The sequence below is a fragment of the Physella acuta genome, unplaced genomic scaffold, assembly GCF_028476545.2.
Source record: "Physella acuta isolate Inbredline_101_S28 unplaced genomic scaffold, ASM2847654v3 ptg001460l, whole genome shotgun sequence".
Lineage (NCBI taxonomy): Eukaryota > Metazoa > Mollusca > Gastropoda > Physidae > Physella > Physella acuta.
This window is the reverse complement of record NW_026732975.1, coordinates 49,498-158,244: the sequence shown is the minus strand read 5'-3', so window position 1 is coordinate 158,244 and position 108,747 is coordinate 49,498. Positions and strand designations below refer to the sequence as shown.

At 33.4% G+C, this 108,747-nt stretch overlaps 8 protein-coding genes across 8 annotated transcripts; 5 read left to right on the top strand and 3 right to left on the bottom strand.

The window, feature by feature from the left end:
• Positions 1–10,684: 10,684 nt before the first annotated feature.
• Positions 10,685–20,909, bottom strand: LOC131928081 (myotubularin-related protein 9). The gene is made up of 14 exons (XM_059283991.1): positions 20,844–20,909; positions 19,046–19,226; positions 18,528–18,687; positions 18,178–18,329; positions 17,410–17,538; positions 17,108–17,264; positions 16,864–16,968; positions 16,031–16,156; positions 15,692–15,794; positions 15,024–15,162; positions 14,431–14,515; positions 13,921–13,990; positions 13,558–13,657; positions 10,685–12,942 (listed from the first exon to the last, which is right to left on the bottom strand). The coding sequence occupies exons 2-14, from the start codon at positions 19,190–19,192 to the stop codon at positions 12,721–12,723; spliced, it is 1,695 nt and encodes a 564-aa protein (XP_059139974.1). The 5' UTR covers positions 19,193–19,226; positions 20,844–20,909; the 3' UTR covers positions 10,685–12,720.
• Positions 20,910–20,967: 58 nt separating this feature from the next.
• On the top strand, positions 20,968–36,740 carry LOC131928073 (zinc finger C2HC domain-containing protein 1A). Its single transcript, XM_059283983.1, has 6 exons — positions 20,968–21,027; positions 30,500–30,564; positions 30,960–31,088; positions 32,536–32,674; positions 35,141–35,286; positions 36,627–36,740. The coding sequence occupies exons 1-6, from the start codon at positions 21,012–21,014 to the stop codon at positions 36,738–36,740; spliced, it is 609 nt and encodes a 202-aa protein (XP_059139966.1). The 5' UTR covers positions 20,968–21,011.
• Positions 36,741–39,730: 2,990 nt separating this feature from the next.
• Positions 39,731–48,908, bottom strand: LOC131928079 (prolyl endopeptidase). The gene is made up of 19 exons (XM_059283990.1): positions 48,619–48,908; positions 48,043–48,170; positions 47,629–47,724; positions 47,364–47,532; positions 47,078–47,179; positions 46,843–46,985; positions 46,308–46,423; positions 46,081–46,130; positions 45,075–45,170; positions 44,825–44,929; positions 43,776–43,961; positions 43,561–43,674; positions 43,320–43,468; positions 42,552–42,668; positions 42,235–42,330; positions 41,954–42,055; positions 41,629–41,782; positions 40,892–40,960; positions 39,731–40,797 (listed from the first exon to the last, which is right to left on the bottom strand). Exons 1-19 carry the CDS (start codon positions 48,796–48,798, stop codon positions 40,732–40,734), a joined length of 2,238 nt encoding a protein of 745 aa, XP_059139973.1. The 5' UTR covers positions 48,799–48,908; the 3' UTR covers positions 39,731–40,731.
• Positions 48,909–49,586: 678 nt separating this feature from the next.
• On the top strand, positions 49,587–56,650 carry LOC131928071 (uncharacterized). Its single transcript, XM_059283981.1, has 4 exons — positions 49,587–51,232; positions 51,553–51,754; positions 52,058–52,261; positions 52,354–56,650. Exons 1-4 carry the CDS (start codon positions 49,832–49,834, stop codon positions 53,571–53,573), a joined length of 3,027 nt encoding a protein of 1,008 aa, XP_059139964.1. The 5' UTR covers positions 49,587–49,831; the 3' UTR covers positions 53,574–56,650.
• Positions 56,651–56,784: 134 nt separating this feature from the next.
• On the top strand, positions 56,785–69,186 carry LOC131928072 (nicotinate phosphoribosyltransferase). Its single transcript, XM_059283982.1, has 16 exons — positions 56,785–57,853; positions 59,630–59,740; positions 59,954–60,124; positions 60,296–60,506; positions 61,043–61,173; positions 61,472–61,587; positions 61,813–61,897; positions 62,608–62,716; positions 63,353–63,493; positions 63,935–64,019; positions 64,437–64,517; positions 65,002–65,104; positions 65,677–65,762; positions 65,886–65,957; positions 66,217–66,324; positions 67,288–69,186. The coding sequence occupies exons 1-16, from the start codon at positions 57,739–57,741 to the stop codon at positions 67,363–67,365; spliced, it is 1,803 nt and encodes a 600-aa protein (XP_059139965.1). The 5' UTR covers positions 56,785–57,738; the 3' UTR covers positions 67,366–69,186.
• A 5,354-nt stretch (positions 69,187–74,540) lies between these two features.
• LOC131928076 (lipoyltransferase 1, mitochondrial) lies at positions 74,541–78,603 on the top strand. Its single transcript, XM_059283986.1, has 5 exons — positions 74,541–74,849; positions 75,140–75,323; positions 76,271–76,378; positions 77,037–77,171; positions 78,003–78,603. Exons 1-5 carry the CDS (start codon positions 74,545–74,547, stop codon positions 78,435–78,437), a joined length of 1,167 nt encoding a protein of 388 aa, XP_059139969.1. The 5' UTR covers positions 74,541–74,544; the 3' UTR covers positions 78,438–78,603.
• A 4,336-nt stretch (positions 78,604–82,939) lies between these two features.
• Positions 82,940–102,319, bottom strand: LOC131928075 (zinc finger protein 704). Its single transcript, XM_059283985.1, has 7 exons — positions 101,603–102,319; positions 97,712–97,887; positions 89,011–89,225; positions 86,119–86,219; positions 85,168–85,495; positions 84,098–84,253; positions 82,940–83,326 (listed from the first exon to the last, which is right to left on the bottom strand). Exons 1-7 carry the CDS (start codon positions 102,151–102,153, stop codon positions 83,099–83,101), a joined length of 1,755 nt encoding a protein of 584 aa, XP_059139968.1. The 5' UTR covers positions 102,154–102,319; the 3' UTR covers positions 82,940–83,098.
• Positions 102,320–103,118: 799 nt separating this feature from the next.
• Positions 103,119–108,456, top strand: LOC131928078 (protein cereblon). The gene is made up of 6 exons (XM_059283989.1): positions 103,119–103,281; positions 104,400–104,546; positions 105,087–105,142; positions 105,761–105,840; positions 106,969–107,063; positions 107,795–108,456. The coding sequence occupies exons 1-6, from the start codon at positions 103,158–103,160 to the stop codon at positions 107,836–107,838; spliced, it is 546 nt and encodes a 181-aa protein (XP_059139972.1). The 5' UTR covers positions 103,119–103,157; the 3' UTR covers positions 107,839–108,456.
• The last annotated feature ends 291 nt before the right edge of the window (positions 108,457–108,747 follow it).

The window sequence follows — 108,747 nt, the reverse complement described above, 5'->3', positions numbered from 1 at the left end:
TTTGTTGCTGTGATGGTATCTCTGTCATTACAATTATTAAATAGTTTATCTTAACTCAACATTTCCCCATACCTCATTTGCTAGAGCTGCCTATCCTTATAGAAAACATCTTTTCCTCAAATATCTGGAATGCATCTGATCAGCTACAGTCTTTTTCTTTTGTAATGTATAAACAATTACAAAATGTTTATAAACTTGCACAGCCAATAACAACACATTACCAGGAAACAAGCAGTTATTATAGTTTGCTGTATTTGTGGTTTATGGTTAGTTATCAGCCATATTTCTATAAGCTTGGTCTACATTTATATGCTGGTATGGCTAGAATTGACAAAAACCCATATTCTTGATTCTTCCCTTATCATGTTTTACAGCTATGATAGATATAGTAGTTTTATTTTTAACATTGTAGAAAATTTAAGTAATAGTTACAAAATACTAAAGTTGAAGCTTAAACCATAACATAAGATATTTTAATAATTGTTCGTTTTGAACGAGATATAATACAAAGTAGAAAATTCTAAATAAAAAATTAAAGTATAATTGTTTGCAGACATTGCCCTTTTATTATTATTTGTATTATTATAAGCAAGCTGTCTTATGGGAAATTTTCATTCCTTATTTTCTTCTTGTAATACAATGGGTTTCATATCAGCATGTTGTTTGGACTAGGAATAATATTAACAAATGATAGATTATATTTTGATATAAACTTATATGTAAATAATATTCAAATGAAAGACTTATAGTGGGACTACATGTTTGTGAACACATTTGCTAAAGCAAAAGTTCTTGAGTTTAAATTTTAATCCTTTAGGTTGTCTCTGATTCAAATTCAAAGCAGTTAACTGGTACCTGACTGGTTATGGACAGTAAAAGCTGTTTGATATTTTCCTGACCATACAATTTATTAATATGGAAGGGCAACAAAACTAGGTGAAATCTACTTCAGCACCATATTCTTAAAAACTATTTATAGTTCGCCAGTTTAAGTCAATTATTAAATTAAGGTAACAATAATTAGTTTCCGCATACACCATCACACACAACCAGTGCTGAAAAAAATAAACATAACAAACTTTATAAATTTCTTTTTTAATTACATTCAGAACTATATATTAAAAAAAAAAGTTGTTCAATATGAACAAGTTTTCTTGGGTCCAGCATGTATCCTTGGACTAGTTGGATCTAATAGGTATGTGTAGGCCATTTTCAGTCAAGCCTGACCACTGTTGAAGAATACTGTATATTAAGTCTTCAGAACTGGAGGATTCAGTGATAAGAGTTTTTAAAAGGAACTTCATCTGACTTATCTTCTCTGTATGTAGTATCTAAAAAAAAAACATAAATAAATTTCACAAACTGTTATATTAAACTCATTACATTTATATACTTTAACATTTTATGGTATAATTAAAAATATTTGTCTGTCTTATAAAAATCATAAAGCAATGATGGGACTATTTATGCATGTGATTGTATGGGCTATCTAATTATTACCATTCATTAAATATATAGATCTAAGATTTTCTTTTAATATTTTAATGTAAGGAGTTTGTCATTAAATACAATAGGTCTTCAAAAGTGTCAAAAGTCATGTATATATCATAAAAAAAAAAAAAAAATTAAAAATGTATCAATAAAGGTCTACTACTTATGTTTAGCCACCTCAAGAATTAGTTGAAAATTTATATTCAAACTAGGCTACTAAAACTATCATCAATTCATACACCTACTAGAATAAATAAGTATAATTATATTGATTTGAATAGTAAGTTAATCCATCTATGACAATTGACACCTTTTAACTATTCTGCATTTTTTAATAAGTTCAAAAGATAACTACAGGAGACTAAGAGTAGACTAAGTCATATATTAATTAAGTAGAACTAAAATAAGACAGCTCTTCACAAGTAAGCCTACTGTCCTATTCAGTAATTTTTACAATTATTAAACTAATGTAGATTAAACTTAAATTTTGGATATTATTTAATGCACTAGTCTGTAACCTTTTATTTAGGCTGCATGTAATTTTTAGTTTAAAATTGTAGCCTTATTAAGCTTAGTTATAGTAGTTAACTTTGTTTAACTTACATACTAATACTAACTACCTGCGCTATCACAGGCCTACTACTACCTACTAAAACTAAAATTAATATGACAACTGTAAAAAATTAAGCATACTTTATTTTTTTACAATACTATTCTATACCTACAGACCTACTGCTATTAAATATGAATCTATTAGTTATTAGACCAACATAAGTTATCATACGTCTAATTAGTAATTTAATAATTAGGCCTACCTCTAAATAGGCCCTAATTCATAATACTAATGTAACTGAAGTATTCAGCAGTATCATAGCCTAAATTATCTAAAATAAAATGTATTCATTTGTACAAATCTAGTAATTTAAGAAGTATTAACTATTAAAATTAAATTAATATAGAACTTATTGGCCTACTAAATAACTGAGTCACTAATGTCATGATTTTGCGATTATGAGGTTGTGTATTATACCTAATAACTATACTTTGAATAGAGTAACTATACTTTATTAATACTACTAAATAGTAAATATATTTAAACAAGTAGGCTCTAACTAATTAGACTAATCATTAATTAGACTACATGTATATACTGCCCTACTAATTACTATTTACTATACGACAAGTCTAAAACTATCTATACCAGCGACACTTTGTAATAATATAAAATATGGGCCTAATTTAATTTATCTATTATTATAATTAACTGAAATATAGAGTATAAGATAGACGCTAGTATAGCAATACTAAAACTTAAAACTATATCTAGATCTAGTCTAAATCCACCACACTAGTCAGACGGTCTACTTTATTTCTATTGGGCCTACTATTAGTAAATTAAATTAGTATCACTACTATACTTAGATTCAGATACTAGATTCTAGATACGATACTATCTATTACAGTTCTAGATTCTACTATTTATTAGTACAATCATTAGGCCTATAGAATATTTATACTAAATACTTATTGATTTTATTGAATAGCCTATATACTCTATATACTATATAGATCTAGATCTATCTAGATATATTTTTTAACAGATAATCTTTCTAGTCAATCTAGTCTGGATCTAGGTCTAGATCAACTTAATAAATTTAATACTTAGGCCTAGGGCCTCCCCTATAATATAGTATTAAGTAGTATTTAGTATTATTTAATATATTTAAGTTCCTTACGCGGTATACCATTCGAATCGTCCTTAGAGGATTTCATAGTGTCAGCCGCCAACCAATCAAACGCGCGCTTTCTCCGCGTTTTGGTTGGCGGCTGACGTCACGGTGACGTCACGCGACGCGTTTTTGGAGCTAAAAAGGGCCGAAAAAGCCATTTTTTTCTACGTGTAGTTCGGATTTTTTTACGTTTTTTAAAATGGGCCCGAAAATGACACTTTTTCAAACTGGACTTAGCCATTTTTTCAAACAAATTTTTCGAAAAAAGGCCGTTTTGGGTGATTTTTGGATGTAAACAATGGCCTAGGTCAACACGTGTCAAACCACGTGAAGGCACCCAATCGACGATTTCGGTCACGCATGAGTGGTTTTCATACGTTCTCGTGAACTAAATACCAGTTTCTTGACAACAAAATGGAAAACGACAATTTCGTGAAAATAACGACCCTAGAGGAATGGCTCTTGAAGATTATTAAATAAAAATCGGTGTGTTGGCTCTATGTATTGATTCTAAACTTGTCTATAATTGACTAGTAGGGCATGCTGAAACAACGGCCTGAGGGCGCCGTGTAGTGTGTAGTTTTGCTAAATGTAAATTAATCAGCCCAGCCGCAGATCAATCGCAAACTGTTAAAATGGTTGGATGTGAAAAGCTTCTACTTACAAATTACTTCTGAATAATCACATCACACAAAATAATCCCAAAGAAAGCACAAAATAAAATCCTTTAGAAAAGCATCACCATGAAATTTGAAAACCACAGTTTGTCAACCTTAACCAGCCATCTTTGGCTCGATCTAGAGGTCATTCTTTAGCCTACACATGTGTCTTGTCAACCAATTTAGTTTCTGATGGTACACGACATTTAGATAAATATAATATAACAAACTAACTGAATTCCAACATTATATCCATCTAATCCAATATTGAAACAGAATTTGAAGCACAATGATCTAACGAATAAATCCAACTCTATGCGAGTGTCGCAGCTTTAGTCCTGGATACAACCATAGTGTGTAGTCGTGTTGTGAGTAAATTTGCACGAGATACAACACCGACCTAGACCTTCCTGATGTGTATGGCCCCAAAGTGCTGCGAGTAGGGGAGGGCAATTTAACGCCAGAATAGTTTTTTTTTCAATAGTTAGGTCATCAGTAGCTCACGCATCCTAACGGGGTTGAAAGTGTAACTTTAAATTGAACTAGGTGAGAGGAGGAGGGTGAGGTCATTAGAACAACGGAGCTATATTTCTAGTAGAAGAATACGGGGAAATCATAGCTTGAAGTTTGAAGCCGGCATTTCATTTTTTTCATTGTTATTGAGTACAGCCCTTTAATGCACGACTAGGCTACTCATTATGAAATCTAAAAATGTAGTTGTGCTACCATGCAAAAGTAGCCTAATAGGTCTTGTTTATTTAAATGCAGATCCTGTTAGCCTAAAAATATTTGGATACACATTTTAGTTATATCGTAATGATTAATGTTATAATACAATGCATATATTCTGATAGTCCTTCAAGTTTTTGGGCAATCCATAACTTGTATTTCAAATTTATAATGAGCGGGATGCACTCGATGTTTTAAGTGCTACATTCGGTAGCTTTTACTTTGTGTATGACAGCATCCCAATAGTTCACTGTTAATAATGTAAACTGAGCTTGACGAGACTCCCATCGCCAAGCAATCGTATGATAGACCCAGCAAGCATCACTCGTTAAATTCGACATCATGGCTAAACCAGTCCTTGATTTTCATTACAGCCTTTAAACGCCTAGTTCTTGGTTTTAAAAAAAAAAGTGTCTCCCCCCCCCCCTCCCCGCTTGCGCCGACGTCATCATAGGCCAATACCATGTTGCGATTTTTTTAAACGGATATAACACACCCCTCTCCCCCTCACAGCAAACGCCAACAACGTCACCGAAGGCCCAAGGCCAATAACACGCACCACGTTGGATTTTTTCTTCAACGAGTATATACCCTACCCACCCGCCGCCTTACAACATACCGCATGTCTCTACGAACGGGGTTAAAAGTTTAACTTTGAGTTCAAGAAGGGGAGGGGGTGGTATTCAAACAACGAAGGTGTTTCTTTATAGTACAAACACATAGTTAAAAAAATTATACTTACCGTAACTTACCTACTGCTATAGCATCATACATAATTTTATAAATTAGCAAATTAATTAATTAATTAACTAATGAAATATATCTAATGATAATGAAGGGAGATAGTTTATTTTGGTTAAGGCACGACACACAACACTGTGCGTGCCTGGTATGTGGCCTGACCGACCTAAAAGGAGATTGTTTATATTATTGTTTTGAGTTTATATTTAACTCAATGCAACGAGCCCGCCGGTTGGCTGATTGAGGCCACGCCGGGGGGACGATCTGTCCGGGATTCAAAGGGACGACTCGAAATATCGTCCCCTTACGCTAAGGCTTAGCTAACTAACTACTAATAATCTAGATATCTATTATCTATTATTAATAATAATATTAGAATAGATCTAGACTTACTAGATCTAGATCTAGTAGACTCTCTAGTCTAGACTAGTATTTTTATATTTAATAATTTATTAAACATATTATTATTAAAAAGCCGTAGCATACTATAGATAGATCTAGATCTCTAGATCTAGATCTAGATATAGAATCTTAGTATCATGGCGTAGAAGAGCAGGCCTAACAAAAATTATGAAACTTGCGTTAAAAACCGTCTAATATCTAATTATCTATCTAATAATAATAATATTATAATAGATCTAGACTTACTAGATCTAGTAGACTCTCTAGTCTAGACTAGTATTTTTATATTTAATAATTTATTAAACATATTAAAAAGCCGTAGCATACTATAGAATAGATAGATCTAGATCTAGAGATCTAGATCTAGAATCATGGCGTAGAAGAGCAGGCCTAACAAAAATTATGAAACTTGCGTTAAAAACACTTTTAAAAAAAAGGTAGATTAACAATTAATAAGAATAATGTTAATAATGTTAGATCTTAATAATCTGAGCATAACAGTCATAAAAAAATAAGCCAACTGTAATGAAAGGGGATACAAACGAATTTTTAAAGCTTGAATCGAACTGAAAATCTTCCCTTGTTCGCCATTTTGTTTATTTTGATTACCTTGTCCGTATTTATCATGGATAACAAATGTTATGACTTGCATCGTTTACCTCTCCCTGGCCAGTTCAGTTCAGTTCAAGGTGGGGTTGAGGGCGGTTTTATAAAATATGTAAATTAGTACAATTATTCAAAATTATTTTTAACGGCTTCTGTTCAACACAAAAATATGAAAATGAGTGTAATCGATGGTTCCTAATCGACTTTAATTTTTAAAATTGTAGCTATAATTTTATCGCTTGCCATATTTTTTAAAATAATTTTTTAAAAATTTAGTATGATTACATAGACTTTTCCTACCTAATTCGAAATTATTCAAAAGGCCCATTAAATATTTTTAAATCTATGCCAGTCGCCGTTCCTTAACGATTTTTAAAAAATGTTAGTGTCACACAGTTGATGTAGAAAACAGTTAAATCATTCTTTGAAGCTAGGGGTCTGGTTGATAAAGCTCATGGTTGCTAAAACACGATTGTTTTTTTTTTTTTTTTTTTGGGACAAAGCCTATGGAAGAAAATCCAGAAAGAAAAGCCGGCTGAAATCGATATCAACGGGTCATGTGTACATGTCATGTTTGCACGTAATATTAAAATTTATATAACTTAACCAATAGGGTTGGAGGAGATCCCGTTCGCCGACCAAAAGAGGGCGCTAAACGGTGTCGAAAAACAATTATTTAAAATTTAATGGCATACAGTTATTAACAATATAGAAAACAGTTAAATAGGTCATTGACGTCATTAAGCAGACTATTTTCTTTACTCCCCTTGTTGTAAAGCAACTCATAGTGAGCTTTTAATTTAAAATTTAAAAAATTGTGAAGAAACTGTCCCCATCTTTCCAAATTTGGTGGGAGCACATTTTTGCCAACGGCAAAATTATTTTTATAAGTTGGTGGAGGGGGCAAAATTAATTGTTCACCCTGAACGCTGGAATAGCTTCTGACATAAATCGTTTTCACGTTTGTTCACTATGACTTGTATATGGCAGTTTAAGCAACTGATTTAGATCTCACATGCGTCTTATGCACAGTGTTTCTTCCAGACTTTTTTACTTTTTTCTCCGGGGGGGGGGGGGGGCACTTGAAATTTTCGGAGGCGGACACTGTTAAAAGTATATATTTTCTATTTAAATTCCTTTTCGTTCGGGGGCGGTAGACTTTCTTCCGGGAGGCTCCACAGTAATGCCATACAAAAGAAATGTCTCAAATGCAATTATAGATGCTCACTATAAAAGGTAAGTTGAGACTAGCGGTGTCGATATGCCAGTGTAGGGGGGGGGGGGGAATCCGGTCATGGTATGTTTCCGTGCATTTAAATTTACAGATGCCAATGCCATATACCCTGCAAAAGAACCTGCCAGTTTATGTGACTACTGTCACAAAAACAAGGATCGTATGTAATTAAGCAGTCAGATAATTGGCAGTCGTCTACGCCTTTATTCTCTGGCGTTGTTTCCCAAGAATGCCTATTGTTATAATAAGCGTGAGACTTTACAGTTTCATAAATTTGTATCACTGATTATGACTGACGCCTTGAAAGATCATGTTGTCTCAGTCAACATTGTGGATCGTTTATTATCATAGGTGCCACAGCACAGTGAAGGCGAGTTGATAGAATTAGTAGACTGACTGGACACAGTGGCGTAGCGAGGTCGGGTGTCACCCGGTGCGGCACTTAATGGTGTCACCCCCCCCCCCCCCCCCCCCAGAGGCGTAGCGACCCTTCCCGGGGACAAAACTTTCAATTTTCGAATTGCACCCCCCCCCCCTCAAACTTTCGATTTGCACCTCTTAAAAGACGATTTAACAGTCGAATTAATCACTTAATTAAGTTGAATTATCATTTTTCTCTATATATTTTGCTACTTTTTGCCTTGGTGTCACCCCCCCCCCCCTAAATGGTGTCACCTGGTGCGGTCCGCACCCCCCCCCCCCTTCGCTACGCCACTGACTGGACATAACATTGACAACATTTATGACATGAAAATTAATTCCGAGAATACGAAGGTCATGACCAACAAACAACCCAAAATGTATAGAGGCAGACGTGAGGGTAAACGGCCAAAGTTTGGTGGAGGTTTACTACTTTAAGTATGATCCGACTACCTCAGCCTCAATGCAGATATACAGAGACTGATACAGGACCTGGAGATGAAATGTTTAGGCAGATTCCTAGAGATCTCGTACAGAGATCACATAAATTAAATGATCAACAATGTGAATGATCCCTTTGAGAATCTGCTAAGTAAAGTTTAAAGCAAAGCAACTGGGATGGTAGGGGCGTGTCACACAAGGCAACGGCATATAAAAAAACAATAATGCAGGGCACGGTGCCAGGAGGGAGAAGACGAGGAAGGCAAAGACGACATTGGATGGGGGACACCAAGGAGTGGACTGTGCTGCACCTTGTAGAATTACTCAAATCAGCAGAAGACCGAGAAACGTGACAAAATCATGAGAATATCATCTGTGATGATTCTACGACCACTAGGGGTTGAGGGCGTTGAGGCTTGATTGATTGATCACTGAACTACTTTGTCACATCCAACCCAGCACTGTTCCAACTCTGTCGCTCCAACCCGCTTTGGTCTACGCTCGGCTGTCTTTATGTTTTCCCAAATTTACATCACTGTTTCGGTCGGTGGAAGGAGTGGAGAAGGGGCCGGCTCGCATTCTCCCCTCTCCAGTCATCGCAGGTCGTCTATTCCTACCAGCATACACCTAGGTGTGACGATGTCGCTCTACACAATAACGGCCTATGCCGTTCATAGCCGTCATTCTCTAAAATATTGTCAATTTACGACACCAAAGTGGTAACAAAATAAACGTTACTTTAAAATATCAAAGTTGTAACAATCATCACCATGATGATCTCTCAACGCACAAATGACATCAACAAATGAGCGCCATTCGTCTTGTCTCTGGACATCTATACCAGAGGCGTTTCCACCTCCAGACCTCATTATTTCCGTGACCCAATTTTTTTACACAGCCCTCACCTACTTAAACAATTATAGCTCCTATGTTTTTCTAACCAGATTTATGTATTACACATCAAAATGAACAGAAATGAAATTTCTATAGAAGTAAATGAAGATAATTGTGAGTTATGTTAAAGAATGTAGGTTTTTCACATGTTAAATGACGTGTTAAAGAAACAAACACTAGCGGTGTCGAGCCGTACCTTGCGGCTCGCGGGCCTACGGTGAAGCTGGCTCAAGCCGCATCTCGCGGCTCATGGGAAGGATTGAGTTAACAACATCAAAGTGATAACAAAATACAAACACATCATGTCTGACCTTATTTTTAAATTCATTTATTTTATTATTTTTTTTGCTTGAAAATAAAAACACCAATGTTCAATGATTAAACTACATTATAACTGTGTCACTAATAACATTAAAAAAAAATATGTACACAACATTAAAAACCCCACCTTACACATCATGCGGATTAAAAAAAAATGACATTTTTAATGAAGAAAACCAAATGTATCCATTATTGCACACAGTGTAGGCTTTGACCTTTTCAGGGTCAGAAAAATGAAAGCTGGTAAGGTCATCAAGATCTACTGTCACTATCTAAAATATTATACAAAAAGTAATTTAGTAGGGATTTAGAAATTTAGAATATATTCTAACACCTGAAACTAGGGAACATGATTTGATATTACAGGTTTTGGTACGACTTAATTCTACTGACAGAAGGGTATCTTTCTGATTGGAGATTGACTTTGATAAGAATTAGTTGGAGATGTGGGTAAAATATATGGGAATTATCTGGGTCTATACTTTATATGATAAACTATCTAGAATGATACATATAATGATTAAAAGATAATTAAAAGTATTTGCTTTAAAGTTGTTTTTTTATAGGTATTTTTTTATACAACAGTTGAACACATAATTTTTTTTTTTTTCAGAAAAATACACAAAGTGAAAACAAGGTTTTGTTAGTTCTTTTTGTTTTAAGTTGACATCTTCAAAATGATCACATTAATACACAAGAAGAGAAAAAAAAATACTTACATTTTTTTTTTATTTATAACATAAAAATGTAAAACAGATAAGATTGAGTGTACATATAAAAAATATACAGGAAAGTGAAAGGACATGGTCAGAATTTGCAATTGTTTTAGTGATGCATGACAGATTGAGACCACAAATGTAGTAATGTAAAAGTAATAAAACCTAGCGATCCATTGGGCAGATGAAGTAGAGTTCATGTTTCTTGACCTCGATGTATGAAGTGAAGGTGTGGTCAGCACTTTGCCCAGTCGCCTTAATTTTCAGAGCTGGGTGGACTCAAGAGATGGTCAACTGACTTGGGCCCAGATTTGAACTCATGACTTCCAGGTTAGCAGCCTAGCGCTCTACTGCTTAGGCCATGATGTCCCTATGCCATAATGTGCTAGGTGTTTTACAAACTGAACCATATAATTCAGAATCAATTTTTTTTAAAAATATTTACAACAAGGTTCTAGTATAGGTTGGTTATTTAAAATGTTGCAAAGGCTTAGAAAATAAAACCTTTTTAATCACATAATGAGGCATTACAAGATAATAAAAAAATAAAATAAAAACAACAGTTAACAAGTATAATATTACAATATTAAATAAACCACAAAACAATATTAAGTTATTAAAAATATTTTAAACTGACACATTTTAAATGAAATAAATACCTATTTTGTAAAATGATTTATCATTGGGCACAGATTACTTCAGAACCCAAAACTATCAACGTAAAAAGAATAGGAAAGAAAATTTGGTACAACAATTATTACAGTTTATGGGACACTAGGCATAACATAAATTACTTTTACAGAATGTCCCACAAAAACATTAAAAAAAGAGTATTATAATTATAATAAAATTAAACTGTGCACTGAAAATGATCAGGAAAATAAAAAAAAAAGTCCATAAGAAATTGTATTATAGAATTCAACTTTTTAAATGAATCTAATAAATTATTTAAAAACATTGTTAAATATCATCACAGAACATGAATCACAATATTTTCTACAAATGTTTTGTTTATTAATTCATAAAAATAAGACTTCCAAAGACTTGTTTCTGCTCATTAAATTTGAATTAATTAGCATTTTGAACAATTATATTTGTACTGTTTACCAAAAATAAAGTAGTTCCTCAATAACTCAGAGGTAAAACTACAAAATACATCTTTAATGTTGGTTCTGTAATAGTATCATGTAATTTAAAACAAATAGATCTACAATACAAATTGTAAAAAGAATATTTTCTATAACTGCAAACAGATTGGTTATTATCTGTTTCGGAAATTAAAAAACACCCTTCATCTATTTATCTAATGCCCCAAATGACCAATAAATACCACAATACAACAGGAAATTGGACACACTATCAAAGGTAATTTCAAATTACTTAATAAATATAACTACTTTTTGTTTTATTTTTGTTGCTGATATTCATAAAATTAGGTAAATCTGATAGTTCTAATAATTATTATCAAATTAATTTTAATTTAATAACCTTTTTAAGTTGATTACATTGTTTATGGGAGAGCCAGCTTTTAAAAAAAAACAACAATATCATATATGAGCAAACAAAAACACAAAGACATTCAGGACCATGTCAAATGAGTTGGTGAAAAATTATTTACTAAGTGGAATGTCATTTTGTACATAAATAAATATAAATAAACAATTTATAATGGTGCACTTATAGAAAAATAGTAAGAACAACATTTAACTGAGGTAACTAAACCAAGAGCACCTGGCATGAACCAAGATTGACATGAGATAATGAAAAATGTTAGAATGCTTAGCACTTAAAAGAAATTAAGTTATATAAGTAGGACAAGTAAAGTTCTGAAAAACACAAACTTAAAAACCCCCGTTAATTTTGAAATATTAAGTCAATCCTGTAATCAATCATCTAAAAAATATAGTAGCTCTAAAATTTATTCCATTTTTTGACATTTGATCTGTATGAAAATGGAACAATCCAGAATCAGGGTAAATGAGGTTCTACTATGTTTGTAATATTACAAAACATTTTTTAAAAATTCAAATCTATTTACCCAGTATGGCAAGAAGAGTGTAAACAAAATTTTATAATTTATGAAAATTAATTAAAATTACCAATTTCACCAAAACAATATTTTAAAAAATGTACAATTTTAAATTATTGTTAAATGGTGACATTCAGTTGGTTTACTTCCTGAAATTAGCCACACAAAAAGTTTAAAATCACAGCACTGCATGACAAATGAGATTAAACTGTCCAGCATTTTAAAAAAAGTATCTTTTTTGCTAATGTATACTAATTAGTACCTTAATTTTAAAAAGTATCTTTGAACTATCGTATACTCATGTTTACTAATTAGTACCAACAGCAGCTCCAATGCCAGCGTCATGAGGTGGGGTCACCACTCCGTTGGCTATAGCTTCTTTTTCTAGGGAGGCTAGCTGAAGGCGGAGCTTGTTCACCTTTGACCTGAGTTCTTTATCATACTCTCTAATCTTGTAGATTTCTTGCCACGCCTCTTCCTGTGGGGCCTGGTTGATGACACCGCGTAGATACAAGCCAGTCCAAACATTCTGGAGAGAAAAAATAATAACTGATGCAGTTCATATCAATAAGAGACTTTATATTGCTTGTCAATATATGCATCTTTTATCAGAAGTGAAAATAAGCAGGATTTAACCATGAAGAGAATAAAATTATAAAATTTGAACATGATTTTGTGGTATGAATATTGTTCGTTAAATTTAAAAAGTTTGCTTTTGCTACATAAAGTAGAAAATAACAACACTACAAGAAATTTAAAGGATGTTGTATAGAGAATGAACAATAAACAATACTAATCAAATGTAGTTTAATAAAGATGAAGCAATCGTGATTTTGTGATAAGAATATACAGTTTGTCAATATTTTGAGGTTGCTTTCCTGTTACATCAAGTACATCCTATTTCATCATGTGATAGCAAGCAGTAATTTAACAAATTTTAAGGAAAAGAATAGTATTTTAAATAGTATTTTAAGACCTGTGTCTTAGGGATTGGTTTGCTATTAAAATCTACAAAAAACAACTCTTTATTGGCCTCTAAGGGTAACTTTACCTAAAAAATCTGCTACTGAATTGCAATTATGCCTGAACAAGGTCAGGGTGAGTGGGAATGAATAAATAGTCATGAAATTAAACAAAAACTTACCAAACTTTGTGGTGCAACTGAGGGCCAAATAACAGAAGGGTTGGGCTCATACATTGGGTTCATGTAATCCTGAAGAATTTCTGGTCGGTTCAAAAAGGACCTGTTAAAATAAAACACAATTGAGTCAACAGATTTTGTCTAAAATAAATTGTAGAATTTCATGTTTTATTGATAGCAACAGCATCACTGTATTCCTATTGTTATACCAAAGTTTAATGAAGAGTCAATGTCAATTACCTTTCCTACTAGGTTATACTGTTTAATTTTCTACTACCCATGAAGTTAATAGAAAGTATACAAACGGCCACATTAGAAATGCAATTCTACCTATTTTAAGTGAACCAGGTATATAAAAAAACACACCACAAAGAAACTGTTCTATGTTCCAATTTACACTGATGCCTCTCTGCTTCATTGTTACAAAGGAATGTGCCTAAATGGGATGAAAAAGTTAAAATATCAATAGATTTTGGTTGAAATATAATTAGATTTTCTTTGAAAATAAATTAATATAAAAAAATTGTGTTAGGAAATTCTGTTTGAAAAATGAAAAAATAATATCATTACAGCAAAAAGTATTCTGACAAAACTGTGAATCTCAAGATAAGATTGCATGGCCTAGCTTAACAAAGTGCGCATGTCTACTTATAAAGTTTAGCAACAGCATTATAACTACAAACTGTAGCATTTTAATTTTCCTCACAGTTTTTTTATTATACCAGTCCACATTTTCTTCCTCTTAATCAGAATATGCTGTGTTCACTGGAATTTTTTAATGCAAATTTTTTATAGAATGACATTATCCATACCTTTTTAAAATGAGATACATTAGCCTGTAAGTGTTCAAAAATGTGAAGAGAAAAACATACATACCAAAGTTGGAGGAATAGGCATGTTGAAACAAAATCACCAGAAACTTTTCACTAAATTCAAATGAGCAGGGAAATTGTTGCCAAATCTGAAATGCAATATTTTCTTTTATTACTGAATAAACCAAAAATCCATGTGGGCAAAGATTTTCCATGTAATGTGCTTTATAACTAAACTCCAGCAAATAAGCGCATCACACCATATAGCATGCAAAAAAAATGTAGTCACATTTACATACACAAGCATATATTAACATTACAAAAGTGGTTCCAGTGTGAACTACCCACATCATTAAAGTTTTAAAGTTAAAGTTCCCTTTTGGACCTGATGGTCCATGGGGCAATTGTAGTAGAGTTCCCCTGTTTCTGCGATAGTATGGTCAGCTCTAGCCCAGCCGCCTTTACTTTCACTAACATGAGGTTAGCGCTCATAGAGCTGGGTCAACTCAGGGACTTTCTACAGACTTAAACCCAGATTCGAAACTTCATCATACTCTAGTTACATCTCTTATGTAGAATCATGTAAAAAGTTATAAACAAAAAAAAAGCATCTGGAGAGGACAAAGACAAAAGTTTAACAGAAACACTTGCACGTACCTGCCAGACACAGTCAATGAAAAGCAGAAACACTGGGGACTCTTGTCTTTGTTTGGTGATGGCATAGGCTGATTTATTACAGCGGGTACGGAATGGGTGGCCAGCCTGAATCCATTCTCTCTCAATCAAGGCTTCAAATCTGGTTTTGTTCAATACAAATTTATAAAGTCTAGGTTATTCAGAGTCTCTCTCAATCAAAGCTTCAAATCTGGTTTTGGTCAATACAAATTTATAAAGTCTAGGTTATTTAGAGTCTCTCTCAATCAAAGCTTCAAATCTGGTTGTGTTCAATACAAATTTATAAAGGCTAGGTTATTTAGAGTCTCTCTCAATCAAGGCTTCAAATCTGGTTTTGTTCAATACAAATTTATAAAGTCCAGGTTATTCAGAGTCTCTCTCAATCAAAGCTTCAAATCTGGTTTTGTTCAATACAAATTTATGAAGTCTAGGTTATTTAGAGCTTCACTTCATGATTTAATAACACAATTTCTAACTTATTTTATAATATCACTTGATTAACTGGATTCATTCATTCCTTACAATTATTTCTGGCACAAATTTATAATATTTTTATTTGATTATTTATAAAGAGAGAAGTACTAAAAAGATATAGACGCTTAGCAATATTATTCAATAAAACTCAGTGATAAGGTAATAGTTTTTCTTACCCAGTGACAGTGCGGCAGTCATGATCAAGAATGACCTGCGACAAAGATGAGACTAGGAGAGTTGTGTCCAGTCCTTCTGAGCCATGAACCAACACTGACACACCTGGATATTGTTTGATTTTGAAATAATTTGCATGCAAAATACATGCTTAAAAAACTGTACTTAATTATATTTATATGTTAAATTTTTTTTTTTTAAATACAAGCATTATTAAAAAAAAATCTTCAAAACATATTTAGCAAACATTATTTCTGAAAAATTAACAAACAAAATATTTCACTGTGCTGTTTTTGAGGAAAATCAACAGTGTAACAATAGAAATGTAAACAAAAACCAACCTTCCTTGTCCATACTTTGGGCAACCACACAAGAAGATGTGATGATGTCCTTCACATGGGTCAGCCAATTGCTGGACTCTAGTTTAGACAACCACTTGTCCATGCTGCTCCCACTGTCATTACATGCTGATTTCAATGTAAACAAAATAAAATTTGTTTTATTTGATTCTTTGTTTTAATTTTCAAAATTTAGACAACTTGTCCATGCTGCTCCCACTGTCATTACATGCTGATTTCAATGTAAACAAAATAAAATTTGTTTTATTTGATTCTTTGTTTTAATTTTCAAAATTTAGACAACTTGTCCATGCTGCTCCCACTGTCATTACATGCTGATTTCAATGTAAACAAAATAAAATTCGTTTTATTTGATTCTTTGTTTTAATTTTCAAAATTTAGACAACTTGTCCATGCTGCTCCCATTGTCATTACATGCTGATTTCAATGTAAACAAAATAAAATTCGTTTTATTTGATTCTTTGTTTTAATTTTCAAAATTTAGACAACTTGTCCATGCTGCTCCCATTGTCATTACATGCTGATTTCAATGTAAACAAAATAAAATTCGTTTTATTTGATTCTTTGTTTAAGTTTTTTAAATGACAAGTATTGAAAATTGTGGTGGGTAATGGTCAGGTGATAGAATGGTTATTTGCTAGCTGGAAAGGGTTGATTTGGGTTCTTGGCTCAAGTCTACTCATCTCTGGTGAGTTCTTGGCATTATTCATAAAGTTAATGGTGGCTGAGTTTGAATCTTGATAGTACCACACAGGAAACAAATAAATTCTACTTCATCTACCCCAAATAATGTAAGGTCTTGAATAAAACCTTACCTTCAATCATTTTAATCAGAGAGTCATGAAAGGACTGACGTCTCTCTACCGGCTGGTGTATCCTTCTCCACTGTGGGTAGTGGGCCTCTAGTTCGTAGCCTCCACCTAAAATAAAAACATGCAATTATTTTAAAAACATTCTACAGGACGACACTTGGGTCTAATAGACAGTACAGGTGCTCTGAACTCCTCATTGATATAGTATGTAATGTCAGATCAATTCTAACTGCACTATGTTGATTACCTTTACTCTGTGCCATTTTGGCAACATTCTGCGCCCTTGTATCCACAATAAATCCTCTTTTACCCATCCCCATCACAGAATTAACAAGCCTCTCATCTTCTTTGCATCTTTTTCCATTTGGGCCAGTTAATGGTTGGCTACTTCGCAGCAATACTGTCTGAAAAATAGGCCACACATTTTTTATTCACATTTCCCATGTTATAAAAGATTTACACTTTAAAACTACCATAATTAAAATTTAAAAAATCAAGAGCTTCTAAATGATAAATAGCAGCCAGACAGGGACTGGTGTAAAAATTTACCTTAGAATCTTTGTGGTAGTAGCTTAACACTGGAAATCTTCCACCCTGTCTAAATGTGGCAGCCTTAATGATGGTTTCATCATCAACATTCTTAGGTACAAACACAGCTTGTGGGTAGGTTGGACATATCTATTTAATAATAAACAATTATTTTAGATTTATTTTTAACAATATCCACACAAAGACAGCTAGTGGGTAGGTTGGACATCTCTATAAAATAATAAAATATTTTAGATTTGGCAGCATTACAATATCTACATACAGACAGCCTGTGGGTAGTTTGGATATCGATGTACATTTCTTTATAATTATTAGAACAAGTACTTGTAACATAAAATTATATACTGTTTAATAACAAAAAAAACAAAAAAAACTACAACTAAAAGATTGTGTTGGTAATCCTCTTTATCTTTAATGAGTTTAATAGCATGAATGAAATCTAAATCAATTTGAAAATAGTAGTTAGATTCACAACATGTTCTATAGGCCTAAAGATTCCATCCTTACAATATTAACAGTAATAACAGTGCGATAGGTTACCTATAGCAACCATAGTTTGTGTAGTTTGGAGTACCAGAGGAGAAGATGAATACTATAGCTATATAATTTAACTAGCTTAATGTTTGCTATTGCTAACAGTGGTTTTACTTGCATAACATTGCTTTATACCAGTAGGCCTACCTTGATACTAAATTATTTACAAAAAAAAAAAGAATAACAAGTTACCAAAGTATGATGTCTCACAGCATGTAGGATAAAGATACTGACCTTATAATCTTTGTTCACATATGAAAGCCTCCAGTCTTCTGAGCATTCTTTAAATCTGTTAAACTCTGTTTCAGGGCTAAAAGCCTGCCACCCATTTTCCAGGACCTCAAACATGGGTCGAAAGAAAAATGGATAGCGCAGTGTGATGTCATCTGTAAATTAAAATAACGAGGGAGTAAAATACTTTTGAATTTTGAAAATTAGATTTATTGCTGTACATAACATGAGTAAAAACTAGTATTTGAATTAGTTATTGAAACTATCTGTTTTCTAATAAATTCAATTCAATCACACACTAAAAATATACAACATATTTATTATAACCATGAATTTTTAAAAATTTTACATACCTATGTTAGACAAGGCTTCTACAGAGGCCGCAACATTGATGCAATCTTCAGCTGAAGGTATTTCTAAATACAGGATGAGGAAATCTTTGCATTTCAGAGTAAGAATTCCACCACTTCCACTTAATTTCTTCTCCACACTGTCAATGTTGTTGTGTAGAAGCTATAGACAGACAGTAACCCAAAATCAAGACACATTACAATTTATTTTAAAACTGTTGATCTCTTTTTAGGGATATATTTTGCATAAGTAATACTGACAGAAATAAACCTACTACAAACCTTAACTACTCTGTATACTGCCCAACAAGATTCTTAAGTAAACCCAAATAAACCTACTACAAACCTTAACTACTCTGTATACTGCCCAACAAGATTCTTAAGTAAACCCAAAAGTTTAACACACATGGAAGTAGAAATGATAATTTTAACACAGATAACCCCTCATACTATACTTTATTTAGATAATGAATGAAAAATAACATTAACATATAGTAGAAAATTTAACTAAATTTTTTTACCCATAGCTCTTCATGGTTCTCACACCTAGATGAAATGATTAAGTGATGGCCTGTAACACACAGGGTCCCCTCCATATCAGGTGTGAAGGGGCGATGCAGTATCACACTGTTCACCATAGGTGTCTTAATAAATTCTGCAAACTCCATGTTGACAATTTCTTTCTACTTTACTCTTTGCAAACTGTTTATGAAAAAAATAAAACAAAATGGGTATTAATCCCGCTGCGATAATAGAATGTAAAAACTGTATTTTTTTATGGCTGACATATTACAAATACTATTTTAAGAGTTAAGGTTTAGGACTAGCTATTTGTTAGTAATGAGTAAAATGTGTACCACTTTTTTAATACCAAATATTTTATAAATCCCCAGACATTGTCACTTTTTGCATTCTCACTAAAAATAACTATACAGCCAATTATTCATTATGTTAAAGAAAGAATGTTAATCCAGTTCGGCTAATAGATTCTTGGTCTATTGATATTATCATACTATAGAATAGATAATATGTAGTTAATGTAGGCCTATCTTTTTAATTGATTGATGAATATTATTATTATGGATGAAGTTGAGAAATTTTGGAGAAGCCCAGAAGTGGGGGAGGATGTAGTGGAGGTATAATGTTAGAAAACTATTACTACTGTACTGATTGTTACTGAGCCTCTGATAAAATATGGTTTTACCAATATCATCCCTTTCAGTCTTGCTATAGTACTGTTGTGTACTGTAGGCAATGTAGGTTTATCAATACAATGTGTAATATCATACAATTATTTTGAATTTACTTAGGCCTATATAATACTATAGGCCTATATAGTCCTAAAATCTGCATAATTGCAAAATATTAGGCCTACTAATTAATTCTACTATTATTATTTACGAGCCGACCCGCGGTGTATTATACGCCGCTATTTAGTTGTTGTATTTTCTACTTTTCAGTAATTCATAATTTGTGAATTCAACAGTATCAAGGCTGCCACTGAAAATATTTGCTTTATAACACTATACCCCCTTCCCCCCCCCCCGTGAAAGCAGCCTGCTCTTAGTTACCTCCTCTAAGTTTAAAATCGTTTCAAACTAAATTATCTGCCCCTAATAGCCGTCACCAAACCCGGCTTGTAAACATTTAGCGTGAACAACAGCTCTCCAGACCATGTGAGGGGGGTGGGGGTGGTAGCAATAGAGGAAGAGAGGGGACTGCAAGGCGCGCTTGCAGCTTGTTTTCTAACGACTCCCAGAAGAGAATTATATATAATATATATAGATATCTTTAAAAACTAACTTATTAAATACAATTTAGGCATAAGCCAAGAAACAAATTCAAATTTAAAATTAGGTAAACAATGCTCAACTGTTAGGCCAACAATAAAATAATTATTAGTAGGCCTAGGCCTACTAATAATACATTTGGAATTATGCCATGCCTCTATCAACTCTACTGCCTACTAGTACTAGAACTAATTCTATGACAAAGACTATGTTGTTTAGAACTAAATCTTGATCTATGAAGTAAGTACATTGGTTATTAATTTTGATCATCACAACATGGATTAATAATAATATTTTAATTTTAATAATAAAAGATATAGCCCCAATTTCATTACGAGTTCATTACGAATAATTATTAATTACGAGTGAGAGAACAACAGCTAAAAAATTATTTTGAGCTAAGATTTTATTTGAGATCATCATCATATGCACTGTTACAAAATGGCTATGTTGCTTGTTGAGACATAAAACTGAGTTTCTCTTGCTACTAGAGGGTTGAAAAGTAAATTAAATCAGAATTAAAACACACTTTCACTTTATTATATGTAGATATTAAAACAGTCCAGAGGGGGGAGACATCATCATAACAGAGTACTTCCGTTTCGTATTTCGTGTATTTTTTTCTTTCACTTTTACGAATTTACATTAATTGGCGCATCTGATTGGTTAACTTCATTAACAACTATTTGTATACACAATGGCGGATCCCGAAGGTATGTAACAGTTTTGCTTAAACTACATACATTTTAAACGTTAGTACACAAAGCTTTATGTATACATTTTTGTACCGTTTCTAGTACCAATTAATCGAAATACTATTATAAAAATACTATTAAAACGCAAGCTTTTGTGGAATATGATCATCCGAATTGTAAAAGTAAAGTAGAAATTTTTTTTTGCATCCGTTACGGTTCCGGCGTTAGCCTACGGCCTACACTACACCTACAACTCGATCAAAAGATCTAGATCTACAATGTGATCTAGAGATCTAGACTAGGTTTATATCAAAACTCTTGACTTAATCTAGATCTACTCGACTTTATCATCATGTACCAGATGTAGAATTTAGAGTAGATCCAGTACAGAAAATAATTAATTAATTTGATTTGAGCTTTACTGCTGCTTTACTCACTTTACTGATTTCTTAGTAATAAGTTAGATCTAGATTCTAGCAAGTCTTAGTTTTCAATAGTTTAATTTTAAATTTAGACTAAAGAGTTTAGAGTTAGAGGCAGTTTTTCGGAGAAAAAACACTAACAAAAATCTGTTAGAGATCACCCATCATTGTATCATTATGATTGCCTTCAAAGCTCTTAACTTTGAACCATGGAACTTTTCAGTTGTGGTATCAAATGTGATACTTTGAAAGTCAACAGCTATAATTATGAATTTATTAAAATGTGTCTAATTTTAGTTAGGTAGAAACTGTGAATTTTTTTCTTTAATTGGTACTTAAAATAAAGTTAGTGTTGTTGTTGTTAATATTGTTGCACTGATTCTAAAACAGGCTCAATTCTTTCCTCACCAGAAGTAGGAAAATTGTCAATAGAAAACTTTGTTGCTTTTAAAAATGCTGATATCACCATTTAAAGCTATTTTTAAAAATAAATTTCCCTAACCCAGACCTTGAACCTAGCCCTTTTCTAACAATAAGCCTAATAAGTAATAACAACCCTAACAGAAAATACTCTGGCCGGATGTTGTATTGTCATGTAATAAGCCTATATGCCTTAGAACTGAATTGTTCAATTTTAGTTATTTTTTACCCTCTCTATACCAAAAGCACATTACAATAAAATTTTATAGGTAATTTATTCACCAATTCACAACTATTAGTATCTAATCATAATGTAAAGTCAAGATTAATTGTGTTTGATTTTTGGAACTTACTTGCTGTTAAGCACTAGGTCTAAGTATTAGTATGCATTTTACATTTCTAAGTTTTGCTCTTTTGCTATTGGTTCAAGAGGGTGAAAGGTTTACCCTTGAAGTGTGGACTAGCTAATGTGGCGTGAAGGTCTCCATATTTGTTACTAACATTGCCTTGGCTCTAATAAAAAAATATATCACTTGAGTTTGGTGGACCCCCCAAATTGTTAACTTATAAGTAGCATTTAAGATACTTTTTAATCCAAGCATAAAATAGACAACGGGCACCAATTAGAGTGATGTTTGGGTAAGATAAGTAAAGACAATATGAATTATAACATTGCATTGGTATTTCTATTTCTCTAGTTTAAAAGATGTTCAGATATAGAATGTTTCTTGTCGGCTGATATACAACTCAATTTTAAACAGAGGAGATATTTATCATGTAATATTTTGCTTAAATGAGCTTGGGGGTCGTCCATAAATGACGTCACACTCGTAGGGGGGAGGGGTCCGTAATTTTGTGATGGTGGGGAGGGGAGGTGGTGGGGGGGGGGGGGGGGGGGGGGGTCAGATCATGCTATGTCACACTTTTGCATTATAAAAAAAAGCAATGTTAGAAAATGAATTTTATAATTTATTTCGCGTTTTACTTTACAAAACTGTTTTAATAGTTCAGGCAAGATTTTGGAAAAATATGTTTTAAGAAAAAATCAACTGCAATATTGAAGGGAGGGGTGTTGTAGACTGAGGTGTGATGTCATTTTAGGGGGGGGGGGGGGGCTGGCTTTTTGTGATGATGTGTGATAGAGGGGAGGAGGGGAGGTAAAAATCATAAAAAAAAGCGTGACGTCATTTATGGATAACCCCTTGAGTCTAACAAGTGCACATTTGTATAAAATCATTGTAGTTTAATAGTGTTATATTTCTATTCTACAAGTCTTTCTATCTCACACACATTTCATATGCACACGCTTTTAAACTCATCTCTTATTCCTTGCATGTTTAATCATAGTCAGATGAATGTAGGCCTACTAGAAAGATCAATACCTCATTAGTGAAGTTAGTTAAGTATAGCAGGTGTTAAATATTAAGTTGAAGCCACTTTTTAAGAATCCCCTTAAGACTTGAAACATCAGCAATTTGAAAGATTTTGGCTTTTTCACTTTTTAAAACATGCACATAAATAGTAGGGGCCAGTCTCTCTTTTTGCATGATGTAAATAAAAATGAAGTCACTTTAATCTCAAATATAAAAACGAGGTCACGCTATTTTTGCAGATAAAAAAAAATACTTTCATCACTCAAAGCCAGCCCCCCCCCCCCTCCCAACTCCCCTTTCCCAAATAAGACATTTGTATGTTCATTTGTATGGACCTAAATTAACACATTTTTCTTCATTTTTACGTTTTAAATAAACAAATGTGACGTCACATATCCTGAACACCCCACCCCTATAACGGACCGTAACCCCCCCCCCCCCCCCCATGTGTGTGACGTCATTTTCTGACGATCTCTTTTTAGCCTATTGTTAAACCCAGGTGCTGTTTATGAAAGATTATAAATCATAACGGTATTGGCGTTGTTGAAAGGCAAGTCACTCTACCGCTACTCTCGTACTTTCATTGAGGGGATTTCATGCCTGGTTGTGTTTTGAAGGCGTTTCGCGTTACTGTCAGGAAGCTTTCATTTATCGTGTTGTATGTACTGGTAATAAAAGTGCAGCACCCTTGGGTTGGAGGAGACCGATATGAATAGATCGATCGATAGTGTTTGACCCGCCTATGTTTAGACATAGCCCGATCTCTGTGTATTTATTTATAAGAGAGTGGAGTTGAGATAGCAGTAGCATGACTAACAGCTTTTACTTTCGGTGCTCTTTTTTATAAGTTTTTATTTTTGGGTTTTACTACAAGACTAATGGATACAGGTTCGTTTTTATTAACCGTAGGGTTTAATTATTTATTTTTTAAATTGCCGATTAGGTTTATACTAATATCGGGGTTATGCATAAATGACGTCACGTTTATTTATTTTTTTACAACCCCCTCCCTATCGTCACACATTGTCCCAATATACCAAACCCTTCTATAATGACGCCAGACCTCAGCCTACGACCCCCCCCCCCCCCCCCCAAAGAATAACAGTTTTTGTTTTTTTAAATATCGAGTATTGAGTATTATTGAGTATATTAATGAATCAGTTTCTATTTCACTTTACCAAAACAGCATTTTAAAAACGCGAAATAACGGCTAAAAATCAGTTTCTTACATTACGTTTTAAATTTCAAATGTGTGTTGTGACACCTTCTGGACCCCCCCCCCCCTTCGTACTTTATCGTCACAAACTCCGACCCCCTCCGACCCCTTGAAGTGGGATGTCATAAATGTGACGACCTGTTATACAGTGACAATAGATCCCTATTTCAGCTGATATATCATTTAAGCATTAAACTTATTTATATATGCTATTTATGACGACCGGCATATCGCTGATATCGCTACCCTACCCATTGGCGTAGCGAGGTCGGGTGTCACCCGGTGCGGCACTTAATGGTGTCGCCCCCCCCCCCCCTCCAGAGGCGTAGCGACTCTTCCCAGGGACAAATTTTCGATTTGCACCCCCTTCCTCAAACTTTCGATTTGCACCCCCGCCCCCTCAAATTTTTCTCTATATATTTTAATATTTTTTTCGCCTTGGTGTCACCCCCCTAAATGGTGTCACCCGGTGCGGTCCGCACCCCCCCCCCCCCCCTCGCTACGCCTCTGATCTTACCATTACAGTAACCATACGAAACGATTGCGGTGATCACGCAGAAAAATAACCTTGATAGAATAGGACCTACTACACACACTTATCCTCCATACCGACCAGAGAAAGAAGTACCTTCATAGTTCTTTAACGGTTTTTAGGGGGTCTTCCAGAAACGACGTCACGCTTTTTAAAACAGCTTTTATACCTCCTCAAACCCATCCTCACAAAAAGCTATCCCTGAGCCCCCCCCCCCCCACCTTAAAAATTGCAATAATTATCATATATTTTTTAAAAAACATAGATTTCTGTTTAAAAGTTAATTAAGCTGCGTCAACATTGAGTATTGATAAATATTTATTACAGTTGACAGAATATCTTTTAAAAGCGCAAAACAAGGGCTAAAGTTTAGTTTTTGTGATAAATCGTTACAAAATTCTGACAACCCTCACCCTTCCCCTTTGGAATGTGACGGGTTTTAGCCCCATTATTTAGCGTATTTAACTAACAAAAATGATTCAAAATAGACTAAAACACGTAACCACTGTAATAAGAACCAAAATGGTGCTTTATTATGTCCTATTGATATCAATGTCCTGTTGTTACCAATGTCCTATTGATACCAATGTCCTATTGTTGCAGGTTGTGGCTATGATAAAATTAATTCATATTGTTTTCAATACAACTTGTTCAAATTAGCCTTCGATCATACTCGCTAATCGACAGTTTCAAGAGCGTTGTCTAATTAGGGGACGATGACATATTAATTTATTATTCTAAACAAAAATTGGACATGCTTTACCCTCTTCCGCCCCCACCCTACTTCAATATTATGCCCCCCCCCCCCCCCTATCAAAATAGTTGTCACTATCTTTTAGACTTGCCACTGCTACGAAACTGATAATTACAGTAAAGTAAATTACAAGTGTTAGAAAATCACTTGTTATAACATTTGTAAAACCTTTTTTTTTCAAAGAAAGAAAGTGAAAGCCAGTTTTGTTTACTTTTTCACCCAGTCATTTAAGTAGGAGAAATTTTGCTGATATACGAATTGAGAAAACTAAATAACACATGTTCTAGAAGAATCAATCAATGGGCCTGACACTTATCAGAAATGCCTAAACAAACTGAGGGCTGTCGTCATTTAAAAACTATTTATTGCTGTTTGTATGTGTGGTAGAGAAGGGCGTGAACATTTGAAAATTGTACGCTGCATAAGTGTTGTTTATGTTTTAAGGGGAAGTAACTATAAGTGACGCACGTGTCAGTATAAAGGGAAGCAATAACAGCGATAATATTCCGTTTTTTTAAATTAGAATATTAAAGTGAGTAGATCTAACTACAATCTATCTTTAGGCACATAAAAAAAATAACTAAAGAGTATAAACGTACTTTAGTTTATTCATTGTTGACTTAAGGATGTTAGGAATGTTTAATAAAATTAAACAAAAAACAATTACTGCCGTCAGTAATAAAAAAGTTCATTTGTTAAGAATGTAACATAGTCCAGTTAATTCTATTAGGGCATACACCTGAAGTTATTCTTATGTAATGTACATCTTAAATGTGAGAATGGATCTTTGGCTGACATGTGGGAGTCGGAACAAAAGGGTCTACAGTATGGTAGTCGGAATAAAAGGGTTTACAGTATGGTAGTCGGAATAAAAGGGTTTACAGTATGGTAGTCGGAATAAAAGGGTTTACAGTATGGTAGTCGGAATAAAAGGGTTTACAGTATGGTAGTCGGAATAAAAGGGTTTACAGTATGGTAGTCGGAATAAAAGGGTTTACAGTATGGTAGTCGGAATAAAAGGGTTTACAGTATGGTAATCGGAATAAAAGGGTTTACAGTATGGTAGGGTAGATGAGGTTTTAACTATTCACGTCTTAGCTCGGACAAGGCGGGAGATTAGTGAATATTTCATGCGGCCATTTTACCGTTCTTTCGTCTTTTACCGACAAGTACAGTTTTAACACGCACAGTTGTCCACCCTATACACACACGCGCGCACACACACGCACACACACACGTAGTTTTCACGCGCGCACATACACACACTTGTTGACCCTATACACGTAGTTTCAACACACACAGCTCTCCCCTCACTACACACGTAGTTTTCAAACATTCAGTTGTCCATCCTTTACACAAACGTAGTTTCAACACACACACATACACACCTGTTGACCTTTACACAAACGTAGTTTCAACACACACACACATACACACAAACGTAGTTTCAACACACACACACATACACCTGTTGACCTTTACACAAACGTAGTTTCAACACACACACATACACCTGTTGAGCTTTACATAAACGTAGTTTCAACACACACACACACATACACCTTTTGAGCTTTACGCAAACGTAGTTTCAACACACACACACACATACACCTGTTGACCTTTACACAAACGTAGTTTCAACACACACACATACACCTGTTGAGCTTTACATAAACGTAGTTTCAACACACACACACATACACCTTTTGAGCTTTACGCAAACGTAGTTTCAACACACACACACACACACACCTGTTGACCTTTACACAAACGTAGTTTCAACACACACGCACACACACCTGTTGACCTTTACACAAGCGTAGTTTCAACACACACACACACATACACCTGTTGACCTTTACACAAACGTAGTTTCAACACACACATACGGACCTGTTGACCTTTACACAAACGTAGTTTCAACACACACACACACACACCTGTTGACCTTTACACAAACGTAGTTTCAACACACACACACACACTCACACACACCTGTTGACCTTTACACAAACGTAGTTTCAACACACACACACATACACACCTATTGACCTTTACACAAACGTAGTTTCAACACACACACATACACCTGTTGACCTTTACACAAACGTAGTTTCAACACACACACATACACCTGTTGACCTTTACACAAACGTAGTTTCAACACACACACATACACCTGTTGACCTTTACACAAACGTAGTTTCAACACACACATATACACCTGTTGACCTTTACACAAACGTAGTTTCAACACACACACACACACACACACACATACACACCTGTTGACCCTTTAGACACATGTAGTTTGCGCACACACACATACACACGCACACCTGTACACTCCTTACATACACGTAGTTTTTACACGTAACTGGCATGTTTTCTTTTTCGTCTATCAACTATTGGTATCTAGCTATACTATGGTCTCTACAATGTCAGGAAGCCAAATAAAATTCGATCACCTACGATTTATTGGAAAACGATCTGATTAGAAATTTATAGCACAGATAACGTTGCGTTGGATCATCTCTACATTTTGACCCCTCCCCCTCCCAGCCCAGCAGATATGTGCATGTAGACCTCACTGTTGTAGTAACTTGACAACACAGTATCCATATTATCTATCAAGTATCAGTGGTTCTCATCCTTCATGTATGTAGACCCCACTGTTGTAGTAACTTGACAACACAGTAACCAGATGATCATATATCAGTGGTTCTCATCCTTCATGCATGTAGACCCCACTGTTGTAGTAACAACACAGTAACCAGATGATCATATATCAGTGGTTCTCATCCTTCATGTATGTAGACCCCACTGTTGTAGTAACTTCACAACACAGTAACCAGATGATGAGGTAACAACACAGTAACCAGATGATCACCTATCAGTGGTTCTCATTCTTCATGTATGTAGGCCCCACTGTTGTAGTAACGTAACAACACAGTAACCAGATGATGAGGTAACAACACAGTAACCAGATGGTCATATATCAGGGGTTCTCATTCTTCATGTATGTAGGCCCCACTGTTGTAGTAACGTGACAACACAGTAACCAAATGATGACGTAACAACACAGTAACCAGATGATCACATATTAGTGGTTCTCATACTTCATGTATGTAGACCCCACTGTTGTAGTAACGTAACAACACAGTAACCAGATGATCACCTATCAGTGGTTCTCATCCTTCATGTATGTAGACCCCACTGTTGTAGTAACGTGACAACACAGTAACCAGATGATCACGTATCAGTAGTTCTCATACTTCATGTATGTAGACCCCACTGTTGTAGTAACAACACAGTAACCAGATGATCATATATCAGTGGTTCTCATACTTCATGTATGTAGACCCCACTGTTGTAGTAACGTGACAACACAGTAACCAGATGATCATATATCAGTGGTTCTCATACTTCATGTATGTAGACCCCACTGTTGTAGTAACGTAACAACACAGTAACCAGATGATCACCTATCAGTGGTTCTCATTCTTCATGTATGTAGGCCCCACTGTTGTAGTAACTTGACAACACAGTAACCAGATGATAACATATCAGTGGTTCTCATCCTTCATTTATGTATACCCCACTGTTGTAGTAACATGACAACACAGTAACCAGATGATCACATATTAGTGGTTCTCATACTTCATGTATGTAGACCCCACTGTTGTAGTAACGTGACAACACAGTAACCAGATGATAACATATCAGTGGTTCTCATACTTCATGTATGTAGACCCCACTGTTGTAGTAACGTAACAACACAGTAACCAGATGATTACGTAACAACAGAGTAACCAGATGATCATATATCAGTGGTTCTCATCCTTCATGTATGTAGACCCCACTGTTGTAGTAACCTGAAAACACAGTATTCATATTATCAATCAAGTATCAGTGGTTCTTATCCAGCTACAAGCTTATAATCCACACCCACCCAGTTGTACTAAACCTACCTCACATATTTTGTAGCCACTTCCTCCTGTGTTGTAGACATTGTAGTGAACTATTCTCTAATATCTTTCCCAACGTTTCTGGGTTTTTAAAAAAATTGTTTTTTACTCAGTAATACTTCCCAATATTTGCTCAATAAATTGCTATTAAAGAGACTTATTTCTGTAACACAATATCCGTTCAAATAATAAAACTGCCAAGTATAAATTTTATTAGTACAGTGAAGCACTGGTCATTGAACTTTAATGGGCCCATTTCTCATGACATGAATGCCCATTTTCCTTCCTGGTGCAACTTATTGGTTGAGGTTTTGTCTCCAGATGCTGTTCTGTATGTGTTTGTCTAGCTGACATCAGCAAACTATTTTTGTTGTGATGTAAGGTGTCATCTAAAATGGACCTTGTAGTTTTTGTCAATTTGACCACAACCTACCTTTTCTTCACATCATCAGCCCCCCACCCCCCTTAAATCTGAAATAGTCGTCACAAGTATTTTTTTAACAAATGTTTTTAAAAAAGTATAGGCTTTTAATATGTTTTTGGGTAATGTTCTATAATATTGCGTTATATATTGTGTTTAATCGACTATTGCAAGTTTAATTGCTTTTTATTTTAAAAACTAAATTTTTTAAAAGTATTAATTATATTGTTTTAAACAATTAACGTTAGAGAGCATTATCTCTCAAAATTGAAGCAATTTAACATTGGCGTACTTAGTTAGGTTTCTTCTCTCTTAATACAGAGGTAACTAACTAAGTGCACAACTGTTGTCATTCACTCCCTTTTTATTTTCTCTATTCTCCAGTTCAGTACAGCGATACTCGGGTTCCGTGTAAAATCTGTGGGAGAAGTTTTGCTCCGGAGGTGTTGGTGAGTCACAGGAAGAAATCTGCTACAAATTTTCTCTTTCCTCTAGCTTTTTACCACACACCATTTCCCTACACCGTCATAACTAAAATCTTCATAAGTAAAGAATTTTAATTTTTTTTCACCAGATTAAACACGGCAATGTTTGATTTTCACCAAACTAAACATTTTTATTTTATTTTCACCACACTAAACATCCCAATGTTTTATTTTCCCCAGACTAAACACAGCAATGTTTGATTTTCACCAAACTAAAATTTAAAAAAATTTTCACCACACTAAACATCCCAATGTTTTATTGTCCCCAGACTAAACACAGCAATGTTTGATTTTCACCAAACTAAAATTAAAAACAATTTTTCACCACACTAAACATCCCAATGTTTTATTTTCCCCAGACTAAACACAGCAATGTTTGCAAGAAAACAGCAGCCTCAGCCTCCAAAAGGAAACCATTTGATTCATCTAAGCAGCGAGTGATTGAGGGGGAGCTGTCGCTCAAGCAGATTAAACAAGCGCAGAAAAAGGTTTGTAAACTTCACTGCAGTCACTAATTTATTTTATTGTAAGCTTTTGTTTGCTTGAGAAATCTTTTCAATACAACTTATCTACCTGAGCTTTTACTATTATAGCTATAGAAAGTTATATATTTGTTATATTATCTTAAATGCATTTAAATCTTGTTGCTATAAAATTCTTGTTTTATTTCAACTTTGCTCAACTCTTTGATGAGAAAAAATGTTTTTCATTTGGACAATATAATACTTTGCTAAATATCTGAAGTACAACATCTATATTATTTGCTTCAAGTTTTTAAATTATTGGCAATTATTTTATACAATTTTTTTCTTCTTCTTCGTATTTGGAGCATAGGGCAAATATCCTACATAGCAAATGAACACAATTAGTAGATACCTTCTTTATTTTCTTCAAAATCGCTTAATTTCCTTCTTGACTGATCTACGTTTTTTCAGTTTCCTGTTGTGTTCCACTCCAATGCAGGATTTGTCCACTGATCTCATGTGTATGATGATGGAATACTTTATCCATTACTATTTCCTAGCATTAGCTTGAAAATAAAGCTGTCAGGATTTGTCTGTGAGAAAATCAAAACCCAGAGCAAACTTTAAATAATTAATTGTTTATTTAAAGCTTGTTTATATTATTTACGGCTTCAAAAACATCTTGCAAGCTTCTGTAGAAGCCAACTGAACACAAACATATCCATGCACTGTTGTGATGTATGCTTTGTTAATTTTGAACTGAAAAAATAAATAAATTTATTCCTCATGTACTCATTGCTGTTGGAAATGGTAGAATGTAAGTCCTATGTTGTAATGTAAATTATGGTAGGGGATAAATAAGTTGGTATTGAAATTGTTTTTATCCCCTATCACATACATTTTGAAAGTTTATTCAAATGTGTTTAAACATTTTTAAAAAAATATCAAAAGTTTTCTTGTCCTTTATTTGTTAAATTACTTTCTTCATTTATTTTCTAAAAAAGAAAAAGTCAAATAATGTTTATTAAATTTTATATAAATGAATTTTTTATTATAAGAGGCTCAAAATCAATGGGCTGATGGCTGGTTTAATTCTTAACCTTTTAAGATTTAAAAAAGCATTGTAATTTTGATAACACTACCCTAATGGAAAAAGAAAGCATAATTCAATTGCATCTATTATAATACAAATTAATATTATTGTAAATTTTTAATAATATTCTTATTAATTTTTTTTGCCACAGTTGTTTTATTAAAATATATACCAGTATATTTTTGACAAATTTTTACAGACAGTAAATTATATTACTTTTCTAATAATTTAACAGCAATATTCCTGAGGAGGACATGTAAATAACATTTACTGGTAATTTTGTCGTAGATTGTTTAGTTATTCCAGACTCATGATGTCAGTGTATCTTTAAGTTGCCAGTGCATGCTATTCACCTGTTCTCTTTGCCTGTGTGTCTAGGAAATAAAGCCACCCAAGTCCCACTGGAGAGAGAAACATGAAGATTTCATCAATGCTGTTCGTAATGCCAGGGGTGTGCAAGCTGCCATTGACTCCGGTGGACCCCTCCCACCACCCCCACCTCCATCTATTAATCCAGGTACAATATTTTTCATTCATGTTTACGTTACATTTATCATGCTTTAAATGATAGCCTGTTCTGCTGTGAGACATCATCATCGTTCCTTTGTGGCCCCTGGGGAGCAAAGGGCTGCAACCACACATCTCCATCGGACTCGGTTTTGGGCTGCCCCCTTTATCTGTGCCCATGTGAGCCCAGCTGTTTTCGCCTCTTCTTCAACCGTTCTTCTCCATGTCTTCCTTGGCCGGCCCACCCTCCTTTTTCCATGGGGATTCCAGTCCAAAGCGTGTTTTGCGATGTTTTCTTTTTCTTTTCTTAATGTGTGTCCGATCCATCCCCATTTACGGGCTTTGATATGTGTCTCTATTAGCTGTTGCTTTAAAGTTCACCACAGGTCTTTGATATTTTGTGTGAGAAGTTAAGGAATATTAGACAAAGCAATAATAGACATCCAGTGCCCATACTGTTCTAGAAGGTTTAGCCCTCAGGCTGCTGATGTATTCCAAGATCTAATTCATGTTTCCTTCTATCTCTAAGATTACATCCAGTGCCCATACTGTTCTAGAAGGTTTAGCCCTCAGGCTGCTGATGTATTCCAAGATCTAATTCATGTTTCCTTCTATCTCTAAGATTACATCCAGTGCCCATACTGTTCTAGAAGGTTTAACCCAAGGCTGCTGATGTAGTCCAAGATCTAATTCATGTTTCCTTCTATCTCTAAGATTACATCCAGTGCCCATACTGTTCTAGAAGGTTTAGCCCTCAGGCTGCTGATGTATTCCAAGATCTAATTCATGTTTTATTCTATCTCTAAGATTACATCCAGTGCCCATACTGTTCTAGAAGGTTTAACCCAAGGCTGCTGATGTAGTCCAAGATCTAATTCATGTTTCCTTCTATCTCTAAGATTACATCCAGTGCCCCTACTGTTCTAGAAGGTTTAGCCCTCAGGCTGCTGATGTATTCCAAGATCTAATTCATGTTTCCTTCTATCTCTAAGATTACATCCAGTGCCCATACTGTTCTAGAAGGTTTAGCCCTCAGGCTGCTAATATAGTCCAAGATCTAATTCATGTTTCCTTCTATCTCTAAGATTACATCCAGTGCCCATACTGTTCTAGAAGGTTTAGCCCTCAGGCTGCTGATGTATTCCAAGATCTAATTCATGTTTTATTCTATCTCTAAGATTACATCCAGTGCCCATACTGTTCTAGAAGGTTTAACCCAAGGCTGCTGATGTAGTCCAAGATCTAATTCATGTTTCCTTCTATCTCTAAGATTACATCCAGTGCCCCTACTGTTCTAGAAGGTTTAGCCCTCAGGCTGCTGATGTATTCCAAGATCTAATTCATGTTTCCTTCTATCTCTAAGATTACATCCAGTGCCCATACTGTTCTAGAAGGTTTAGCCCTCAGGCTGCTAATACAGTCCAAGATCTAATTCATGTTTCCTTCTATCTCTAAGATTACATCCAGTGCCCATACTGTTCTAGAAGGTTTAGCCCTCAGGCTGCTGATGTATTCCAAGATCTAATTCATGTTTTATTCTATCTCTAAGATTACATCCAGTGCCCATACTGTTCTAGAAGGTTTAACCCAAGGCTGCTGATGTAGTCCAAGATCTAATTCATGTTTCCTTCTATCTCTAAGATTACATCCAGTGCCCATACTGTTCTAGAAGGTTTAGCCCTCAGGCTGCTGATGTATTCCAAGATCTAATTCATGTTTTATTCTATCTCTAAGATTACATCCAGTGCCCATACTGTTCTAGAAGGTTTAACCCAAGGCTGCTGATGTAGTCCAAGATCTAATTCATGTTTCCTTCTATCTCTAAGATTACATCCAGTGCCCCTACTGTTCTAGAAGGTTTAGCCCTCAGGCTGCTGATGTAGTCCAAGATCTAATTCATGTTTCCTTCTATCTCTAAGATTACATCCAGTGCCCATACTGTTCTAGAAGGTTTAACCCAAGGCTGCTGATGTAGTCCAAGATCTAATTCATGTTTTCTTCTATCTCTAAGATTACATCCAGTGCCCATACTGTTCTAGAAGGTTTAGCCCTCAGGCTGCTGATGTATTCCAAGATCTAATTCATGTTTCCTTCTATCTCTAAGATTACATCCAGTGCCCATACTGTTCTAGAAGGTTTAGCCCTCAGACTGCTAATACAGTCCAAGATCTAATTCATGTTTCCTTCTATCTCTAAGATTACATCCAGTGCCCATACTGTTCTAGAAGGTTTAGCCCTCAGGCTGCTGATGTAGTCCAAGATCTAATTCATGTTTCCTTCTATCTCTAAGATTACATCCAGTGCCCATACTGTTCTAGAAGGTTTAGCCCTCAGGCTGCTGATGTAGTCCAAGATCTAATTCATGTTTCCTTCTATCTCTAAGATTACATCGAGTGCCCATACTGTTCTAGAAGGTTTAGCCCTCAGACTGCTGATGTATTCCAAGATCTAATTCATGTTTCCTTCAATCTCTAAGATTACATCCAGTGCCCATACTGTTCTAGAAGGTTTAGCCCTCAGGCTGCTGATCGCCACATCAACTTCTGCAAAGAGCAGCAGTCGCGGCTACCTAGGAGCAAACCTAGCCCTGTCGCTGCGGCTAAGCAGAATACTAGACTAAACGTAAGTTGTTGACTGTCTCACATTTTGTTCGAGGGTTTTCTATCAAGGAAACAAGGACAGTGTTGGAAAATATGATAATTATTGAGTGTCTAATTTTTAGAGATTATGTGACATTGTTTTTTTTTAGTAAAAACTAAATTAAATTTTATTAGAAGATACAGGTCATTTATATTTTATTAACAAGTTTCACTGTTAATTAAATTAACTATGCATTTTTTGCTTTAATAATGTTAAAGCAAATTTTGAAGATTTACCCATTAATTTTGGGGAAGGGAGAGTGTTTCAAAGTTTACATTTACTGAAACTTTTGAGAATCGGTAGCATCTCTAAGCAAGAAGTTTCAAGTTTTATTTTATCATAACTAATTTATTATTTTTTCTATCATTCCACAAGGCTCAATTGTCAATTTGAAAATGAAGCATCGTTTATCTGGACAAATGATATAATTATTTATAAAACAAAGTTAACTAAACAAAAAATACTCAATGCATTTTTAACAATATATACATCTTTTTTTATATATAAATATGTAAATATATAACATTTAAATTAAAGGAACACAATGAAATATAAATATGTCTTGGTTTTTCTTTGTCAAGAAGTTTTTAATAATTTTTAATTTGTGGCATTACTTACTTTTAAATTTAATTATATTTGTTTGCATTTCATTTGTTAAATTCAACATTTTTGGTGAGTTTTGCAAGTATTATACCATATTCTATTGCCTTCAGGTTTTCACCTTTTTTTCGTTTATCTAAATAATTATTGAGCAAGTTTTTGTTAATCTAAATAGTTGTTTTAGAACATTATTTGAAAAGGGATAAATCATATAGTTTTTATCACTATTTAAGTTTACTCCAGCTCACCTATTTAAAAAGTTTAATTATCATTACTGTCAAAGATCAAGTTTTATTTTTTTTTATTTTGATAGTTCTATTTTATTTTTATCACAATAAAGAACCTGTTTGGATTTTTTAGAATCACAAATTTAAAAAACTGTTAGTACCTCTAAAATAACACAATGCATTAGTTATATTAGTTTTGAAATGTGTGTACACTGAGAGAAATTCACTGTATGGACTGTTGACTACTTAAAATATCTCCATCATTATTAATTACTACTTCATTTCTCTTAGTTAGTTAATGTTAAGTTTAAAATCTATAGTGATGAATGAAAAGTTAAATAATAAAAAATATTTTTAGCTTTTATAAAAAATTATTATTAAATTAATTATAAATTAATTTTAAAAATTTAGTTGTATTTATAATGTATTCTAATGCATTACTAGTTTATGTTAAAAAAAAAAGATAGTTTAACATGCTGTTTATTACACCTACAGTACCAGGCACCCAAGCCTAAAGCAAAAACAACACCCGCTGCTGCCCCTGCTCCCAGTGCTCCTGCTGGCCGGGGATCAGGTACAACACTTTTACTCTCTGCCACATCATTGTAACATCATCATCATCATCGTTTCTTGTTCGTGCCCCAAAACACATGGGACAGATGAAGTAGAGCCCATCTGTGTCCGTGACCTTGACATTCAGGGGGAAAGTGTGGTCAGCATTATGCCCAGCTGACTTGTTTACTCTAACCTGAGTCAGGTACCCATCAGAGCTGGGTGGACTCGGGGAGTTCCTACAGATTCAAGCTCAAGATTTGAACTCGAGACTTTCAGGTTTTGCAGCCAAATGCTCTATCATACAACCATGCCCTGATACTTGCATAGAAGTTAATACTTTTGGGTTTTAATATTGCTAAGACATTTACTAGACAGTTCATGAAAGAGGAAACAAAAGCCATAATTATTGCTCTATAAGATTCACTTTTATAATCATAAGCTACGTATACATCAGTGCTAAAATGAAGTTCTTATTTTATTGTGTTCAAGTTGCTGATTAGATTCTTTTGTTTTTTTAATTTATAGCCATGATATTTAGCATTTTGATTCATGTGAATATTTATTCTTACTTTTTATTTTCTCTAGCTTCAGGTAGAGGTGCTCCACGAGGTCGAGGTGCCCCGGCCCCAGTAAGTATTTGAGTGATCTCAGTCATGCAGGTTTATAGTTTAAATCAAACACAACTGAACTTTTGTCACTTATTCAATTTCCATCCTACACAACATATCTATTTACTTTAAATTCCTCAGGGGCGCAAATTTTAAAAGACAAAATAACATTGGACCAAATGCAAAGTCACCAAAGCACCTGTGTCTTACACTAATTTTAATAGATTTATGTAATTTTTTTTTACTTTAAAATGTGTATGAATCTTACTTGAATTAATAATTTTGTGAATTTTAGATTTTTTTCTTGAGTGAGAAAATCAAATATTTCTTTTATTTACTGAAGAAATTAATCTGCAAAAAATGTGAACTTGGACTATTCAATTTTGTATAAATTATAATTTTTAAATACCAGGATTTTAATTCAATTAATTAATTAATCTGGTTTTATGCATGTTTTTAGAAAAAACTTTTAAATGTTTTAAAAAAACTAAAATAAGTAGATTCTGTGTATTAGCTAAACTGCTATTGAGTTGTCAAAGAATGGTTGCTGTGTTCACTAAGTATCAGGGAACATCCACATCACATCACCATCACAGATTATGGTCCATGTGTGTGTGTGAACTAGCATTTGTCATTTTCTCTATGTATTAGATTAGCATTAATGTCAGTTAAATATGTATATTTCAAAGTCAAACCTTATTATAGTTTAAAAATTTCTTTAAAATTATTGGGGCTTTGAAGTTTTAATTTTTTTAAAATATGTTTTAATAATATATTTAACTGTGGGTGAATTCACATTTTGTTTACATATAAATGAAATAAATGTAATAGATGTTAAAGAGGGTTTATTTATTTAAATTTTAATAATTCAATTCCTAGAAACACTGAGACAAGAAAAATTTGCTGATGTAATTATGCTGTTGTGGAAAAAGTAATGTAGGATAACACATCTTTTCTAGTGTTATTCATGTAAGCAAACATAGCAACAGAACACAATTTCCTATTATGTTGCTCATATTATATAACAAAAAAATTTGAAATAAAATGTGTTATTACTTGTTAGATTTACTGTTACAGTAGTGAAACCTTTGTCCTTACTGATAAACTATATGATGTTTTATTTTATTCTAAATTATTGCTTTAATTAAAAAAATGATTATTTTAGCCAGCTCAATTAGCTGAAATATGTCTTTTTCTTCTTATGTTACTGTTAACTGGCTTAAAATTTTGAAATATATAATAATTTGTTATAATACTAATTTTTTTGTATGATTGTTTGAAGATTTTTTTTTACAATTATAAAGTGCTATATAAAATTGTATCATTCCATCTTTTTAAATATGAATTCAGGTGTGAGTATGCAATGAAATTTCTTTGAATTGCAAAAAAAATATTTATTTGCTTTGGTGCATGATGTACACATGCTTATCTCTGCATATTTTACATTTTATTTATATTTAAGTTTATTATGGCTTTCCGTCCCTATTTACTACAGCAATATTATTTTAATGATCGTCTCATTTAATTTTTTGACTTATCATATTGTGATACACATAGGGTTTTATTTCAATAGATGAATAAATACATTCACAACATACAACTTGTTTACAATTTTGTGTTCACCCAGTGTGATTGTGAAAATTAATGAAATTCTTCCAGCCAGATAAGCATTAAGTGGGAGAATAATTTTTACTTTAAAACCCAGCTATCATGTGAATTAATTAGCCTCTAAGACCTACTGTGAGGGCTGTCTAACCTTATGCCATTCATGGGCCACATGGTTATCATTATTGTCCTATAAAAATGTATGGTGGTGTCGAGAAGATTAAGTTCAACTAACTTCTCATGTGCAACTTGTCATTAGTGTTGAAACTAATATCCATGATTATGTTTAAATGATGTAAAACACAAGCTGTTGACATGGAGAATTTTTAACTCTGAGCAAAGTGTAGCCAAGAACATTTAATATGAAGTATGAAGCTACACTAGAATTTTATTTAACCACCTGGTAGCTGTGGCAAATATCGACTGCATAGAAGACACAGTATATTCAATTTCTTGTGAAATCAATATACACTTATACTTACATTGGCAATAACAGAAGCTACCTGAGCACTTATGTTAAATGTCACAAAATTATCATTCTGACACTAACAATATTTTACACTATTTTAAAATGAGAATTATAAACTCAATTTTCTTGAGAATGTTTTTAGGACATACTGCATATAGTCAATTCGAATAATAAATTACTCACAACTATTTGTACAAAGATCTTTTAAGTCAACACATCAGCTGTTATGTTAATGGTCATCTAACAAAGAACTTAAAGACACATGACAAGAAAAGATGAAGATGAGCAGACAGTGGCATTGAGAATATTTGAATAGAAATACATTTAGAAATACAAAATATTAATTAAAAAACACAATGGACCTTGGTTTAAAACAAAATTTATTGGTCTACAACACAAAGTGAATTTGAAATAGTTCAAAACTCTAATTGCCACATACAATTGTTAAATTTTCATTAAATTTTATCCTGCTGTATCTGTGTATTAATATCTGAATGGTAGTTAATATTCTTTTTTCTGTTTATTTTTCTTATTCTAATTGATAGAAAATAAAATTATTTTATAGAGATTATTGTTTTTGATCACCATGATATTTTAAGTCATCAATAAAATAATTAGTTTTATCTAAGACAAAGAAAATATACTATTTGTAAATTTTAAATTTTATTTATTTTTATCTGCACCAAAAATTAATATTTCCAAAACAATAAGGTGTATAAAATAACCTTAGTGTATTGAAATCAAATAGAAGGAATGAAACAAATATAAAAAAAATTAATCAAATTTAAATAATAAAAGAATGACTTCTAATGAAATCATTAAAATCCATAAGCAGATCTTAAAAAAAGTTAAAATCTAAACCTAACCTGAATCAACTGTAAAATATTTCACTAATTTCTAAAATAAAGAAAAGCTCTCATTATGGGTATTCATAAAATTGAACACAGTTATCATGAAAAAACAATAGAATATTTTTTAATGCCTGTAAAAGGATTAAGCAATATCAATATCCAGCATTGAGAGAAAACAGTTGATAAACTTGAATGAGAAAAGAATGTGGTTCAATAAGGTATATGAGTGTTTCACTAAAAGTGCCATAGAGCAAATAAAAGGGATTTCTGTATGGCAAAAAAAACTTTGGGAGTAAAAAAAAAATCCTGAGTAAAAGAAGGCCCATATCAGTGAAAAATGTATTAATAAAATATGAACAGTACTATAAAGTTAAAATTGATCATGTACTTGTTTCTGAATGCTTCAAGATTTAAATAAAAGAGTTGTTACATTTCAATAGCTGCTTTAGAAAGATGTTTAAGTTGAGAATGAATATGCATAACATGCATAAAAAAAATAAAAATATGTTTTCTCAGTCTTTCCACTCTAGTCCAACAGTCTGGTATATAAATGCGTAAATGTCTGTGATCTCTTCAATCTGGAGGTAAGAAAAAAGATAACAAAGGAAAACTTTTATTATTAAAGAGCATTTTTCTAAAATTTACACTAGAAGTAGTTGATATGTGACTTACCACTTTAGCTGTAGGTTTACCAAAGCCATGGCCTGATTTGGTGTCTACACGTATTAAGATTGGGTTGGTCTGATGAAAAAAAAAAGGTTTAGATTGGTTGAAACAACTATTTTGGATTTAATAGACTCGTGTTCTGTATCCCCATTTTAAGAATAGATTCTTCTTCTTTTTCTTTGTTCTTAATTGTAATGTTGGATAAAATTTCCTCAAACACATTTAAGTATTAGGTGTCAACTATATAGGAGGTTGACTCGCATTTCAGCCTGCTTTTCTTTTTGGATTTGCTTCCATAGCCTTTGTCCAACCAAAAACAAACTACAAGGTAGCAGTTGTTTAATTTTTTCTCTCCTAAATGAGATGCTGTCCCCAGCTATCAAGCCTCATCTGCCACGGGGATTCGAACTCGGTTTAGCAACCATTTTTACCGACCCAACAATGTAGATTATATGATAATGTCAAAATTTGGGCAAGTTGAATCCAAGGTATGTATTTGCTAGTTTCACTTTGAACTTAATGTAATTGTCCTGCCTGTGTTATCATAAAAACTAAATAAATTTAACAAATGTTTGAATAACAAACATTTAAATGACACCTCTGTTATACATGATCTTCAGTAGAAGAAATAGAATAGTTTACTCAACTCAGCTTTTAAAAAAGTTTAATTTCTCTGTAAACAACTACTTCACTCATCACTTAGTATGACCAGGTTGTGAAAAAAAAACCCCAGTAACACTGACCTGGTTTTCAAGTTTTCCATACTTGTGCTGCAGCTCAGCAATAAATTTCAGTGAGTGAAGGGGCACAACTCTGTCGTCATGATCACCAGTTAGCAGAAGTAGTGCAGGATATTGATGCTTGTCTGATTCTTTTATTGTATGCAGGGGTGAATATCTGAAATTATCAATTTGTTTTTAAAAAACATTTTTATTTTGTATTATAGTATAAACCAATACCAAAGTGGATTGTTAAATAAGGTCTTTTAAAAAGATCATGGCAAAAATGACTGTTTATGAAAATTTGACTACTCTAAAACCCAATCATAAATATGGAAGGAAAAAATACTTGATGAGCCAATTAAATTGTTCTGGGTCATCACTTGATCCATAATCTGAAGTCCATGCATGACCAATTGTGAACTTGTGGAATCTCAACATATCCATCACTCTGAAAAATAAAAGACGTGTTGAAAGTTTTAGTCCTTTGTAAACAAAGACGAGAAACTATGCAAAACAAAAAATATATAAATGAAATTAGTTTCTATTTTAAACCAGACTATAATGAATGCATTAAATGCATACAAATATGATTTTGATCTGGCATAAAGGTAAACCTTTAATACTGACCCCACTTGAGCTATGCCTCCAGCAAACAGATCTGGTCTTTGGTTCAAGCTTGCACCAACCAACAGCCCACCATTAGATCCACCATTGATCACAATTCTTGTATTAGAAAAATTTAATTTATTGTTTATTTGTCAATTTCAGCTTTTCAATTCTCTTTTTCGACATAAATTCCATGCACGCACACAAAAAAACAACTACAAAAAAAATTTAACCTAAGCAATTTACATAATAAAAATATTTAAAAAAAACTGTTTCAAAAATGAAATGTTAAAAACAGTATTTAAAAAAAAAAACTTGAAAACAATTAATGAGCTTACTTTTTACTGCTTGTGTAGCCTTCATGAATCAGGAATTGAGCAGCAGACTGGAAATCATCAAAACAGTTTTGTTTCTTGTCTAATGAGCCAGCCTTGTGCCAGGTTTCTCCATACTCTCTAAGAGTTGAGTTCAAATTATCAATTTTAAAACAAGAAAAATTTTCAGAATAAACTGATACTTATTCACAATGATATAATCAAAATCCAAGAAAACTTTAGACTTGTATTTTTTTTAAATTTTAAATTTTTTTTTTATGATTGACAAATAAAGGGATTTGATAGATTTCTATACTACAGTTTTTTCTTCATTTTTGTGTGTGTGGGAGTAATTAGACAAAGAAAATGCTTATAAGACAGGTAGAAGGGACAGGTTGATTTCCCACCTATTTTGGTTGTCACCAGGGTTTTCATTCTCTAGTGCACAACACCCTTGGATGGGGGTGTGGTGGGAGGGGGGTCAAAGTATAACTAAGGCCTAGGTAACAATAAACTTTTGACTTCATATTAGTGAGCCATCTACTATAGCATCCCCAGACATCAAAGATATTAATTTGGCCAATTTATTAACACTATTTTACACTTATAAGAACTTTATTCTTAGCTTATCTGTGCACATTTTAGCCCTGTTGTCGGACTTTGTTCAAATAATATTTTTTCCATTAACTTTTGTAAAGAGAGCTTCATCAACTGGAAGAATTATCTGTTAAATGGCTTTGATTTTTTTAAAGCTACCAGGATATCTAATGGTATAACACATGATTAACTTACCCTCCACCCCTGATGTTGGCAACAGCATAGACTCCATTCAAGTTCTGAAGGAAGACAACTCTAGATGGAGAGAAGGATGGAGTTACTGATATACTGAACCCTCCATAGCCATAGAGAAGTGTTGGGTTGTTTCCATCCTTGACTAGGCCCTAATGAGAGATGAAGAAATTGAAAATATCAGAAAAAAAAGCATTGACAGAATAGTTTAAAAAATAAAACCAGGTGCATTGAATAGTCTCACCTTTTTATGGACAATAAACATAGGTATCTTGGTTCCATCATTACTTTTGTAGAACACTTGCTCAGTTTCAAATAAATTTGCATCAAAGTTTTTCACTGATATTTCCCTGAACAGCTGTTACAATAAACATGAAGATTAATTGGTAGAAAAAAAAATGAAATAAAAGAATAGATTCCTAAACCAGAAAGGAAATTACTAGTGAAGTGAACTCTGACCTTTGGCTTGTAATCTGTGGTGTTCATGTCACAGTGATAAATTACTCCAGGGGTAAGGAAAGACAAAAACTGGTAGAAAATTTCTTTCCCTTTTTTCTTCCCTGAGAAACCCACAACACTGCCCACAGGCAGTGGGAACTGGAACCTCCGCCCCCCAGACACAAGATCGTACACATACAGCTCATTCTGTGGAGAGGGATACACAATTATTTTAAATGTGGAGAAATATACATTCATTTTAAAGTGGAGGAGGAATCTCATTTATTTTAAATGAAAGACAAACATTTAACATGTTGGGATAGGCACACATTTATTGTTGTGGAGAAATATAAACATTTCTTTTAATTGTGGGGAAAGATACACATTTATTTTAAAGTGGTGAAAGATATATATTTATATTGAAGTATAGAAATATACACATTTATTTTAAATGTGGGGATAGGCAGACATTTATTTTAGATGTGAAGAAAGTCCCTAATTAAATTTAAAAGTGGGGAAAAACATACATCAATTTATTATAATAAAAAAATGAATATAACTTAAGGCAAAACAGGCAGCTTTAATAAATAAAATGTAACAGTATTATCAGTTTTTACTAGAGGTGATCAATAAAATGTATATTTAGCAAGACAGTATTTGAGTATTAGAATGTCCAATGCCTAAAGGAGATCAATGCATGACAAACTGTCACACTAAAACTGTGTTCAGTGTGTAGGAAAATCAATGGTGGGATTTCACAGGTTTACTATGTCAAAGGTGTGCAGCTTTGAGTTATAGGTTAAATACATGTTCTCTATCATTGGTTATTGGTGAATGGCATTAAAACAGAATTTAATTGTGTATTTCATTTCTATGTTAGGTTGACACCTAGGGATTGTACACCTGCTACACAACACAAAAAAGGGGGGTTTGGGTGGTAGCTCATCATTTGGTTATAATGTTATATGGAGTGCATGATTCCTTACTTCTAATGTATTTTATATCAAATATAACCTATTTTTTCAAGTAAAATTAATAAAAAACATTTTTTAAAATCAACAGATAATGACCTTGACATCCCTGAGATAACATAAAATCAATTTGTCTTCATTAACACAAGATGCCCATTCTAAAACTGCCTTATCATCTTCTTCGACTAGCGTGACCCAGTTTTCCTATAAAAATTCAAATCAAAATATTATTTGTTATTATTTAATCAAAACAGTAAAATATAGGCAAGATAAAAACACAATATTTTAATATTTTTCAAATTTAAAATTATTTCGCTTTTCTTAATTACAGACAAAAAAATTGACTTACTGGCTCAGGTTTGGTTAAATCAATGTTTATCAGTTTATAATGTGGTGCATTCAAATTTGTTTTGAATGTGAACAATGTGCCTTGGTTGGTGATGTACTAGGGAGAAGAAATAAAATACCATCCCTGGATTAATAAAGGATGCATATTGTATGTTCAATAGCTTTGAATACGACCTTAAAGAAACAAATACTATTTTAAGACAAAATAACTTAACATTATTTTACATTTAACAAAAGTGTTTAATAAGAAAAAATAGACCAAAATCCATATCAATTACTATTTAATTATCCTTACAAACACTATAAATAATTTAGAATAGCACTTAAGTTATATAATATGTTTTTAAGATAATAATAGAATATGACACTGATAAGCTAAAGTATTTAACTATGTAAGCCATAGTATTGAAAACTGGATGTGAGTGCTGAGACCTCAAAACTGCCTTTAAAAAACTGGCACCATTTCAAATTCTGACCTAATGTAATTCTTCTACACAAGAGTTCTATATCAACAAAGTAGATCAACATCACATGTTCACACAAGGACACTTCATTAATCAAAAAGCAATGTATGATTAATAACTAAGCCAAAGTACAAGTGTGTATTAAAGTTAAACAGCAAACAGACACTGAAGATAATCCAGAACTGTGTAACTCGACTGTTCAAAACTGTACTACTCAATTACTGGCTAGTTAAATAACTTAAAAAAGTATAAACACATTTTTAAAAGTATTTTTTATATAAAAAATTATTGTGAAAAAAATGCTTCTACAATTTCCATTTAATTAAATTTAAAAGGTTTTTGTATAGACAACTTTAAACTGACATGCTAACTTTTTAGTTCTTAAGTAACATAAAGAAATGAAATAAATAATTTGAAAAATAGATATATCCCAATACGAACTTAGCTAAAGAATAAAGGATAGAAAATAAACAGAATAAGATGTTATTTTTAGAATGTTTGCATTTATTGTATCAAAAAATGAAATAGGAAAAAGTAGCTCACCTCATATTCAGCATCAAAGTTATCAACAATTTTCACGTAGGGTAGAATTCCTGAAATACATTAACACTTGTAATGTAGAAATTATAATTAGGAATTCTACTTCAATGAATAAAAAGAAAGTAATTTTTAGTCTCAAATTAATTAACAATTGTAATAGACTAATTAAAAATTAGGAGTGATAGTGACATGAATTAATAGAAAAAAGTATTTATTCTAAAGGACCTCACCTGTGATTCCTTCTGTCAATGTCTCTAGGTCAACATAGTAGAGCCTATTTACTGGATCACATCCTTCTCTTGGTGTTAAAATAACATACCTGCCACAGTCAGTAACTTCGGCACCACTAAAACAAATTATTTTTTAAACCTTTTACAGTTAAATTTGAGATGGAAATTCATATCAAATTTCTTTTCCCATTTCTGACTCCAGTGCACTAAAGTAATTAAATTAATTTTTTATTTTGAAAAAAGTCACAGAAAAACAGTCACCCTGTCATCTGTTAAGAATTATTCTCAATAAATTTTAGATAATCAAACCAAATGGGGAAAAAAAACTATGTAAAATTGCTAAAATAGTTTTTACAATAATGTCTGGAAAATGTGTTTTAATATTTTTTCAGTATTCTCTTGTTAAGCCAGAGAAGAAATAGTTTTCTCTTTAGGTTGTGTATGTTTAGTATTGTACCTCTACAACAGATGTAGTAGAAAAATGACTTGCTTTGTTATAGAATTTTAAGAATTAATATTTATACTTTGAACCTACATCATCCATTTAGGGTATGCTGGCATTTCAGCAACCAAAATATCTTCACTCTGTTTAGTACCTAGCTTGTGGTAGAACAGTTTTTGGTCTACGTTGGTTGTAGTTTCTGTACCATCTGTTTTGCCCCCTTGCTTTGGAAAACTCTGAAGAAAAAAATTCCAGCTTTTAGTACTGCTATTTCAAAAATGTTCTGTTAAAACCAATAAAAGAATAACCTTGGTGAAACTTATCTTACATTGTAGAAAAAGCCCACATGGTCATGTAGCCAGGTCATGCTGGAGAATTTAACTCTTTCTAGAACATCAGGCAAGTCTTCACTAGACGGGGCTTGTTTGAACTGGATAAAGTAAATTTAAATTTTAAATATTTAGAACTGAAACAAATAACACATAACAAATAGCATTTTAAAATGAAAACTATTTGCTGCCAATATTTCTAAACATTGCATATTAAAGTAAAAAAATATTTTTAAAAATTAATTACGAACCAATCCAAATCATTTTATGCAAAGAATAGCTAACCTTAATAGTGACCCAATCTGAACCACTTTCACTTAAGCCATATGCTAAAACCAATCCATTTTCAGTAAAAGCAGAACCTCTGAGAGACACTGTACCATCTTCTGACAATGCATTTGGGTCAAGGAAAACACGAGGCTCTGCATCAATGGAGTCTTGCACGTACATAACACTGATAAAAATTTGCAATTAAAATACTGTACAAAACTGCTAACTAAATTTAACAGAAATTTGTATCCTAATACAACAAAATAGGTGACAATCTTACCTCTGGTTCTGCAGCCCTGTGTTGTGAAAGTAGTAATAATGATCTCCGTGTTTTTTGGGGCAGCCATATTTTGGATAATCCCACACTTCAGTTATCCTGAAGATATAAAAAGAACTTTTATTACACACACATACAGTTATTTTTAAAATATTGATTGACAGGAGTAAGTCTATTTAATTAAGTTTTATAATTTTCTTTATAAAAGATGTTAGCAAATGCTTGCAGTTAAGAGTTAAGACAATTACAACTGATGTTTCAGATCACAGATCATCAGTATATAGATCTAGTAATTTAGTAGTGAAATCATTGTTCTCATTTATTCATTACTTATCAAATAAATTTAACAATTAGTAATTAGGTCTATTCAAATTAACATAGCTCTAATTAAATATATATTATATTAACAATCTATACCGTTTTTCAATCTGATCTTTAACTGGGCATGCATCAATAAAGGGTTTTGAGATTTTATTCTGTGCTTCAACAAATGCTTTAGTTTCCTCTGCATCAGGATCTTCCATCCATCTGTATGGGTCCTTAATCTGTGAATTGGAAAAATCAAGAAAAAATCAATTAGAATTTCTTGTCTTTGATTTATTTTTAAGTCTAAGTCTTTAAGACGAGTCAATCAAACTGTTTTACTGTAACTGTAGTCAAACTAAACTAAGTTACTAATCTGGTTAGTAAAATGAAGTTTAGTAGTATATAAGTATAATAATAGTATTAAATTAGTATAATGAACAATATTCTACAATCTAGATCTAGTACTTTATTTTAACACTAGTCTAGTCTACAACTACATCTAGATCTAGACTGGGGGCCTTAGAACAGAACTAGATCTAGACTAGATTCTAGATCTAAGATCTAGATCTGTCTGGTCTAAATCTCTAGATTCTATTATTTTACTATTCTGTAACAGACTGTAACTGAACTCAGTAACGATAAACATTATTGTAATGTATTTAAATGTATCAATAGTTAAAATCATACCTCAGTCCCATGGTAATTATCTACTACTGAATCATCTCTTCTTGGAGTTGGATAGTCGAATTTTCCCATCTTTATGGCTTTAAGTTGCTGAATAGATCTATTTCTATAAACAAACAGATATGGTGTAAAAACTGCGATACCGGCGAACAACGTCGCCCAGGTTATCCAAAGGAAATGCATAACATTTTTCTAACTGCCTTAACACGACATTAAAAATATTTCAGCAGTTTTGATTTTCAAAATTAACTTTCAAAAATATGCACAAAGGCAATAAAACATTCTTATAAGTTAAAAATAAAAAAATACATTTTTACATTTGAAAGTTTTACCGTTGAAATAATACAATGAGTAACTTAAAATTAAGATCATTAGTCACAAAACAAACACTGCATAATATAATTCATAATAGTTAGTACATTAGTAGTCTATACTATTAATCATAGTGTAAAGGAATGTCTAATTCTAATGCATACTGCATATGCAAATATCTGGTTGTCTTTCTTATATTAGTTATTAGCCTATTCTTAATCAACCGTTATTAATTATTAAAGATTAATAAAAATAAATTATTAATTGATCAACTATTTTAAGCTTTATTCACTTAGGTTAAGGCCGCGGCCTATTTTTAAAAATTAGACTTAATTATTTTTTTATGTTAATTTATAGCAGCTGTTTACTTTTAGCGTAAAAACGCATTTCTAAAAAAAACTACATTTTAAGACCGTAGACTGTATAGGCTAGCTAGATATAGTTTGACAATTTTTCAGATCTAGATTTCTAGTTTTCTGTAGTGTATTACCTCGCTGCAACCGAGTTACCGAGTGTTAATAAGCTAAAGACAAAGTGACACGATAATGTACAGTGGTTCTAGTTAATTAGAGAAGCCCATAAAATCTATATTTATGAACCAATCACAAAGTACTATCCTTTGTTGCGCAGATAGATTATTTCTATTTTTAGACATTGAGCACCTGTTTACATCCTGAAAACAGTCTCCGTCTCAACACAGAAGGGGTAGCAAAAAAGTATGATCGAGGACAAAGGATTCTGGCTTGACGTTTGATTAAAAATAATCTCAAAATGACTAAAATCGCATTTGCATGATAGTTAGTAGTTTGAGCCTTCTACTTTTATATAGAATATACATGAAAAACCTTTTTTGCTTTTGTACTCACAACTGTGTGAAGTGTGAGTTGTACTCCCACACAACAAAATGGCCGACGGCGACAGTAGTATAGTAACAGTTAAGAGCAATCAGCTGAATACAGACAGAGAAAAGCCTACTAATAAAGAATCCAGTCCAGAAGAATCATTTCTTTTTAAAGAAAAAATAGTATTACCCCAACAACCTCTTAAAGCTGGCTGCTCCAGTACATGTCATGACGAAATTCATCATGATGGTTCATCAGATTGTTCAAGTGTATCATCTAGTAAATCTAGTCACTCTTTCTTAAAACAACAAGGTCTAATGAATCAAGCTTCATCTAGTTCTGCTATCATTGAGAAAACTGATGTTAATATTTTCAGGCAGACAAATAACAGCTGTTGTAGTTCAAATACTTGTGAAATTAATTGTAATATAGCTAAAAAGCCTCAGCATTTATTTATATGTGGGTGTGAGCAAAGTGATACCAGCTCAGCAATAGATCCAGTTTTAGATAATATTGACACATTATCATTAAGCTCTTCTTCAACACAATCTAATAAAAAGTCTTCCAACTACAAAATTCTGACAAAATTAAAAAGGAAAACATGTGAATCAACTCTTCAAACCAAACACGTGTGTTGGCAGTGTAGCAGTTGTGCAAGCCCCAGCTCCTCTTTGTCATTATCTGCTTCATTTAGTGATGAGGAATACTTTGAAGATGCTGAGCTTCCTGGAGCAACAGAAGATTTCAAATTATTTTACAGGGATTCAAGAGACAAGCTGTTTATAGATGACTGGGACTCGGGCCAGAGTAGCAACAGTAATAGTAACAATAGCCACGAACACCAAGAGGATGATGAGTGGACAGATGCAAATAGTTTATTTGAAAATGAAGTGAACTATGAAGAAATGAGACAAAGAAGAAGCCAAGAAGCCCCTCCAATGTATCCACACAGGGCTTTACTGTACATGGAATGCAGTGTGTGTTTCACCAAATCCTATTTGAGAAGAAGAGTTTGTTGCGACTTTCAGATCTGCCATGAATGTATGGGTATATATGTTTCAATGAAAGTTAATGAGGCCAAAGTACAAATTGAATGTCCAAATGATAGATGCCATGTCCTTGTCCATCGAGATGAAGTAAATGAACGTCTGCCTAATGATTTGAAAGACAAGTTTACAAAATTTCTCATAGACGCCAATGCAGATCCCTGTGAAAAGACATGTCCAGCATGTAGCAAAGTATACACCATCAAACCTGAAAGTTTATCAAGTAAGAAAAAGCTGAAGAATGGATTAAAAGTGTATTGCCCTCAGTGTCATCTTCAGTGGTGCTTTCTCTGCCAAGCACCTTTTCACACTGGTGTTTCTTGTAAGCAATACTGGAAGGGTGACAAGATGGTCAAAAGGTGGGCTAAGGAGAGGAGCTATGGCCAAAGTAATGCACAGAAATGCCCTAAGTGTGGGGTGAGTAGTTTAACTGTTATTTAATGTACAAATTATAACCACAAAAAAGTTTCTTTAATTTTTGTATAGATGTCTGTGTATTACTGCTAAGAAGTTTTTAATTTTAAAAATTGACTCCTTTAGATTTGATGCAAATGTACATCTTTTGAATGCAGTTTTCTTTGGGTTATGAATTGAATACTTTCATTTACCTCAGTAAAAGTGTATATATATTTTTAAAATCTTTCATAAAGAATATAAAATAAATAAATAAATGGCTTTTTGCAAGCCCATACAAATCATGAACACCCCAATGATAATTTTTTTCATTGATTGTCCAGATTTACATACAGAAAGTGCATGGCTGTGACCATATGAAGTGCAGTAAGTGTCACACAGATTTTTGTTACCGGTGTGGTGACCGGTATATCAGTGTCAAGCTGCTGGGTAATCACTGGAGCCGTTTTTCACTCTTTGGCTGCAAGTACCGCTTGATGCCAGAAAGGCCTGGTCTGAGGAGGCTGATTAGAGGAACTAATTTTGGTATGTGATGTTTTGTTAAATTTGAATTATTTGTAATCAATATACACATCAAAATAAGTAACCAACTGGTCCTAGGTTGCATGGGAAAGTTGCGTATTTTACAGCATATTTTATGATTTTTGTTGGGCACGATTTTGAATTGATGAGGATGAAGCTAATAAGTCAATCTATTATTATTATAATTAACTTTAAGCATATCAAATGCTAATTTGTGCATGATACTCTGTTACAACTTCAAAAAAGTATGCATTTATTTTTATGCCTGATCTTGCATTTTTAAAATGTTTTATTTATTTCTCCTAGCTGCTCGTCTGGTGGCTGGAGTGGTATTAGCAGGTCTGGGGCTAGCTGCTGGTGCAGTTTTAGTTGGAGCCAGTGTTGTCATTGTCCCTGGTTACGGGATATTTCTGTTGAAAAGGCACCTATGGCGTAAAAAACAAAGAAAAAAATTTGAGAAGCAAAAGATGAAGATGATTGCTCTTGCAGAGGTTGATAGGAAAAAGCAAGGCAAGTTTTATTTAGGAAATTGTAGGAGCTCTTCCCAGTTTATGATCATACTTTGTTTAACATTTTGACAAGTGTTTTATTTTTATTTTCAGGTTTAACTCTCAATTCAAGACAAACATCTGTTGCATTTGATGATTCAGAAATTGAAAACCAGGATGATGCACAGCAAGTTAAGGCCATAGTTCATAGGTCACTTAGTTTCAATCGAGAGGAGTCTCTCGCAATAAAAAGTGACATTTTCATCAACAAATACATCAGCGATGGAACAGAAGTGACAATCACTAGACCTAAAGACAGCAACTTTGATGATGTGGTGGTAGTTTCTGACGTGTTAGAAATCCCAAACGAGAATGGATATTCAACTGTTGTTGCCAATGTTGTCTCTAAGATGCACCATAGCACTGAAAAAGAAACTTCTGTAGTCAGACAAGGCTCAAATGTAGATCAGGGTGTTGTCAAGCAGGATGAAAACAAAGATGTTTCCACAAATCTTGAAAAGATTGAAGCTCCTGTCACTGACTCGGTTGAAGACGTTAACCCTTTAGATGCATCGTTGGAGCAGTCAAGTTCAGATTTTGATGAAAATCAAAACCTTCCCAGCGAGAATGAGATTAATCCAGATGGGAATAAAAATTCTGAGTTAGATGTTAAAAAAACTGTGGATGTGAAATCAGACAAATCTGCCGAGGACTCAGACAGCCTGAAAGGGGATAGGAATGGTTGCTTTGGGAATATATTCTCCAAGAGGATACCAACAACCAGTGAGGAACTAATGACTAAGACTATCATATCAAATTCACACAAAAAATTTGTTAGCTGCAAAGCTGCCACATGGGAAAAGTGCAACCGTGATAAAATGTTGAAGTCAACACCTTCAGATCAAAAGGGGGATGCTAGTAAGTTGTCCTTGTTCATGCAGAAAACACCTGCGTCACTTGCGTCAGTTTTGAATGCCGGCGGGGATTTTTCTAATCAAATGCTACATCTCTCTTCTAAAAATGTGACGAAACTATCCCTGGAGTCAGCTGTTGGTCAGGATGTTGAGAGTATGTTCACCCATGGTCAACTTTATAAAGCAGGTGACCCATCTTTGACCAACGGTGATGTTGGGTCCAGTTTTGTCGATCACACAGTTGCAGATCACACAACCCAGAGTCTTTCTCCAGATGTTTCAACTACAACACCAGGTGTTACGTCACCTTCAACACTTGACCTTCCACCTCATCAACCTTTAGATGAGCCAGCACAGTTTGAGCCAGTGGTAACAGATGATGGCTACGTTTCACCTTACACTCTGATTGCATATGTCTGAGTCTGTTGCTGAATTATCTTTATATATTTGCTTGTTTTTATTAATTCATTTGAAAGTTTTTGGAGATCTGTCAGGAGTTATAGAAAGTGATTTCAAATTTTTTTTGTTGGTTTCAACTTTTTTATTTGAAGAAACCAAGACTTTAATGGCAATAATGTTGTATATTGATGTGATTAAATAACGATTCATTCTAACTAACAGTTGATTTTGCTGTTTTGTAAAAGAACTATTTATTTATTTGCATGGCTTACACCAATCCTGGTCAGTGTTTTGAGTTATTGCATTAATGATGTGTACCTAGTATCAGTGCTGAAGTAAAATAATAAGATTATTATATCAAGTGTTACATTATAAATACCATAAAAAAATAAGACAAGATATTTGGTTTAGTTTTTGTGAAATTTATTACTAACTCATGTTTGTAAAGCATAAGATATGATGAAATATTTATTTATGATCAAGGAGGAAAAAATTCTTTGTTAATTTTTTTTTTCGTGAAAAAACGTAAATTTTCACAATTTAAACTTAAAAATTCTGGAATATAATTTATTCTTATAGCTTATCTGTTAACTGATATTATTTTGAATTCCTTAATATTTGTAAAAATCCATATTCTGTTTGTACTGCAATAGCTAACATGTGGGCATAGGCTGAGGTTTATCTGGTAATTTTTTCTTTGTATGCTTATCTAACACCAAACATTTTTTGATCATCTCCACTTATTTGCAGATTTTTTGCAACAATTTTCTTTATTATTATGCTAAGTTAATGTAATTCTTTCTTCATATTAAAAATAAAGTTATATGGAGAGTAATTTATTCAGCATTATTTTGTGCATGAAAATTGTTTAATTGTGATCAAAATTGCCATTGCCAGTTTTCATTTTTTTTAAATCATAAAACAACTGATCAATAATCATTACTAGAAGTTATTTAGTATATAGAGAGGGGTATGAAATATGATGTTTAATGGTTCAAATTTTATGTATGAGAAGACTAATTTCCACACTTGTACGTAGGAAGTATTGGTATTAAGTTTTCTGCAAATGATTCACAATAACTTTTTTTTGCATTATATTTCTTTGATTGTATTTATGTAAATATGTTAGTGTGCTTGTCTAAAATATGAAGTACATGTTAAAAACTAAAGAAAAACTGAAAGCCCCCATCTTGGATTTGGTAGGAGGTCAATTGATTTGATACAGGCCAACTGTTTGAGATTAATCCGACCACTGTGTGCGCTTTAGCTTAAATGCAACTACCAGAAGATTTTTGTGATCATTTGTGGTAAGACAAATGTGAGAGTCAGTTGGGCCTCCAGTTTGATATACTGACCTTTTGATCACCTCAGAGAATGTAGTGAGCAGTTAAACAACTCACTGATTTGAATAAAAAGAATGCTCCATCTTTGATTATTAGATATGTATACCAACTCAACATTCTAAAAATATTATTGCTACGTTTTTTCTTCAGTTAACAAGGAGCATGAGAAAATATTTTCCCAGTCAAACCTCATGTTGATTTTTTTCTGAAAGTTCCAATAACACTTGTTTTTTAACATATTTTAAATTTCTAAACCTTCACGCAGCATCTAAAGTTTTAGCACTAAAAACGCATTACACAATATTCAATGCCTTCGCCTAAATTATAAAATGATAAAATGTATCACTTCAGGGACATTTTGAATACTTATTAACAAAAATTGTGAAATCTTGACTTTAATTATGCTATTATATTTTCAACACTTAAAATAATTATTGAATGATGTATTACCTTTGTTAATATGGAAAACTTTTTATTAAGTGTTTCAATAATTTTGATCATGACTAATTTCCCTCTTGTAACAAGAAGTGTTTCCATAATGGTGTACAAATCCTTTTCTAAATGGTTTAATATTCATGTCAAACCAATGAAATTGTTGTTCTTGCTTTAATCTTGTGTCACATCTCCATCTACGTCATCAAGGTGTGCAATTTGTAAAACATGTAATTTACCTATTTGCAATTTATTATTAATGCCCTAACATGTTTAGGTTAGATTCTGTCTTAAATGGTGCAGGCACAAATATCTACACATAAGATAGCAATCTTTTTAAGATTAAATTTGTATGCTATTCTGACAACAGGTCAAAACTTCACTTTTAGGCTATAGTATGTCTACTACCTAGATGTCATTAGATTTAGATAAACCCGGTGTGGATACACAAACAAGTAAATTTGAAGGTAAATTACAACCTATCCATGGTTATTTACATTTTAAAACACAAATACCCCTATGAACTTTTTTTGTCACACTTTAAATATCAGAAGTCAAATTCTTTTTATCTAAGTTTAATATCTTTAAAATTTAAATGTGCATTCACAAAAATCACTAAAGTGATAGACAAACAGGCTGTGTACATATTTATTTGTACTCTTTAGCAATTTATATTCTCTTTTATCTCTGTTACAAGGAATGAAAATTTTGAATTATATTCTTGATGATGAATTTTTCCTTTACAAAAACTACACCATCACGTAAAAAAAATATTTAAAAAAACAATTTATAGATAACTAGGAAAATTAGAGAGAAAAAAAGTAGTTAAAATGCACAATGTAGGAAGTAGTTTTTTCTTCTTTCAATTCTAGTTTTACAAGCAGTTTTATCTATTGCAGTTTTGTATTTAATAAAGGCCTAACAGCTTTTATTTATATAAAAGAAGTTGTACTCAACATTTTCTTCCCTCGTGCTATAGTGAATCTGAAACGCATTGTCAAAGTTGTTTTATTCTTCCCAATATCAATCACTTTATGTTCACATCTAAAGGCGGCACTTGTTAATTAACTTCAAACCCAGATAGCTAGTACTGCATATAGCTAAGCTTGTCTTTAAGCATTGTTTTATCTTTAAAACCAGCTAAGTATGTATGGATACTCTAATAGGAATAGGTCATTAAAAGTGAGCTTCTCTTATACTTTAAAAATACAAGTTTGTTAACTGTATCTTTCTGTGATAATTTAAGATCCCTCAGAAAAAAAACTGTAAATGCCTTTTTCGTCAAATATGTAAAAATTGATAGTGATCATCAGAATTTTTTTTTTCAAGAATTTTTTCTCCTGTTTAGCTTTCTGGTACTTTCCTAGATATTTAATATACTTTAAAAAATGTATTTGCTGAAGCTAATTATAATTAGACTGTAGTTTGCTGAAGCAATGAACTAATGGTTTCACAATTTCTCAGTGTATTGTGCGTGCTGCTTGTGATGTGTCATGCCCTATTTAACCCACTGGTACATGACAGCTCAAACAATAAACTCTCAAACCTAAAGTTTTACTTTTTTTATTCTTTTTATGATCATGTGTTTTCTTATGATTATTAAAAATGTTCATAGAAGCCAGGGTTTTGTTCCTGAAGCTATAAAAGTGACTTGCTTTATTAACAGCTAATCCTTTCCCTTGTCTGTTTGGTCTACAATCTACTTCTGTCTGATTGATGGAGTATAAGATGAAATTTAACAACATGAACTGCTAGTAACCTAAAACAAACAAAAACTAAGTTTAATGGTAGCTGAGAACAGATTTTTTCTTTAAAATCTAGGAACCAAGGTGTTATCCCAGCAGTTGGTCTATAACTTATATATCTAGTAGCGCTGTTTCCCACAGTTGAACCTATTAGTACTATTTATTACATTACGTTTGTGCAGAAACAGTTACATTCTAACAATATACTGATTTAATTATTTTTTAATAACATTTTGCCTTGGTTACTAGAATCTACTACAGCCTAAATAATGTTTAATGTTTCATTTTGAAATTTATTTTACATCGAAAATTCTATATGTAACTTATTTTTACAAATATTTTCCTGGCATACTAAATTCACGTTACCTTCACCTTTTTGAACTAGATCGAGTTTTGCTTCGCGGAAATGTCACATTATTACAAAAAGAACGGTCTCTCAATGTCATTACTCATTTTCTAACTAACTGTATGGGAAATTTGCAGTTAGATTTAATTAAATTGCCCATTGATTTTAATTCATTTAATCGCTGTAAATTGTTCATGTAGCGAAACAGAAAGTAAAAACTTTTTTTTCTTGGAAATGCTTAGTTTTGTTTCTTAGAATTTCACGCAAAATCTGATACCAATTTTTAGAAATACATCCTAAACAATTCGTGAGTTACCAACATGAACATGTCAGTCGAAGAATCTGATAGAGCAAAAATGAATACAATTCCTAAAGAAGGATCGCTCACTCATTCGCAAGCGATAGGCAGAAACGGAGTAGTACAAATATCAAATGGTAGGTAGTTTTAATTAATTAGGTCTACTAATTACGTTGTAGATCTAGTAAAGTAGGTTTCTAATAGTTTCTATTTTCTAGGTTTGAGTAGACGAGTCTAGTAGATTTTTAGATCTAGCAAAAAAAAAAAAGTAAAGTAGGAGATCGACATCTAGATCTAGATATCTAGATCTATAGTAACTAGTCTAGATGTCATCTAGATCTAGTTACTAGACTATTTGTTAGTGTAGATTAAAAAATTAAAATTAGACAGATCTATAAGTATGTGAGTATGATAATGAAATGATGTCTCTCAGACTGTCTCGGTCTCAGTATGTGAGTATGATGATCTCAGTATGATGAACTGATCAACTGATGATGTTTTCCTCACTAAATCTAAAATGTAATCACTTTTCAATTTAGAAATGATCACTGAATAATAGACATCCATATTTAATCAAATTAGGCACTAACTTTGAGGTTTTAGTTTGTTTTAAACTAAATTACTATTTATTGTCACTCACAGCTATGGTGCTACACACCTTTCCATAACAACTCATGTTATATCACTCTATCGTTTGTGGTCAGGGTAAACAACTAATCGGTTCGACTTTTTAATTGACTATGCACCAGAGTTCCTCACTAGTGATGAACCAAGTAGCGGTCATGTGGTTAAAACATTTTAAAAATTTTATTGTCATTGAAATGTAGTGTTTTATAAAAAGTGTCATGCAATACTTGATAGTTTTTCTTCATAGACTGATAAACCTAATAGTTATACAATGTTCAATTCAGTTTTGTACTTGTCAGGCTAACATTTTAAAAGTTCTATTATTTTTAAATTTTAATGACACCAACTATTAAATTTAGCCTTCATTATCCAAAGCAAATTTTAAAATGCTTTTCTGGCATATTTAGCCCTGCCACCTATAGTTTGTTTTTATAACGTGAAAAACCACCTATTGGCTCGTGGTAAACATTTTTAAAAGTTTTTCTTAGAAGGTCACTTGAACTAAGATGAAAAATTGTCAGGAAGTCACGCATCCGGTTTGGACGCCATATTGTTGTTAGCAACCAGCCACGTCTCCAGGGTAGCGAGCAATACTAACGATAGTCTGCTTTGGTCCAACTCATCCCCTGATGAATAGGCCCTAAATTATTCATAGCCCTAATTAGTAGTTTTAAGTTTTAATAATTTACACTGATAAGCTGGGTGAGCTAAGGGACATTCTACAGATTTGAACTCAAGGCTTTCTGGTTAACAGTCGTATGCTCTACCATTCCACCATGTCATCCCCATTCCAATTTGAATAATTCAATAATAAGCTTTAAAAATATAAATCTATTTAGCCTAAATTAAAATTAGTCTAATTTAAAATTTTACACATACAGAGAACTTGAAAATATTTTCCTACTTTGAGGCATATCATCTTATCATGATAAAGGCCTTTAGAAGTCTATAGCCTTATTAATTCTCCTTTATCAATACCTATTCAACCTGTCCTTTATTTGACATTTTTTGCCTGTATACATAATACTGGCTAATCGTTTAATCAAGACCACCATAATTAGTGTGCTATAGGCCATAATTATCAGGTGATTTTTTTTTTTCCTTGGCATTCGAGTGTTGCAATTAAGGGATTTCATATCAAGTTGGGTTTGGTTCTGTCTTGGAGTGGTTACAATAAGCTGAAATTGTGTTACATTAGTTATTAATCAACAACACTTTGAGTGTTAAGTTTAAGGCTATATTTTTTTAGTATTACATAAGAAACTTTGGGATGTTTTTTTTCCAAGTACAAGAATCTGGTGGTGCAAAAATGAACACTATGCCTAAAGAAGGAGAGCCTACCCATTCTCAAACAACAATTGTGGGCAGTAATGGAGTAGTTCAAGCACTATTAACTGGTAGGTTTAAAAAGTTAAATCGATTCAGCTTGCAAAAAACAAGTATAGTTTTCCACAAATTTTATTTTAAATAAAATTCATTACACACTTATTTATAGTATATGTGGTTAAACATTTAGGATAAATTTGTTAGATAATATCTACATACCTTTTAATGTTATATTTTAGTATTGGCTAAACATGTAGAATGAATATATTGTTATATATTTACAGATCTTTATCAAATAACCATGGCCTATGCCTATTGGAAAAGTGGCAAAATGAACGATCCATCTGTTTTTGACCTGTACTTTCGTAAAAATCCGTTCCAAGGAGAGTTCACTATTTTTGCAGGATTAGAGGAATGTGTTAAGTTGCTGCAGTGCTTTCATTTTTCTGAAAGTGGTATGTTTGTATATTTCTTCTTCATTCACTTACTTCATAGCTTCACTATTATTAACACTGTCAAAGTGGGAGTAATGGTTAAAACTTGAAAAAAAAATCAGTTTCAAAATTAATTACATTTTTAAAATTTTTTTTTTACTAATATCTGTTATTTATTTGTTTCTTGTGCAGATATCAGCTATCTGAAAACAGCCCTTCCTCAAAATACAGACCCAGAGTTTTATGTATATCTTAAAAATTTGTCAGCTAGAGACGTAACTCTATCTGGTGTTCCCGAAGGAGAAGTTGTGTTTCCTAAAGTTCCTTTACTCACAGTCAAAGGTCCACTAGCAGTTGTTCAGCTTTTAGAGACCCCACTTTTGAATCTTGTTAACTATGCTAGGTAATAACACCATTTGTAATTAATTCTGTTGATAATGATACAATTCTTCATTGATGCTAACAATTGGTTTTCTAGTTCTAATGTTGAAAATATACTGTTGCTATTGTAAGTTTCATTGAATTCTCCATCTCTTTAATAAGTGTAACATCAATTTTTTGTTTCTACTTTTTAAAAATTAAGCTTTAATATGTTTATAAAAAATTTCTACTGGGTAGAGGAAAAATGAAATATCTTTATGCTTATTTCATTTAATTATTCAGCAAACAAATTTTTTTGTGTATAGATACTTACTTTTAATTTGCAATTATGCACAGACTGTTATCAAGGTACAGCTTTATCTTAGCCATTTCTTAAAGTGATATAATCATGCTCCATAATACTGATAAATGATTAGAAAAAGTTGAAATAAAATTGATATTTCTTTGTTTATTAGGTTTTATTTCTTTGCCCAAAAGTATAATGTTCTAATTATACATATATTCTAAAAAATAGTTTAAAATAAAATTTTATTTTACACATTTCAAAATAAATTTCAGCTTGGTAGCTACAAATGCTGCCAGATTTAGGATAGCAGCTGGACCTGATACCACACTGCTTGAGTTTGGCTTGAGGAGAGCACAAGGACCAGACGGTGGATTGTCAGCTTCTCGTTATTGCTATTTAGGGGGTACGTTTATTATTTTTTTACATTGCAAGAATTAAATTTTAAAAAGTCTTTGATATTAGCTTTAAGCATAATTTTTGTGCATGTTGTAAAGATTTTTTAAAAGTTGGATTACAATTTTTTGTAATTTTTTTCTTTACTAAATTTTTAAATGTTTATTGGTTAAATAATTTAACAAGTTTTACAATTGTTTGACATTGTACATATAAGAGCAATAAAACGTGTAATATATTGAATATGCAATGGATATTTCTCAACCAGACTTGTGTTTACTAAATTAAAAGTATTTTCCATTTTTTAGGTTTTGATGGTACTAGCAATGTTTTAGCAGGGAAAATGTTTGGCATCCCAGTGAAAGGAACACATGCACATGCTTTTGTTACTTCATTTATCAACCTTTCAGATGTTAAAACAAGGGTATGTTACTCCCATTTATATTTGTTTAAAATTTAATCATCATTTAACAATAGATAGAACTGATATATACATTTTTGTAAAAATTTGATACAGCGCTAGAAATGTTATTGTTAAAAAAGTTTCATTTTCAGAAAATTCTAACTTGCATTAATTGAATTGGTGTTTTTAAAAATTATTTATTTTTATGCATTCACTTGTAAGAGCTTTCATCCTTTTTGTTTTCAGACACTGAAGTCACTAGATGGAACCAAAGAAATCGACTTTGTGGACTTGTGTTTAAAGTACCAAATTGAGCTAACATCTGTCATAAGTATGTTAAAAAAAATATTTCAATATTTTATCTTAACCCTTTCTTCTTCTTCTTCATTGGACAGAATTTTCCCCCAACACAATTAAGTATTGTTTCAACTTGATGTGCCATATAGATTGTAGACTCCAATTTCAGGCTTTCTTTTTTGAATTTGCTTCTTTAGCCTTTGTCCACCAATGAAAAAACTACCAAGCACAAGCAGTAGTTTGATTTTGGAGTTTTCTTTCGTAGATGGGTTGCTGACCTCTCAAAACCCCTTTGATATTTACACTTTTTAGATCAGCAATGTCAGATCTAGTGGAATATTTTTGTTTTCTGTTTTGCCATAAATGTATGTGTAACTAAAGTTTGTGTTAGGTCAATTATTTTTATTAATCCCTGGCTGAAATCCACTGGTTCTCACCATTGTGTAACAGTGTAATCCCCCTCCCTACTGCAGCTGGCTGTAGTCATATAATCTAAGCTAAGGGTTTCTGATAGTACATTTTCACCGATTAAACCTTTTGACAAAAAACTGAATATTGGACATATTTCTTTTTCTAATTTTAGAAAGAAAAATTTTAAAAACCTAGATTGCAAAGAAAAAGAACATCAGACTTAAAAAAAAATATTCCATAAAATTGTAGTAATCAGACACAGTAACTAATTATAAGACTTTTATATGTGTGAATTATTTTGATTATTTTCAGTTTTTGTTTTGTTTGTTTCAGATTTCCTCCCAGATCAGGTGATGGAGGGAGAACTGGCAGCATTCATTTCTTATGCTCTGGCTTTTCCTGAAAGTTTTCTAGCTTTAATTGACACCTATGATGTCATCAGGTATAAACTGCTTTTGTATTTTTCTGTCTCAAAAAAAAAGTAAAGCTTATAAAACTATTTATCCATCCAACTCACCTCCAGTGTAGCCATAACTCTAACACACCTTTAGCTGTTTTTAGCATTTCTGTTTTTAAAACAAAAATAAACACTACACTGCATTTCTTGAATGCCGTTTCTCCCCCGGTAACACTCCCAACAAGAACACTACATAAGTCTAACCCCTCCCTCCCTACATAGAAAAGTGTAATTTCATATTGATGACTCTTACTAGAAAGAGATAAATAATTAAATGAAATTCAATATCTAACTCAGATAGCAATGTAAACAGAAAGTGATATTTCAACGCCAAGGGTACAGAATATAGTACAAGTAGAGACAGAACAGTTTAAACCCAACGGGATTCGAACCTGCCAATTCATGCGGCACCAAATCACCTCACCCTCCATCCATCCCCTCTACACAATATCTAACTCAGCATCACCTAATCCTATCTTCTGATTCTCACTTCATCCTTCAGAGAAAAAAACACTGGCGTTCTGCAAAAGTATCAACTAGAAAACCATATGTTATTTCTAAAATATTTTATAGTTAATCTGTTTAATGGTTTACACTAATTAGCCCCTACTTGTGTTCCAGGAGTGGCCTCCCTAACTTCTGCACTGTTGCCATGGCTTTAAATGACCTGGGCTACCAGGCCAAAGGTATTCGCTTGGACAGTGGTGATCTTTCATATTTGTCGAAGCTGGTACAAAAGAACTTTGTCAAAGTGGCTAATTAGTAAGTTCGTTTATTGATTAAACAATTAAATTTAGCTCACTAATTAGTTAGTATCTTGCACTTTTAGACATGATTTATTTCTTATCAGTAGGCACTAGAGTGATTGGAATATCTTCTGTAATTAAATTTTCAAGCATCAGTAGAGTAGAAACTGAATTTTTTTTATGCACAATATGCTTTCAAAGGATCAAGACTAGAATACACCCTAATTAGAGCAAATTAGTCTATAATTTTATTGCTGGAGCATCTCCACAAATCTTCACCCTACATTAACGTTTGGAGCCTCACAAGTTTTTTTTTTACCCTATATTCACTAAATTAATAGTTGGACCATTTAATAAAAAAAGCTTCCATGATAAGTGATATCTTATCTGCTGTTGCTAACATTATTTTATCAGTAGCTGTTCTATTCCCACAATTTTTTGTTATTGTAACCAACAGCTACAAGTTGCCATGGTTCGAAAACATGACAATAGTTGCCAGTAATGACATCAATGAAGATACAATACATTCCTTAAATCAGCAGGCAAGTTTATATTTGTAAACATTTAAACACCAATTTTTCAAACTATTCATATAATTTTTCATAAACACCAAATCCTTTCATTAAGTAAAACTTCACTTAATTTTTTTCAAAAACATTTCATTTTTAATTTTAAAAACAACCCTTATTAACCTACTGACTACTGTTTTGGCTTAAATAATCTTTAAACAAATCTATTACAGATATGTTTTTTTATCTATGCAAGTTGATTTGCATTTAGAAGATTGTTACTTTGATACAAAATAACAATTATTGCCTATAAATTTAGCTTGAAAGATACTTCCATTTTACACAAAGTTTTGACAAAGAAAACAATAGAAAACAAAACCTTAGGTTTTATTTTTTCCTTTGTGTTGTGCTTGTGGCGTCTGTTAATAAATGTTTGGTTCTATTTTTTAGGGGCACAACATAAACTGCTATGGGATTGGTACTCACCTTGTCACTTGTCAAAAGCAGCCAGCCCTGGGGTGTGTGTTTAAAGTAGGTGTAACCAACAGCTGGTTATTACAGGCTTATAAATATTAGTCATTTGTTTCGTTTAAAAATACCAAAAGATAGGAACTGAAAAGAAGAATTATAAGTGTAAATTGCATTTTCTTTCATTATTTTAAATTATTTTTTGTTACGATTATATTACGAGCATAACTAACTAGTATTTTAAATGTTAAATACAGATAAAGTTATGAATTTAGTTTAAATAAAAATTATCAATTTAGTTTAAATATAGAATATTTTGTTTTCAATTGTTGTAGGAATGTCTAATTTGTAATTTATAAAACAAATTTCCAACATATAGAAATGATATTTGTAATTTTATTTAAAAAGTTTAGTTTAAATAAAAATTATCAATTTAGTTTAAATATAGAATATTTTGTTTTCAAATGTTGTTTGAATGTTTTATTAGTAATGTATAAAACAAATATTCAACATATAGAAAATGATAGTTGTAATTTTATTCAAAAAGTTAGTCCAGATAAACACCAAAGCAAGGATAAAGCTGAGTGAAGATGTTGAGAAGGTGACTATACCTGGCCTGAAAAATGTCTACAGGCTGTTTGGATCTGATGGTGAGATTTGTTTGCTTGCTTTTTCAACTTAGTTTATTCTTTGTTGGAATTGAGTTTTTTAACAATTTTATCTTTGTTACAATCGGCTTATGTATTTTGGGCTCGTTAGCCAACTGTAACATGTAACAATTATAAATAAACACAGTCCATAAAGAGAATCTATATAATTTACTGGTAATTTTCACCAACAACAAGAAACATGACATTCAGAAAAACGGACGAGGAGGTACACTGTCGACACCACACCACATTGCTTCACACACTGCCTCGTTCACACACTTGTTTTCATGCTAGCACACCACTTTCAAGGGGAGGCCACTCTCACACACACTCTAACCGTGTCTACACATTTTCATTATAGACATCTAAGTCACATATTATTTCCCTCTAAACACTCAAATCATTAATTTGAAATTCTAAAGTTTTGAATTATAATAAATGCCCTTCAGATATTTATTGATATTTTCTTATAATAATTACTTTTAGTTCTTATACTCATGCTAATTGATATAGACTGCTTTGTGTATCTTCGTGATTATAAATTTTCTTCAATTAACTCCTGTAAATTCTAGGCACAGCATTAGTTGATTTACTTCAAGAGTCATCAGAACCTCCTCCTAAAATGGGGGAAAGGGTTTTATGTCGCCATCCTATTCAGGTAATGATATTCATAATGCTTAGAAATAACCTTATCCACCTGTTTACAAGTAATATCTGCTACTTATAAACCTCTGCAATCAGCCTAAAATTATTCATTCACTATGGTGTTTGTTGTTACTAGGAATCTAAAAGAGCATATGTGATACCAGCGTCAGTCAGATGTTTACATGAAATTTGGTGGAAAGACGGAAAGGTAGTTTTTCAATTCACTTTGTTTTTGTTTAGTGTATCTTGTTCAGTATTTATCTTGGTTGTTTAGTTTTTATTATCTTCTTTCTAATTCTGAAAATGTGAACTTTTGTTTATTTTCTTCTTTTTTTTAAATTCATCTCTTCATTACTTTTGTAAGGGGTTAAGTTTATATACTGATGCCACTTTTTTAAAGTAATACAGGCTGGTACCAAAAAATCAACCAAAAACATCTGTCATAAATCATAATATTTACTTTTCAGGTTGTCAGATATCTTCCCAGTCTAACTGAATTGCGGGAAAAAGCTAAACAATCCTTATCCACCATAAGGCAGGACCATAAGAGAACTTTGAACCCTACACCTTACAAGGTAAAACCTTAATCAATCTCCTTAATCAGAAAATCTACTTTTATCATTAAGTATATGATGTAAATCAATTAAATAAAAATAATTTAAAAAATAGTGGATGCTGAACTTTTTTTTTATTTTTACAAACTCTTAGTCAACTACCTGGGTATTTTTAAAAACGTCTGAGGGCAAATCAGCATGTTCATATTTATTGTTTGATATAGTAGTAATTTGTTTTATTTTTGGCACCTGGATAAAATAATAGGAAAATATTGAAGTTTAATTAACAAAACAGTTACCTGATTATAATCTCCATATAATAAACTCTCTCCTTCTTTAGGATAAGGTTTGTATGGTAGTCTAACGTATTGATGAAGCACTGATGTGTTGTGTGTATTGAAAAAAAAAATGTTTGTGTGTTTGAAATTCTCTTCAGTGATACCACACTGCGTGTGTATTGGAATGATTTTCAACAAATTTTCTAAATTAAATAATGCAAACACTCTGAGTTGTATAGTGGCGCCATGTGCATTATTTTTTTTCTAGGTCATTGCATGCAGCCGGGGTACTAAGATATATTTTCTTCAGAATAAGATTGGTCTTAAACCTCAAAACATATATAAATTTAATATTATTATTTTTTATTACGAAGCTTTTTTGATTTATTCAACTATTTTCAAAATTTTTTTCTAACATATTGTATTTTTGCAACTTGTAAAACTGACAAAGCATGTTCATTTTGCTATATGTAGTTTGTTTGTTTGAATTAGAAAAACCATTGGCTTGCATGTGATTTAGGAAGTATTTTGTGAATGACGTTAAAAGCCTATATCTAAAAGCCTATATCGTTACAAAAATTAAACCCTAAAAGTTTAAAAATATAACTTTTGACCTTATGCTTATAAATATTTTTTTTTTAAATAAAAATATTTCTGATATTTAATTTAAAGCGCTAAAACTAGCTGTTAATTTTATTATTCACAGGTATCAGTAAGCTCATCTCTATACACATTCATCCATGAGCTCTGGCTAGAGAGTGCACCTATAGGAGAACTATATTAAATAGGGCATATTCATTTGTCATTTTGTTTCGTTCCTTAAGTTTTAGCATGTAACACTTTTTATGTAACTAAGGGCTTCTTGTAGTTTTTTATACATTTTTATACTACTCTGAAGTTTTATTATGTTTGATATATTAACCAGCTTACTAGTCCCTACTACCTTTTGCTCTTACAGCAATGTGCACAAATATATTATAATAAATATTTTTTTAATGGATGCAATACAAATATATTTGAAATTGAGTTTGAAAATACTTTTTACCTTTTATTTTTAAACTTTTAAGGGACTAAATGCTGCATGGTGGTCTTATAATAATTTCAAAGATGGATTCATTAGATCTAATTGTCTTGTTAAAGTAACTTTCCCAAATATCTTTTTTTTTTTTTTGCTACCCCATCATAATAGCTTTCTGATATTTCAGAGGGTACTTTTAACAATAAAAAAGTAGTAGTTTGAGATGTCATTGTGATATTGGTTCTTTTAAGTCGTTATAGAGGTAGATATTCTGTGAAGACACATCAATCATCGCTTACCTGGTTTTTGTAAGTGAACACATTCATTTCTTATTCCAACACAATGGATTTTTAAAAAGATACAAGTAAAGGGCATCAAATATCATCTATACATAATATACATTAACTGTTAACATTTCATTTGATGCAAGTTCGATGCACATTTAATGCTTAAAATTCCTTACATAATAAAAAAAAAACAACATAATTTAAATTAACCATTTCTTGCTGCTGTTCCTCAATAGCTGTTTTAATACTGGCTTAATATTTCTTAAAATATTTTGTATTCTTTAAAATCAATAGTCAAAACAGAGGTAAACAAACCACCATGAGCCCCAAGTCTTAAAATCCTTTTCATCTTGTCAAACTAGTAATAAGTTGACTTTAAAAAAAATCCTTGTTGCAATAAACCTAATTTTTAAAAACAATGTATTTCAATATCCACATAACTTCCCCCAACCCAGTATTAACTATGTTTCAGATTTAATAGTAAAGACATAATAATCACAATTGAAAATCTCTTATTTGAATAATACTTTTCTTTTAGATATATTTAAAGCTGTTGTCTTCTGTTGACAAACTACCCTACTTAAAACATTTACCTTTGCTGTTTCTAAATATTAGTGAAAAAAATGTTACCTAATTGAATTATAAACAGTTTTCAATACCTGAATTGCTAGTCATGTCATCAAGTTGGAAACAATAAATTTTAGTAATAACTCTATAAAGATATAATTTTACTTTCTTTGTTTGTTGTCACAGATTTTTTTCTTTCAGAATTTTTATTCATAAACCTTTTTTTCATTCTGATATTTATTTTTTAAAAATGTGTTCATTTTTTTCTGCTGTTCAAAAATCCATATTGTGTTTTTTTCCTGGGTATTTTTATTTATGCGTAACATATTTTTATTTTTGCTTTGATTTAATTTACAAAGATCTGTCTAGAGGGGCATACAGCTGATTGCTCTTGTTTTATGAGGGCATTGTAAGTTTTATGCCAGAATCTCCTCGGTAATGATACACCTTTGTAAACCATTTTGTTTCTTGTTTGATCTGAGCCAGGGTAGACCAGATGGCTGATCATCTGAAAAATATCATGGTGATGGTCAAATCACAGATCTTAAAGTTAAATTAATTCTATTGCATATTAATTTATTCGTTAAAATAATGTCAACACCAGTAAAATAATCAAACAATGTTCCGGATTGATAAATATTTCTGTACCAGAAATGTTTAATATCACCAACGTTGATTGTATTGTGGTTAAAATATTTAAACAAATAACGAACCTCTTTTACACATTAACTTTTAAAATAGTTTTTTTGGCAATGTTGACAATCAAAATAGAAAAAACCCTTTTTTTAAATTTATAAATGGTTTAATAATTTTCTTTCTTTAACTTGCTTATTCAGCTGCTTTAAATTCTGTTTCAAATGCTTGAAAGATTTTCACAGAGTTCAGTCAAATATTTTAGCAATTATTATTTTATTTTCATTCACATAATCAGAAATTTTGTCCCAACTATATACAGATACTTTGATCTTAAGTCTTTTTCCTTTAATTTTAAATATACATCATATTTGGAAATTAAAGCAAAAATAATTATTTTTATAATTTATGTAAATTTAATATACATTTGTGAAAAAAAAAATTAACAATTACATTAATTTTTTAATTTTTTAGTAGGATTTCAGTTGTATGACTAATGCCTATTAAATGAAAGAAAGCGAAACTGTTTGAACTCTATCATTGCCCTATAAAAAATATCTGCTTTTATGCAATCATTTATTTAAGTCATTTTTTTTAAAATTAATTTTAGATGCTAACATTTCCTGTAGTTTTGCACATAATTTAATTATATCCTTATTGTCAATTTTTTTCTCCCTGCAAATAAATCATTAGCAATGATTTTAGAATCCTTATTTTAAAAAATAATTTTTAAATAACCAAAATTTGTTTTTCTCGTCTGATAGTTAAAATTTTATATTAAGACAAAATTAAAGACAATTATGGAGGCTAAATTGGTACATTGACTTAATGTATCACTAATTTTTTACAAATACATGATTTTATCATTAACTATATCGTCGTCTATTTAGATAAGCATAATAACCTTATAATGCTCTGTGATAAATGTTGATTGGTTTAGTATAAAGTAGATAGAAAACAAAAAATATAATAATAATAGAAAACAAAACACAGACTTTAAAACATTTCTATGTTTCTCTCATGAAATTCAGTTAACCTAGACATGCACACATCAATTGTTTAATCAAGCACCATCTTAGCTAGTGTTTTTGAAATCTATTACTTTGTAATTTAATGTGATCTTTAAAAGCAAAAGAAAATTATTGTATTGAATAAGGCAGTGGGTTAATGAGATTGGAAGTTTTGTGATAACTATTGTCTATTTTGACATGCTATAACTGTTTTATTTTTTTTATTACAATTAACAAGCCAAAATGAGCATAAATCATGTATATTATCATTATATGCTCTAGTGATTGCCAGTTTTTTTTAGTGTAGTTAGTAAATTGAATTGTCTTAGATGCTTGTTATTCATGCTGTTTCTTTTATATAAAATGAACCTATTACTGTTACTTGCAGAATTTTTATGTCAATTAAATATTTGCCTGGCATTCCAAGATCAATTAATTATTTGGATGTAAGGTGTTATGGAAGAATTTTATTTAAAAAACTGCTTGCATTTAAAAATAAAATTTTGACATCAATTAACTTAAAATCAAACAAAATGTTTCCCAAGATTTTTGGTTTTGATCCCCTACAAAGTTGGGAAAAGATTTTCTAAATTAAGGCTGAAACATGTCTCTTTGTTTACACAAAAGATGACACAAAAGACTTCAAATTTGTAAGCAATCTTCCCTTTCTAACCCATTACTTATCAAATTTTAAACAAAAATTATTTTACACTGAAACTCATGATGGCTAATTAAAATCCACACAAAGTGGAGGTCACAACTCAAAGTATATTCAGAAATGTATGTTATTGTTATCTGCCTGTGATATATGAAATTAAAGGAGAAAAAATATGTATTAATATTAGATACAAAAACATTAGGGAAATTATTATTATAATCACTTGCAAGTTACATATTTTTAAAATCTAGAATACAATTTAGTCAATTTTTTTTTTGTACAATGGTAGGATAATATGTTTTTGAATAGTTTAGGATATAATGTAATACTTTTTGAAGTTTTTTGTTTGTTTTTTAAATGCTGAAATTGCAGTTTTAAATTTCACTTTCTTAAGAATATTTAATAAAACATTTGCATATACAAATTGTATTGCTTAGCTTCTACTAGTGTTTTAGTGCATCTGACTTTAAAGAAAAACTATTTCAGGTTCAATAAAAAACACACTACAGTTACCATGGACATAATTTTTTCTGATAATACCTTTAATAATGCTTTATGTTTATTCCTTGCATTTATTAGAATTCGTTCTATTACATGTGTATTTATTAGGTATCCTGCTTATTGCAGAGAATAGCTTTAAATATTTCTCTAAGCCAATACAAATAATTATTTGCTTTAGGATGTCAAAACATAAAACCTCATCTATTCATTTAGTAATGTAGGCGGATAAAAAAAAATTCTATATAAATTTGATTGTATTTGTATATTTAGTTGGTACTAAGTTGATGTATATGTTTAGTCCCGGTGTATACATTTTAATATTGTACAGAGGTGCTGAGCTACATATTCATTTTGTAATAGCCCAGAGTAGAATATTTAAAATGTTTGATGGCAATAAAAAATATAGAATTATCTTTGTATTTTTTGTTTCGTATTTTGTAGTCTTCGTGTTTTTTTCTGTTAATTGTTGTTGATGACAGGTTGATGTTGAAGTTCAGTGTTTTACCTGCAAAAGTGCTAACATAAGTATAAATTGGCTTGCTTAGATGCCTGGATGTCTAAGGCCTAGGGATCATTTTTTTTTTTGTAACTTAAAAGTTTGAATGGTGGAGAGTCTTTTTTATTATCTGCTAATTCATGGCTTTTACTTGGGATGATTCCCTAAAATTGACAAAAATCAATACAAATTCAAATATTCTTTTCCTGTTCGTGCCCACAACACATGGGCCAGATGAAGTAGAGTTCATCTGTTCAGAGCACTTTGCATAAGAAAGGATAGTGTGGTCATCACTATTTCCATACGCCTTTTCCCTAATATTAGGTATCCGTCAGAGCTGGATGGACTCAGAGACATTCTACTGACGACCCCGGATTTGAACTCAAGGCTTTCAAGTTAGCAGTCTAGTTCTCTACCACTAGGCCTCACTGCTGTTCCATACAAATTCAAAGAGCTTTTTGTAAATAAATGTAGAAAGGGGTCATCCATAATTGACTTATCATTCAGTTTACTAAGCATTTTTATTACAATTAACAAAAACAGACTTTAAAAACACAAAATAACTGCTGTAATGTAATTCAATCTATAATATTAATTTTTAAAATGCATAGCTTGTGTCTTCAGACTTTCTACTCTCCACTTGGCTCCTTGTCACACATCTTCGCATAATCTCCCCCCCCCCCCCCTCCCCACAGTAGTTTAAGGATGACCCCAAAAGACAACTAATTTATACCTTTTATTATCTTACTCAGTCACCCCTTTCCCCAGTTCTCCCCAACATATTGCTGGTCAGGGTGGATGACCATCATTTGGTAAAATAAAACACATGCAAAGTTCTAGGACACATAGTCATAGTCACATAGGCCTAGGTTACTATAATTTTATTAATAAAATCGTATGTGGTTACTCTGCTGAGTCTGCATGTGCGCACCAGAATTTTTGAAGGTGTCTTACTAGATTTCTATATTTTTAGAACAAATTTAACACTTTAAAATGATGTAGTTTATCTAAAAATTTGTTTTTACTGTTCTTCATTTTATTGGATAGTTTTTGGTATTTAGTTTACTCTACAACAAACCAAACATGGAATCCCACTGACTTTATTGTCTTTATATTTTTAGATCTATTTAATAAAATAAACAAGTGAAAAATAGTCCTAGACTAGATCATGATCTAGATTCTAGATTCTAAATCTACATTTCTAGATTCTAGTTGTTTTTTTTTCTCCACTACCACACTCACTAAGGTGTAATGAGTGTAGTGTAAGCCCACTACTTACTACTAAAATACTAAAAGTTAAAAGTAAAAAAAGCCACTTGCTGACTTTCTTGGGACTTGGATTTTGTCCTTCCTTTCCTAAGCATTAAATCAGAAGTTGGGCCTAGATCTTGTGTTCTTAAACTTCTAGTCTAGTTCTAATATTATTTATTTAGTTAGTATTTTAAATTTTACTTTAGGGCGACTACACAACTGTATTGGGTAATCTATCGTTTTGGGTACGTAAAATCGCCCGCGGCTATTAATGTACGAAAACGTTACCTCATTGTCAAGGCTGTAATAGAAGTATATTTTGATATGTTTGTGTCAAATATTATAGATAAATGAATAATAAACCTAAATCAATGGCTAAATATATTAATATAGGCCAGAAATTAACTTTAAACATCAGTGTCTGCAAGCAAGATTTGCTATATAAACAGCAGCCATTTGTAAAATAGAGTGACTTCCGCCTGAATCTCGCGCTATAAGTCTATAAAAATAAAACTTTAACAAGATGGCTGCTATAGTAAATGAGCATGGTTGCATCTGTTGGAAACATCGCTGGTGTTCATTTATTACTGAAAAGTTTTAATTCAATTGTTTAAAAACAGGTACATAAATGAAACAAGGAAACATTTTTGTATTTTTCAAAACATAAATCCTCCTCAAAATGTGAAATAATTATTAAAATGTAAGGAGTCACCTGTTTTTCACATTACTAGTCGCGGGCGATTTTACGTACCCAAAACGATAGATTACCCTGTATTGTATAGTATACACTACTATACACTAAAAGAAGTTGGGCCTAGATCTTGTGTTCTTAAACTTCTAGTCTAGTTCTAATATTATTTATTTAGTTAGTATTTTAAATTTTACTTTAGGGCGACTACACAACTGTATAGTATACAGTATACTGTATTATTTAGTATAGTTAGGCCTATAGGCCTAGATCTACTATTTAGATTTACTTTATATTTTGAATATTTTCTGTTCTTTTTTTAGAGGGGGGGGGGGGACAATTTAACTTTTAACCATAACATTTTGTGTTTGTACTAAGAGTCTAGAGATTGTAGGTGCTAAGGAAAACATCTGACAATATATGATGAAATCAACCTGAATTTTTAAGATTGACATCATATAATAAAATATGTAGATCTATGTATGTATGGACTGACCAACTCAAGAGCCTATGGAGATTTTATGTTGATAGTTATTGCAACCCCACACCTACTGACTTAACCCTAGCCCTAGTCTAGAACACAAAAAAAAGGTATTACTGCTACCCCTAGCTAAAACTATCATTGCTCTGATAAGCTGTATGCCTTATAGCCTAATAATTATATTAGTAATAGCCTCAGCTACTTACTTCCATAATCAGAAATTAAAAGAATATTTTATTATTTTTATAGAAATATATATTCTTTAGGCATAATTCTTTTTTGGTCAAATTCTAAGATAATTTTAATTCTCTTAGTAATTTAAACCGTAATATTACTTACTAAACATACTTTGTTTTCTTCTAAGCCAAACAGGATGCAAACAAATTTTACCATCTTACAACGGCTGCATAGCATCTTGTCTCATACAAATATATCACGTCGTCTATGTACATCTCATGGAAGTCAGCTTAAGCGCCTGGTATTGATATCAAAATCAAAAAGTATATTTCATAATTTGGCACTGGAAGAATGGATGTATGAAAATAAAGACTTTGCTGATGTAGAATATCTGCTGCTTTGGAAGAATAGGCCAACTGTAGTATTTGGACGACACCAGAATCCTTGGCTTGAAGCTAATGTATCATTAGCAACAAAATATGGAGTGGATATTTCTAGAAGGTGGCCCATTCTTTTTGAACAAACTTAGAGGTACCACAATCCTCACTCTACAGTAAAAATAGTTAATAAATGCATTAATGCTAAAAAATAAAAAATATTACTATTTTTCTAACCAGCACTGTTATTTGAAAATATAAATTACTTGCAAAATATAAGTATTTTAAAAAAAAAATTAATGTGTAACAAAAAAAATGATCTTAATATCTTTTGAACTGTAAATGAGTTTTTATCATGTCCAATAACTAGTAAAGTATAACTATAACCTGATTTTATCTGATTATTAATTTCAGATCCAGTGGAGGGGGCACAGTCTATCACGATGAGGGCAACCTTAACCTTTCCTTTTTGACATCCAGAGCTCGTTACAACAGAAAAGCTAACCTCAACCTTGTTGTGGATGCCCTGACAGCTAGATGGGACTTAGATCTGACAGTCAACGACAGGGATGATATTATGTTAGAAAAATTTTACAAGGTGACTACCAATGCTTACATTTTCAAGTTTTTTCAAATGGTTTCTGAGTTTCACTATTACAGTTATGTATTTAATTGTTATTATTCTCTCTCTCTCTCTTACACATTCATTGCTGGCTTAAGCTCTTGCTTATTAAACAGGCAGACTGGAACTGGGTTAAGAGTCGAGCCTTTCTGTCACTCATATTATCAGACACCTGGGTTACCACCAGGCCTTTGCTTCCTCCCTCAATACATCACACCACCTGGTTTGGACATGAGGGGTGGTTTGGACATGAGGGGTGGTTTGGACATGAGGGGTGGTTTGGACATGAGGGGTGGTTTGGACATGGGTGGTTTGGACATGAGGGGTGGTTTGGACATGAGGGGTGGTTTGGACATGAGGGGTGGTTTGGACAGGAGGGGTGGTTTGGACAGGAGGGGTGGTTTGGACAGGAGGGGTGGTTTGGACAGGAGGGGTGGTTTGGACAGGAGGGGTGGTTTGGACAGGAGGGGTGGTTTGGACAGGAGGGGTGGTTTGGACAGGAGGGGTGGTTTGGACAGGAGGGGTGGTTTGGACAGGAGGGGTGGTTTGGACATGGGTGGTTTGGACATGGGTGGTTTGGACAGGAGGGGTGGTTTGGACAGGAGGGGTGGACCTACAACCTCAAGCCCAGGATCTGAAATCATGACTTATGTGTAAGAATGCACACTGTCTACCACTAGACCATGCCATCACTGTTCCCTCTAAGGAGAAAAAGATCGCGTGCAGCATGCATTTTGTGTGCGCGGTGTTCTGAAAGTCTTATACAAGGATACATTTATTGTACAAAATGACTGCGCGGCAGTTAAAAACTACTGCTTATAGGGAGGGCATGCTTTGTTCCTGCTAAGCTGTGTGGTTGCGCTGCCGCTCAGCTTAGAGGGAACATAGCATGCCATCCCTATTAATTGTTTATTTTTTCTAAGGTTTCTGGCACAGCAGCAAAACTAGGTCGTGTCCAAAGTTACCATCATTTTACATTGTTGGTGGATGTGGACCAACAGAAACTGCTGCAGTGTTTAACATCAGTAATGGTGAGTGTTAGGATTGTTACATATAAGTAGCGTCCCTTTTATTTACATGTTTACATAACCCTTCAAACTATAGTCTATTTTAGTAATATTGAGATTTAATAATGTAAACAAATAGTACACAATTCTGAAGCATAAGAATGTTTAGGAGGGAAGTGACATATAGCGCAGAAAACTTAGAGGTTAGGTAGGGTATAAAAGGTGGGGTGAGAAAAGTTTGGGGGTCCATTCTCTCATAGGCAGCTTAGGTCCTTGATGTGAATTCAGTAGTAAATTAAAGAAGTAAATCATATACGAACTTCGGGTTGGTTCATTGTCTACCGTCTTCAAGTTTCGACCCGTCCTCATCTCAAATCATGACATTGAGGTCACTTAACATTTAACAAACTATATGCCTATTGACGAATCTTTGTTGTGATGACTTAATAACAACACACAATTGATGGTTAGTGTTCAGGGTAATGATAATATTTCTTGCTAACATGGCATAAGTGCTGCAGTTTGAAATAATAGGACATTGTTTTATTTCTCTTGAGTTCTTAATTTTTTTACCGTAAACCACATCTAGTCAACTTGTCAGTTGTAAGTTTGTTTTATAATACTATTTTAATAAACAAATTTATATTGTAATAAAAATTTGGTTTCATTTTTTTTCTTCCAGCAAGGAGCAGATAGTAAAGCTACAAGAAGTAGCCCAGCATCTGTGAGAAATTTGATAGAAAGAGCTCCTGATATGACATTTGAAAGTTTAGTAGAAGTCATTGGCCAGAATTTTCTTCATAAAAATAATGAGCAGGTAGGTAAACTAAATGTTTTCTATCTCTATTGATATCTACAGGAAGTTGTCTGAAACCAGATCACTATGTGGATTAATGTATAGAAATATGGAGCCTGAATAAATTCTAATTGAGATAAATTACCAGGATGCTACGTTAAAATAAAATAATACAGGCATTCTGTCTTACTGTATATTAAATTAAATTATAATATTTTAGATTTAGTGTTTAAATAAAGTTTTTGCTTAAAAAGTTTATATTCTTTATTTTCTGTGTCTCTGCTTGTGAAGGGATGGTGTGGTCAACCTCCTTTACTTTTCCTAACTTGAGTCAGTGGGGCACAGCGTTGCCTAGCTGTACAGCGCTAGACTGCTAACCTAAAAGTATCGAGTTCAAGTCAGTAGAACGTCCCAGAGTCCACCTAGCCCTGGATGGTATATAGCCCATGTTATGGAAAGCAAAGACAGCTGGGCATAGTGTTGATCACACTATCCCTTTATAGGTCAAAGTGACATAAATAGGTGAACTCTGCTTCACTTGTACCATGGACCGTCATGTTTGAAAAAAGGAACTTTACTTACTTGTACTTGAGTCAGGCACCTAACAATGCTTGGTGGTCAGGGAAGTCCTATAGTTAGGTGAAGCACTCAACCACACTGTCCCTTCAAAAGCAGAGATATAAAGCAAATGAACTCTTCTTCATATATATCTACCCTATGGACCATCTTGTCTGAAAGAGTACTTTAGCTATTTTCTTCATACTCCTATAAAAATATCTTCAGCAGTTTAAAATTTCACACTTTACTATAGTGTCTCTGACAAATAAATTTTTACCCCCCCACTATCTACAGGTTAATTCAGAAAATTATCGTTGGATTGATCCAGTAAATGAAGAAGATTATCCAGGAATATCAGAGATTGTGGCCAGACTTGAATCATGGCAGTGGGTGTATGGGAAGACGCCCGCTTTTTCTATATTTAGAGCCTTTGTAGGTCACTTTAACTCAAAGCCTTGTACATTAAAAATCAGCATTACTGTAGAAAAAGGAAATTTAACATCACTTATCATGGAGGTGGATAGAATGTGTGATGATTTACAAGATTTAATGGAAACTATGCAAAAGTATTATTTGTCTAATTTAAATAGTCCAAGTCTAACTAGAGAAAATATAGAAAACTTACAAACTGGTTTTGAGTTATATGTTTTAGCAGAGTCAGGTAGTAATGAAACTGTTTTTGTTCAATGGGTGTCTAACTCTATAAAATCTTGTTTTAGTTTCTTGTAAAATTTGTAGCACAGTATTGTCAGGTTTTAATTTATACATTTTATAAATCGACTACTATTGTTAAAAATGTGCATTTGAAGATCTAAGTGAGTTTTTAAGAGTATTTATTACCTTTACAAATTTCTGTAAATTAAACTACTGGTTTGTAGGATTATATTAATAAATTATGTAATTTAATACTCAATTTTTGAGTTTATTTTAAATGATTTTCACAAGCATGGATGAATGGCTGTAGAGCAATACACTAACTGTCCCATGAGTTGATAAGCTCCCTTGATGACTTAGACTACCTCCCTTTATGCCAAGCATAGTTGCCCCAGCTGTCCATAGAGATTCAGTTGTGCAGACCAAAAACAATCTAGACAAAATACTGAACAAGGCCAAAGTCAGTTTTCAAATTTATTTTGAATGATTTCTTACAGTTTTATTGTAGATATACAAGTTTCAATACATATCAGTTAAAAACAAAAGAATGCACAAATATCTACAAAATACAACCAAGTCCTGCACAGGTTTTCTAACACTTTTAGTTGTTTTCTGTTCAAGGTACCTGTTATAATATAAAATTCACATATCGTGAATTCCCAATTTTGAGTTATTTTGTTTCATAAAGAAAAAAACAACAAATATGTACCTTTTAAATGAAGTGTATGTTACATGTAACAAATAATGTTGACTAAAACAACAGTAAAAAAAAACCTTAAGTTTATTAAAAACTAATATAAATGAAACATTATCTAACTTTTTCTCAATTCTAACACCATTAATGGCGCTTACATAAAAATATCAGAAGCTCATTTTTAAATATATTATTTAGGAATGTGCTATTACATATTTGAAAGTTTGAGCTTCATTTTGAACAATGAAAAGGCCACTAACAAATTATAGCTACTTTGGCCAACTTCAACATATTTATCTGGCCATTTTAGCAGAATCACTCCATATCTAACTTAAGTCTCAAACCAGGCTTATAATATAGACTTATGAATTTGTATTAAAAAATAAATCTAAGAAATTTAAATGACAAAATAACTTAAAATTATGTTAATTTTAGTAAGGGGCTTAAATTATTTGTCATTTTTAAAATTACATTTTTTTTGGCTATGTGTTAGGTATAACATGAAGAAACACAGGTTCTAAAGAAAAAAAATGGTCTTAGTGCATAAGTGGGTCACAGAAATATTCTTTGTGCAACTGTAAATGGTAGACCATGCAGTTTGCATATCAAACAAAAAGAAAACTTTAAAATTTATTCATACAAATGCTGTACACGTGTGGTTTACAATGTTCTTCAGATCTGACGAAAGACTGAGGTTTAGTTACAAGCTGAGTGCTACAATTTTATTGCAGTCTTGGTTCTACCTATAGATTTACTTCAATAATCATCGTGGAACTACAGTCTTTCAAAACAAAGGGCTCCACAATTTTTTAATTTTAAAATATATTTTTTTTTGAAAACTTGGCAACAAGTAAATTTTCTAAACATTCAAAACAACTATGGGACAATGCAAACTAATCTACTTGTTAATAAATGAAAATTATGATATTAAACACAAAATCCGTTCACAAAATGTCATTTCAAAATTTGTCTTTTTAAAGAAGACTGAATTCAAGTAAATTCAAATATTTTTCAAGGAAATGGTATGCTAGATGCCCTAAATGTAAAGCGAGAAAAAATGGGCTGCCTCTTGGTTAAATGGTATGCAAATTATAATTAACAGCAGGTCAGACTTTTTTCCCAGAGCAGCGAGTGAAACTTTTTTAGTTGCTTATTTTATTTACATGTTGCATTGGTAAGGCATGTTCAAATGTACACTTTATTTACACTGACTATTTCATGTTTAATTTTTTTTCGGGGGGATACTGAGTAAAGTATCAATCACCGGGAGTTCTCGTTTATACAGACTGGATACACATTTTTACTGTGATTGATAGCTTTTTCTAGTAGCTACACAGCTTTTTTCAAAAGTACATTGCTTTAGCTTATCTACCTTAAAATTATCTACTTAAAATTTGTACATTTTTGACCTTTAATTTTTTTTATTTTTTTTAGATTTCAGATATTTTAAAACTTTATTTCTGTAAACTTATTTTATACAATAAACAAAAAGTTAAAAGATTGGCTCTATTTTTCAAATCAAACGAAAGTATTTATACAAATTCGCTGCTCATGGAATTATTGAAAAGTTTTTTGTGAAAATAAAAAAACAAAACAAATTTAGTATCTTCTGTTTAAATAAGGCCTGGCTAAAATAATAAGGCCTGAAATGACATAGCAATACAACAGTAGCAGTGTGCATGGCCTACAAATAGCTGCTCCATAAACATCAATGTCCTTCTACAAACTACCTGTATTTACATATTGTACAGAAAACTGACCGTATAATCCTCAAAGCAACTTGCTGTCAAAGCAAATTGAAAATGCTAGTCCTGGAATCATTGGTACATAAAATTTTGGACAAAATCCACCACGAAACAAGGTATGAATACAGACATGTCCTACAACAATGTTGAGCAATGCAATCACATGGATGATTATTAATTTGTGTTCATTTCAAAGCAAGTTTTAAGAAAGTACAAGTAAGCCAGTTAAGAGTTTTTGGAAAAATATGATTCTCATCCAACTGCTTCTGCTATTTAATAAAAAAAAACAAATTAAATTAACATTTCAGAATTGATTACCTGATTACAGAAAAGTGGAAAAGTGTTACATGTAGTATAGGTAAGAACTAAATTGGTCTGAATTTTTATTCTGTATTCTCTTATGGCAATAAAAATATTTTCCAGAAGACTAAATGGATGAATATTAAAGAAAAAACCTATAACAGATAATTAAGTAGTTAACATACTGTATATTTTACACTCAAGTGCTTGGAGGATAAAGAATTTCAGTGCAGATGAGATTCATGAAATTAACACACACAAAAAAAACCAGTGTCAAATGGAAGAAACAATGTGCTACTTGTAGAGAACATTATAACATATAGTATATGATTTACACATTCATCTTACTATTGCAATTTCTTGAATATCCAATAACATTCTGATGCCAGGGATATAATATCCCATTACTGAGTGCTTGAAAAAATTGCAGTAGAAAATGTTTCAACAAATGTAGTATTTGGTTTACTTTTGTCAAATTTTTGGTAAAATTTGGTTGCTTTATTTACAACGAAATTCCATAATTCAAACAGATGCAGATTAATAATTATCAGCCTTCATTTTCATGATTACTAAATCTCAAAATTATTACACTCAAAGTAAAAAATAAAATCTGCATGCTCGAATGGAAGGTTTCAAATTTGTAAGGAATCAATTCCTGCCTCATTAGTATCATAATTAACTAATTGTGTAATTGATTCTGATTAAGTATAATTGAACAAAACAATTCAGAGTAAAGTATTTTCACCATAATGTTGAGTATACGGATTATCTTCCATACTAAACTGCCAAGATTATCCAAAACAAAATAAAATACAAGAATAAACATAATACATTTTAGGTCAATATTTTCAAATTATATTAATCACATTAATACTACTTTTTATATTTTTACATTGTATATTGCAAACATAAAACTGTACACAAAAATGAATTTGTAATTAATAGAATGAATGTAAGATGGATATCAAAATTGGTGTATAATAGTGCTTTTTTTTTTTTACATATATTGATTTAATAAAGAGATGAAACAGAAAGTAAATGTTATTTACAAAACATTTTTTTAAGTTTTCCAGACTATAAGACTTCTTAAATAGTACTAAATACTAAACATTAGCATGAAGACAACCCAACCTCAGTGATGTGAAATTATTTACACTTTAAAAGACAAGATTTCTGATTCTAAAAGATATTAAAACTGCAGAAAAGTGTGGCCAGCACAAACTATGTAGAGTTGGTGGATATAGTTGCCCAGTTGGCTTTTATAATTAGTATACAGGCCAAAATAGAAATGTCTGCCCACCTTATGATTTCATCTCAATGTAGATTCCAAAGGGTTGAAATGAAGTTAACAATATATTTGTTTAAAGCTAACTCGTTTTATAGATTTTTGGGCTATTATAGTAAAATACACAATAAAAGCTTGTATATTTGAATTTTATAAGCCATTTCAAAGTTGCCCAAAATTATATTTCTTACATGATTCATTCTGTAAGAAAAGCATGCAGAATATTTTATATAGATCTTATCAGTAATGTATAAAATAAACATTCTTAAAAGTAGTTTTCAGTTCTTTATTCAGAACAAGAAATAAATCACAGCCATTAAAGTTTAGTGGTAATTTTATGTTTGGCCACTAATATTTAGATTAGCCTTATATATCTTTGTATAAATAAAGCTCATCTGTATAATTTTTTTATCATTTTCACGAGCACCTTGCACTGAGAGGTCAGATATTTAGCATAAATTAGCAAGGTCCATGTTTTGAGGTTTAAGCTTAAAAGAATTTGCAAGGTCAACTTTAAGATCTTTTAACGCTTTAACTTTAACAAGTATTTTATTTTTTCACTGTAGAACTCTGACCATGTTACCTATTTAGAGGCAATTCTATAATTTTTGCCAACCTTAGATTATGAGTTACTTTGACAATGCGTCAGGGCGTCAATCCTCAGTGGTTCTAACACTGTGTATGTCTGTTCTTATGTAGTATAAATCCATGATTAATCAATGAACCTTGTACAAGCTTTCTTCCACTTGCACTGGGTGCACCACTGGTCTCTGTGCTCCATGCCGTAAACCTTCCGGCACTTTCTGACCTCGCTACGGGGTCGGCGATGTTGAGTTACTTTAAAGGTGGCTGGGGCGACATTCGATTTCGGAGACTGGGCTTGGTGCTGGTAAAGTCTTTCTTGTGGCGTCAGCTTGTTTTGTCTTTGAGAGGGTGAGACCTGGAGATTAAAAATTAAATAATTTTAAAACTTTGCACAAAATAGTGAGTTAGTAGGTGCGAAGTGGATTGTGAAACTGCTCTTAAGATAATTTCTGGTTGAAAGTAGAAAAAAAATAGCCATGGTTTTGCAGTCAATGTCCAGCTAGCTTTAAATTATACCTGGCATAAGTCAGGGGAAATAAAACATTGGGTATTTCATTATTAGAATACTGATTACGGACCTTTAAACTCTACTTCGTAAGCCATATGTGTAGTAAGGTATTGAGGATATATTACTAAATTTAATCCAGTTAAGAATACACTATGGGACAATGTGGTCTATCATGAGAATACATGTATACGACTCCGCCTGTCACAAGTTGACAAGACAAGTTGCCCCTATGTCCAACCAATGGTGTGATGCACAACGGAAAGTGAGTAAAACCTGTTGGATGGATCTAGCAATTGGAATCTGGGGTTAGAGAAATTACTGATTCGTGAGAATTGCTTAAGACAGTTATTCCCTGGTTACATAGATATAGAATGCAATATTTTTTCTACCAGTTAATAGTTTACATAATTAAATATTTTTCAATGAGAAATTTTGGTTTGAGATATTTTATCTTTAAGGTATTTTGTTTGCGGTAATTAATTAGTCTGGTATATTCAAAGTTTGCCAGAGAAAAATGTCTAAAAGAAACCCCAGGAATATTTTTCCTGTTAAATATTGTCTTAAATAGTTAATAACAAAAAAAAAACACATAAAAATACAATGTAATTGTTTTCTTACCAAAGAGCCACTTGGAGAAGAAGAATTAATATGCCAGGAGAGAGACTTCTGGATCTGTCCCTCTGAGATAGCGATGGGTATACTTTTAGTCTGCTCTAGATTGATGACCAGACTGCTACTGGATGGCACAGAGCTGGCATGGGTGTACTTACACACCTGTACAAGAGAATTCATAAGAAATAATTATAAGCAAAGGAAAAATCATTTATGATGTCCACTTGCATACTAACTATGTCAGTGTTTTTAAAAAGATAAATTATCTTTATAGGTTGGTTAAATAAGTGTCAAATACAGTATTATAATAATTTTTGTTATAAAAGATATAATTGAAAATAGAAATATTTTATCAGTTTAAAAAATCCAAAAAATAAGTTCCCAAAATAATGTTAAAAAGATTATTTATTTCTAATCAATTTGAATTGACTGTGCAGGTTTTGCTAAAGGACTCCTTACTATAAAATTTTGATATTTTGACTTTTAAGAATCAAGTTAATGAGATAAATAAAGAAAACAGGTAAGGAAACTTAGATTAGCTAATCATATAGGTGGCAACACATTAATTTAACTGGTTTATTTAATTGCAATAGAAATAAACACAAATTTTAAAGCCTCCATTAGATAATGGGATATTTTTCTTGTGATATTTTTTCTGACAAAATAGGATTAGGATTAGAGTAAGCGTAATGAGCAGGGTTAGTGCCAGGGTAGCTGTAGCCTACTAATACAGTATTAGCTTAGAATACATCATGGGATGACATGTTTAAAGGGTAGAATGCTTGACTGCTAGTCCGACGTCTTGAATTCGGATCATGGACTTGTAACTGCAGGATGTCTCTGTCCACCCTACTCTGATGGGTACCTGACTCACATTAGGGAAAGCAGAGATGGCTGGACATAGTGCTGACCACACTATCCCTATATACGTTGATGTCAAAAATCATAAAAACCATTTTATCTGCCCTATGGATTGTTAGGTCTAAAAGGGGAACTTAATACATTAAGTCAAAATACTTCATACTATTTTCAGTGTTGATTTTAGTTATTGAAAGCATTACCCCTGAGGTGATTACCTTTCTTTGATAGTCATGGTCCATGACACCCCGTCCTCCTGAGCTCTCAGCCTCACAGTTCTGGCTCACCTGACCTTCAACTATGACCTTCTCAACTGCCCCACAGCTGTGACTGCCGCTGTCTTCACTGATGTGTCTCCTCCTGTCTGAAGGCCTGTCTTCACTGACGTGCCTCCGTCTGTCTGTATGGCTGTCCACAGGGGGAGACGACTGTGTGTTCATGGCCGCAAAGGATTTTGTCATGGTGTTGATTTGCTGGATTGATACAGTCACCTCGGTGTAGTGGAAGTCCTCTTCATTGTCTGTTAGTTCTAGGTCACTGTCTCGGCTAGGAACAAAAAAAATAGGTTTGTTAGTTCTAGGTCACTGTCTCGGCTAGGAACAAAAAATAGGTTTTTTAGTTCTAGGTCACTGTCTCGGCTAGGAACAAAAAATAGGTTTGTTAGTTCTAGGTTATTGGCTAAGAACATAAAAATAGGTTTGTTAGTTCTAGGTTATTGGCTAAGAACATAAAAATAGGTTTGTTAGTTCTAGGTTATTGTCTCGGCTAAGAACAAAAAAAAGGTCCTTACTGTAATTATGTAACACACCCAGATAAACACCTTTTTTTTTGACATGTTAAAATTGTTTGTTCAACTTTTATAAACTATTTATTTATGAGTATAGTTATCTCTAAAAGTGAATATGTTAATCATCTAAAAATTAGTAAAACATAACCTTACATAACAAGTTTCACATTTTCAATTTTTTATTAAAAAAAAAAACTTTCTAAATAATCATTGAATCATTTAATTAAAGTAGAAAGTTTAAAATGCAATTAATATAGAAAATAATTGTATAAATAGTTCTCATTTAAAACTAATAGATTTTGTTTTCTCTTTACATTCTAATATAGTGTGAACAAGCTTATTGGTATGCTTCTTTGACACACAACAGATATAAAATTCTTACTCATAATGGGCTCTTCTGATGTGTCTTTCTATGCCATTTCTGGTTGTCTTTGTCATATGACAGCCTCTCCATGTACATTTGTAAATAGTACCTTCATCTTCCTGTACACACAAAAAAAGAATAAAACTGTATAAAGAGGAGTTAAATACCAAATCAGCATTACTGTAAAACACTGAGTTGTATAGTGTCATTAGTACAATACCAAAGGATATGTTTGCTACACAAATAAATATTGGTTCAAACACAAAAAATAAATTTAAAATTACAGTCTTGGGGTGTAGCTAGGTCTTTGAGTAGTAGTGTTTAAATGTATTGACAAAGGGTGGGTCACTGAAATCTAATAGGCATAATAATATTAGGGTAAACTGCAAATGCTGATCCTGCATACAGTGGATTTATTTAAGATGGTGGGAACGATGGGGGTGCGGGGGAGTTACTAATAGTTAAAACAAAGGACATAAATCTATATGTAAGGGCTGATTTAGGACAAATGTAGGTCAAATAGGTTTAGATATAAATTCGATGGTAATATTTAATATATTAATGAATGTGACATTCATTCAATTTATACAATAATGACAAAACGGGGAGTGGTGAATACTGGTGCATTCCTATCAGCGAAGCACAGTAGTCGTTAACTGGGTTAACGTTGCACCACGTGATGTAAACATTTGAGCTACACATGCAATAATATTCCTCGGTTGTGCAAGAAAAGAGATAGATATAGGGAGCGTAATTAAAAAAGGACCTTTATTTTTTGTCTTCAGAATCTGTTTATGCAATATTTTCGTACAGTGTACATGATGGGCTTATGTTAAGGGCCTAATATTAAATGAGTATTGGTATGGTTGATTTAAAAAAAAAAAAATCACTAAAATTAAAATTACTTTTATAAATAACAGTAGCTGGATCTAGATTAATTCTAGATCTAGTACTAACTAGATCTAGTTATCTATTAATAAAATTTCTGCCTATTATTTCATATTTGTGACAAAAATATTACTTAGGTAAGATTGATAACAAAATAGTTGGTTGGTTTAATATTGAATTATTCGGAATGTAGATATTTTAGAATATGTAGCCTACAATTAACTGAATAAAAAAAAAAACTATAGAGACCGGTACTTTGAATAAGTGTAACATAAAAACGCGACACCGGCTTGTGTCACGAGCTGTCAGCTGGTTTATGTAGGTCAAATGCACAGGCTGATTGCATAAAATTAAAATGTCGGATCCTTTGTTCAGTATTAGACTCTCCATATTGGAAGAAGCATAATTTTCACAGGACCTCCATTTAAATAATCGTACTAACGATTTTAAGAGTCACACTTTTCAATATAAAAAACACAACAGTAGTAATTACGCTTTATTTCATGTGGAACGAATGCCGAGGGTGCCTTTAAATAAACTCACGAGCTTAATTATTATACCGTGTAGACAAAATAATTCAGATTTTAATTTATTTGTATTATTGTGGTTAGGCTTATGCCTTTCTGATCACTAATGATAAGGTTAGGATTAGTTTTGCTAAGAAGATGAAGGCTTCAAATTATTGAAGGTGTAGGGCTGTAGATGGGGTATAATTTATATAAATAATGTTTCCATTATTCATGTAGGCCTATACCATGTTTTAACCTACATGTGTTGTGATGTAATAGTTAAATTGCGCAATTAGCCCTTGCCATTACACCGTTCAATAAAAAAAAGTTCCGGCACACTCTGTGTGTATATGACGTGAACCCACGTAAGCATTCTTTGTTGTGGTTTGAAGGGAGCGAGTTTGTTATGGTAGTCAGCTGTGTGGTTCATGAAGGACGCAGGTCACATGATATTGAGAAAGCCTCGCGATTGGACCCATAAAAAAGTAGAATGTAACGGCGCTTCTCATTGGTCGATTCAGTGATTTTTTCACCGTTCTATTTTTAGCTTTGACACATCCCGTTAAAATTGATCTAAGTAGCAGCCTCTCTGCTGCTTTTGAGTGTTGTTAAAACGAGGTAAGTATTGACTTAAAAACGGAGTTTGTACAAACCAAATACGTTTAAGGATTGAGTTTCCTTTTAAGCACACAACTAGGGATGGACACAAACCGCCAGTTAGACTAACTAACAAATATATACTTGGTTTTCTATTATAGCCAAGAGAGGGCATTAAGTATATTATTATTAGGAACGGTACACCTATGAAAATGACATAACCCTACTGCGTTGCACAAAAAAAAGGCTCTGTACTCTTTAGTAAAATGTTCATATATTATTATTATTACACTACACAATCAAAGCACATTGTACCTTACAAGGCGGGTCTCCCAAGATTTACAACTACATGTTATCAAGACCTATAGGTTACAACCAGAGTTTCTTTCAGGCAACACTTCGTCTCCACCCCCAACGACATAGAATGTATATACAAAATATACATTTCAACCGGTGTGCGTGTCCCCTCCTCATGAAAAAGTAACCCTCCTCCCCCCGCTCCGACAGAAAAATATCTGGAAGAAACAACTGGCTACAACCACGGGTTTGTTTATAAACTTTCTACAATCCTAAATCAAACCACTGCTGGTCTTTAAGACTTACAATCACAGGTCCTCAATAATTATAATCACAGGTCCTTAATCATATAATCACAGGTCCTCAATAATTATAATCACAGGTCCTCAATAATTATAATCACAGGTCCTCAAGACCTATAACTAGTATAACTATTAGTCAAGTACTAAGCCCTACAACCCCCTCCCACCATAAGCCTTATACCCCCCCCCCACAAGCCTTAGCCCCCCCCCCAACACACACACAAACGGTACATGCTAAGCCTTATAAGCACCCCTACCCCCAACACACACACAAAACGGTATATGCTACTCCCCCCCCCCCCCACACTCAGCATTACCTCGCATATAAGAAGCCTGCCAGAGCTATTAGAACTGTCATCGTCAGAAGCAGGGGTGGGGGGTTTGTAGCTCATCATAGCCGGGGCGCTCTCGCTGAGGGGTGGCAGGGGAGGGGAGTGGTCATCCCTCTCGGAGTGACCGCTGTAGAACCCGCTACTGGCGACACTGCTGGATAGATGGCTGTCCGGAAAAGCATTCTGAGTTTCCAAGAAATCTGAAGAAAATAAAAGTACATTTATTAATATTAATTACCATGCTCAAATTATCAAGTGTTCAACATTACAGTAAAAAAGTATAGTACTATTTGGGGAAGTAGAGTTCATCTGGTTCTCTGACAGTGGTCATCACTATGCTCAGCCGCCTTTACCTAAGAGGCGTCACCCGTTAGAGCTGGGTGGACCTCAGGGTCGAGCCGGTGACCGAACATGAGACATGTTATGTTTTCAACGGTGTCGACATCAATTTGTCACAATGGTTTTTATAAAATTCAATTCGTGTATCCGATCTCCTTTGGTTTGCTAATGTCATTAACCAAAACATAATCCATATAACTCACTCATCTCTATTCCTAACAGAGTCCCTAGTCCAAAATCACACCAGCAAGAAAAGAAGAAAAAAAGAAAAAAGACTTAATACGATGTTGTGATAGAAGACGTTTAAAAATATTCTAAAAGCTTCATTGATTTTGTGTGTTAATGTGTAACATTTTTATTCACCTAAACATGTTCCCCCGCTTATGATAAAATACACTATTTGTTATTCCAGCTTTAAAGCGAACATTTACTCTTAAGAAAAAATATCACGAGCTAACATCATTTATCAAAGTTAAGCTTAAGTCTCGCCATTAGAAAAAAATACAATGAAAAGATTACTTCAGAGCCCACAGCAGGGGAACTGAATCTGTAGATTTGTTGTTTTTCTTTCTTTGTGTGGTATAAAAATGAAATTTTAATAAACCTAGGCGGAGAGAAAGGACCTTTCCAGCATCCCTACCGCAACTGCTACAGAAATTGTGTGCCCATGGTGTGCTTTAAGTTAAAATACGAAATGTAAACACAACCACCGCCATGTAATGTAAACATGGATTCCTTCCTTGTAGCCACTCGCTTACAAACCGAATTGCGTCCCTTTATTACGTGCGTACGACCCACTGCATCACTATCAGTGTGGCTTGGACGATGGGGTCATGTGACGTATTCACTGGATTGCATGTTCTCAGTGCAAAAAGGCCACCGTGACCTGTAATACGATTTCCCTAGCAACGCTGACATGGCAGCTTATGGCAACTTGAGATGTCTGGGAGGGGGGGGGGGACCTGCTCTCATGGAGGTCATTGGCTTCTTGTAATTTATAATATTTTTGTTTGTATTCATCCGCCAACATTTCTCACCCCTTTTTAAGTTTTTGTTACTGCATTCCACGCCTCTCACTGCATGCGAGTCTACTGGTATAAGTAACAGAGCTTAAGGTGTGCAAAAACTAGAGTTTCTTTCAGGCATCTCTCCCCCCCCCCCCCAACCGGGACGAAAACGGAAAAAAAAAGAAAATACATGATTTATTCAGTGTCCGCCACCCTACCCCCGATACGTTATAGAAAAAACAATGTATATAGAAAATAACCTTATCCAGTGTCCCCCCCCCCCCACCCCTTACATTGGTAAAGAGGTAGGTTTGCAGGAGCTAATACCACTTAGTGGCTAGTCTATAACACTACTATAGGGGTTAAAGAACGGAAGAGCTGATACCTGCTTTAAAATCAGGTCACCTTTTTATTGACAGCCCCACAGAAAAAACAAAACAAAGCGAAAGTAAGATAAATATTGGCTTAGCAGTACCACCACAAAATATGGTTAGGGTAAGTAGAAATTATGGAGACACTGAACAGCATAGGGTGCTAGCATAAAAAAAATTAAAATATTCTAAGATTGAAATTTGTGTAATTCTTGGGTTTAAAAAGCAACAGGCTTCTAGCCTTAGGGTTTAATGCTATAATTATGACAAGCTCTGAAAATGAACAAATAAAACACAGGCTTTCATACACTGTAAGCATAATTAGGCCCCTACTAGGTTTTAAGGCCAATCGGGTTCATGACCTCGGATTTCCTCCATCCCTTGCCTAGAGCAGAAATAAGCCTACTAATTTAGAAGCACGAGCACACAGAGGTTTGAATAACGTAGCCGGCACATTTTATAATCAGGTTAAGTGTTTTTGTGTTCGGTGTCGCATAATTAGGCTACATTAGAGAGCATTGAAAGCTATACGCCGCTGTGGGACAGCTGTCATTTTGAGGTCGTGGAGGGGGGGGGAAGGCTGGGTGATCTACCCCACCCTTTAACTATGCGTCGAAACACTCATTCATTATTTACGTGATATGTATAACAGCTCGATGATTTTGTTTTGTTTCTTCGTTAACCGCAACCCAGGTTATTTAAAAACAAGGATGACCGAGATAAAAACTCCCCCCCCCCCCCCCGCCTTCCCTCTCCCTCTAGTAAAGAAAAAAGATTCTTTGGTTGTAAACAGTGCGGAAGGATCAAAATACCAAGATGTCTGCGCAGGCTGCGCAGACTGTAGCGGTGATCCGACGAAGCGTGCGCCGAAGGCGGCAGACACAACACACATACTCGCCCCTTCTCACTGGTCACGTTATCATCCAGTAAAAATAAAAAGACATGAATGAACGCACGCGCTTTAACAGACTTGAATAGCCGGTAGTCTAACGGGTTTCTAAAAATAGCCACAATAATTTTACTCATAAAAAATAGGCCTATTATTCGATACATGCATTTCATTTGAATAAACATCAAAGAAAATTAAGCAATCATCCTTGCAAACTTAATATCAATTCATTCTTACAGTTTAAACATAGTAAATCGTACGCGCATACTACGAAAAATATCAATCAAATATGAACCGCGTTGTGATTGGCTGAGAGGAAATAAACAATGAAGCAGTTGATGGCTATGGTCTGCATAAAATTTGGTAGACGAATTCTGGTCTAAAATACCGGTAAATATGTGTAGCTATAACAGCTTACAATAAAGCTGATCTAAGCCTTTAGATTCTCGTTCAATTTCGGTAGGGATTAGCCTACGTCAGGAAATGCCGACTTTTCGTTTTTGAATATAAACAATGGGCGCCAGAGTTTCTTTCAGGCGTCTCTTCGGGGATGAGGTCGGTGAACACATTCCGTGTCTCACCCCCCCCCCCCCCGACAAAAATAGAAAAAAAATGTATATCGTCTTCTGCCATTTGTGTCTAAGACACAAGGGGCAGATGAAGTAGAGTTCATTGTTTACAGAGACCTCGGCATTTGAAGGGATAGTGTGGTGAGCACTATGCCCAGCCGACTTTGTTTTCCCTAACGTGAGCTGGGTGGACTCAGAAACATTAAGACTGACTTGAACCCGAGACTTTAAGTTTAGCAGTCTCACTCTCCACCACTAGGCCACGTCGTCCCACGGAGTCTATTTAGAAAATGTTCTATAGAATCTATCTATAGAGCAAATGTATACTATAAGATTTATATCAGTGTCGCCCCCCCCCCCTCCTGTAGAAAGAAGCTGTGTTGGATGCGAGATGTGTGACATTTCAAGCTACATGACAGCGACAAAGTAGTTTCTACTATAAGAATGTGACCAGGTTTAGAAAACATGTAGGCCTTAAAAAGAGGGGGAGGGGGGCAGGCAGGCAAGAAAAAGACGTTGATGAAAGTAAGTCGGAAAGAAATAGGCCGCTACACAAGTTAACACAGGTTAAACGGACAAAAAAAATGATGTATGCAATTCTTTTAATAGAACAACATTGTCCTATTTTGATTACGTCATTTAGCCTTTTTTATTTTGGTATTTCACTTTTTGAAATCTACTTTAGCAAGGAAAATTTTTATTTAAAAAATATCCCAAAATGAAATCGTTATGTTGAATAGGCCTATTTGGGTTAGCTATCATATACATCGTTGTTCATATATTAGTGTGTTAAGTAATAACTTTTAACATCCTATGTAAATGAAACTATTCTACTCTCTGAAGGTTTACAGAAAACTTGTTTTTATATCATGTATTTTTAACATCACCCTCTCCCCCCTCTTCACGCCTCCGTCCCATCCACACAACGCGGTACAGCGAGTGAACAGTTTACGTCACACCAGCGGTGTTTTGAGAAGGTAAATCGATCGCCGGCCTGGAAGTATTGGAAGGTTGTGATGTGTTTGTGGCCTGGTTTCGGGTCGCTGTAAACGGTTGCTTTACATCGCTTTACAGCCATCAACAATGGCCGAGACCTTTTAAAGTGTAGGCGTCAGATATCAAATGTATTTTGACGATCTGTACTTGGTAGTTGTATCGCCATTCTTAAAATAATTCGTCCAAGTATTTATCGGTAGTTTCTTTACTTGCCCTACATAACAAAATAGGTTACGGGTAAGTGCTTAGTTAACTCGCCATAGCATTAACCTATTTTACATGGTGGGGCAATTAAGAACTGACCTTGTCTTAACCTATATAACGTTTTAAGGCAAATGAGAACTGACCCAAGATCTTATTAGTCTGGTCACGTGTATTGTCAGCCCCACACCCGCAATCTACGCCACCACACCTAGCCGTACCCCATTTTTACATTTTAGGGCAAATTAGAACTGACCCTAGATTTACCCCATTTTACATTTTAGGACAAATTAGAACTGACCTTAGCCATACCCCGTTTTACATTTTAGGACAAATTAGAACTGACCTTAGCCATACCCCGTTTTACATTTTAGGACAAATAAGAACTGACCTTAGCCATACCCCATTTTACATTTTAGGACAAATTAGAACTGACCTTAGCCATACCCCGTTTTACATTTTAGGACAAATAAGAACTGACCCTAGCCATACCCCATTTTACATTTTAGGACAAATTAGAACTGACCTTAGCCATACCCCGTTTTACATTTTAGGACAAATAAGAACTGACCCTAGCCATACCCCATTTTACATTTTAGGACAAATAAGAACTGACCCTAGCCATACCCCGTTTTACATTTTAGGACAAATAAGAACTGACCCTAGCCTTACCCCATTTGAGGACAAATAAAAACTGACTGACCCTAGCCATACCCCACTTTACATGGTGTGGAAAACTAAACTTTGCCCTCGCCAATAGATAATATGCTGCATATAGGCCAACACTACATTCACTTCTCTCGTTAATGACAGCAGTGTAGGCCTAGGCTTGTTTTAAGCTTTGTTTGTTACTGATGGCTACGGTTTATACCACATGCTATTAAATTTATATCAGTCTTCACAAACTGTCTACATACCAAATATAACAGCACATGAACACAATTCAGACTAAAGAATAAAAAAATGTTTTACTAATCCTACAAGTAATTAAACCAAATCTATATAAGTGAAAAACATCTAGCTAGACTAAACCTACACGGCTAACGTCATAACATAAAACAAGAAACATTTATACAAGAACTTGGACATTTTTTTTTATCAACCAAGTCTCTCTACCCCCATGGTATCTCAACTTAACCCCCCCCCCCCCCTCAACCAGTCCTAGCTTCTAACATTGTCCCCCTAATCTACATTTCACATCACTTTTAGCGTGCCAGAGCTTACCCAGAAAAAAAAAAAAAAACTCAGTCTAACGATACGTGGGTAATTCCAAACACTATCAGGTTGTTTTTTTCTATTTACACCGTGTTGTGTTGTGCTCCCAGACTGGGATCCAGATAGAGAAAAAAAAAGTGCCGACAACTCCGTAGGCTTAGTACACAAGAGGCGGGAATAACGAGATAACACAAACAAACTTCGTTTCAAGAAAAAAAAATCCCCACCCCCTACGTGAAAAATAAATAAAGTTGTAAAGGCAAAATTAGTAATCTTATTTATATTTATAAGTTGTATTTCTCTAGGCTACACAGATATCCTGAAACTGTCAACGAACTGTGTATTGTATCACTACATTTGGGGAAAATTCGGTCAAGTGAGTTCACGTGATCTAGTTAAAATATTACGCAACGCAAAACAAAACAACAACAAAAAAAGACACCCTGCTATGCGGTGTGTGTTACACCGAGTACAACACATGCATCTGTGTTGTTTCTGCCTCTGTGGTGAGCTCAATCACCGTTTTTTTGGCACACGAGTGTTCGTCTTCGTTTACCAACATGACCCAGTTCGGCGAACCCCACATAACGGAGATCTGGGTTAGTGGGTCACAGCCCGTGGTCGATGGTATAAGACAAAGTGGCCCAAGTCGACCGCATTTCATCCCGTCAGAGCAGAAATCGTTAGAACTGGAACCGTCCTATTCCGGCACCAGCCTCGGTGACAAAACCAGTGCTAAAAATAAAACAACACGCACAAAAAAGACCAGCTTCTCTGTTAATGTTATTATTTAGGCTACTCTTTGTAAATTTTTTCTTTATAAATGTTTCCATTTTTAGCTTTCGTGTCTGTAAAATCTGGCAAGTATTTGACTACAAATAGCTCACCGATTTAAAATGTAGTAATTTCCATAATTTTTAACAACGTTGCAGATGGAAACATGCTCAAATAGAGGAAAACTTGTATATTATTTATAACTTTTCAGATGAAAACATGATCTAAATGAAGAAAACTTGTACATTTTTGCAGTGATAACTATTGTTTTGTCTTTAGAAGACAATTCGCCTAAATTATTAGATTTAATCGTTCTGTCTTTGATTGGGTAATTGGCCACTCGGGGCCATCTTTAGTGTTTGTAAAACAGTAGGGGTGGGATGGGGGGGGGGGGGGGATAATGGAGGGGGGGGGGGTGTGCGGTGACGGCATGACGGTGGACGCAAAATTCCACACCAAACAAAAATAGGTCTACCAATAATGTTAGGTAGGGGTGTGTTTTGTGTTTTGATAGGTGTTGCTAGCTACGCACCACACCAAACATCCGTATTGTGTGTATGTGTGAAATTTGTATGCCCCCCCCCCCTCTCAAAAACGACAAAATACTGCCCAACTAACAAGATTACACTTTAGCTATATACCTAGTGTAGACTCTGATCCAGTGTTTCTTATAAACAATTTTTTCAGGGCCGGAGGGGGCACTTGAAACTTTGGGGTGGGGCGTGGAAGGGGGGGGGGGGGCTTTCTATGTAATTTATACATTTGTTCTATTTTGTTCGAATGTGTGGTGTTTGGTGGGCGTGCTCCACGAGGGGGGGGGGGGGGTTAGTTCACTCTCATTTAAATAGATGACTGGAAGAAATTCGGATCTTTCCCAGATGTCCCGAAAAAAGTTAACCCCCGCCTCAGAAAAAAAAAATTAAAAAGGATACGAAACTTTTACTTTTAGTTTATATCGACAAGGGTGAAATCGGGACGTCGTTAATAACTTGCATGAAAACGTCCGTATTTCGGTACTTTTAACTCTAACCCTCATTGTTGTGTGTGTGGGTGACATTTTAATCGTAGATAGCAAAAAGTGACAGGGCTTAGCTTTTCGAGCGTGCGTTTTGCATTTGTGGCGGGGCTTATTTGGAAAAGACCCCAAAAATTCTACCCTGGTCTCCACTCAGAGAACTATTGTAACTGTGGGGTTAGAGACGACTGTGCAGTTCGTCTACGATGCCTGGACTTCAAAAGCCCCACTGCTTCTCAGTCAACCAATGTCGCAGGTGTCGGGCCGGCTTAGACTTAGAGCTCAAATCTTTGGATACAATGAAAACAGCCGTCTCCCGTGTGCTGCTAGCTGTGAGTTTGTTTAGCGTCAACACACACAACACAAAACACACCGGGGTCACGTGTTGTTTTTACAAGACTTGACGCCATTAAACATGGCTGCCGCTTATCGGGTCATGTGAGCAGGCTCGAGACAAAATGCTGATCTAGCAAGACTAGACCTAGTCCTCTCCCTTAAAACAATGTTAACTTAAAGGTTAGAGGTCAGTGTAAAAAAAAATAACGTGTGAGTAAATAAAATATATTAAACACGAAATAACCTTTCGTGCAGTAAAATGTGTTGGAAATGTGAACATGGCCAGATACGAGTTGGCATTTAAGACTCGTTTTATTTTAAATGTATAAGTTGAATCTCAGTCAACAAAAAAAACATATCTCTATTGTTTGTTTTACTGTCGTCGGCTCTTTCATTTATGTTATTCATTAAAGTGGTATATGATTATAAACAAAAAAAAAATCCCTAAGGGGAATTGACCTAAATGGATGCCTATGATCAGATGGATATAAGATGTAGAGACAGAGCCTAGAATCCAGATATGGAAGAAGTTAGACAAGTCTGAATGGTAGAAGGTGGATGCGTAGGAATAATACTTTAATTGAATATATAGGTACGCGGATGAATGGGTGCTAATAGTACTTGGATGATTTTGTTAAATTTAAAAAAAAAATGACGTTAAGAGAACTAATTAACACATCGCTTAACACAATGTATGCAACCCTTTAATCAAACCCATGGTGTGGTACAGCACACGACTGCTAACCTGAAAGTCTCGAGTTCAGGTCTCGGACTTGGGTCTCTTCTCTGAGTCTACCCAGCTCTAAAGGGTGCCTATCTCACGTTAGGAAGACTTTATGGCGGCTGGGCATAATACTGTCCACACTATTGCTTCAATGCAATGGACTCAGAAACAGCTGAACTCTTACTTCTTCTGCCATACTGAAGTCCGTAAGGGATAACTTTTAAGGTTAAGACAACCAACATCAGCTTACCTTTGCCGTGGATGTGGGGGTACACCTGTCCAGCCACCGGCGACTTGGGGCTGACCGACAGTGACGTCAGCACCATGGCCGCGATCTTCTCGTCCATCATGTCGACGTCATCGAACCCCCCTCCAGGCTCCGCCTCTGGCGGGTCCTCAGAAAAATGGCGCTGTCTTCGATTCCTTCTAAAAATAGCAAAGAAAAACAGAAACGATCTTAACCGCTATCCAATTGTTATTATAGCGATACATCAATCGGCGTCAGCGGGGCTTTAAGGAAGGGGGAGAAAAGGGGTGGTCCAGTTTATAGTACACCACGAAGACAGTGGAGAAAAAAATAATGTAATAAAATAAATAAAATTAGCACTCTTTATTTCATAATCTTAATTTTTTTTAAAAGTAGTTTTTCTTGCTTCTTAATTTTTAATGTTGAAAGGGGTCCCTCCAACACAATGAATTACTACGTGTCAACTTGTTATACGCCATTTAGGCCGTTGACTTCGATTTCAGCCTGTTTCGCTTTTCGGATTTGCTTTCATAGCCTTTGTCCAACCAAGAACTAACTACAAGGCAGCAGTTGATTTTGGAGTTGTCTCTCCTAGATGAGTTGCTGTCCCCAGCTATCAACAAAAGTAGTTAATATACATTTGAGAAAATGGAACGTGTTTAGCTTACTAGTATGTAATTTTAAGGGGTGGGGGTAGGGTGCCACCCTCTTGACCTATGCAGTTTATTACTCATGTAAACATGGGTGACCTTTGAACCCGCGAGTGCTGGCTAAATGATTTCACACACCATTAAAACGAAAACAAAATACAAGACAATGGAAGAAGTGGGAATTCCCAATATTTTAGCATTCATCCGTCATGTCAAAAAACATTGACAGACAAGTTTAGTTTTTAGTTGGGTTTTTTTCTCTCCTTCTTTACGTTTACTTGAGATACTGTACAAACTCCCGAAAAGAATGGATTAGTATTATGTTTAGGTCTGGAATACTCATTGTTAAAGCCATGTTTTACGAGAGGAGTGTAGTGATGAGTGCACACAAGATGCAGCAATATTTCACGTCATTGTTCACACATACTTGGTTCAGTGTGTTTTTAATTAGTATTTTATTTTGTTTGAACAAATAAATAAAAGGAGACAGTCTTAAATATGCTACCATCACTAACTGCAACATCGGAATCCACTATGGGCATGTTAAAAATGGTACCGATATGATGTGTAATAGCTGTACTAAACCCACGCCCCCTGCCCTTTCGCCTCCCATAACACATTTTGGTCTATGTTTATACAAATTTAAAAACTTGGAACAAAATTCCACTCGAAAAAAAATGTAGATTTCATATAACGGTATTGGGGGAAAGACAGACGGCCAGTTTGCTTAAAAACATTTAACAGTGAACACCTCTTGCGACCCTAGCTTTGGAGTTTCTTTCAGGCATCTCTGAACAAAATAGAGAAAAAAATATTTATTTAGAAAATATATAATTTAACCGGTGTCACCCCCCCCCCCCCTCCACTCTCGAAAGTTTTAAGTGCATTCCACCCGGTTATAAATGTCTGAAAGAAACACTGTCTTGCTTCCAGCAGTATCACTATCAGGGCGATGGTTCTATTTCCTTTGTGCGGTATCTGTCGCGTCACCAAGGACGGTCCTATCTAGGTCATGGTTTGCTTTCTGTATTAAAATCTAACCAGGGCGTTGGATCTATAAATAAATCTGACCAACTATCTAAAATAAGATAACTTTTTTTTTTAACGAATGATTTTTCATGTCGTCAGGAGCAGGTCGGTCTTTGTTACGGTAGAAAGGGAGGGGGGGGGGTCTGTAAACATAAGCGATGTTAAAATAGTACACGCCACGACGGCAAAGAAAAATGCCACAAGGTTAAGAAGTGCAAAAATCGGTGGTTAGAACGGTACAATAAGTAGTCGGCTATAAATGACGTCACGTGCGGTGAAAAGATTTTGACCTTAGTAGCGCTTTGACAGGTGTGGTGTGTGTATGTGTGTAGAGGTTGAGGGGGTAATACAATTGAGATGTAGCATTCATTTTGTAATATTCTTAATAATAAAGAGTTTTCTTTTCTGTTAAAATTGTTGCTACATATGAAAATTGGGGTCTATGTGGTATTTTTAAAACCCAGCCAAAAATTGCATGATTACCGAACACATTATAAAATTATAGGCACTAATCCATTAGGTTCCCAATAAGATATGTGTCGGCAAAAAGTTTTACCGTTTCACAAATTACAAGTTAAAAAAAATAATAATAATAACATAAAAATAAAAAATTAACTAATTAGAGTGCGATTTTTTAATGTAGTGAAGATTATAGCTTGTCAAAGTGGGCTACTTTAAAAAGTAAGTACGTGACAACCTCTACGTGGTCAATCGCCCCAAGGTAAGGTCCGTGTTCACGTGACCACGGCAAGTTCATGGCTAAACAAAGAGGTGTGGGTATTGAGGTCACTGACTTGGGCGAGACGGGTTTTAAAAGGTGTTGGACTTCGTGTAAGCAGGGCGAGAAAGGGGGGGGGGGGGGGTTGCTTTGATGTTGCTTGATTCATGTCAATCGACCACAACAACTAACAATAAAACGACAACTTTAATTATTTGGTTTAAGTTTAAGACATGTATGCATAACACTCATCTAGGGCCCTAGAATATTAAAAAAAAAAGGCATGACAAAAAAGCCATCTTATTTAGATTATCTATACACAGCTATGTAAAATATACAAATAAAAAACAAAATAAATTCTAAGCAATGTATTTAAAAATACATTTTACTTGCAGATAAGGCCTACGTGATTTTAATTGAGTAGGCCCATATACAAAAGGAATCAATGTAGTTTTCTGTTACGAGAATAAGAACCTTAATGTTAAAACTATATACAAAATGTAAACACATTCAATGGTGCATTTCTTTTAGTTAATTCAGACGAAGACCTGAGGTTTAAACTAATTAAACATCATTTATTGTGTTGATTTATCTATTACATTTTTTATGCGACTTGCGTTACTCGCAAAAACACCAAGTGCTCGAGGTAAGAAACAAAAGGGTTAAAGCACTGAGAGATTATGAAGGCTCATTAAATGAGTTTGGTGTATATAAAAAGGGCATTAAGCAAGAGAAAAATGCGACGACAAAACGACAGCTGGCTACGCCTACTTGAGTGTTGACGTGTGTGCTTGTCGCTACACACGCACTCTAACACCTTTTTTTTTTACTATGGGGGAGGGGAGTTGTGAGTACACATCAACTGAAAGGTGTTTGTAAACTTAATCGCATTAACACAGCACCAAGGTATCTCGTCATTACACGTTAGCTGTCGGCCCCGGTGAACTTTTTTTTAGATGGTAAAAGGGGGGCGGGTGGTGGTAATCTTTCAAGGGACGTAATCACTGCTGAATAATCAATACGCCGTGACGCCAGTCGCTAAAATACAGCTGATGACAAAAAGGTAATAGCGGGATTTTAAATTGTATTTTTTCCCAACTTAGTGTGTAGGACGTAAGCGTACGTAGGTTTTAAAAATAGACGTCTCGACGGTTCTATTTTTAAACATTGTTTTTAGATACGGAACCGGCGTCATCATTACCCGGCCGGCTTTAATATCTAAGATATATTAAAATTACTTTTTAACATTGTAGTAATGACCAGTAATATCTTTTTTTAAACTATAAAAGGTGTTTTAAGTAATATATCAAGAGTTGGTGTACTTTATAAATCAAATTGGGACATTTTTAATTACAAAAAAAAAAAAAAAAAGAAAGAAAAAAAGAAAAAGAAAAACAGTTGAGTTGGCTACGAAGTCATACACAAAGAAAACAAACGACACAAGCTATATATGTTGGACATTGATAAAGATATTAGTATTATTAGTAAGAAACTTACTCGTTTTTGTCGTAAGGTGCAGATGGGACATCTATGACGTGGGAAGGGACCCTCCTTTTGTGAATGTGAACTTCTGACGTCACGTTATTGAGCTGGAGGTCAGCTAGTTTAGAGTAGTCAGTGTCCGGCTGGTCCACAAGCCTTGCAGATTTTCTGCTCTCGAGTAAACGAACGTCTTCAACTCTACGAGTAGTTTCAAAATCCTCCCCGCTGGGAGTTTTAACACTTACACAAACCTCGTCAATATCTCGGTCATGACGTAAGACTGTGCCTGACACTTCGCGGCCATTCAAAGTTAGAAAAACTTTTTGACCTTGTTTAAGGTTGGCCGAAGAAACTGGTTGAAACCCATGTCCAACGATGGACCTTGATTTAATATTTAGGACGGAACCGTCATCGAAGCGAACAACATAAACAGCGCTTGTTGTTATTGTATCCTCTGAAACCTGTGACTCTATGATTCCAGGGTAGTAACGGCCATCTTGCGGTCGTAGAGCACTTACTCGAGTCCCAACGATAGATCTCTTCGCTAGTCTTTTATTTCCAAACATTGTCTTAGTTTAAAGGTTTGAAATAACACATGAAATATACAATGTCAAAAATAGAGAGAACTCAGTTCCGAAAATCACAAAGGTACACACAAAAATATGAGAAAATTTTTGTCCGAATCCTGATCAGCTGTAACCTAGTCGGCGATGTAAACAAAGTACCGGCAAAACTACTGCGCCGGTTTGTTTTGGTGCTGACGAAGGGGCGGAGATATGCAGAGTCAACACAGCCCGGCGATCTCAACTTGCACGATATTGGCTAAGATACTCACACCTCCGAAATTCTATTGGCTTAGAACGGGGGCATTGTCAATCAGCTCCGTAAGCTATGGAGCAATGGTCAGGGATATTTATTTTGTGCACCGGCTTTTAATTGTAACATCATATATGCAACACAATTTTAACCGATTGCAGCTTTATTGGAATGTTACATATTATAACATAAACTCAGTACTATATGCACATCATAATTTGCAATAGCGAAGTATTGCCAATTTTAGAACAATCAGCTGGTCTTGTTGTGTTATTGTCGGGGCTGACATCATTTTAAATCCCTCCGATGGTTCGACAACACAAAGAAGTGAATGAAATATTTTATTGAAATAGACAAAAGTAATAACATTTTCTCTATCGGCATAGCACACTTAACATATTCAACTCTAATTATATAATGTTGCAGCTGAAGTTTAACCACTATTCGCCAATATTATCTAACATTTTGTAGGGAGGATGTAAGAATGTTAGAATAGCAATATTATAATGAGGTTGACATTCCGTTACGTTTGCATTATTTTCGATCGAGATGCAATAAAAAAAAACTTTCATTACTGAAATAAAGTTGGGAATAAATAAATATGCTACATTTTGCAATAAGTTAGGCTTAAAAACGGTCAAATACAAAAGTGAGATCGAAAAATTGCAATATAAGAAAGGACCATAATCTTTTGGATGTTATTCCGTAAAAAAGATGTAAACAAAAATAATCGTACTCAAGCATTGCAGTCAAAATGGCGTCTTCCTGGAAAGTGAAGTTTGTCCCTTTCGCAGCTAGCGCTCTTGAACTTCTTTGGACTATTTGCCTAGTACAAATTTTAGTTGGGGTAGCATGCAGCCAGTATGATGAATTTGAAGGTGCATATATAGAAAAGATAGATGCACAATTATTTAAACAATATTGAAATTTATTGAGTCTATCCCAAATTCCCAATCCTACCCTGCCTACTCGTACTCCTCCACTCCAGTGACCACTGAGTGAGCAACTGAACTGATGATTTGGGTACTCACTTTTACTTTGAGTACTTTGACTTGTCTTTCAGTGCAGCCTACCTACAGATAGACTAGTCTAGACCCACTTTAACCCACTTCTAATGCAGCTATTTCCAAATATATTCATATTCGAAAATAACATGATTGTGAATAATTTCAATAATACTAATAGGATTAATTAGCCTAATAATAGTATTTAAGCCCTAATAGGAATAGGCAAGTAAAACTCCATTTTAGCGTATTTTATTCGCTGCTTCACATTCACCTCCAGTTGAGCGCATTTTTTATAAACACAACCAAAACACACAAAACAGTTGTGTTTATAACAAATACGCTCAACTGGAGGTGTAGGCATAAGTGTAACGGGGAATAAATTACACTAAAATGGAGTTTTATCAGATAGGCCTAATTAATAGCTACACTAATAGGCCTTTTTAATTATATCCAGTTTATTCTTATATTTTTAATCTAATTAGTAATTAGGTTACTATTAGTCCAGATATTAAGTTAGTTAGGCCTATTAAGATTTAATTATAAGTTTACTAAATTCAATCACAAAAAGGGAAACATCAAGCTAAAGCACTAGAAATGGCTCGATAAGCAAGCTGTTGGTTTTGCGCCCATTCTGACTGCTAAGACTAAGAGTGGTCAGATAATTAACTTATTAAGATTTCAAGTTATTGATTGGGTTTTAAAGCAAATATTTTGAGTTGTATGTATTATTGTCTTCATTAATAGCAAGTGGAATGCAAAATCTTAAAATAGGCATAGTAATTGTTAAAAACTTAAATAGAAACTTACTATTTTAATTTTTGAAATACATAATAACGAATGAAAAGTAGAGAATAAAATCAATCTAAAAAACTGGTATAATAATAAGCTTTTCAATGCACTGAAAATAAACAAAGTAGTCTGTCCAAATTGTAACAAAAAATTTTCTGACAACATTTTATTTCTAAGAGAAATGTACATTTTATTTGCAGGATACTTATTGTGCAGGAAATGCGGCTATGAAATAGCTAAAGCACAACACCTTTTCTCTATGCCCAGTAGCTTGGCACTAAGACAAAGAAATGATACTATTGCAAACAGTGACAAAGTGCTCATTCAGCTTTTTAAGAATCCTCAAGGTAGGTCATAGCATTTCCAAATGGATTTTATTGTTGCTCTGTTTAAGTGTTATTAAATGTTATTTCAATACATAGACAAAGGCACAGAAAAAAATCGTTGTAAGTACAGAACAATATAGCCAATATATAAACCACCATTCTAACCAGCACCACATTAGCTTGCTTTCCTGTATTGGGTTTTTTCTAAACATAGCAATGGACTATAGTTGTGCAGAATAAATCACACACTTATTTCTAATACTGCTATTTCAGTTTACAATGCCTTGGTCCCCTTTTAAACTGTGTCAACTACATAAACAACTACACAAATACAGGGTACTCTCCCAAACAAGTTTTTACACCTAATGAAAAAGAATTGTCTTTGTTCATTTAGAGCTCTACCCATGAGTCTAATGCTGCATGTTGTTTACCACTGATCAAGGATGATCTGAGTTTTTTTTTTTAAATTTCTCAAAAGATTTATCTCTGGTAATCTTAAAAAATAGTTTCAGTTATCAATTTAATACAATTCACCTGTTGTTTACTTTGTTCTCATTACAGGTATATATTTTGAGCTAATTACAAGCTTAGAATCTGAGCTGGAGACTGAACCTCAGGTAAAATGGATAAATTGTATGTCACAGTCATTAACCTGCTAGTTTAGCATTTTATCTGTTTATATGTGTGCGGTCAGTGTCAGATTTAAACACATGGGATTAAATTGTTATTAAAAAGTATTAGTATAAAAAATGTAAATGAAAAAGTTTTAATGCTATCTACTTTCTTACTAAAAAATACTATTTTGTATTGATAGGAGTCTCGTTAACAGTAGATTAAGTCACAGAAAGTACTGAAGCAAAACAAATTCAAAGATTATGAATTTAAGATTTTAATGTGACTGCCTGTTTCATAAACACACACCTTCCTCACCATACAAATTGAGCTCTTTGATAAACTGATTATATTTTATTCACTAAGTGGCTTTATTGTTACATTTATTTATTATTACTTATAGCATGTGAATGTGTTAAGTAGGATAAGATAAGCCCGAAAGTAAAAGAAGCTTAGTAAAACAGTCTATTATGGTCAGTGTAATTTGTTTTAAGGTATTAGAAAGTTAAAATATTTAGGTAAATTAAAAGAATTTAACATAGTTAAAGTTAGCTTAATGTTTGTTTACTGAAGGATCTACTATCATTATATGACAATGTAATAAAGGATTCTGAAATTTTCAGAGGTATGCTTCAGACAGCTGGTTTCCTGGCTATGCATGGAGCATCGCCAAGTGTCCAAAATGTGGTTCACACTTAGGATGGTAGGTCACCTAAATAGTTGTACTTATAGCAATGGCATTTAATGGTAGATCTAGATAGTTTAATATTAAAACTGTCTTAGTGAACTTTGTTAGTAGAAAACTGTTGCATTTGTTCTTTCTCTTTTTATATTTATTCCACCAATATGTAATGATGATTCTTCATATATGTAAAAACACTAATGTTCTTCAACAAATACAGACTGTATATGACAAGGCTGAGATCAGACTTATTTCTATGCTTCTACTTAATGATGAATTGAAGACAAGGCTTTATTACACAAGACATTTACTAATGAGATACTTTATGAATAGTTATGAATTATTATTATAAAATTGAAGATTAACAATACTTCTTAGTTAAACAGCAGAAATCAGCATTCACTACACTAAGGTCTCTCACAGTTTAATGTACTCTTCAACTATCATCACTTGTCTTAACTAATGCCTTCTATCTCTACACTGCTCACCTGTCCAGCCTCGACTCACTTGCTAGTTTACCCACCAACCCAACCCAATTACAAGAGATGCCTTCATTCTAAGCAATCTAATTTCTTGTCGGACCCAATTATAGATTTGTCCTCATCATTCACCATTCCATTCCCTATACCCCAGGTCAAATACCAGGCATAGCGACTACAGCTAACTCATTCATATTGTCTTCCTGATTATCATCTAATTCTAAACGTTTTGAGTCCATTGTCTCCATCTTTATCTCTGTTTAGTCTGGTCATGTTTATTGTTAACCCTAAATCTACTTTCTACACCATTACAGTAAGCTAGTCACTTAATCAGAGATGGCATATAATTTCAGATCAATGGTTTGATATTAAAAATATCTTTATGATCTGTTTTATTAGCAAAGTGCCTTAAACAGAGATGGCATATAATTTTAGATCAATGGTTTAACATTGAAACTATCTTTATGAGCTGTGTGTCAGTTTAATAGTTATACACTGAAGAGATTGCATATAGTTTTAGATTAATCAATATTGAATTTATCTTTATTAGCTGTATTATTAGAATAGTCTCTTAAACTGGGATACATTGAAGATATGGCATATAATTTTATTTTATTAACTTTGTAGTTTTCTCAACGTTTACAAAACACAATTTTCTTTCTTCTTCCAGGTCGTTTACTGTTTTGACTGATGTTTTAAATTCAGCAGAAAGTCAGCTTTCATCTTTTTTTGGTCTGATACTTGACAAAATTATGCATGAAAATGGTAATATTTTTCTGCTATAGATGTTAATCTTAGCAAACATTCACACAGTAGCATAATCTTATTGTTGGTTGTCATGGTCTGCCATTAAGATGCACTATTAATCTGTAACTTTCAAGTTTGGATCCTGAAAGACATATCTGAGTCCAACCAGCTATAATGGGTACCTGTTAAAAAAAAAGTAATGGAAGCTGGGTATGGAACATACCCTCTTATACTTTCTTACACAGAGGTCACATATAGACAGACAGGCCCAAAAGAGTAACTTTAGTTTTATTTTAATCTTAGGAACAGTGGTATGCACTCTTAAGTAACTAAAATAATAAATCCTATGTGAAAGATGTGCAGAGAGTTATTTCCCTTATAACTATATGGTGTGGTAAAGAAGTATTGTGCATAAAAACAACAGTAACGATAGGGTTTATAACCTGGTGTTTAAGTATTTATCATGAGTGTGAAATATTTTTAAACTCCCTTCAGCTGAGACAGTACAGAATGTAGGTCTGTAGAGCAAGCTCAAGTCTTTGCAGTGCCTTGCATTGTGCAGACAACAAAACTTAACAAATTGGCCCTAATCAGTGAATAGCTCATTCTTAACTAATTACATTTTTTAGAATTTGAATTGTTCATAAGAGATACAATTTTTCTCAGTTCGGATGTTGATAGCGTGACGCACATTTTTTATTAACCCTGATGAAAATAACTTGATACAGTGTTTTTTTTTTAACTTTCAGATGTTAATAACTTGATTGCGCTGCCTAAAACTTATGCCAGCTAATGCCAATTGTTCGTGTGATGCAAGATGTTTGTGGTTACTGCTTATCAAATCAGCTGTTGACAAGATGTTTGTGGTTACTGCTTATCAAATCAACTGTTGACAAGATGTTTGTGGTTACTGCTTATCAAATCAGCTGTTGACAAGATGTTTGTGGTTACTGCTTATCAAATCAACTGTTGACAAGATGTTTGTGGTTACTGCTTATCAAATCAGCTGTTGACAAGATGTTTGTGGTTACTGCTTATCAAATCAACTGTTGACAAGATGTTTGTGGTTACTGCTTATCAAATCAACTGTTGACAAGATGTTTGTGGTTACTGCTTATCAAATCAGCTGTTGACAAGATGTTTGTGGTTACTGCTTATCAAATCAGCTGTTGACAAGATGTTTGTGGTTACTGCTTATCAAATCAGCTGTTGACAAGATGTTTGTGGTTACTGCTTATCAAATCAACTGTTGACAAGATATTTGTGGTTACTGCTTATCAAATCAGCTGTTGACAAGATGTTTGTGGTTACTGCTTATCAAATCAGCTGTTGACAAGATGTTTGTGGTTACTGCTTATCAAATCAACTGTTGACAAGATGTTTGTGGTTACTGCTTATCAAATCAACTGTTGACAAGATGTTTGTGTTTACTGCTTATCAAATCAACTGTTGACAAGATGTTTGTGGTTACTGCTTATCAAATCAACTGTTGACAAGATGTTTGTGGTTACTGCTTATCAAATCAACTGTTGACAAGATGTTTGTGGTTACTGCTTATCAAATCAACTGTTGACAAGATGTTTGTGGTTACTGCTTATCAAATCAACTGTTGACAAGATGTTTGTGTTTACTGCTTATCAAATCAGCTGTTGAAAAGATGTTTGTGGTTACTGCTTATCAAATCAACTGTTGACCCTTTTTA

Bases quoted from the DNA above. Each gene is read 5' to 3' on its own strand.
- LOC131928081 (XM_059283991.1), bottom strand. From the start codon at position 19,192: ATGGAGTTTGCAGAATTTATTAAGACACCTATGGTGAACAGTGTGATA. The intron at 16,969-17,107 runs GTAATCAACATA...TTTTTATTTTAG, and splicing joins CAAAATGGCACAGAGTAAAG to GTGGAGGCTACGAACTAGAG. The intron at 12,943-13,557 runs GTAAGTTTTTGT...TTTTCTCTCCAG, and splicing joins CAGTTGCACCACAAAGTTTG to AATGTTTGGACTGGCTTGTA.
- LOC131928073 (XM_059283983.1), top strand. The intron at 30,565-30,959 runs GTGAGTCACAGG...TATTTTCCCCAG, and splicing joins GTTTTGCTCCGGAGGTGTTG to ACTAAACACAGCAATGTTTG. The intron at 35,287-36,626 runs GTAAGTTGTTGA...TTACACCTACAG, and splicing joins AGCAGAATACTAGACTAAAC to TACCAGGCACCCAAGCCTAA.
- LOC131928079 (XM_059283990.1), bottom strand. From the start codon at position 48,798: ATGCATTTCCTTTGGATAACCTGGGCGACGTTGTTCGCCGGTATCGCA. The intron at 47,180-47,363 runs GTTAGCTATTCT...TACTTTATCCAG, and splicing joins CAGATTGGGTCACTATTAAG to TTCAAACAAGCCCCGTCTAG. The intron at 42,331-42,551 runs GTAAGCTCATTA...TTCTAATACAAG, and splicing joins GGCTACACAAGCAGTAAAAA to AATTGTGATCAATGGTGGAT.
- LOC131928071 (XM_059283981.1), top strand. From the start codon at position 49,832: ATGGCCGACGGCGACAGTAGTATAGTAACAGTTAAGAGCAATCAGCTG. The intron at 51,755-52,057 runs GTATGTGATGTT...TATTTCTCCTAG, and splicing joins GATTAGAGGAACTAATTTTG to CTGCTCGTCTGGTGGCTGGA. The intron at 52,262-52,353 runs GCAAGTTTTATT...TTTTATTTTCAG, and splicing joins GGTTGATAGGAAAAAGCAAG to GTTTAACTCTCAATTCAAGA.
- LOC131928072 (XM_059283982.1), top strand. From the start codon at position 57,739: ATGAACATGTCAGTCGAAGAATCTGATAGAGCAAAAATGAATACAATT. The intron at 61,588-61,812 runs GTATGTTACTCC...TTTTGTTTTCAG, and splicing joins TTTCAGATGTTAAAACAAGG to ACACTGAAGTCACTAGATGG. The intron at 64,020-64,436 runs GCAAGTTTATAT...TCTATTTTTTAG, and splicing joins TACATTCCTTAAATCAGCAG to GGGCACAACATAAACTGCTA.
- LOC131928076 (XM_059283986.1), top strand. From the start codon at position 74,545: ATGCAAACAAATTTTACCATCTTACAACGGCTGCATAGCATCTTGTCT. The intron at 74,850-75,139 runs GTGGCCCATTCT...TATTAATTTCAG, and splicing joins GGAGTGGATATTTCTAGAAG to ATCCAGTGGAGGGGGCACAG. The intron at 76,379-77,036 runs GTGAGTGTTAGG...TTTTTCTTCCAG, and splicing joins AGTGTTTAACATCAGTAATG to CAAGGAGCAGATAGTAAAGC.
- LOC131928075 (XM_059283985.1), bottom strand. From the start codon at position 102,153: ATGTTTGGAAATAAAAGACTAGCGAAGAGATCTATCGTTGGGACTCGA. The intron at 97,888-101,602 runs GTAAGTTTCTTA...TGCTATTTTTAG, and splicing joins GCACCTTACGACAAAAACGA to AAGGAATCGAAGACAGCGCC. The intron at 89,226-97,711 runs GTAAGCTGATGT...TATTTTCTTCAG, and splicing joins CCCCCACATCCACGGCAAAG to ATTTCTTGGAAACTCAGAAT.
- LOC131928078 (XM_059283989.1), top strand. From the start codon at position 103,158: ATGGCGTCTTCCTGGAAAGTGAAGTTTGTCCCTTTCGCAGCTAGCGCT. The intron at 103,282-104,399 runs GTGCATATATAG...TTTTATTTGCAG, and splicing joins CCAGTATGATGAATTTGAAG to GATACTTATTGTGCAGGAAA. The intron at 107,064-107,794 runs GTAATATTTTTC...TTTAACTTTCAG, and splicing joins CAAAATTATGCATGAAAATG to ATGTTAATAACTTGATTGCG.